At 41.1% G+C, this 135,252-nt stretch overlaps 1 protein-coding gene across 1 annotated transcript; it reads left to right on the forward strand.

Annotated features, from left to right (window-relative positions):
* Positions 1 to 17,857: 17,857 nt before the first annotated feature.
* On the forward strand, positions 17,858 to 114,601 carry tmeff2a (transmembrane protein with EGF-like and two follistatin-like domains 2a). Its single transcript, XM_010898064.5, has 10 exons — positions 17,858 to 18,748; positions 36,516 to 36,625; positions 47,246 to 47,375; positions 59,151 to 59,177; positions 91,857 to 91,953; positions 103,865 to 104,013; positions 104,862 to 104,921; positions 106,986 to 107,112; positions 111,275 to 111,433; positions 113,758 to 114,601. The coding sequence occupies exons 1-10, from the start codon at positions 18,562 to 18,564 to the stop codon at positions 113,852 to 113,854; spliced, it is 1,143 nt and encodes a 380-aa protein (XP_010896366.1). The 5' UTR covers positions 17,858 to 18,561; the 3' UTR covers positions 113,855 to 114,601.
* Positions 114,602 to 135,252: the final 20,651 nt, after the last annotated feature.

A 135,252-nucleotide genomic window follows, 5' to 3' on the forward strand; every position in this document is an offset into this window, starting at 1 on the left:
GTAGGTGTATAATGGAACAGTGAGTCTCCAACACGTCACTTAATCAAGATTAACACCACAACAGTGTCTTCCACTGTGATGGGACCATGTGACCTTTCCAGTCAACTGGCCCGTGGTACTCTGACCTGTAGTATTTGGAGTCCTTCAGGACTCAGGTGGATTCTCCTCATCTCACTGTCAACGATTCATCTATAAATGGAGTGTGAAGCCAAGTGATCTGACCCTGGCATCGTTCTGCCATGTGAGTGGTCAGGAAAATATGAAACAGATTCAACCAATGTGGTTGTAGAAGTCCTTCTTGAACATGTTGCTGGTACTCACACACTCAGTTGTCTGTGTCCAGTCAGTGACATGATGTATCATCAGAAAAGGGGTTGTGATGTCCTGATCTGTTGAAAGTATAACTGCAAAACAACGATTAGTGTGGTTCAACAGTCCATCGGACTTTCATCCACTGGGTATGGTTCCGTCAACTCCCAACAATGAAGACAATAGATCAGTCCTGGAAACTTGTGGATCTCAGAAGTTCCATCATAAGAGTGAAGTGTACACTCTATTCAGACAAGTTTCCATAAAAGTCTATGTCAAAGTTCCTTTCCCATCCAGAACTGGCTTGGTTGTTTTATGACTCCTTGTGCTATATTAATGCCCGATAGCAGCTAGCAGTGGAATCAAATTGTCAGACTTGACTTTGCTTAGCCAAATCAGAAATGGTTAGATCTATACTATTCCACCATTAAAATGTTAGACCTTACATCAAACAAAACAATTTCCAAATAAACCAATTAAAAACATCCTGTAAATGGAAAATGTAAAACATAACAGATGCCAATGCTCCGTTATAACTATGCAAACAGGAAAAACTTTTTTCACAAAACTCCTTATAACTACCAATTTGATTTGCCTTGAGCCCTAAGCTCAACTCTTTCCAATCATAATCAATTATCATATCATACATCCCCCCTGCCTTCACTTCATTAAGTCAATGGAAAATGACACCATGAGTGAATGCAAAACAATGACAAATAAGGCTACAGGAGGCGCCATCCTGAACCCACACTGGCCATCTTTTCAGGACAGACATGAAAAAATTGAGAATTGGTAGTAGGGATGGATCTATAATCCAATTGATAAGGAGTTGCATCCTGTATATTCATCAAAACAAAGTGAACAAGTTAAAAAACACGAACATTCACTAATACAAAGACATCAATGTGCAACACGGTCGCTTGTGCGAAGGAATTATAAACCATATAACCCATTAACAAATTTTAACACATAGCTAAACAGCTCTCAAATGTGTCTTTGCCACAGTACCGTCACACAGGTCTGTGAAATTGGCTATCATGCATTTATAATATCCTGTAGTTTCTTGGCACATGCTTAACTAAATTGTTTGGCCCCCAGGGGATGAACTGTGCAACTAAATTGTAGGAGTGAAAAACTCCAGCCCATGTGCAGTGGTTTACCTGTTGCAACCACCAGGGCAATTGTATTAGTATAGCGACAGCATACAACTTTAGAATTTTTACAGGCAATGGCCAAACTACCTCGTGAAAAACACAGTGTCTTGAGTAACCTCCTAAATTTTTGGGAATTCGCAAAGGTAGATTCATTTTTATTCCAAATAGTGGCGGTCAGCTAAACCTTAAATCACAACTTTATGCTTTTTCTTTGTTCTATCATCAACAATGGGGGATGACTTTTGGTCTCTACCCTCACTTCAGTTGGTTTTAAAATCATACATTTCAACATTAAAGCTAATGAGAGGAAAATATATTTAGCTTTCACTTAATGTTTGTTTATCCCTGTATATGCTTTTGTTGATAAAATTACCATAGATGACACCAGACTGAACACTCGAATTTAACCCTTAGTAATAGGCTACTCAGATGTAATGGGAAAGGTTGCCACTATGAGCTCCACCCATTTATGGTAATCCATTAAAAAGGCCAAATGTTAGTTTATGGTCCTCAGACTATCCTATCAATTTAGCCGACATCCTTGGTTAACTGGAGATTTTGATTTAGTGTCCAACCCATCTAATATTTTCGCAGTTTGTAGAAATGTGCTCATCATTATCTATACAACAACTCAACATTAGGGTGGAAATTAAGAAACTCTTAAGAATGGCAATCCAGACAGAAAACAGATGTATGACGTCACTAAAATCAAGGTACAATAAGTGATCCAAAGGAAACTCAATGTAGGCCTTAAACACGGTTACATCAATACTCTATTTGTTCATTAGTCAATTTACCATTTTAGAATATGAACTCCATTAACGAGTATCAGGTGTTGGTTTTGAAAACAAGCATTATCCCAGTTATCGTTGGTAAATACAAATAAGAGAAACTATATTATTTAACCAAACTCAATTCAGCATTTAAAATGCATCTAATTGTTATGTTGGGGAATAAACTCGCTTCAGTATTACCCTTTTTTTTAAGGCTATGACTATATTGGATTCAAATTCAGTCCTCATGGAACACAGCGTGTCTCCTTAACGTACAAGTCTATCACCATGTGGATTCTTCATCCTACCACTTATACAATATATAAGGAGAGCGAAAACACAATACGTTAACCTTTTTGTAAGACAACCTTGAGCTCACGTCAGTTCCTAGTATTGTCCATGATTCCAGGATCCCATAAGAGAGACTCCATCTTGAGACTACTGTCGGTCAGCCAGGTGGTCAAACAGAATGAATTTTCGTCCATTTCGATTGTCTCCTTTTGCGCCTTTCGACTGTTGTCCTTTCTCGGCCATCTTAACTTTCCTCTGTCTTCTCTCTTCGTCTGTACCACACTCTCCATCTGTCCATATACAACTTCCTCGGAATCCATCTTGTTTAGCCGGAAAACGTTCTTTTTCTTTCTGTCCATTTCGAGTCCAGGCATCGTTGTTAATGATCCTTTTCGTTCTTGATGGTATCCTATTCGCGCCTTGCTTTTTAAACATGAACGCATCATGCGCGTCAGAGGCTGCAGTCCTCTTGTTGTATTTGTACAACTGGACGGCATTATATTTTTACTTGTACAAGTCACTGTATAATTGCCGAAAAATACAATATCACACACTAATCCCGAAAAGGAAAATGGAGTGTCATCATACTATGGCGACATGGAATACAGTTCAGCACTGAAGCACACCGGTCAACGCCCCAACAAATTGAGACGGACTGTCCGCACCCGCAGACAGATTCCACGCAATAAAAATCACGGCCTAGTCGGGTCGTCATAGGGCTTGTTTGACAAACTAACGCTTTTTTGCAATCTTGACAGTTCGTTCTATGGCGTAGTTTTATGACTCACTGTTCAGTTGTTTTCAGCAACCAGTAACCGGGAAAAACAACTTCTTCCTCGCGATTGCAAATCGAGCCCCTAAGCTCTCCAGCTGAAGTTCAGCAGAATCGTTAAAACATATCCATCCGGGTCACGGCACCATCGTGTTAGAAATCGGCCGTTTCGTATAGTGGTTGTAATAATTAGCATACCCGTTTGTCAAGGGAGAGAGAAAGTATATTATTTATTGCAGCATTAGAAAGTCTTGTTCATGAGGTTACGGACCTGGTCTTCCTTACACAACCTCAATCTCATCTCAGTCAATCTCTTCTCACTGTAATGTTGGTTACCAGCTAGCCTATACATTAAGGGCGTTTCTAACTTTTTAGAAGTCAACCCCCATGCCATATGGCCATCGTAAACATTCCTGTCATTAGAGCGCTACCTACTGAGAGATAATCTAAACAGAGAGGTTTCTGTTGTTCTCATTATCTAGGCACATTCACTTCCAATGAAACGTACATTCATATTGTAATTGTTAATGCTCAGATTCTACACAGTGATGCACTGTGTGTTCTGACACCTTTCTATTAGTACCAGCAATAACTTTTTCAACATCGGTTGATGTCATGATATGCAAAATGTTGATAAATACAGCCACCATTGAAGGACACATTTCCAAGTTCTGACCTTCAGACAGGCAAGACTGACTTACTTAATGAGTAACATGCTGCAGGGCTCCCACTCTACACATTAGGTTTGCCAGGGCTTCCTCATATACAGTTGGGTTGCCAGGTCTTGTTCTCAATGCGCTGGGGAGTGTTCGGAGCAAGCCAGCATCATTAGCAATGAACTCAGGCAGGGAGAAGACTACAGGCACAGGGAATGCTCGCCGAGGGGTGACCTTATCATGTGCTCCCTGTGCGCAACCCATAGTACGATGTACTCTGCCCAACCTACGCACTTACACACACAATAACTTTTCAACTCTCGAAGTTGGTAATCCACACTGACGAATGAGTCCCTGGACAATACCAGCTTTGAGATTTTCAACAAAACGGATGATTTAGTAATTAATGGATGATATAGTAATTAATAGATCAAAATCAATCATCAGATATTTGATACCAGGGTGAGAGTCACTCAAGAATGCTCTCTCAGGAGGTGGTGTGTATTTCAGGATTGTAATTAGCCTTTAGCCACCTACGTTTAGGTTAACCTCCTCAATACTGCCTGCATGGGCACCACTGATACCAATCTGGTTGGCTGCCAATGATGCAGAAAGATTGGAAAAGATTAGGCTTTATGTAAAGGTAGGATTTATTCATAATGGGCTTGGATGAGGAAGAAAAAAAGAAACAGAAATTGGCTTAGAACATTTTCCTTTCACACCTCTGAAAATAAGTCCCTGATTACAGTGAATTCATTAATGGGTGACTATTGTATACCTAATATGGTTAATTGCCTACAGTTTCTATTGTAATATGAAACATTTTCATAAGTAATCCTTCAACAGGCCTTATTATGTTAAAATTATGTGGGTTAGGAGAAATAATTTGTGTGTTTATGTGTGCTTTTCCATCAACACACATTAAACACTTTCTTTACATACCAGGCCTGTTTCATGAGTATTTATTTTCTCATGTTGGAAGTGAAATGGATGTTGTGCTTTTTAGTGTGTTTGATGGTGCACAATTGTCTATGATACAGTTAAAATGAATGTGTTTTTTTAAAATGCAAAATGTATCATTCTAGTATTAGTCTAATTAAAGGAGAAAGTCAGCCAAGAGTATATTCTTTCTTTGGCATTCAAATTAGAGCAGGCACAAAGGCAGCCTTGGGTTCAATCTTCACCATTCTGCTAATTGGACTGTTTGGGGAATGGTGCTCTAAAAACCATCCTCTTCCTTCAAGCAACAATGTGCAATGTGCTCATATACAGACACTTGCATGATCTCTCATTTTCCCTCTTACATAATGGAGCACATAGGTATATAGTACACACACTCACATACATATTTATGTGATGGCTATGTGCTCACTGACCATGTACAGAACAACCTATTTACCATTAAATAAATAGGTTCTTTACATAATAATGTGATCTCACAGTCTCACTAGAGTTTTTGACATTTGTCCAGGGGTAGAGAAACATCTTTGGGTGACTTGAAATCAAATTTCTATTCATAAAGTGAATAGATTATATGTGACGTGAGAGAATGAATGATACAACATAGATAATCCTGGCCCTTGCACAAGGATGGATAGATTTAGGGGGATATAGCTACGTGTTTAGGTTTGTGTTAGCTCTGGGAATTTATTCTAAATGGTTGCTAGGAAGTCATTTTGATAAGGTTAGGTATCAATATAAAAATATTAATTAAGAGAGTTTAAGGTAAAATCTTTATGTTTTATGTGCTGTCACAGATTCAAAATCATAAATGATCCAGTTAAAATCTGTGGCTTAACCCGACAATCCACTGTTTTTGAGCTCGTCATTAGCTGTAGTGATTGGTTTGCAAGCCATATATACACTCACCTAAAGGATTAGTAGGAACACCATACTAATACTGTGTTTGACCCCCTTTCGCCTTCAGAACTGCCTTAATTCTATGTGGCATTGATTCAACAAGGTGCTGAAAGCATTCTTTAGAAATGTTGGCCCATATTGATAGGATAGCATCTTGCAGTTGATGGAGATTTGTGGGATGCACGAAGCTCCCGTTCCACCACATCCCAAAGATGCTCTATTGGGTTGAGATCTGGTGACTGTGGGGGCCATTTCAGTACAGTGAACTCATTGTCACGTTCAAGAAACCAATTTGAAATGATTTGAGCTTTGTGACATGGTGCATTATCCTGCTGGAAGTAGCCATCAGAGGATGGGTACCTGGTGGTCATAAAGGGATGGACATGGTCAGAAAACAATGCTCAGGTAGGCCGTGGCATTTAAACGATGCCCAATTGTCACTAAGGGGCCTAAAGTGTGCCAAGAAAACCTCCCCCACACCATTACACCACCACCACCAGCCTGCACAGTGGTAACAAGTCATGATGGATCCATGTTCTCATTCTGTTCACGCCAAATTCTGACTCTACCATCTGAATGTCTCAACAGAAATCGAGACTCATCAGACCAGGCAACATTCTTCCAGTCTTCAACTGTCCAATTTTGGTGAGCTCGTGCAAATTGTAACCTCTTTTTCCTATTTGTAGTGGAGATGAGTTGTACCCGGTGGGGTCTTCTGCTGTTGTAGCCCATCCGCCTCAAGGTTGTGCGTGTTATGGCTTCACAAATGCTTTGCTGCATACCTCGGTTGTAACGAGTGGTTATTTCAGTCAAAGTTGCTCTTCTATCAGCATGAATCAGTCGGCCCATTCTCCTCTGACCTCTAGCATCAACAAGGCATTTTCGCCCACAGGACTGCCGCATACTGGATGTTTTTCCCTTTTCACACCATTCTTTGTAAACCCTAGAAATGGTTGCGCATGAAAATCCCAGTAACTGAGCAGATTGTGAAATACTCAGACTGGCTCGTCTGGCACCAACAACCATGCCATGCTCAAAATTGCTTAAATCACCTTTCTTTCCCATTCTGACATTCAGTTTGGAGTTCAGGAGATTGTCTTGACCAGGACCACACCCCTAAATGCATTGAAGCAACTGCCATGTAATAGGTTGATTAGATAATTGCATGAATGAGAAATTGAACAGGTGTTCCTAATAATCCTTTAGGTGAGTGTATTTCAAGTGTTTATCTCATCTTCATCTGCTTATCCAGTATCGGGTCACGGGGGCAGCAACTCCAGCAGGGGACCCCAAACTTCCCTTTCCCGAGCCACATTTGCCAGCTCTGACTGGGGGATCCTAGGGGGCATCCTTACCAGATGTCCTGGGGGCACCCTTACCATATGCCTGAACCTCCTCAACTGGCTCCTTTCGATGCAAAGGAGCAGCGGCTCTACTCCGAGTTCCTCACGGATGGCTGAGCTTCTCACCCTTTCAAGTGTTTATTTCTTTTAATTTTGATGATTATAAAAGACAACTAATGAAAATCCAAAATTCACTATCGCCGAAAATTAGAATATTGTCCGTTGCTTACCAGGAGAACACATGGCACCAGGATGCACTATGGGAAGGAGGCAAGTTGGCGGAGGCTGTGTGATGCCTTGGGCAATGTTCTGCCTGGGAAACCTTGGGTCCTGCCATTCATGTGGATGTTACTTTGAAACGTACCACCTACTTGAGCATTGTTGCAGACCATGTGCACCCTTTCATGACAACGATATTCCCTGATGGTATTGGCCTCTTTCAGCAGGATAATGCGCACTGCCACACAGCAAAAATGGGTCAGGAATGGTTTGAGGAACACAACGATGAGTTTAAAGTGTTGACTTGGCCTCCAAGATCCAATGATCTCAATCCAATCAAGCATCTGTGGGATGTGCTGGACAAATAGGTCTGATCCATGGAGGCCCCACCTCGCAACTTACAGTACTTAAAGGATCTGCTGCTAATGTCTTGGTGCCAGATTCCACAGCACACCTTCAGAGGTCTAGTGGAGCCCATACATCAAGTCAAGGCTGTTTTGGCGGCAAAAGGGGGACCTACACAATATTAGGCAGGTGGTCATAATGTTATGGCTTATCAGTGTTTTCTTATAATATTTCCTAAATACTGGGTCATTACCAGTATTAGGATTAATACTGGACAGATCTCTATCAGAGGTTCATTGATCCAAAACAACATCAACATGCCTTTGCACATTCCAGTTGACTTTTTCAAAATACATAAATTACTGGTCTTAACACAATAAAATTTGATTAAGTAAAATAATTTGATGTATAATTATGCATGTATTTTCAAACTAAAAGTGGACTTAACCTTAACAAAATGACTTTAAAAGGTAATGTTACATTTAATACTGTTGTATTAAGACATGCAGTTTCTTGTTTTTTCAAGAAATTCAGGTCCTATGGGCAAATGGCCAAACAAAAAATAAGTAACCTTGTCACACTCAAATTGCTGGTGCATAAAATATGGTTCATAAAAGTGCTGGCCAATTAGGAACTTATGGAGGCGGGCTATAAATACAGGTGGGAGATTCCGACTCATCATTAGCTTCAATGTAGACATAACCCTACCCTAACCACACTCATAAACATATGCCTAAATCTAAGACCAAAAAACTCATTTTGGTTTTAATCCATTTTAAGTCTATATCTAATTTGGACTGGCTATGAATCAGGCTTTATGGCTTTGCAAACTAGCTGAAAATGAGATTTGACAATACAAACGAATATCCCAATTGATGTTGAGTTTGGGCATGAACCATTCATATAGGGTAACTTATTTTTATAATGAATTACTAAACGATATTCTAAAGTTCCTTTCTTCCTGCTTGCTCTTTGATGTGCATCCAATTTAGTGAGGGGGGGGTGGGGTTCGGGGGGTTGCACTATGTGGTCAGACAATTAGAAGTGAGATGAGTTGTCTGCTCTGCATCTCCAATCTAGTTCCATTTTGAGACGCTGAAATCTGACTGTTTGACTGTAGGACAGTCGGCTTGTGGACAACATTATTTATAAATTATTTGAATATTTGAGATATGGACCAATACCTATACTGGCAGGTCAATTAAACAAAATTCACAATGTCATTGCTGAAATAGACCAACAAATTAGGTGGTTATGAGAAATCTGTTACTTAATGAGCAGCCCTTACCTCAATTAGCAAATAGTAATACAAAGCCATTATGAGTAAGCTAACAATTCACCGCATTAAATGCTCTTCATGCTTCCATATTGGTAAGGTAATTGGGTTTAAAATGTTTCCCAGTTCGACCTTTTTGGCTGTTTCAGTAATAAGTTCAAGTAAGATAAATGTTTTTTTAGATTTTTTATTTACAGAAACCTTATTCTAAAGGCATATGACAAAATACATTAACTTAGTTTGTGCTCATCAAAGAACAATTTTTTAAAATTAAGCATCAAAATGTGCCTCCCACTGCCGCACATTTTGCAGACGAGTGCTTTCAGAACGTGATAAAATATCAAATGAGGTATGCAAAGTTTCTTGTGCTGAAACCCAGTGCTTGTCCAACACTTGAGTTGATATTGCTAAATCTGATTGACAGTATACAACCCAAACACCCACGGACTCCACAAACAGCCCACCCAAACGTCATTTATACTATACAACCCTTTCTGTAAATCAACCCGCCCAAGTCTTTAGAAATACCGCAGGAAACATCCCCATCTTGTAACACTGACTGACAATCCCACCAGCAAGCGAGGATCACCATTTAAGCCTAAGTAGCTAGCTAGCTATATCATGGTCGAAATATGTAGTGTTTTTACAATTTTGAAGGGAAATCATGTGTAGGTGTTGGCCTAGCTAGCTTGGTATATGTATGATTGATGTTTCATGATAACAGAACTAAGAAACATTCATATTTATGACGTTATCCACATGTCTATTCTGTTTGGTTAGTGTGTTTCAAGGAAAGACTCTGGCCCCAGCAAAAGCTGTTTTTAACATACTTGATGAGTCTTGGCGGGAGAAAACACATAACAGCTTAATTATACATCAGGCTCATTGTTTATTGCTCAAGTGAATACAAAACATCTGTGCATATGCTTTAATGCTTAGGCTCAACAGTGACCTCAGATACAACCTTCAATGTGAGGAAGTAATTTTTCAGATGCACTGTGGGCAAGATGCTTGCTGGATCCATCTTGCAGGCATTTTCAAGGGGTCTTGCTGCTCCACAACTGTACTGTCAGAGTTGCTGGAGTACAAATGATTCTGCCTCCCTCATCAGTGGCTCTATCTTCTCTCTGCTGAGAGAAGCTTCTGCCGGGCTTGTATCAAATTTAGAAACGAAACAAGGGCCGCTGCCCCAGGGACCTGAAAATCTTTGGATTCATGTAGATTAATAAATAAATAAATAATCTGTTGGATTGTCAAAAAGCAAACACCATAGAAATAAATGTTGTTAACACTATAAAACATTACTAATTTAATATAGGCCCTTGGCTCGGGTATATTTTCTGCGGTCGTGATTATGTCTATGACGATGGCCTTATGCAGTTTATCAGAAATACACAAGTATTTTCCTATTCCCTTTATTAAAGTCAGGACAATCCCAATGATATTAACAGCACACAGTGAGATGCGCAAGACTTCATTTATAAAAAACAAAAACCAGCATACATTACGTGGAATTTTTGACAACAGTGCCCTAATTGAAACATGAGGAGATTTATAAGAACATTGTTGAGACACTTGGGTACTGAAATAAATAGCTACTACTTAAGTAACTTATTTGCCGTCTACATTGTGTAAACTGCTGTATTGCTGATCTTGGTGGTTTATGTCTTTTGTTCATCCTAGTGTCCGACTATTCTAAACAACTAAGCCAAGTTATTTCTTGATGGTTCTGACGTGGCTGCTCGTCACACATTGCCCTGTACCAATCTGTTTGCTCTGGAGGGCTATGGCGTTTAATACGTCCATCCATGTTAATTAATTTCTGATGGCCAGTTTGACATTATCACTGTAAAACTTTAGATAAAGTTTGGGCCAATTCAATGTTTTTTGCTCCCAGTGTGGCAAAACCAAAGTCTGCATCTGTGCCAGGGGATTCAGTGTAAATGTGAAGTGGTTGCAATAACTTCAAATGGGCATGGCCCAAATGTTTTGCAACAGTAGGTTGCGGCAAATGTGCCTGATGACTCTTTGTTCTGGTTTGCATATAACTTGCAGCTATAATGGATGTCTCATCTTGTTTTAAGCCAAAATTGTATTATTCTTAAAGGGATAGTTGGACCAAGATTCATATTTGGCTGAAATTCTGCTTACCCTGAATTGTTCTTGAAAGCCCATGGAGTAATTTTATTATTCACCTCTGTCCAAGTCTGGAATTAGCAATATTAGCATTGTCCAAATTCATGAATCAAAACTATACATCCCGAGCAACAACAGCTGCATACTAACAGCTCAAACTGGCACTATGCAAACTATATTTTGTAGCCACCAAACATAGCCTCTGATAATCTATCTCTTTAATGTGTGCTGTTTACAGTGGATATACAAAGTCTACACACCCTTGTGAGAATGCCAGGTTTTTGTGATGTAAAAGAATGTGACAAAGATAAATCATGTCAGACTTTTTCCACTTTTAATGTGACCTATAATGTGAACAATTCAACTTAAAAACAAACTTAAATATTCGAGGGGGAAAAAGGAAAATAAAAACCTTAAAATAACCTGGTTGCATAAGTGTGCGCACACTCTAATAACTGGGTGTGATGTTCTGTTGTTTATCTGGAGAAAGGGAGACCTCTAGTGGTGACTCCTAATGTAATGTTTATGTTGTATTAGCAGTCTTGCTACAGTTCGATGATACATGGTGAAGTAAACGGTCACATATTTTCTCTCTGGACTTAAGTTGGCCAGAAAAACGTTTGCCTGTAATACGAGCTCATACAGTTATCTTGACATTGAGTACTACAAATAGTAGTAATGAAGTACTTTGTTAATGAAGTTAAGTTGTTTTAAATGCGTGGTAGCACATTTTTTTCATACGTTTTTAACAGAAAATATATCAGTATTGTTCTTGAACCACGTCTGTAACCGAATGAAATACTGAGATGTATTCTTTGTTCTTTGCAGTTTTACAGTACTTCTCGAGTAAAGTTTGGAAAGGATACATAAGCTTCATTCTTGTCTTGAGGAAACTGTTAGCTATCTGCCAAGCTAATGTAACAGGCTAGACAGTGCCACACACGTACAGAAGCGGGGGCAGAACACTGGGGATGTGGCTGTGTTCACAATTAACCAATCACATTCAAACTCATGTTAAAAAGAAGTCATTACACACCTGCCGTCATTTAAAGTGACTCTGATTAATCACAAAAACATTTTCTTAGTTGCATCTCCAAACAAAAGCCAAGGTGCGCAGAGAGCTTCCAAAGCATCAGAGGGATCTCATTGTTGAAAGATATCAGTCAGGAGAAGGGTACAAAATAATTTAAAAAGCATTAGATATACCATGGAACACAGTGAAGACAGTCATCATCAAGTGGAGAAAATATGGCACAACAGAGACATTACCATGAACTGGACGTTCCTCCAAAATGTATGAAAAGACGAGAAGAAAACTGGTCAAGGAGGCTTCCAAGAGGCCTACAGCAACATTAAAGGAACTGCAGATATTTCTGGCAAGTGCTGGCTTTGTGCTACATGTGACAACAATCTCCTGTATTCTTCATATGAATGGGCTATGGGGTAGGGTGGCAAGACGGGAGCCTTTTCTTACAAAGAAAAACATCCAAGCCCAGCTGAAGTTTGCAAAAACAAACATCAAGTGTCCTAAAAGCATGTGGGAAAATGTGTTATGATCTGATGAAACCAAGGTTGAACCTTTTTTTGAACCATAATTCCAAGAGGTATGTTTGGCGCAAAAACAACACTGCACATCACCCAAAGAACACCATACCCACAGTGAAGCATGGTGGTGGCAGAATCATGCTTTAGGGCTGTTTTTCTTCAGCTGGAACCGGGGCCTTAGTCAGGGTGGAGGGAATTATGAACAGTTCCAAAATACGTCAACCCTACTAGAGATAAAAGCATGGATGAGCTTCTCTTGGTCTTTTTGGGACACCAAGCCTTTTATTCTGGCTATATTTTTTAGATGATAGAATGCTGTTTTGGTGACCGCTTTGATATGACTGTTAAATGTGAGGTCTGAGTCTATCACCAAAAGTACGCACTTAATCCTTGGTTTTAAGGGCCCGAGAATCCAGCTCTTTACTAATACTTATTTTATTTTTGTAGCCAAAACAAAATTATCTCAGTTTTATCTTGGTTTAATTGTAGACAATTTTGGTTCGTCCAGGTATTGATGTGCTCTGTACAGTGACACAGAGAGTCTATTGAGCTGTTGTCATATGGTTTGAGAGCCATATACACTCACCTAAAGGATTATTAGGAACACCATATTAATACTGTGTTTGACCCCCTTTCGCCTTCATAACTGCCTTAATTCTACATGGCATTGATTCAACAAGGTGCTGAAAGCATTCTTTAGAAATGTTGGCCCGTATTGATAGGATAGCATCTTGCATTTGATGGAGATTTGTGGGATGCACATCCAGTGCATGAAGCTCCCGTTCCAACACATCCCAAATATGCTCTATTGGGTTGAGATCTGGTGACTGTGGGGGCCATTTCAGTACAGTGAACTCATTGTCATGTTCAAGAAACCAATTTGAAATGATTCGAGCTTTGTGACATGGTGCATTATCTTGCTGGAAGTAGCCATCAGAGGATGGGTACATGGTGGTCATAAAGGGATGGACATGGTCAGAAACAATGCTCAGGTAGGCAGTGGCATTTAAACGATGCCCAATTGGCACTAAGGGGCCTAAAGTGTGCCAAGAAAACATCTCCCACACCATTACACCACCACCACCAGCCTGCACAGTGGTAACAAGGCATGATGGATCCATGTTCTCATTCTGTTCACGCCAAATTCTGACTCTACCATCTGAATGTCTCAGAAATCGAGACTCATCAGACCAGGCAACATTCTTCCAGTCTTCAACTGTCCAATTTTGGTGAGCTCGTGCAAATTGTAACCTCTTTTTCCTATTTGTAGTGGAGATGAGTTGTATCCGGTGGGGTCTTCTGCTGTAGTAGCCCATCCGCCTCAAGGTTGTGCGTGTTGTGGCTTCACAAATGCTTTGCTGCATACCTCGGTTGTAACGAGTGGTTATTGCAGTCAAAGTTGCTCTTCTATCAGCTTGAATCAGTCTGCCCATTCTCCTCTGACCTCTAGCATCAACAAGGCATTTTCGCCCACAGGACTGCCGCATACTGGATGTTTTTCCATTTTCACACCATTTTTTGTAAACCCTAGAAATGGTTGTGCGTGAAAATCCCAGTAACTGAGCAGATTGTGAAATACTCAGACTGGCCCGTCTGGCACCAACAACCATGCCACGCTCAAAATTGCTTAAATCACCTTTCTTTCCCATTCTGACATTCAGTTTGGAGTTCAGGAGATTGTCTTGACCAGGACCACACCCCTAAATGCATTGAAGCAACTGCCATGTGATTGGTTGATTAGATAATTGCATTAATGAGAAATTGAACAGGTGTTCCTAATAATCCTTTAGGTGAGTGTATATTTGAGTATCATCGGCATAGCTGTGGTAGTTAATGTTGTTGTTCTGTAGAATTTGGCCCAGAGGTAGCATATAGAGATTGAATAAAAGCGGTCTGAGATCTGATCCATGTGGAACTCAGCATGTCATAGCCACCCTATCAGATTCATGATTACCAATCTTGACAAAGTAACTCCAGCCATCTAGAGAAGATATGAACCAATCAAGGACTGTCTCGGAGAGTCCTAACCAATTTTCCAACCTATCTATACATGTTCTATGATCTACATTGTCAAATGCTGCACTGAGATCTAATAGAACCAGAACTGTTATTTTATCTGAATCAGTATTCAGCCGTATCATTTAAAACTTTAACCAGGGCCGTTTCAGTACTGTGGTGAGGTCGGAAACCTGACTGAAATTTGTCTAAGAGACCGCTTGAGGTCACAAAATTGCTTGACTTGATTGAAGACAACCTTCTCAATGATCTTGGCTATAAAAGGGAGATTTGATACAGGTCTATAGTTGTTCATTATAGATGCATCCAGTGTTCTCTTTTTAATAGGGGCTTAATGGAAGCTGATTTTAGAGACGTTGGGAAAATGCCTGATTACAGAGAGCTATTAACTATTTGCTTTAGGTCCATTGTTATAGAGTTTCAAAAAATGTTTTAAGTCTGATGGCAGTGTGGCGAGATAGCAAGTGGAAACTTTAAGATGTCAAACTGTTTCTTCTAGGGATTTTTTATCAATTGTATTAAAAAGCAACATAATAACCAAGTTATGTCTTGGTGGTTGTGGTGACGGTACAGAGTCCTTGTTAGACTGTGTAGTTCAGATGTTCTGTCTAATACTTACGCAAATTCATTACATTTCACAGTGGACATGAGTTCTGATGCTATTTGCTTAATTGGGTTTGTAAGCTTGTCGACCATGGCAAATAGAGTGTGGGTATTGTTGATATTTTTGTTGTTCATTCTCGATAAATGTTGCTGTCTGGCCCTGCGTAACTCATTGTTGAAGCTACCAAGGCTTTGTTTATAGATGTCAAAATGAATCTGAAGTTTAGTTTTCCTCCACTTACGTTCCACTTTCCTACATTCTCTTTTCAGGGTGCTTACCATCATGATGGTTCTATATGGTGTTTTCTGTTTGCTCATAGTTTTTACACGATCCATGACATTTAATATTTTGGCATTAAAATTATCCAGGAGTACATCAACTGACTCAGCAATTATTGTTGGAGAGATAGCTATGGCTTCAATAAATTGAGCGTTGGTACTCTCATAAATGCACCTTTTTTTTTAACAGAAACAGAGTTTACTGGAACATTTGGGGTGATAAGTGAATAAAAAAAAGACACAGAAATGTCATTAACCATGACAGGAAATATCAAGACCTTTTGAAATAACCAGATCTAGAATGTGGCCTTGAGTGTGTGTATGCTCTTTCACATGTTGAGTGAGATCAAAAGTGTCAAGTAGTGCAAAAAGTTATTTGGCATTATTGTCCATACTACTATCTATGTGGATGTTAAAATCCCCTGTAATAATAAACAAGTTATAATCAACTGATATAATGGATAGTAGTTCAGCAAAATCATCAATAAAATGTGCAGAATATCGTGGAGGTTTGTAAATAGTTAAAAACAAAATTTTGGGGGTACCCTTCAATGTAAAACAGAGGTGTTGAAAAGAAATAAAATGACCTAGTGTATTTTCTTTGCACTGGAATGTATCTTTGAATAGGGCAGCCACTCCTCCTCCTTTACTACCATTTCGACCCATATTCATATTATCCAAATTATTCAGGTGCTGTCTCATTAAGAATTGCTGCATTATAATCTTCTGTTAGCCACGTTTCAGTCAGAAACATAACATATAGGTTGTAGGATATTGTAATGTCATTTACCAAGATTGATTTGTTGATGAGAGATCTGATATTAAGTAAAGCCAGCTTAATAGATATAATAGGGGTTCCTGGACTAGTAGGTTGACGTGTTAGTTAACAGATTAGACAAGTTTACTTTATGGGTTCCATGCTCACAATTCCTACTATTTCTAATCAACACAAGAATAGTGTTGTGTTCCTAGCTTGTACTCAAAACAGTCGGCATTGGTATTTTCACAATAGCAAGGGTTGGGCTGTGCACAGGAGATCAGGAGATCTGACAGATTTGGAGCGCTTTTGCAAAGAAGAGTGGGCAAATATTGCCGCGTCAAGATGTGCCATGCTAATAGACTCCTACCCAAAACGAGTTGCTGTAATAAAATCAAAAGGTGCTTCAACAAAGTATTAGTTTAAAGGTGTGCACACTTGTGCAACCAGGTTATTGTGAGTTTAAAATATTTCCCCCTCAAAGATTTCAGTTTGTTTTTCAATTGAATTGTTCATGTTATAGGTCACATTAAAGGTGGAAAAAGTTCGGACATGATTTATCGTTGTCTCTCTTTTACATCACAAGAACCTGGCATTTTAACAAGGGTGTGCAGAATTTTTATATCCTCTGTATATGTGAATATGAGGTCTTATTTTCTTAGCATTTTATTTCTTCTATTCCACACAAGCTGCCATCTTCTGACCTCCAATAAACTGGACATCTGTAGTTCATCATGCCATTAATTTATAAAGGGCATATTGCTAGTTTTTAATCATTTAATTGTACTAAAAATAAATTATATTTAAATGTTTTATTCTGCTTCGGTTTTCATTTACCAAAATAATCTCTGAATACTCATAGAGGAATTGCAAATCTGTATTAATAATGTCTGTGCATTATGGTCAAAGGACTATGGATTATCTAGATAAATATCCGTTGTCAACACACATGCAATAAATAATTGGCCTATAATACAGAAGACAATAAAGTTGTCTGTTTAGTGAGAAATGGAGTGTCAACAAAATGCACAAGGTCAGATATATTTGTCAGAATTCTTACACCACATCTGGCCGAGAAAACTGGCCCGTTTGTGCTTTTAGGCTGGGCCTAAAAGCTGGGGTTTCCAAGTTCCCAATATAAGGGCTTCAATTTCCGTTCGAAAAAGAAGAGTAGAAAACAGCTGGAATTCATGTCTTTCTATTCCTAAAGGGTAAATCATTGCTTGGCTTTGTGTTCGACAGCGCATCATGCTGGGTATAGCGCTCTTGCAACCATTATAGGCTATATGAGATAGCCTACAATATTTAGGTGTTTTGGCATTCTGTGCGGCAGGCAACTCAGTGTCGGAGTCGGCATTATTTCAAAGCAGAGCAATTATCCAAGCCCCAGCTGGACGAATCGATTTCTACAGGCTTTTAAAAATGCTAGTGGCCAATTACATTGCGAGTGCATCTCTTCCCACCCTTCCTGCACGGTTCAGCTGTGACTAGAGCTGAGTCCCGATCGTTCCAAGCCCAAGCAGTGAGCAGACACTGACCGTTGCATGGGTCGGAAGCCACAAAGCCGGTCTCTCTCTCCCTCTCCACAGCAGATAATTCCTTCTTCCTCCAATCAGCGTCCTATAATTACCGAGACCCCCCTGCCTCCCTCTCCTTCTCATCCGACGTCACGTGATCACCACCAGACTAAACTGCCGTTGGTGCGCGGAACACGGATTCCAGAGAGAAGAGGACAGCTCAACTGACCGGCTTATTGCGCGTCTAAACACAACTACGAGGGGATAGGCTGTCAAGAAATTTCTGGATATTACTAGGTCGTCGCCGTCTCTAAACAGTGGGATATAAACAATATTTCAGTTTTATTCCTTTCTTTCTTTTCTATCTTTCTTTTCTCTCCTCATCGTTGAGCATCCTTCCTCTACCTGCCTGCCAGTCCTCTGGTTTACCTGGCTAACTTTCCCTCCGACACCATCCCACACCCTTCATCGCCCCCAACCTTAGCACCCGAACCCCCATCATATTTTGCTGCACCACCTCGGATCGCACGGAACCTGCGTTGGTTAACCTACAGCACTTCATGGGGCACGCTTTATTGCACGGAAAATGTCCCTTTATTGGTCACTGAGCGCCCCGGAGAAACAGCCAACGTCTGGACCGGAGTTGTGGGTGCTTGTCTGCCTCTTCTGCCCAGCTCATTTGTGTTGTAGAGGGACGCCGCTGAACTGAGATGGGTCTGTCTGTAAGGGCCACCGCACTACAGGAGCCCCGACGCCCGCACCAGTGGAGTCTGACAGTGGGAGATCGGGTCTGGATCACCGTCGTTTCGTTTCTTGCCACTTTACCTGTAGAGCAACTTTGCGCTTTCCCGTCTTCACTGAGCGACTGTCAGACGCCTACCGGCTGGAACTGCTCGGGTAAGAAAGCAGAGGCAGAGTCATTTATTTCGTCTACTTAGTTATCTCTTGTCTGTATGTCTGACCGTAACGGTATGGTAACCTTGTCTAGTCCTATAGACATATAGACATTTCGGGTGGATGGGCTGAGGATGTATCCTGGATACTGTGTGCAAATACATAAAAAAAAAATAATAATCCTTAAGGGTTCTTCGACTGTATAGGTGTTTAAGTTAGCCTATACCTTTATGGTACCAAAGAGAATTAATTTAGTTAATTTTTTTTACACTCCGTGGAAAGGGTTCTGAATGGAACTAAAGTGCTTCTACCTGGAATCAAAGGGTCCTACCTGAAACGAAATGGACTTCTTGGAACCTACAGTTCTTGAAAAGGGTTCCCCACTGGGACAACCGAAAGAAAGATGGAAACGTTTATTTCTGAGTGTAGAGCACTGTTTGCACGTTGGTTGTGTTTTAGAGAAATCCAAAGAGTGAGGATATTCATCAGTGCTCGAGATACTTATCTGGTATTTCAGGGTTGCCATTAGGTGCTCTTAAGTACTAAGTCATAGGAAATGGCTTCTTTAAAAAAAAAAGCACATTTTATTAAGTCTTATATACATTTGTGCTTAATTAACGGACCATTATTTGACATCGCCACTATTTTTACCCTTTATATTATTATTGATGTGTTATTATTATTACTATTATTACTACTACTAGTAGTAGTAGTAATCGCTATCAGAGTTTTTTTTCTCATAAATTGTTGAAAATGCATTATCATTGTTTGGTAATTTGAGGAATTCAAATTCTAATCTAGACTACCTCATATTTTCGAGTCGACGGCGGTCTGAAATCCTCCTACACTTTTCTATCTATTTTACATATGTTACAATTTTTTTTTTTTATGAATGTTAGGCTAGTTGCTCTGTCGTGTTGTAAGTGATTAGAAATTTGACTCCAAATAGCACGCATTGCAATAGATTAAAAAATATAATAATATAAAATAGCCCTATGGCTGTTACCGCCCATTTCTGTTGCGTAATCTATTTTACTTGATTATAGATAGCATGTGTCTTCTGTTTAGGCTACTGTTTGGGTTAATCTGATCTTTTTATCTCTCTGGAGCTGTTCCGTTACCTACTGGAGTTTCATTAAGTGCTACCCAGAATATGAAGTTTACCGCTTTATATACTGCCATGTGTACTGTAAAGTTGTTTTCCCTTGTCGGTGCCAAATCGTCAAAACATATGCGCTTGAGGCTGTAGAGTACGACAGCGTACCAACATGCCTTTGTTTAGCATCTGACTGTACGGTCGATTTCTTGCTATAGTATTTTCAATGTTGAAACTTAAAATAGCCTGAGACGCTTTCCCACATTAGAGAACAATACATGCTAGTGCATTAGCCTCTGCCCGACAGGCCTACCCTCTGATCATCGTTCAGTTGAGCATTATTTAGCCAGTAGCCTATTTTGAAATGCAACATGATTTGATGACAATTACATGCGATAAACCATACACTTGGACCTGTATAGCCATCAAATAGTCCCTTCATAAGATATCAATAAATGTACTTGGGATAAAGCAGAGTAGTATGTTTAGCAATACGTTTTTCACAAACTCCTGTTTAAGTAGATTACAAGCCGAACTTCTGGAAATTGTACGTTCAAGATATGAATGCTTTAAGCCAGCGTTCAATATGTGGCCACATTGTCAGAGTAACAGGTTGTGATTGTAATCTTGGGACTAAAGATGCAATCCTGTGCCAGTGAGAAATTACTTGGGCTGCGTTCCAAAAATGGCACACAATTCCCTCAATGCGCTATATATCTGGTTAAAAGTAGTGCGTGAGGGGAAAGAGTGCCATTTGGGTATATCCTTCGTTGCTATACTATTACTGGGCCGCCATATAATTAGGTCAAAGCTCTGTCGTTTATCAACCCCCATTTGACACCCCTCATTTCTCTCTAATAGACTTGAGTTAAGAGACTTATTTTAGGCTTTGGATAGGATTGCCTTTTAACATCCGGGATGTCTATCTCATTAATGCTTTAATAAAAAACATTTCACTAATATTCAGTGGTTTTGTTAAGTTTGCTGTATTCTTTGTTACCATGACGTGGTCTATTACTGGTGTGAGTGTGTTGATGTTTTCTTTCTCTTTTGGGTAATGAAAATCCCCTCTAGAAGAGGTAAACACAGATCATTTAATCTAGGAAGGTTACTTTTCCAGGCCCGGCAAAGAAAAAAACAATTTCTTAATGTTACATTATCTTCTTAAGGGGCTGTCTAAGCTTTCATCTCTTCCAAAATATCCATCCCCTGATCCTTCCCAACCCCATACAATCACTAAAGGACAATGTAACAAGTACAACTTTGTACTTAATGAACATGAATGGTGTTCCTCTATGACGCAAAACTCTGAAACTCTAAATAGCAGCCGGACTGAATGGCAGTTATCTTCCTCGTCATGGTCTATATAAACTGATGATATAATGAATGGATGTTTTCAACACCAAGTCTGTGCCTGCCTTGGCATGACAGTGAGGACTTTGATTGCAAAGCAAGACATGCATTGTATTTTGTCATCATAACCCTCCTGACAATGAACAAAGGCTTGAGTGTTCGCAGTGTCAATAATTCATTTGACTGTGCTTCCGATATAAGAGAGAGAGAGAGAGAGAGAGAGAGCAGAGAAGGATAGACAGAGAGAGTCATTTGGCAATGATGTCATTGTATTACTGGTGCTGGTATGTAATGACCAGGTGGTATCTGGAAATAAACATTGTTAGCTGGAAGGCTACTTGGTGCTGGGTAAGGAAGAAGGGAAATATTGATGGAATGGGAAACAAATGGAAAGTCATGCATGAGGCAAGTGTTGTTTATGATCTCCTTTGGACAGACATAAGGATGAATACACATTTCTGTCCCACAGGAGTCTCTTTATCTCTTTTTTCAGGTACTTGGGTTCTTAACTAGAAACAAAAAATAGTGTTATCACAATTGTATCTTATTAATTCAGACCTGAAATACATTTATATACAGTGGGGAGAACAAGTATTTGATACACTGCCAATTTTGCAGGTTTTCCTACTTACAAAGCATGTAGAGGTCTGCAATATTTATCATATGTACTCTTCAACTGTGAGAGACGGAATCTAAAACAGAAATCCAGAAAATCACATTGTATGATATTTAAGTAATTCATTTGTATTTTATTGCATGACATAAGTATTTGATACATTAGAAAAGCAGAACTTCATATTTGGTACAGAATCCTTTTTTTGCAATTACAGAGATTATACATTTCCTGTAGTTCTTGACCAGGTTTGCACACACTACAGCAGGGATTTTGGCCCACACCTCCATACAGACCTTCTCCAGATCCTTCAGGTTTCGGGGCTGTCACTGGGCAATACGGACTTTCAGCTCCGTATAAAAGAAAGATTTTCTTTTGGGTTCAGGTCTGGAGACTGACCAGAGAACTGTGTAAGGACATCAGGGATAACATTGTAGACCTGCACAAGGCTGGGATGGGCTGCAGGACAATAGGCAAGCAGCTTGGTGAGAAGGCAACAACTGTTGTCGCAATTATTAGAAAATGGATGAAGTTCAAGATGACGGTTAATCTCCCTCAGTCTGGAGCTCCATGCAAGATTTCACCTCGTGGGGCATCAATGATCATGAGGAAGGTGAGGGATCTGCCCAGAACTACACGGCAGGACCTGGTCAATGACCTGAAGAGAGCTGGGACCACAGTCTCAAAGAAAACCATTAGTAACACACTACGCCGTCATGGATTAAAATCCTGCAGCGCACGCAAGGTCCCCCTGCTCAAGCCAGCGCATGTCCAGGCCCATCTGAAGTTTGTCAATGACCATCTGGATGATCCAGAGGAGGAATGGGAGATGGTCATGTGGTCTGATGAGACAAAAATAGAGCTTTTTGGTCTAAACTCCACTCGCCGTGTTTATAGGAAGAAGAAGGATGAGTACAACCCCAAGAACACCATCCCAACCGTGAAGCATGGAGGTGGAAACATCCTTCTTTGGGGATGCTTTTCTGTGAAGGGGACAGGACGACTTCACCGTATTGAGGGGTGGATGGATGGGGCCATGTATCGCCGGATCTTGGCCAACAACCTCCTTTCTTCAGTAAGAGCATTGAAGATGGGTCATGGCTGGGTCTTCCAGCATGACAACGACCTGAAACACACAGCCAGGGCAACTAAGCAGTGGAAGCATCTCAAGGTCCTGGAGTGGCCTAGCCAGTCTCCAGACCTGAACCCAATAGAAAATCTTTGGAGGGAGCTGAAAGTCTGTATTGCCCAGCAACAGCCCCGAAACCTGAATGATCTGGAGAAGGTATGTATGGAGGAGTGTGCAAATCTGGTCAAGAACTACAGGAAACCTTTGATTTTTCTGTAATTGCAAACAAAGGTTTCTGTACCAAATATTAAGTTCTGCTTTTCTGATGTATCAAATACTTACGTCATGCAATAAAATAGAAAAAAGTACTTAAATATCATACAATGTGATTTTCTGGATTCTGTCACTCACAGTTGAAGAGTACCTATGATAAATATTACAGACTTCTACATGCTTTGTAAGTGGGAAAACCTGCAAAATCGGCAGTGTATCAAATGCTTGTTCTTCCCACTGTATATGTACACTCACCTAAAGGATTATTAGGAACACCATACTAATACAGTGTTTGACCCCCTTTCGCCTTCAGAACTGCCTTAATTCTACGTGGCATTGATTCAACAAGGTGCTGAAAGCATTCTTTAGAAATGTTGGCCCATATTGATAGGATAGCATCTTGCAGTTGATGGAGATTTGTGGGATGCACATCCAGGGCACGAAGCTCCCGTTCCACCACATCCCAAAGATGCTCTATTGGGTTGAGATCTGGTGACTGTGGGGGCCATTTCAGTACAGTGAACTCATTGTCATGTTCAAGAAACCAATTTGAAATGATTCGAGCTTTGTGACATGGTGCATTATCCTGCTGGAAGTAGCCATCAGAGAATGGGTACATGGTGGTCATAAAGAGATGGACATGGTCAGAAACAATGCTCAGGTAGGCCGTGGCATTTAAACGATGCCCAATTGGCACTAAGGGGCCTAAAGTGTGCCAAGAAAACATCCCCCAAACCATTACAACACCACCACCAGCCTGCACAGTGGTAACAAGGCATGATGGATCCATGTTCTCATTCTGTTTACGCCAAATTCTGACTCTACCATCTGAATGTCTCAACAGAAATCGAGACTCATCAGACCAGGCAACATTCTTCCAGTCTTCAACTGTCCAATTTTGGTGAGCTCGTGCAAATTGTAGCCTCTTTTTCCTATTTGTAGTGGAGATGAGTGGTACCCGGTGGGGTCTTCTGCTGTTGTAGCCCATCTGCCTCAAGGTTGTGCGTGTTGTGGCTTCACAAATGCTTTGCTGCATACCTCGGTTGTAACGAGTGGTTATTTCAGTCAAAGTTGCTCTTCTATCAGCTTGAATCAGTTGGCCCATTCTCCTCTGACCTCTAGCATCAACAAGGCATTTTCGCCCACAGGACTGCCGCATACTGGATGTTTTTCCCTTTTCACACCATTCTTTGTAAACCCTAGAAATGGTTGTGCATGAAAATCCCAGTAACTGAGCAGATTGTGAAATACTCAGATTGGCCCGTCTGGCACCAACAACCATGCCATGCTCAAAATTGCTTAAATCACCTTTCTTTCCCATTCTGACATTCAGTTTGGAGTTCAGGAGATTGTCTTGACCAGGACCACACCCCTAAATGCATTGAAGCAACTGCCATGTGATTGGTTGATTGGATAATTGCATGAATGAGAAATTGAACAGGTGTTCCTAATAATCCTTTAGGTGAGTGTATATCTTAACAATTGGGCATGTTGTTGTTATGGTATTTGCCCAATATACCACCGCTACAACATGTCCTTAGACACTATGCATCATGGTGTGGTTGAACACAGCGTTCAATATTGGTATATTAACTATATACCACCAGCCCCTGATCTGCCATATTGCCATTATACACAGATTACGAAAGCAGTTAGACCAGTAACAATTGATGTAATTTCCATCCATATACCACGATTTTAACCACCGTTATATACATATAAATACACACACACTTTGCACAGAAAAATGCATATATATCATTAGAAGCATTAGTACAAAAAAAAAAAAAATAATCTTGTGTGTTGTCTAATCTTTTGAGGTAGTTGAAATGTTATAAAGATTGTTGAAGAAAGAAAATGCAGTGGAAGACCCAAAATACTGTCTACTAATGAATACTTTAAGATCACTTCTATGAGGAACTTAAGGATATAAAGTGAAGTGCTTGGTTTGCATCTGGCAAATTCATCTGACACCAACATGTTTTCTTAGATGCCACATGCCATACAAGGCCAATTATTTTTCTTACTGCTGAAGGTTTTACTTTGGTGCCAGGTGACATTGACACTTATACTTTTTTGATAGGACAGACACTGGGCAAGAGCGTAGAGAATGTGCACAAATAGCAGTGGTTCAGATTTGAATCCATGATACAATCTTATATGTGCAGAGGAGCCATGTACACAGGAAGCAAGCGGCCTTGACCCACGAGACTAACCTAGCCCACGTTGTTTGCTATGCTCACAATTATATCCAATAATTTGCATCTTTAGCAACTGCAAAATCTTTCTAAAGACAAATTCTTTATTTTACTATAACTAACGTGACACCATAACAGTCTTTCTTTAAATGTGGGTTCAAGTTTACAGATTAGATCAGAAATATTTTTTATTAGGAAGGTCAATGTGATCTGTATCTCTGCCTCTGTGGATCGAGCTGGAATATCCTTGGATTATATGAAAAGACGATTTTCTTAAAGATTTTTGGCCCTGGCATAGTTGAATAGTTTGATGTAAGCATGCTTAGTGGCTAGTGGCTAAAGGCTAACATTACTGGAATATTTACAGTACAATAAAGTTGCAGTGTAAGAATGCACTTTGCCAAACCTGTGAAATGTTTCTTGGCACTATAATGTACCTACGTACAGTGTTATAATCCTATACTTTGGTGTATTGTTACAACAATAATTCAGCACAATTCCAGAGCTTGATGTTTTCCAGACGTTTGTCTTTGAACATGTTGACGTTGATGGGGCCTGCTGCAATAGTTATTACAGGAATTGGATGGCAGAATGTTTTCTATTTTTACCCAACCCTTACCATAACTCTCCACTAGCATGCCTTAACCTACACGTGCAAAACAAATGACATATTACTACATTAAACAAATGATTGACCAGAGCATCTCCAGTAGCAGCTGCACAAGTGCATCACCATAGCAAATATCAAACCCTGTGTCAGTAGTTTGGGGCCACTTCATCCTATTCTAGGCTACAATGCTTCAGTTCTAATATGCTGCAAAGTATGCAATGTCAGAGGCCTGAATTATTAGTACTTCCCATGCCCCTACCAGTGCTTTGGGGATAGATTACGGTGAACTAAATAATTAACCAAAACAAACAGACAACAAATCTAATACACAAACGGTGATGTTTATATGCCAACAATCAAAATGTCAAGTGGATCACTTACGCAACCCAAAGTAATGTTTGACCTAAAACTGAATATTATACAGCCAGATAGCTATATAGGATATTTCCTGTGTTCAAGTCTTATTTTGATTTTAAGGTAAAATGAATACAAAACAATTTTAGAATGGAAGACTTGTAAGGAAGGTTCTTCTTTCATCTCATTCAAATGTCAGATATTTCACTGTTCCCGGCAGCAGATTTCCATTGTTCTTCTGTTAGAGAACCATTGCTTGTTAGTGGTTAAATAAATTGCAAAGAGCATAGGAGAATTTTGCATCTGACAGCATTCTTTCTAAACTCTTATGTGTAAATTTAAGGGGGACCCTTTGGTTAGAGTTTAAATGACTGGTGCCTAAAACACCAAATAGAGTCTATTTGAAATGTAGTAACAGGCAGCTGACAATTAGGCCCAGCAAAAACGGATCCTGTTTAGATTACACCGGCATTCCTTAAACCCGGGTCACAACCCCCAGGTGAGGTTCACTTGATGTAAAAAGGGTGAAATGGGAATATATGTGAGCTGGTTACATAGGACTGTGGTTGTGCAAGTAACCCCTGGTAGTTGCAAAATGTGGTTTCATTAATCAAAGCGGTTTCTATTTTCTTCCAGCAAATGAAGCTACTTCAAAACTACTTAGAACTGAGTGGAGAAGACCAGAGAGTAAATAAAAACGTATTTTTACTTGGTAGGATCGTAAAAAGATTTTGCAAGCAAAATGTGTATTAATTTTAGTCTCTCCACGTTCTTGCATAACCATAATTTCACAAGCATGTGAAGACTATTTAATGGAAAGTTTTGGTTATTACGTCCTTTATATACTTCCCTGAAGTCTGATACCATTTTTATGTATCTGTGTTCAGCTTGATGGAAGTCACTACTTGCATTTATGCAGTTGATAACTAATGTTATTGCAATGGCTAGAGGTCTTTTGAAAAAGGTGGCAGTTAGCTTAAAAAAAAGCAAACCAAACGCACGTTAGTATTAACTTGTGAAAGTACCTCTAACTTTTTTTCAATACTGATTCATTGAACTGTTATCCCCAAATTTACAGTGCTTTTGAAAAGTATTAAAATCCCTTCACTTTCTGCATATGTTGATGTGGCACAGACCTTTTTGCCATCAGTCTACACACAATAACCCATAATACGTTTTTTATTTTACATTTTTAGAAATATGTGCCCATTTCTTTAATTGTCCAAAAGCCACTCCAGTGTTGTATTGGCTGTGTGTTTTGGGGCATTGTCATGCAGAAACATTCCTCTTTGCCCCATTTAAGATCTTTTTCAAAGACCTCTCAGAATTTTGCTTTGTTCATACTACCCTTAATCCTGACCAATCGCCAAGTCCCTGCTGCTGAGAAGCATCCCTATAACATGATGCTCCGACCACCATGTTTTACCATAAGGATAGTATTAGCAAGGGTCAAAGGGTACCTTGTTTTCATGAGTCGTAGTGCTTGGCATTTAGGCATATTTAATGGGCATTCTTTGAGTATCAAGTGTAAATAGTTATTTACAATAGCTTTTGACATTTTTCAGTTAATAATTTATGTTCCTTTCCCCACAGTTTTTAGAATTCATTGGAGATATTTCAGTTTTTGTTTTCTTAAGTGAATTTGTATTGTGTGTAGTTTAATTTTGAAATAAAGGTCTGTAACACAGCAAAAGGAAGAATAAGTGAAGAGGTCTGAATACTTTCCAAAGGCAATGTAAATGAAATGTAAATTAAAAAGGATGCCTGCTGTGTGTAACAGTGTCAAAAAACACTGAACAATGTGAACTCTTATTGCCACTTGAGTTTCTAGGCTGGCCAAACCATCAGTGTTTGCTTGGGAGAAATGTCTCATTGTACTGTATGTATATTAACTTTAGTTTTACAGAAATCGGCCTTTGTCTTTGTTAAGATGTTTTCAGCTTTGCAACCATTGCATGCCAAGAAACTCAAATGCACAAAGTTATGCCTCTGCTCATTAAGCACACAGTGAGTGGTGGTTGCATACTATGTGACTTCTCAAAAATGGTTAGCAATTATTTTAGCCTACAACCAAGAATCAAGCATGCTTTTATCCTTCACTACTAAACACAGATTTTGGCAGCCTTAAGCTTTGACCGTGTCTTTGAATTTGGTTGTAGCTGTGTCGTTCTTGGACTTTCTCTGATTTTGTAACCACTATGACTGTGACCATTCCTTTGGGTGTCAGCCTTTGTGTCTGACAGTCCGGAAAGCACAGCTCTTTAGTCTGTTTTTGTATGTATTTGACTCTTTGGCTCCAATTCATTCAGAGATAAATGCAGACTGCATTGCAGGTGTGCTCACCACCAATAAATTCACTACGCCCCTCAAGTTGTAGGACATAGTTATAAGTCCTTACGCACATGACTTCTCATTACAAATTCACAGATAAACACACCTATCTTGAAAATACAACAAAGCATTCAGAGAATTTAACTTATTCTCACATTCATTATTTACAAATTACACATATTTCCATCTTTCAAAATGGTATGCTGTTTTCAAGTCAATCGCTGATCTTGTTAAACTGTCTACAAACTGAAAAAACATTTCTGCAGTTCACTTGTGTATTTTTTCAAACATTTTATATGTATTTTACTTAACTGGCTGCACTGGTTAGTAGCAAATACACTAATATATCGGTAGACCTGATAACATCTATAAATCTATAAATATTTGACCAAATGAATATTGTACTTCATGCAATGTTCCTGTGTGCAGTTTGAAAGAAACTCCTAACTTAGCTATGCTGGAAAGTTCAAAATATAAAATCAATATTTTTTGGTGATTGTGCTTATGTTATTTTGCATACACTAGTTAGCATACCTTTAATTTTATTGATATTGAACATGAAACATCCAAATGGTTTCCACAATTTGTATTTGACATGGGGAAGTTGATAAAGCACCTTATTACCAAAAACCTTAAGTATCCCTTAAATACGCCTAGAGTGTGTATCAGCCATAGGCTATAAGGAAGAATTAGGTATGATATGGATTGTGATATGGATTGCAATGTGAAGCCAATCTGTCGAAGCTGATCCAGAACTTTGCCACCTCTGGACCTATTAAAGTATTAGTTGTACCCATTTACATTTAATTCATCTTCCATACCCCTGATTTATATAACCATGTAGACTGAATTACACAGTTATATAATATTTGCTTTTGGGGCGTATTGTGGTGCACCACAATGGAGGATTCCGGAAGCTACCAGCTAGACCCGCACTGCTCCTACACACCTGCCTTCCCTCGGGACCTCGTCAGAGGAGGCATTAAAGGCCTCCCAGGGAGCAGCTCAGGGCGTAGACCAGGAGCATAACAGAAGATGATGCAGGCAAGGCTTCAAGACAGAGGAGGATGACCAGGAAATGCTGATGGAGCAGATGCCAAAATTACAACCTCCAGCACCCATTCCTCCCAAACCACCAACAGGAGACTGCCCCAGAGACAAAGCCACCTCCCAATAAAAGGGGTTTGTCTTTGGAGTTGAATATCTTCCTCCCTCATTCCTCATTCTTCTAGTTTAGTTCATATAATGCCCAGAACACATCCTCGGTGTCCATTTCCTGTCTCTCTCCCCACTGAAATATGGAACATTTATGGAATATTGTTATTTCAGCTCATGAAACATGGGACCAACAGTTAAAATGTTGCATTTATATTATTGTTCAGTATCCTTTTAGTTTAACTCTATATTATTTAATATGTTTATGGTTAAACAGAATTTAAAAAATAAATAAAATAAACTTTTTTTTTAACTAGTTTAGCCTCATTCAGATGACAAATCAATTTTCCTTGTGGGACTTAAATTACAGACCACATTACATCAAATTACAACATAAAACATAGATTACCACAGTTCCTTGTTATACTGTACAATCCATCCAGTCCCTAGATCATTTATTTTTTAAATATTTTGTTGCTCATTCCAGGATGCACAGTATTGGAACATTAAAATATTCTGTGGCTCGTTCCAGGATTCACAGTACTGGAACATTTAAATATTTTGTTGCTCATTCCTGGATGCACAGTACTGGAACATTTAAATATTTTGTTACACTCATTCCTGGATGCACAGTACTGGAACATTTAAATATTTTGTTACACTCATTCCTGGATGCACAGTACTGGAACATTTCAGTATTTTGTTGTTCGTTCCAGGATTCACAGTACTGGAACATTTAAATCTTTTGTTGCTCATGCCAGGATGCACAGTACTGGAACATTTAAATATTTTGTTGTTCATTCCAGGATTCACAGTACTAGAAGATTTAAAGATTTTTTTGCTCGTTCCTGGACACACAGTATTGAAATATTTTTTCACCACCTTAGTATGGGTCTTAGGAACCATCAACAAAATATAGTTTTGGGAGTGCAAGAAATATCTATCGTTAGTCTGCTGCAGTGTAAGAACAGATAAACTGGGAGCATCCAAAAATGGCCTTTGCGTAGAGCTAGTGATGAGCTTCTCTCATTTAAAGGGTACAGTGATGGGTTAGACATATAAAGTTCATAACAAACCTCAAAGCCCCATGGTATACAGTGTCAAGCCCACGTAATGAGGCCATTAAGGCATGCATGTACAAGACATCATCATAATCTATTACAGGCAGAAAGGTAGCATACAAAAGGCATTTTTTTTTTTGCTTCAAAAGACAAACAGGACATATAGTAGGCAGAATTTGATACACTCCCAATTTTGCTGGTTTTCCCACTTACAAAGCATGTGGAAGTCTGTAATATTTATCATAGGTACTCTTCAACTGTGATTGACGGAAACTAAAACAAACATCCAGAAAATCACATTGTATGATTTTTAAGTAATTAATTTGTATTTTGTTGCATGACATAAGTATTTGATACATTAGAAAAGCAGAACTTAATATTTGGTACAAAATCCTTTGTTTGCAATTACAGAGATTATACATTTCCTGTTAGTTCTTGAACAGGTTTGCACACACTGCAGCAGGGATTTTGGCCCACTCCTCCATACAGACCTTCTCCAGATCCTTCAGGTTTCGGGGTTGTCGCTGGGCAATACGGACTTTCAGCTCCCTCCAAAGATTTCTATTGGGTTCAGGTCTGGAGACTGGCTAGGCAACTCCAGGACCTTGAGATGCTTCTTATGGAGCCACTCCTTAGTTGCCCTGGCTCTGTGTTTCGGGTCATTGTCATGCTGGAAGACCCAGCCACGGCCCATCTTCAATGCTCTTACTGAGGGAAGGAGGTTGTTGGCCAAGATCTCGCGAAATACATGGCCCCATCCATCCTCCCCTCAATATGGTGCAATCGTCTTGTCCCCTTCACAGAAAAACATCCACAAAGAATGATCTTTCCACCTCCATGCTTCACGGTTGGGATGGTGTTCTTGGGGTTGTACTCATCCTTCTTCTTCTTCCAAACACGGCGAGTGGAGTTTAGACCAAAAAGCTTTATTTTTGTCTCATCAGACCACATAACCTTCTCCCATTCCTCCTCTGGATTATCCAGATGGTCATTGACAAACTTAAGACAGGCCTGGACATGCGCTGGCTTGAGCAGGGGGACCTTGCATGCGCTGCACGATTTTAATCCATGACGGCGTAGTGTGTTACTAATGGTTTTCTTTGAGACTGTGGTCCCAGCTCTCTTCAGGTCATTGACCAGGTCCTGCCGTGTAGTTCTGGGCTGATCCCTCACGTTCCTCATGATCATTGATGCCCCACGAGGTGAGATCTTGCATGGAGCCCCAGACAGAAGGAGATTGACCGTCATCTTGAACTTCTTCCATCTTCTAATAATTGCGCCAGCAGTTGTTGCCTTCTCACCAAGCTGCTTGCCTATTTTCCTGTAGCCCATCCCAGCCTTGTGCAGGTCTACAATTTTATCTCTGATAAAAGCTCTCTGGTCTTGGCCATTGTGGAGAGGTTGGAGTCTGTTTGATTGAGTGTGTGGACATGTGTCTTTTATACAGGTAACAAGTTCAAATAGGTGCATTTAATACAGGTAATTAGAGGCGAACAGGAGCGCTTCTTAAAGAAAAACTAACAGGTCTGTGAGAGGCGGAATTCTTACTGGTTTGTAGGTGATCAAATACTTATGTTATTCAATAAAATGCAAATTCATTATTTAAAAATCATACAATGTGATTTTCTGACCTCTACATGCTTTGTTAATAGGAAAACTTGCTAAATCGGCCATGTATCATATACTTGTTCTCCCCACTCTATTTTTGAAACAAAAACCCAACTTGAGCTTGTGAGGCTTAAATGTTAGATACTGATCTGTCAAAATATCCAAGTGTTTGTAATGGGTTGCCCTCTTTATGTTCTTCTCGTGCATAGTGACTATAATTGGGACATTCAGCAGCTCTGTCTTGGCCTTTGTGAAAACCCAATAGCTTTGTCTTGCCAGCATTTAAAAGTAGCTTCAATTGAAAGAGCTGATTCTGACCAATAGTTAAAGCAGACTGCAAATCTTGTAAAACCTCCATGAGTGTTACTGCACAACAATAAACATAGATGATTGTATAATCAGCATATAAATGTAAACTAGCGTTTGGCACATGCTTACCAACATTATTTTTATAGATAGTGAACAACAAAGATCCTAGGACAGACCCTTGTGGCACCCCCTCCTGGACAAGTTACATATTAGATTTCTTGCCATCAAACAGGACATATTGTGTTCTGTTTGTCAGGTTGCAATTGTATCATGAAACAGTCTGTACAGATTTTTCTAATATTCTTATGTCTCTGCAACAAGATCTTGTGGTCAGCACTATCAAAAGCCTTTGACAGGTTAATGAAGAGAGAGACAGTGCAGTTTTCTGTCCATGACACCTGTTTGGTCATTGACAACATCAAATTGATTGTAGATTATTCATCACCTTGAAAGTAGTGTGCCAAGACTAACTTTAAGAAAGTGTAGCTACCACTAGCTAAAAATCGATGGAAGTAATATGGGCGTGTGACCATGTTAATTTTTGAAGGCCGAATCACCTTCAGGAAAAATCTAAAGAAATATGCAGATGATGTTCTTTTCAACATGCCTCATTACTTCTAGAATTGGCAAAAGTTAGTTGAAGTTTGAAATGGGTGATTTTAAATAACTTAATAATGAGAATTACAATGTATCTTGCCCCAAAGGTTTCTTTCAGGATAAGGAACCATGTAATATCAAATTGAAAAAAGTGAATTTCTCCTTTAATGTTATGTTATTCCTAAAGGATGTTAATTGCATTCGCAGAGCTTTTTTTTTGACAAGCAGGAGTAATTACCTCTTTATCCTCTTGGGGCACTGCTCATGTGTTGCATTTGACACCTGCTTTATAAATCCTTATGCAATTTGCATGCCATGTATTCTAGCATATTACCCATGAAAACATGAAGTGATTAGAGTAATTAGTTTCTGCCAATGGTTGAGGAGAAATATAGCTCCATCATTGAGTGAGTCAAGGTTATTTTGCAAAGGCTTGGTTTTGTGGTGATTGTGGATAACTTACCCAATTTCAATGTCTGCTATTTTGCTACAATTAGTTTCTGCTATTTCCTTCTGGAAATGAAGACTGCTAAGGTTCATCTGGATAGTTCTATAGAAATACAGTGTGAAGTAAAAAATTTCTGACTTTAGGGCAATCCAAAGTTGTCAACCAGATGCATTTGCTTTAAATGCCTGCTTAATGGGATACAATGCAGCAAAAATGCAACTTGTGACTGAGCAGGCAATTGTTAGCATGCTGAGAACATGTGAACACCTTATTAACCTCTAATTCTCTCCTAGAAGTCAATTTGCCAGCAGCATGACTGCTGATTTTATTCTCTGCCGTGAGTGTCACCATTGTGTCAGCTCCTAGCCACTTTCCCGTGGCACCCTGTAGGGCCCTCTTCTCATAAGTCCTTCAGTCCACCAACCGTATAATCCAAGTGTGGCTCAGACGTCCCTTACAACAGCTTCTGGCTGTATGATTATGCCGCGCTGAAAAGAGCTAACACTTGCGTCCAATTAAGAACCCCTGCAAATAGCGGGTCGGTATTGTGTCACGCCGTACTCCTTTCCTCTGAGCAGTGAGCGCCATTCAGAAAAGAGTGCTTTAAGGCTGACAGCAGCATAGTTGAGCAGCCCCCGGGATGGAAACAATGTCATAACATTCAATGCATCGACTTACTAAGCATCACATTGTGACAGTAACATAACATTTAATATGAATTTAATAAAGCCAAGTGCCTGCCTCAGGTGGTTGTGGTTATTGTCTTAGTTGATAATTTTCCTCTTTCTCTTTGGAAGAGCCTCCTCTACACTACCTATCTTTGTTTTTCATCTCAAATTACGCCATATTCCCCATAGTAATATTCTACTTTCGAACCAGACCCAGCTAATAGTGCTCTGTTCAAAAGTAGTGCATTATATATGGACAACTTGTACTTTTTACCACTCGTAAACATCCTTGGAACATGTTAAGCCTCAAACCCACTCACTAAGGCAGGCATTAGACTTGTTTTTCAGTCCCAAATGTATTCCCAAGATGCACTACTTTGGAGTAGGGCATAAATTGTTCTAGTCAGAAGTCTAGTCAGTACTAGTCAGTACTCCTAAGGGGCGAGGGTGTCAATTGTCACGCACATTCTTTGGGAATTCCCTCGGCTTCTTTGCAGGCAAAATACTATTTGTTGTGTAAGAGTTAGAGCTGTTTCCGGGCATTTTGCTAGGGTAGTGGGGCTATCTGGAATGACGTCCTCAACTACTGCGCATCAAGCTTTGTTTGGTTCAAAACACAGGCAGCCAAAACCTTATTGGTTTTCCAGTAATTGGTCTTTGGACCAATCAAATCAGATCTTATTCAATGTTGATCTGCCACTGTATTGTTTCAATCTCACACCGTATCTAATGAAAAGGGGATCTAAATACCTTATATTCTATTCTTTAGCCTATTTTATAGGCCAAATAGGATGGATTATGAAGCTTAATGATATCCTGCTGTCTGCATTTACATCCAGGTTTGGACTTGGATTTGCAGAATGAATTGTAGAAAACCATGACATTTTTCCTTTAATGAGTATATCTGAAATAGCTGATTTAATAGAAATTTAATAATATTTTTTTTCTTTTGGTTTTGTATAAAAAGCTTAGGCTTCTCTGTTTCAAATGGATGCTTTAAGACCATTTTGATATTTGGCTTCTATCTGTGAGCAATGCTCGCAGGTAGAACAATAGCCTCTAGCTTTCTGTCCTTCTTCATGCCCATGTGACTCCCTGATTCAATTTGGATTTCTCCATCTGAGTCGATTGAGGAACCTAACTCAGACTGAATTGGAGTAGATCCCATGTTCACTGTCCAGTGCGCTACAATTAGAATGGAGTGCCGTTTCAGATGGAGTCAGTTTCCTTCCTAAGATGGTTTTTGCCTCTTCACGACAACGCATGTAAAGGCCAACCTGGCTTGGAATAGAAATGACTTAATTCTCCCTTTAGTAAAGACATAGACCGACTCGGTTTTAATTAACTAATGGAAGACAGAAAAAACCTAGGTCTGTTCAGCAGTTTTTTCACTTTGTTTTGCTATGGTATGTTACAAAACATTGTTACACTCTTTAAAATGTAGACTTTAGAAATCTGTTGTTTTGCTATTTGCTATTTGGTAGGGGTTCATTCCTGTCCGCTCTCTTTTTAAATAGCTCCTATAATTAACTTTAATCTCAATGGGACTTTACTTCCACTTTTGGGAAGAGTAAAAAACATTTCCTGTTTAGACAATATGTTTCAGACAGTGGTTTGGTGGTGACCCTATTCATAAATGTTATTGGGTTGAATTAGCTAGCGGTGTAGTAGAACACCTGAAGATTGCAAGTTTGGTTTCCTAGCACACCAGACATCAGACACAAGCATCACACTTTTCTGTCAGATTACCTCTATTTATTACTGCAACCACAAAAAAGATCTGACCAAATTCAATATAAGAAATGTGCAGTAATGCAAAATATCTGACAGCGGTCAAATACTTTTTCCCTGCTCTGCATATATTGAACTAGTTTAGATCAGTGTAAAAAGAAGTGCACTGTATGCAATAGGGTTCCATTAGGAACAAGGCCTTTGATGTATTCCAATTTTTCCAAAGTCTGCCATCTGCTTTTGCTTAGTTATGTCTTTGGCTTTCAGCTAATGTCGAATGTTTTGTGTTTTGACAGGTTTTGATGACCGGGACACAGACCTCTTCATGTGCGACATTAATACTTGCAAGTTTGACGGGGAGTGCCTGAGAATTGGAGAGACGGTAACGTGCATCTGTGACTTCAAGGTATGTTATTGTTCAATGTCCTATTCTTGCCCCAACCCCAATATCCTCCACAAAAGTGGTGATCTTCATTTATCAAGAGGGTGGGTGTTATGATGTATAATAAAACACAGTTTACCACTTCTCATAAAACCGAATGTCAGTCTCAATCAAGGTGTCTATTATATGCATTCTGCTTACATGATGTATTGCCGTTGGCAAAACACAGATTTAAATACCCTCATTAGCAACATAAATCCAGGGAAATGATGCTGCACTACAGCTTATGCTTGAGTTTATTATACCTATCACATAAAAGGCAGCAAACCAGCAATGCATTGATGGATGTTTGTATTGCTTTTACCCCCACATTCAAAAGAATACCCCTTAAATCAGCAGTTCCCAACTGGTCTTGATTCAGGACATGAAACAGTGTCTCAGTAGCGACCCAAGGTTTTTTGGTTGCTGTTATAGAAATTATATCTGGGAAATAATAATAATAATGCTTTATTGACTGTAAATGTAAATGAAAACATTATTCCCACCTGTTTCCATGTCAATAGATCCATACTTGATGAATAATAATTCCATTGTTGATTAATCTGCTTATACTTGTAGTTCTAAATTAAAAATACTTTGATCGAAGATTTTTTTGCAGAGATTTCATTTAGGTTCATATGTTCATTATCAAATCTACACATTCGACAGTCTCCGTCCAATCTGGTGATCTTATCAGTGTGCCCAGTGCCAAAGCTCTAGGCAGACCGACACTCAATCGGACGCTTGCTTTAATCTCAAGTTTGTACCTCCGTGGGAGTGAACATTAGTAGGAGAGTGCAGATAAATGACATTACCTCTCTATTTCTCATCTCAAAGATCTCACAGTGATCGTGGCTGTCATTTGGGTGAAAGAGAGCTCTGTGAAACTTAGGAGCGGGGTCACACCGCTTTTATTTCATACAAACTTAATTCTGGTGTAGCCTAGGGTCATGGCCCGCAACGACATCCTGTTTCTCTGAATGTATGGATGGGACAGGACCTGACGTCAATGCGCTTAAACCTAATAGCTGCCATGTCTTTATTCCATTAAGCGCTGTAATTCAGTAAACATGATTCTCTCATAAGGAGAGGCTGTGTCTGAGGGGCATGTGTCCTCCTTCATCCTTGATATTCTAGCACACACACACACATACACACACACACACACACACACAAACAAACAAACAAACAAACAAACAAACACACTTTCAGTCTCTGAGGGTTAGTGTTCAGAATAGCTGTGAGGAGGAAGTGGTTTTGATCTGGCAGAATCAATGAAGGCTATTCAACAGTCGTATGTCCATTCAGCAGCCGTTCACCTCACGGGGGCCTCCATGAAGGAGCTGAGGTTGGCCTTGTTTGCCGGACTCGCTATCGCTAGCACACAGCAAGCTGAGTCAGGGCTATGTGTACTTTAATGTGCCACATGATACATTGATGTGCTACGAAATATCCTATTGTTTCATGATATCAGAAAGGGACTGGTTTATCATTTTACATTTGGGAATGTTTTGATATTAACCAGAGAGGCTAGCTACAGAGACAGCCACTCATCAACTTCTTGTTCCCAATATAGTAGCTAATGACAAGGGCTAATAAGTGCAAGTGTAAAGAAGCCAAGGGCATTATTAGAATGTCATACTTTTTCTGTTTATAGGTGGGTCGTTATATTGTGGGGTGCTAACTGACAGGTCTTAGTAAATTAACATTATTTTGAATAAGTGATGCTTTAAATTTTTGTTGAAAAGTCGGTTGATAAGTTGGTTGAAAATTGTGTCTCTGTAACTTCAGGTGTACTATCATGAAAAGGTATGGTTTTCACCCAGGCTGTACTGTTCTGTAACTAGGTACATTTTTGCATTCTGACATTTCCTCTGATATTTACAAACAACTGTTTTCACCATTTCAATGTCATTCAATGTGCTATAGGTCAACGGCGTTGTTGTTTTGTCACCTCATCCTAGTTGTTACTTGCTGTTCTGCATGTCAACATCATTTCTTTCTACTGTTTGTCAGTGACAGACTTCTAGTACTTCAAAGAGGGTGAGAGCTAATGCAAGTCCTGTTATGTGGATGTGAGAGTGGAAAAGGACGGCGTGTCCTTCCGAGCTCTCTCAGAGCAAACCCTTTCACCAGAAAGCACTCTGGTACACATGCCCACACACGCTGAAATACACACAGTCAAATACACACATCCATCCATCATCAGAGTGCTCTTGATGGAGACCTCATTCCATATATTTGCATTTATATATGGTCCTTTATTCAGGGGCCATGTGAACTGTCGGGGCTAGAGCCATATAATCCACAGAGGGGTGATTCTCAGCCTTGGATGTAGGGCATTTAAGAAGCCTGGACCTGGCTTACGATGATGATGATGATGTCTGCTCTTATTCATTCAGGGTTTGAGGTGAAATTTAAGTTTGTCTATCAGGAATTGGCAGTGTATAGCTGAGTATAATCTTTCCCAAGACAACTTTTGTTAGGAGTTGTTACACCAACACGGCCCATTGGCTGAGGTAGTTGTTTTCACTAAGAGAGCAATTGGCCTGACACAAAGAAAATAAAAAACATGCTCCCCAATAAAAAAAGACTAATATTTCCCCTCTCTTCCATATCCCTCCCACTTTTCTGTCTGGAAATATATCATTTGGTTTTGTATTTTATTTCACTTGTATCCTAAATTGCTTTTAGTGTATTAACTGTTTATCTTTTACTAAAATATGTAATAGATATTAATAGAAGGATGTATAAAGAGAGGTGGACAGGGTAGAGGCAGAGCTGGAGAGATAGGTTGCAGCCTCTAATCCCCTTCAACTCTCTCACAATGTGGTCTTACGAATATCAGTATTACATTTGTAGTGGGTAGGGTTGCATCCCAACACTGTCCTCAAGACACTTGTTGTATTAACCATGGAATTTAGGAGGGAACAAACAGAAAATCCAGAATACACCATCCAGGATTCCTGGTAAACTGAAGAACATATTGAAAGTTACCGGAATTTGGAAATCATAGTTGGGAGATCTCTGGACCTGAAAGCCCTCTGAGAGTTCCCTTAGGCTCTGCTGTCATGGTGTGCTGCAAAGCTGACTTCTACCTCTGCATGACAAATGTGCCAATTAAAAACAGCATGAAGAAGAGTCCTTCACTGGAGGCACCTCCTGGAGCAGAGTCTTTGTCTTTGTGAGAAGACTGTCTGTGTGAGCTGCTGTAGATTGGACACTCATGTAGTTAAACCAGCAAATGGGGTCTAAAAAGGCCAGTAGGGCAACTGGTTTTTACATGATGTGATGTAATTGGTGGACCACAGATTGAACAATATGTAGCAATAATCAGAAAATGTTTTGTATGAAAATCTCTGGTGACTGTGGGGTGTTGAACCAGACGGACCAGCTCCAGTGACCATGTTGGAAGTTAAGATGTGATCTGAAGGGATTATCCTGCATTTTGCACTCAGGGCAGAAATCCCCAGCCAGCACACCATCAGAATGTATGAAACCTTATGGCATTTAAGTTGCACTTTACACAATTATTTACTCAACGCAGTGGGCGTGATGTTGGGGGGGTTGGGGGACATGGGCAGTGTTTTCTCCCCGGGAAGGTAGCATCTGTGTCAGCTACTCGGCGGCTCTAGCTGGCCTGTCAGACACCATTACAGCAGAGCCAGTCTCTAGCGACTGAACTGTGGAGACTCCTCAGGGACCGGCAGGCAGGGCTCTAATCAAGATGAGACTGCCAACCGGTTAAAGAGCAGAAGCACACAAGCCATGCAGCCCCTAGTCTATCTCTCTCCCCCTCGTCAGTGCAGACTGGCGTCTGCAACTATGGCAAGGCATCATGGGAGTTTGTCAATCACTCAGACAATTGTCAACAAATTTCTGTCTGTGGGGATTTGGGGAATACATCATTGGATTAGACACGGAACAAGTTTTATTCTGGCGTGTTTTTCCTCAGGAATTAGCTGTTGTCCATAGCACGGAACTGCATTCAAGGACAGTTTTCCTTAGGAATTTGCTGTCGGTCCATTGCCTTTTGTCATTGACCCCGGCTGACATGAGTTTGTTCGGATATGTCGTGGGTAATTTGAAGTGTTGCAGAGGCACAGGCTGAGCCAAAACAAACCAGCCGAAACTGGGAGTTGTTGTCTCTGCTTTTGGTTTCAGGTTACACTATAGTGGAACCCTATCTGATCTGGCACTAACTTTGGACTAGCAGCAACAAAGTGCTTTAACGCTCACTGTTGTATTGAAGGCTGTACAAAGGGAGCCTTTAAAAGATAAGAGAAGAAAACAGAATTTTAAAATGAATTATTTGAAGTCAATGGAAGCTTGACATCTCTAGTCAGCTCAAGAAACAAATTCAAATTAAATTCAAGCTGAAAGGAAATTGACCGCAACTCTGACAGGCCTTTATGGTTGAGTTACCAGTGCCTCCTTACATTTCGTGGCTCATCTTTACGAAAGCCCTCCTTGGTTGTCTTCTTTTCCCTGGTGGAAGGTCAGAGCTTCACCCCAGTGTGGAGCTAATGATCTGACAAAAAAGCCAGATTTTCTGCTCTCTGTCCCCCCCCGAGCCCTGTGCCATGTCAGAAACACTGTACCAGACATCCATCACGCTCCGAGGTCGACTGACAGTCGAGAGGCCTGCATCAGAGACTGAGATGTGATTTAGGATGAAAACATCTGTCTCTTGTCGCAAGCCACAGATACCCCTACTGCTGGAGCCAGTGGGTCATTAGAGACATAGTCGCAGAGTGAAAAGCGTCAATACTGTGGCGCGCTGTATTCAGAGACGGGAAGTCTATGAAATATGTACTTAAACAACTTTGGAGTGTTTTGTCAATGTTATTTAACTGGTGTGAACTACGGTGTGTTTTGTAAAATGTTATTAAGGAGGGCTGCTTTTCTTGTATTTTCCACATTATCTTACACCAGTCCTGGTTGACATGCAGTCTGGTTATCTACTCAAGAACATAGACAACCTCATATCATGGTAGTATTATTGTTTTACTAAGTGACTTTTTTACTAACGTTACCAAGAATGTTATCATGGTTGTTTTGCAAATGTATTTCGATGTTACAAATACAAAATACACAACTTTTTATTTGCATACTTTTGTTTGTAGCGTATTTGCTAAGTGTATTTTTGATTGTGTAAATCTAATGGTGAAGTAAATAACCTGAGAGAACGCAGGGTGCATGCAAGGTGCATGCAGGGTGCAGTAGTGTTGCCGTCCTCCGTGGTGAGCGTCATGTTTTGTAGAGATGTTTATTATTGATGGGGTGGATGATAGCCTTGGGTTGTATTGCATAATCGAAAGCTGGCAATAATGGATAGTGGAAATGCAAGAGGAGGTACACTAAGCCTGAAGACGCCTCACAGTGAACAGAGAGTGACGATGGCCACAGAGAAAAAAATAAAAAATATTACAAAAGGAAATAAAAACATTGAGAGGAGCCTGATGGATTCTGTACAGGGCCAGCGTCAACTCTTGGCAACACTGTCCCGGACTTGAAAGTGCTTGCATGACTGTCCGGGTTTGCTGGTGCTGGGTAATTGGTCATTGATGTAGCTATAATGGTTTAGACTGCAGCTGATTAGAATATCAATGTTAATCGCCAATGTTGCGGCTTGTGCTGTTTGACACGCTGCTCCGCAGGGTCAAGTTGAGGAGATCTTCAAGTAGATGTAGCCTGGCATGAAATAAAAGGAATTCTGCAAGGTTCATTGGAAAAACAGGTGTCAATTTGGAAGGCTATTGATTTAGAATGCAGAGGCAATGTTACGGGTTTAGATTTCAGATCCTCCCCCATGATAATGAAAATCTAATAATACTGTATGTAAATTCACATTGACAAAAGTGACTTACAATTTTGTTATTCAGTAAACACTCCACTGGCTCTATACACAATCATGGCTAGGCAGTTTTCATTGTCTGTTATTGCTGTTTGGATGAGATTACCGGAGGTTTATGCAAATGTTCTATTGCTCAAACTTCTCATTATGTTGGTTTTGTTTGATTTGTTTATATACATATATTTATATATATATATATATATATATATATATATATATATATATATATATATAGAGAGAGAGAGAGAGAGAGAGAGAGAGAGAGAGAGAGATATGTGTGTGTGTGTGTGTGTGTGTGTATATATATATATATATATATATATATGTGTGTGTGTGTGTGTGTGTGTGTGTGTGTGTGTATATATATATTCTAAGCTCTATTGGACAGGAATTTTTTTTCCTGAAAGAGCAGTTTGTCAGATTCTAACCCATGCAACTGGCAGCCGCTTGGGCTCCTGGGTCAAATAAGGGCACTGTTGTTTGTTTAATTAAAAGACAAATATATAATGAACATCATAAAGCACTCACAGCCCCTCTAATCTAGTCCAAACAATCTACTGTATTTGGCTCATTCCTATTCAACACATTTCTGCACCAGTTTCTGTTATCTCTCTTATTAATGTCTCCACTGTCGGGCAAAGACATTTTCAGCTAAGCTTGTTCAGTCTCTATGTACAGTATGCTGGTGGAAAAATAATTTTTTTTGGTCTCTTTCAAACCTTTTTCATTTTAGAGATTGTGATGTGGCAGTATCGCTCCCGGCTTAGTCACTCGCATTGCTATTAACTATTTCAGGCCCCTTCACTTTCTCCACATTATGTTGTGTTATAAGTGAAGGGGTCTGATTATTTTCCCCAGAGGCCCTGTACCCTATAAACCACCTTCCCAACAGAGACTCAACTTTCTGCTCCGCCCCTTCAATCTGTGTCTCCCACCCATCTTTATCGCTTTATAGGGTCAAAAGACAATCCCCCAAAAAAATCACACCTTATGAATCATTTGACTTGTGTGGAGCACCTGCTGGGTGGGTTTTGCACCTTGGGGACTATTCCATGCATTCCAAAGTGCTGAGGTGCGAATGTCTTGAGTCATTTCACAATCGACTTTTACTAATTTAATTTAGATTTTATTTAAAACATGTAAAAATGCAAATAAAGCAGTAACTCATTAAATATATGCATGTTTGCATATCTTGCACATTTTTATGGAAGATAGGTACAGCAAACCCTGAATATTTAGATTTTGAACAGCAACGTTTAACAGGTCTTGTTTGGAAATGTGTGATAACTTTGTTATTATTATGCAAATCAGTCAAAGCAAATGCAATAGTATGAGTTCATGATTCAGAAAGCTGTCTATTAAATGCAAAGTCACCTTTTAAGATCCAAATACAAATTTTGGTGGCAGTTCTAATGCTTCCATAATATTATGGTAATTTCTTTCTCTTATCTTTCAGAATAAAGTGTATCCAGGGCTCATACAGGCTTTTATAGTACAAAGTCAGCATCTGCGTAACAAATGGTTCCCTATTCACTATGTAGTGCACACTAATGTAGCCTGAAAAAATGCATGGAGACAAATTATGCCTTTTAGGACACGGAAAACCTGTTACCTCCTCGTCATGTTTATATCTTTCTGCATTGGGTTTTTCTGTCCAGCATCCTACCAGCTACTTCACTACAAAAAAATCATATTGACTGACTTTATGGATAAATGGCTAAGTAGATGGACACTAATTTCAGTGGATGTTGTATATATGGATGGGTAGATTATGTATTTACTTGTTTGTACATTTCGAATGGGAGGTCATGTTTGTTTTATTCGCAAATTTACACTTTGAAATGTTGTATACATAAACAGATAGCACTTGAAAATATTGGCAAAAAAAAGAAATTGCCATTGTTTGACTGTCTATTATGGTTGCAATTGTTTGTGTAATATAGAACAGGTCAATTATATGAACATTTGAAATCGTAAAAAATATATTGGCTTATACTGAGGAACAATCGGTTGACTGCATTTGCCCTAACAGAACGGCATGCAAACTTATAAATCAAACAGAAGGGAGGAAGAACTTCTCTGCTTGAGTGATAGGAGACAGGGCTGCATGTGTGCAGAAAGCAGCCATGAGAGGAATAAAAAAAACTCACTAAACAAAACCAAAAAAGGAAGTTACGTGCATCTGAGATGAGTTTCAAAATATTGAATAGCAATTTGGAGTCCCAACTTCTTGATATCTTTCTACTTTTCAGCCCATTTTCCTCACTCCATGTTTTGCTTGCTCTCTTCCTTTTTTGTCCAGCTGTGTCAGACCAACTCTATGCCCAATGTTATTTGAATGCGCTCGGGCACGTGTTTCTAGGAAGTGAAGATGTTTTCAGGATTCTCCTACCCATTGTTCCGAAGTTGCTTGCAGTGGCATAGACACCTGGTCTACATGGCATACAGTATGCCCTAGTCCCAGTGTTTTTTGTCAGACCAGTATCACAGGAAGGTAGACAATGGGTCTACATGACCATGCCTTATTCTTCTGCGGACAAAGTGATAGGAGCCTAGCGAGCCAGGGTGAGACAGAGCCACAGCAGCCCCTACAGGTGGATTAGAAAACTACAGCTCAGCAATGAGCCCAGACTATACAGTTGGATGAGATGAATGTTTACAGAAACAGATGGACACATAAAGACGCTCAGATACACCCGAACACACACCTACACTTAATTACCATGTAGATATTTGAGATGTTGCCCTGTGCTCTAGGTTTGGTCCAAACCGAGAGATGAAGCGCCATTCACAGGTGTGGTCCGTTTTGTAATGGTGCAGAAGGCAGTGTCATCTGGCCTTAGCCACATAGCTGCAGAGAGCGACGGGGGATCCAATTCTCTCTACTTCTGTCTTTCCCCTCGACTTCCTTTCCATCTCATTCAGCCCCATTTTGCACTCACTCACCTCGTTCTTGCTCTTTTGTATTCGATCTCCGCTTCTCCATATCCCCCTGTGCCTCTTTCTTCCCCTTACTCCCTTGCGTGATTTCCCTCTCCATCTTACAGCTTCAGTCAGTCTCCGATTTCTCCTGCCTGTTTATCTCCTAGCATGCATTCCTTCTCTCTCCTTTCTTCCCTTCCTCCTCCTCCCCTTATCAAAAAAGGATGAGAGCCAAACTCGGAAGTCGAGGAGCGTGGGACATCGGCGCCTTTTGCGCCTGCTTAGTGGCGCTCCAAGACGGGGGAAGAATTCGCATGGTTTCTCCCCTGCCCGTCTGCCTCCCTAAAACATGGATGTTTAAATCCCCCTCAGTTCCCTCAGGGGAAAGAGAGATGGGGAGAGTTTCAGACTAGAGGAAGCTTTACAGAAAAACAGACCGACTCCAAGACACCCGCGGGGTCCTGCCAGGCATCTTTCCCTCAGTTGCATCACGTCTGGCAAAATACCTTCCTGGCGTTCGAAAAACACGCAGCCAGTTGGAGAGAGGAGAAGAGTAGGATGAAGGAGTAAAGTACAAGCCACCCAGGGCCTCTGTAGAATTAGCAATCCTTTCTTTCTCGTAAAAAGAAGGGAGAGTTCTTCCCTCAATATTTGAACATTTGAGTTCTTTCTCCTCATGTTCATTCTCCTCATTCCGTGTTGCCCTGCACATTTTCAACCAGGTCTCCCCCTTCCTTTCTAGTTCCTGTATGTTGTTTCCTCCATGTCTCTCTCTCTTTCTCCAACCCTTGTGTTTCTTTCGTTTCTCCTTCGCTTCTCCTCTCCCGCCACCCTCTCCATCTTCATTTTTAACTTGTTTTCTATCTCCAACTTTTCTTTCCTCTACTCCCCCTCACTCGCTCTTTCTCCTTCCCCATCTCTGTGTCTTTGATCTGGTGCCAACCCTCTGTCGCTTCCTCCCCACTTTGCTTCATGCCCCCCTACCTGCTCTCTCAGCCAGTCAGAAATGGTTGCAGCTCTGCACTGCTTCCAGGCTCTGGAATCGATGGCATGGTTATTTTTGTGCCGCTCATGGCAGTCGACAGAGAGTGCGTGTCTGCGTGCGTGCGTGTGTGTTTGCGTGCGTGCGTGTGTGTGGGCGAATGTAATGAATAATAATGAATTGGATTTCTATACCCCCCTGTTTACCAATGGAGGTACTCAAAGGGTTTTGCATAGCAAGGGCGAAATTCAACTCCCATCGTTAATCTGTGTGTGTGTGTGTGTGTGTGTGTGTATGCTTGTGTGTGTCAATGTGTGAACAGATGAAACGACAGCCTACTGTGTAGTCTGCCCCTGTGTAGACCTTCGCAAATTATAATTTGGATAGAGGCCACCAGGGGCCTGTAGGAACCAGTATAGCTCCAACGGGATCTAAACTGTGGACACAACGTGTCCTTGTGTTCTCACGTGTGGCTTTGACATTGTTTTATGGTTTGTTTTTAGGGCTACAAGGCTGGTCGGTTTGTTCATTGGACAGATAGCAAGGACATGCATACTGTGTCACGCAGCCATCATGGGAGTCCAGGCTCTAGGCCTGAAATATAGAGATGGCTGAACAGTAGGGTGCACTGCAAGAGTATGAAATACATATAGACACATAAAGAGATACATTATGGGGGTGCATAGACATATACAGAGATACATTATGGATGCGTACGCTTGTCTGTAAGAATTCAGGCTGTTATGTGGAGAGAGGAGATGGATGTGTCCGACACCAACATGCATAATGTAGAGATCTGACTGTGACCTTTACCACTGCTCTCTCTCTCCCTCTCCCTTTCCAGTGCAACAATGAATATGTCCCTGTGTGCGGCTCCAACAATGAGAACTACCAGAATGAGTGTTACCTACGCAGGGATGCCTGCAAGCAGCAGTCCGAAGTTCTGGTGGTGTCAGAAGGCTCGTGTCCAGTTGGTACGCAGCATACATTAAAAATTGATGCACAGTACATCAGTGAATGCATACATTCTGTACATCCATACATGCATGTCAATTGTAAATATGCATGCACGCATGCACAACACCCGGGTGTTTTTTTTTTTGATTCTTTACCCTTATTTTACCAAGCAGGCCTACTGTATGTTGACCGGGGACACATTCTCATTTTCTCAATGAGTGTATACTGTACTTACACTGATCAGCCATAACATTATGACCACTGACAGGTGAAGTGAATAACACTGATAATCTCATTATCATGGCGTCTGTCCGTGGGTAGGATATATTAGGCAGCCAGTGAACATTCTGTCCTCAATGTTGATGTGTTAGAAGCAGGAAAAATGTAAGGATCTGAGTGAATTTGACAAGGGCCAGATTGTGATGGCTAGACGACTGGGTCAGAGCATCTCCAAAACTGCAGCCCTTGTGGGGTGTTCCCGGTCTGCAGTGATCAGTACCTATCAAAAGTGGTCCAAGGAAGGAAAAGCAATGAACCGGCGACAGGGTCACTGATGCACGTGGGGAGTGAAGGCTGGCCCGTGTGATCTGATCTAACAGACAAGCTACTGTAGCTCAAATTCCTGAAAAAGTTAATGCTGGTACTGTTTTGTGAGGACACAGTGCATCACAGTTTGTTGCTTATGAATCTGCATGCTGACCCCTGTACCACTGCCGAAAGCACCTACATTGGGCACATGAGCATCAGAACTGGACCATGGAGCAATGGAAGAAGGTGGCCTGGTCTGATTAATCCTGTTTTCTTTTACATCACGTGGATGGCCGGGTGCATGTGCGTCACTTACCTGAAGAACACATGGCACCAGGATGCACTATGGGAAGAAGTCAAGCTGGCAGAGGCAGGCTGTGTTGCTTTGGGCAATGTTCTGCTGGGAAACCTTGGGTCCTGCCATTCATGTGGTTGTTACTTTGACATGTACCACCTAACTAAGCATTGTTGCAGATCATGTGCATCCTTTCATGGCAAAGGTATTCCCTGATGGCACTGGACTCTTTCAGCAGGATAATACGACCTGCCACAAAGCAAAAAAAGTTCAGGAATTGTTTTAGGAACACAACACGTTCAAGGTGTTGACTTGGCCTCCAAATTTCCCAGATCTCAATTTAATCAAGCATCTGTGGGATGTGCTGGACAAACAAGTCTGATCCATGGAGGCCCCACCTCACAACTTACAGGACTTAAAGGATCTGCTGCTAACATCTTGGTGCCTGATACCACAGTACACCTTCAGAGGTCTAGAGGAGTCCATGCCTTGACGGTTCAGGGCTGTTTTAGCCGCAAAAGGGAGACCTACACAATTTTAGGTAGGTGGTCATAATGTTATGGCTGATCGATGTACATAACTATTAAATATAGGAATAGAAACACATTTGGAAGTATTAAATAAAAATTATTAGCATAATTGCTAATCCCATTTTATATTCAAACCCTGCTACCAGTATATTATTATGTTTATTTATTTAAAATGTATTCACGCTTCTCCATCCCACACATCCATACTTATAAGGGCTACCTAAGTGCCCCAATCAAAGGTGTTAGTGTACTTTGTAAAGGTATTTAAAGGAAGTGCCTATAGAATGTCAGAATATTGTTTGAAGCTTCTATACTTTGCTTCAGTCCATTGTGAAGCTATGAAGCAAAACTGCTTTCATACATAATACTTTAGTCCATCTATTGTGTTATGAAACTTCAATGTCAAGATATGTTAGAGAAGGAAAATTATACCTTATTCTCACTTCTGAGCCAAGCTCAGTCAAGCCGTGCCATAGTTAGTGAAAGAACACCTTGCTTTAAAGACACATTACTTTACTTTCGCCAATTCCAGATTCCAAGGGTACATCATGAGTTTGGAAAAATACATTTTAGATACAGTACAAAGGCTCAACTGACTGGAGTATTTTACCTTTTGAGTTGAAGTAATTCATCAGAGATTGAAGTTAGGATAGTCCCTTTTAATTTGTTTAGGACAAAGAGAAACATCATACTGTAGATAATGGGTTAACAATGTATATTATGCACATACATTTGCAAATATTTAATAAATGTATTAATATGATATGTACAGTGAGGGAAAAAATATTTGATCCCCTGTTGATTTTGTATGTTTGCCCACTGACAAAGAAATTATCAGTCTATAATTTTAATGGTAGGTTTATTTGAACAGTGAGAGACACAATAACAAAAAAATATCCAGAAAAACACGTCAAAAATGTTATTAATTGTTTTGCATTTCAATGAGTGAAATAAGTTTTTGATCCCCCCTCAATCAGAAAGATTCCTGGCTCCCAGGTGTCTTTTATACAGGTAACGCGAGGATATTATGAGCACACTCTTTAAGGGAGTGCTCCTAATCTCAGTTTGTTGCCTGTATAAAAGACACCTGTCCACAGAAGTAATTAATCAATCATATTCCAAACTCTCCACCATGGCCAAGACCAAAGAGCTGTCCATGGATATCAGGGACAAGATTGTAGACGTACACAAGCCTGGAATGGGCTACAAAACCATCGCCAAGCAGCTTGGTGAGAAAGTGACAACAGTTGGTGCGATTATTCGCAAATGGAACAAACACAAAATAACTGTCAATCTCTCTCGGTCTGGGGCTCCATGCAAGATCTTACCTTCATGGAGTTGCAATGATCATGAGAACGGTGAGGAATCAGCCCAGAACTAGACAGGTGGATCTTGTCAATGATCTCAAGGCAGCTGGGACCACAGTCACCAAGAAAACAATTGGTAACACACTACGCCATGAAGGACTGAAATCCTGCAGTGCCGCAAGATCCCCCTGCTCAAAAAAGTACAGTGCAGGTCCTGGAGTGGCCTAGCCAGTCTCCAGACTTTAATCCCATAGAAAATCTGTGGAGGGAGCTGAAGGTTCGAGTTGCTGAATGTCAGCCTCAAAACCTTAATGACTTGGGGAAGATCTGCAAAGAGGAGTGGGACAAAATCCCTCCTGAGATGTTTGCAAACCTGGTGGCCAACTACAAGAAACATCTGACCTCTGTGATTGCCAACAAGTGTTTTGCCACCAAGTACTAAATCATGTTTTGCAGAGTGGTCAAATATTTATTTCCTTCATTAAAATGCAAATCAACATTTTCAACATGCGTTTTTCAGGATTTTGTTGTTGTTATTCTGTCTCTCACTGTTCAAATGAACCTACCGTTAAAATTATAGACTGATTCTTTGTCAGTGGGCAAACGTACAAAATCAGCAGGGGATCAAAAAAAAAATTCCCTCTCTGTATGTTAAGTATGAAAATGCATTTTCAAAATGCATACTAAATGAAAGATTGACAATTTCTTTTTTACTTCCAAAAATGAAACCAATATATACAGCTCCAGAACAAATAAAGAGACCAGTGCACCTTTTATTTCCTTTCCAAAAAAGTAAGGTTTTGAGCGAGGAACAGAAGGGTTAAAATTAAAAGACCACTGCAAATTGAACGCTTCTGTTCCTCATTCAAACCTTCCTTTTCATCTTTTTTGGAAAGGAAAGAAAAAGGTGCAGTGGTCTCTTCATTTAAAAAAATGCATTTTCATGTATGGAGTGCATACAGTTTTAAAATGAGTTAGTTTTTTCTTTGACATGTCAAGGTTGTCTCTCCCTGTTTTGGACAGTTTACTTTAGTTTTGTACTTAATGAACATGACAAACATTTATCTGAGGGCAGTTGGGGGAACATATTGACTCCGCTCAAAGCTCCACTGGGGGTCTGGACGAGAACACTGGCAGTGTCGCTGACTCAGTTAACCTCCCTGGCTGCCCGGTCAGCTCCACTTAAGGGACCTGAAATGCATAGCTCAGCAGTTCACACTCAGCAACTGGAGTTGGACTGTATGTGTGTTTGTGTATGGGTGGAATGGTGGATGGGTGAGTGGGTGGGGGAGCGCTGGGTGGTGTACGCGCATTTGTGATTTGTTTCGCAAGACAAAACCTTCATCTTCTCGCCTCACCCGCACGGAAGCTTGTAACTCTGAAATTGCTTGAGATTTCCTTTGTGTGTTTGTGTGTGTATGTGCGTGCGTGCGTGTGTGTGTGTGCGTGCATGTATGCGTGCATGCGCATCTCCCTGTGTGTCTTTTTGTACGATAGTGAGAGTGAAATAATGGCTTTTTCCACAAGGTAAAAGCTAATTTCAAGAAACAAGCTCGGGAAAACAAAAGGAATGTGGTCGCGCCTCAGCCGAAATGGTGTGACAGTGACGAGAACAGGCTGACAGCTCGCACTTTCATGCCCATCCCCGTTTCTCAATATGTATTTTCCTTTATTTCACATCATTCTTCACTGTCACATCAAGTGTGTTTATGCTCAAATCAAATTAGTTCTTAAGTGGTGTCCGGTTTTTTAGCTAATGCTTCTTTCAAACTAAAGTCAGGAACCAAGAAGGTTATGAACATTTCTGTTCCAACACCACTGAGTTGTTACCCTTTATTTTGCCTAATCTGTCACCTTTACTTTGCCACTTTGTATTTTCTGGGAGAGTGAATGTGTCCGCACTGAATTATGTTCCCCTCCAATATACTTCTGAATTGGTGAAACCCCTAAAGCTCAGAAAGATTGATAGGCATATCATCGGTTGATGTCTTGCATTCAACACTTTGCCTGTTACGTATTTCTCACCATTCAAAATGAATCAAGGTTCCTTGAAAGTTAAACTACAAAATGCTTTCATAACCATGTCCTAGAATAAAATATGCTGATTGTGTACAATATGCATGCAAACAAATGCGCAAATGGGGTTCTAGAGCTTAACAAAAATATAGGCTATGCCAAAATAAATTGAATGCATCAATCCATTAGGACCATGGACCTTGGTCATTCTCCCCAGTTATTTTCCAATGCTCCAACATATACGAGAAGTGCATGTTGGTATAAATTCAGATTGAAGTGGCCTAGTTTGGTCCTGTGGTCTGCACTAATGCCTTCAGTGCATAAGTACTGCTACATTGTGCGTTCCAATCCAATCTACTGCGCTTTTAGCAAAGAACTCTTTCTATCTCATATTGTCTTATACAATAAAGCATGAAATGCCCCCTCCAAAAAACTAAAATACAGGTTTAATAAATAGTTGGTCTCAAAGATTCTTTAACAATAGTCATGATAATTATTACAAACTGCCCCATCCGAACATTGACACGTACACATGTCATTTTTTACCTGGTAACTTAACTAAGAATTATAAATAACTGTCTTACTCAAGGATATACAGCTCTGGAAAAAATTAAGAGACCACTACTCTTTCAGTAAAGAAACACACACACACATTATCTTTAAAACACTGTTGTTGGAAACCAAGCAGAATGTAGATGGACTAGACTGTAAATCTCTCTCTTTGTATTAGTTCCTTTAAAGGTGGGTGCACCCTGCTGAAATAGTAAGCCTTGCGATCACTTGGCTTTCTTCTTATCTCCAATAGCTAACTCATGCAGTGTTTTGTTGACCACCCACAGCTAACTCTTAGACTTGCTCCGTCGCTAGATTCTATTTGTGTCCTCGCTAAGTGGCGTGGGCTGACCTCATTACATACACTCAGAAAACATGAAAGAAATCGCTAGTAAAAGTCAACGAGAGAGGGGGACTTTGTATTTCAATCGCCTGCGTAAAACCTAACTTCTTCTGTACATAGCTTTCAGTGCTGTGAATGCGATGATTGCTAATCGGTACTTGTCTGAGAGAGGAGCTTATTTCTGTAGCGTCTGAATGCAAACAAAGCTTAATATCTTCTACATAGTGTTTGCTGCCTAGAATGGCTAGCGTAAATGCAATGATCGCTAATTGGGACACTTCTGAAATAATTGCTAATTGATCTAACATCTGACCACAAACTGAGCACCTATATATGCAGGTCCCTTAACCCAGAACCGCCAAATACCAATGCCAATCAGCGTTTAAGGTTGTAATTAAATACAATTAAATAAAATTGAAAGCTACACAATCCTCCTTCCATGACATTTTCCTAAATAGGCGTCGGCATTACATTTTTCCATTATTACTTTGTTCCGTTGTCAGAATTTGAAACTGACAAACGGAAAATTATTTAGAGACAATTTACCTGTTTTTTTACCCTGTTTTACGACTTCTTCCGCCAACAGCCCATGCCACTTAGCGTTGGTACCCCAATGGTACCCAGGCGCTAGTCAAACCTAACTGAATTCATGACGTCAGTGGATGAATGCGCAAAACTAAATCGCACACACATGCTAACATCTCTCTTTGACTTTTCTTTGCTTATTTTACTGTAGACTAATATTCTACAAATGTATTAGGCTGAATAATTATTCACAAAATGAAATACCAGTGATATTCCTACAGTCACTATCATTGATAGCCGCACTACAACCCCTGGGTGAGACCTGCAAAGACACCCTGTTCACAGAGCCTATTCATATTGGATCTCTCGTCTCGATACCTTACTCATGTCACCTATAGACAAAACTTATTTGTCAGTAATTTAGAATAATTAAGGATCTATCACACATACCACAGTGTGATACTGTGGATGTAAATGGAGGAAATACTTTTGTTTCCTCACGCTTTCGGTTGTGCTTGAATTGCTCCCGATGAAGCAGAGCTCATATTTAACACTGGAACAGAATTTTTGTGAATGTGATATGATTACATTGTAGAGAGAGAAAGGGAACGGGTGGGGGGCTTATTTTGTGTATTCTATCCCTATATGTTGCCCACTAGTAGCAGGATCATTACAAGAAAACTTCTGGGTATGTGCAAAAGTACTTAGCAAACAAAGGCAATTCTGATTAGACCCCATGACCTCATTACATACAACCCTGCATACTTTTAAAATATTGCACGTTTATTACACTTTTAGAATGTCCACTGAATTAAAAGTAAACGTTCCATATGATTTCTTTATTTACTTTTATGGTATAGTAATAGTACCTCTTTTTTTTTAACCATTTAAGCTACTGAGACAAAATTAAAACTTGGTTTCAGATAGTTCCCAACTTAAAATGCTTCAGTGTGTTTTGACTATGACAATAACATTTCCATACATAAAATAATATGTATTGTACTGTTGAAGCTAGGGAAGGCGAATCAACTATTCCACATGTTCAGGTTATCACAACTTAAAATGCTCTAACGTGTATTGACTATGACCATAGTGGTGAAGAAAGAGCTGAGCCGCAAGGCGAAGCTCTCGATTTACCAGTCAATCTACGTTCCTACTCTCACCTATGGTGAAAGGACAAGATCCCGGATACAGGCGGCCGAAATGAGCTTTCTCCGCAGGGTGGCTGGGCGATCCCTTAGAGATAGGGTGAGAAGCTCGGTCACCCGGGAGGAGCTCAGAGTAGAGCCGCTGCTCCTCCACATCGAGAGGGGTCAGCTGAGGTGGCTTGGGCATCTGTTTCGAATGCCTCTGGAACGCCTTCCTGGGAAGGTGTTACGGTCCCGTCCCACCGGGAGGAGACCCCGGGGAAGACCTAGGACACGCTGGAGGGACTATGTCTCCCGGCTGGCCTGGGAACGCCTCTGTGTCCCCCCGGAAGAGCTGGAGGAAGTGTCTGGGGAGAGGGAAGTCTGGGCATCCCTGCTTAGACTGCTGCCCCCGCGACCCGGCCCCGGATAAGCGGAAGAAAATTATGATGATGGTGATCAGTTTACTAAAACAACCCGGATGTAGTTTTTGATTCTGCACATGATGCAGGAGTTAAGAGGTAGTTTATATCTGCATTAAATCATAGAAAATGTTAAGCAAGCAAGTTTATTTATATACAGTGAGGGAAAAATGTATTTGATCCGCTGCGGATTTTGTACGTTTGCCAACTGACAAAGAAATGATCAGACTATCATTTTAATGGTAGGTTTATGTGGACAGCAAGAGACAGAATAACATCAAAAAAATCCAGAAAAATGTAAATTGCTTAGCATTTTAATGAGTGAAAAACATATTTGACCCATCTGCAAAACATGACTTATTACTTGGTAGCATATAGAGATTATGTTCAATGTCTATATGCTACCTCTGGGCCAAATTCTACAAAAAAACAACATTAACTACCATAGCAACAAAATTAACTAACATTAACTACCGAGAACTGATCCCTGGGGAACACCGCATTTCATAGCCACGCTTTCAGATTCATGATTGCCAAATGACTAAAATGTGACTAAAAGTCTGTCAACTAAAATAACAAAACCAAAAATTACCACAAGTTGCCACATTAACACTGGCTGTTTGAAGGAATAATAAGAATGTATTTTGTACATGTGGACCCAGTGACTCAAACTTGATGTTGACCCAGTACCAAGACTTTGACCATAGAGAATATGGTGGCCGGAACTTAGACTCGACTCGGATTTAACCACTGGGACTCAACTTGGATTTAACCATATGGACTCTCCATGGATTTAACCATAGGGAATCAATTCGTACTCAACCACAGGGGACTTGGGACTTGAGATGGACTCAAGGTTTTGTGACACAGACTACATATCTGGTTGGCACCCTTCTATTCAAAGCAACATTATCATGGGTTGTCCAACATCTAGACCTTACTGTATGTTCTATGATTGGCTAACCTGTCTCCACAAACACCTGGTGTGTATACTGTATATTCCACCAACAAAACATTTTAGTTGTAAAACATTTAGTCAAACATAGTTTATATTGGACTTTTTATTTGCTGGTTTATTAAAAAGAACAAAACTGGAACTGGGCTTAATTGAATTTATCCACAGAAAACTCTGATTGACATAATGTTTTCCTTATGAAACGTTTTGTAAAAAGAAATTAATACACACCTGTGGTTACATGTAAACAGGTCTGGTCTCCATTTGTACATTGGCTCATCCATACTGTGGCCTTCATGTTGATAACACAGCCAGACTCCTTGTTTTTGTTTACTTCAGTTTAAGTGTCTGACAGCCGTGTGACAGCAGGGCTATGTCTTTCCAGAAGCTCCCGTGGGACTAGAGCCAAGGCCGAAAGGCCAGACTTCGAGGTCTGCTGTTTGTGCTGATCGGTGAACAGATTGACACGGATCAGAGGTGCCAAGTCATGCTACTGTGTAATTGAGGCATGCACTCAGATGCATTTCTTTCAGGCACTGTCTACATCTGAAATCATTTTCACCAAGAGAGTAACATTTCAGTGACCCTGCCTAGATAGTTTTATGTAAAGAAAAAAACATGTTAAAAGGTTGCTTAAATGTACCGTCCCTGGTTTTGCAGTATTTATCATTCAGAATACTTGAAGTTTAATGTTGATTGAAAGGATTTATGTTTCTTTACCTCCGGGCTAGTGATAACCAAGCATTTACCATGGTATTACTAGGCTAAAAGTGTGCTGCAGTAATGGAGAGTGAATAATAGCTGATTAGCACAGGATGCTACAGTTCCATTGAATTGACTGGTGGTGATTTACTGTGGAGGGGGATTAGACATTAGTCTCGCAACAGAGGACACTGGCAACCAAAAGTCAATTTCCAACATGAACCATAAGGCATCGACGGGAATGTTAAAAAAGTGTTTAGTGAAAACATTGTTGACTGCATGTTTAATCACAATGTGTCAGCTCTCAGGGCCCCTAAGGTAGTCACTGCTGACATAAGACGTGTTTGGTTGACTGGGGCGATTCACAGTCACGGCCATCAATGCAGTTGAAGGCATGTGTGTTGAGTCAATGTCTGTGAACTCTTCCCTGGACTCTCATTCGTCCATTGAAAAGAACGAGGTTCAATCTGTGATTGTATTGTGGCTCTGTATGAATTTTGAAGTAGATGTATTTTGAATCAATCAATGTTTTGGGCTGCACAATGTAGTGGTGGCATCGCTAATAATTTTTGGATGTTGTTTATTGACGGAAAATTGTTGATCTATAGAAATGGATAGGAATGTGGAAAACATGCTTTTTTTAATGTAAGAAACCTGTGTTTGTGTATGAATGTATGTTCGGGCTTGTATGTGTGGGTTTGCATGTATCTGTATATTCCTGTGTGGCCAAGTGTCCCCATACATTTCTATGAAGATGTCATTCAAACATATGATGCATATGGATGAGGATGATTGGATTTGTTTGTGCATGCATGTCGGTGTGCGTGTGATAGAAGCCATTGTAACTTGTGGTTTATGTCAAAGGCTATAAATCTGGTATCATGCAGAAATAATCATGAGAGATGTAGGCCACAGAAATAACCCTAAAACACATAGAGTACATGGCTTTCACATTGGATGAAAAGCAGTTGGATCCACTTGGCTGCCTGCAGGGTTGCTAATCTCCATCCTTGAAGCCCTGTTGCACATCCATCTATCTTCTCTTTTTCTCTTTTGCTCTGTCTCTTCTCTCTGTTCTTTCCCTCCTTCGGTTTTTTCTCTCTCTTTTTTCTCTCTTTCAATCTTTGCCCTTTCTCCCTCCTACACTTTCTCCTTCTTTTTAATGTTCTTTCAAATGTGTATGTGTGTGTGTGTGTGGGTGCGCAGCATAGCCACAGGTGTCTGCGACACTTTGAAGGTTAATAACTCTTCTCTGGTGTTCCTGGTGTTCCTCCTAATATAGTTGACTTTATCTCAATTGGATTGACTTGTTAAAATACAGGGAAAAAATGTATTATCTCAATGACAAACCGAACCCCATATATTGGAATGTTAATGCCTAAAGCAGGGATATTCAACTCTAGACCTTTTTTCATTGCAACACTTTATTTAGACCTTGTTTAGACCTGGGACACCAGGTGGTTGCAGTTACTGATGTGGTAGAACAGAAAACCGACAGGCTCCAAACCTTGTAGGGTAAAAGTTGAATGCCATTTGTCCAACTAATTAGGATATTTGACGGGTCCTGGTTTGCTGGTTTCAGGTTTGCCTGTCATTTTACAAAATAAACCTGTTCGGTTGTGTTCACACTGTAACAAACCAGTTTTAAACCAATTGCAATTTTGGATGAAAATAAATGTTGCTTGGACTAACATTTAAGTGCTGGTAGTGCCCTGAGGTTTCAGCCTATTTACCTCTGCTTGGTGAATAATAAACATGACCCTGGTGAATGTCTGATATCTGCCTTCCCCTCTAGGCATTTCAGCAGAATGGTCTCCTGCATCTCATGTTACCATTGCAGCATCACCAATAAGTAACCATCAGTAAAGCTTTCAAGGGCGTATCGCCAAACAGCAGTGGAAGCTTAGATAAGTTACAGGTAGATTTGCATGAAGTCAGCAGGATTCAAATGGGCTTTAATATGGAAAGATGTACCACAGAAATGTTCAGCAATGAGAAATGGAAACAAAATTACGAATATGGGGATGGATTCAATTTTTGTGATTGTGTGGTTGTGATTGTGCAGATATTGATATGACACATGCATATATTCACATTCATACAAACACACGCAGTCACGTTAGACCAGACAAACACGCTTGTACAAATACAGTATCCTAATTTGATAGTCCTGTTGTTGCTGGAATTTTTATGTAATCAAAGTTAATTTTCACATTTCACCTTCCAGATGTAATTTGCCTGAATGAAAAATTTCCATAATTGATAATACACAGAATAGTTTCCTGTTGCTGCTGGTTTTGTCAAACTGGCTCAAATTATGATCTTAATACATTTGTACCCACTCTGCTCCATATCATCAAAAAGCCCTTTCAGAAGTTATCTTTAACAATTGTGTTTCTTCTCTCTCCCTCTCGTCTTTTGTTCCACCCACTTTCTCTCTCCCTCTTCTCACCCTCTCTTTTCCCGTCTCTCTCACTCACTCTCCTGCAGATGCCGGCTCAGGCTCGGGAGATGATGGTAAGATCAGTCTACTCTTTTCATTTCAATTTAGTTAGTTTTCCAGGGCTGTATTCTCTTTGCTTAGAACCAGGTGTGGCCAGGAAACACTGCATAACTAAACATTAATGAATGTATACAGTGAACAGAGTCATACAGACTGCCAGAATTCAGAGAGACACACTCACACATTGACACACACAGTTGCACACAAGCCGAGCAAGGTGATTTTGGCAGCTTTTCCCCTCAATGTTACAGGAAATTGACAGTGGAGCATGGCATCCCAACTGGCGCCCTATTCCCTACAGTAGTGCACTACTTTTAACCAGGGTCTAAGGGGAGCCCCGGTAAGGAGCTGAATGCTATTTGGAAAGACGCTATGTTCAAAGATTGCAGATTTTCCTTCACTGTTTCACATTCTTGAAACATCCAGCTACACCTGTGTGGAACACAGAGCCAATCTCCAATTGATGATCCAATGCAAAGCTTCACGGACACATGGATTCTCTTTATTTCCTTGTGCATTGCTTTGTTTCATAATTTGTCTGTGAATATAGTAATACCTCAACAATATCTAATGAAAATGTTGCTTCATAATTAGAAGTTTATCCACAGGGTAATACATTATACAGGATTTTTTGATAGTGGGAACATTGATTTTGGAATGATAGGTTAGGCATTAAGTGGTTTAATGTTTGGAACCATAACCTGAAAATTATAAATTGTATGAAGTCCATAACACATCCAAATAAGTGAAGGAGATTGAATACTTTCCGAAGGCCCTGCATATGTATGTATATTCATATAATTATTAGGTGCTTTTTCCAGGCTAAAAAGTGACATGATCGCAGTTCCAATAGAAAATAGTTGGCAAGCTTCATTCTATATCAGTTACACGACACAGCAAAATCCTTAAGTGAAAAGTCAGAATTTGGTCAGTACGTTTGTGTGTAATTATCTCTAGAACTTTTAACATGTGTTTCCAAGTTATCAAGATGAAGAAGGAATGCAGTAGTAATCTATATAAGTATTCCATTGAACTAATAATATCACAAAACATCACATAGTTAAATATCAGCAATTATCACTGTCTTTAATCCTCAAAAACTTTGTGAAGTGTACCAAACACACAATAGCATTTATGTGTGCCAGGAGTATCAGCTAATGATAAAACCAAAAGGTGGACAGATGTACACCTCGCAGCTATAGAGGTCTAAAGACAAAGTCTCACTCAGTTTGTACTGAAGTGGAATGAGCAGTGATGAATGACGTCTGATCCTGCTCAATGTATAAACAGAATCTGATAGATAAATTAAAATTGTCATTGGTTTGCAACAAAAAAAAACATGTCACATTAGCACAAATGTGTACACTTTTATTATCGCCAGCAATAGTAGAATGACATATTAGTTACCAGGTAATCAACATAGTCAGTGAGTTTATATGTCTTCTAGGCCTGTGGTCTGGACAAAGCAATGCACAAGCTTGTGTCCTGCCTTACAGCCCAACAAGATTTACTTGTTATTAGTGTGAATAGTAAATTCTATTTACATTCTATGTTGATGTTATTTAAATGAAAATGTGTTAAAGAAAATCCTCTACAGGTCACATCCAAACTCCCCATTGCATCAACAATGGAAGAATAAACAACAGTGTAACTAAAACAGACTGTCATTTTTGTATGCTGTTAGTTCATCTTTCTTCGCACCCAGTTCCTACCTTGCCAGCTGAGTTGGTGGGGTCACTGTGAACTCCAACCCGATTACTGAGGAACCAATTTGATTAATTGGTAATACAAGAATGTTCCACTGAGTTGAGATGCCAGAAAACATGTCACCTTTTCAAAACGCATCTCTTTAATATATAAGTATAGTAAAAACAAATTGCTAGCTGTGTTACCAACACCTGTTGCAAAAAAAAACTGCTTAATGTGCAAATGTATTTATCAATAATAGACTAATCCAAGCCAAACCTATCTGTCTTGCCCCACAATTACACAGCACATTTACTATTGGATTTATTGCTAGGACAGAATGACCGGAGATACGTGCAACAAAGATAAAGAAATGCAGGAAAGAGACCGATAATGAAGGCAGAGTGATAGGGAGACCAATAATGAAGGCAGAGTGATAGGGGGAGATGGAGGGATGGTTGACAGCGATAAGGAGAAGGTAGAGAGAGATTTAAAAGGGGGGGTGGCAGGAGGAAGAGATGGATGTGAAAAGATGGTTGTTTAAGGGCGAAGAGAAGGTTAGACAGTTATAAAAAGGGGGTTAGGAAAGTACAGAGGCACTAGCACAATTACAACCTTCAATAAAAATTAAATGTCTTTTAATGGCTGACGATAAATTTCTGAGTTGAGCTGTTTATGGTGGACTGCTACATCTAGACTCAGATAGGAGATTTGGACATGCAAAAAAGACAAATTATATTTTCAACTCAAGGTTCAAATGTAAATGAAATTTACTCTCAGACAATATCAAAACTACAATGTGAAAAATTAAATTGAAAAACAAACTAAAATCTCAGAGGGGGAAAAATGAATAATAAAAACCACACTCTCTAATAACTGGGGGTGTGGCTGTGTTCAGAATTAACCAATCACATTCAAACTCATGTTAAATAGAATGCATTACACACCTGCCATAATTTAAAGTGACTCTGATTAATCATAAATAAAGTTCAGCTGACATTTTATTAGTTGCATGTGAGAGCAAAAGCCATGGTCCACAGAGAGCTTCCAAAGCATCAGAGGGATCTCTTTGTTGAAACATTTCAGTCAGGAGAAGGGTACAAAATAATTTCCAAAGCATTGGATATACCATGGAACACAGTGAAGACAGTCATCTTCAAGTGGAGAAAATATGCCACAATAGAGACATTACCAAGAACTGGACATCCCTCCAAATTTGATCAAAAACAACAAGAAAACTGGTCAAGGAGGCTTCCAAGAGGCCTACAGCAACATTAAAGCAACTGCAGGAATTTCTGGCAAGTACTGGCTGTGTGCTACATGTGACAACAATCTCCCATATTTTTCATATGAATGGGCTATGGGGTAGGGTGGCAAGACGGAAGCCTTTTCTTACAAAGAAAAACATCCAAGCCTGTCTGAAGTTTGCAGAAACAAACATCAAGTCCCCCAAAAGCACTTGGGAAAATGTGTTTTTGTCTGATGAAACCTAGGTTGGACATTTTGGCCATAATTCCAAAAACAACACTGCACATCACCCAAAGAACACCATGCCCACAGTGAAGCATGGTGGTGGCAGCATCATGCTTTGGGGCTGTTTTTCTTCAGCTGGAACCGGGGCCTTAGTCAAGGGTGGAGGGGATTATGAACAGTTTCAAATACCAGGCAACTTTGGCACAAAACCTTCAAGTGTCCGTTAGAAAGCTGAAGATGAAGTTCACCTTTCAGCACGACAACGACCCAAAGCACACATCCAAATCCACAAAAGCATGGATTCACCAGAAGAAGATTCATCTTTTGGAATGGCCTAGCCAGAGCCCTGACCTGAATCCAATTGAACATCTGAAGAGGGCTGTGCACAGGCAATGTCGTTGCAATCTGACAGATTTGGTGCACTTTTGCAAAGAAGAGTGGTCAAATATTGCTACGTCAAGATGTGCCATGCCTAACGCCTAACCAAAAAGACTGAGTGCTGTAATTAAATCAAAAGGTGCTTCAAAAATAAATTGGTTTGTGGACACTTATGCAACCAGGTTATTCATAGTTTTTTTGTTGTTATTTTTCCACCTCAATGATTTCAGTTTGTTTTTCAATTGAATTGTTCACATTATAGGTCACATTAAAGGTGAAAAATTATTTATCTTTGTCTCATTCTTTTACATAACAAGAACCTTATTATTATTATTTTTTGTTGTTTGCGGAAGTTGGAAATGCTTTCCTTGTCTAATATAATTGCTACATTTACAATCATTATAGCCTAACCAATTTATTTTCATATAGCATTTAGACCAAAAACACTTGCAGTTCAAAGTTTTGGTCATTATGGAGACTACTCATTTCAATTTAGATCCCGAGAAAAACAAACATTTTAGAGTTGACACTGTTTGATCTTTGCAGCCATTGAAACACTTAAAAAACACATCTGAGAAAATAAATGACCTGGTTGTTCCCTTGGCGACAATATTCAACCATTCCTGCTCCTTTGGCTCTGTTGGCAGTGTCCTGCAGTCTCACTCGCAGACCCATCGCCATGGTAACGAGGTTAGAGGTTTAGGAAAGCGAATAATCTCATCTTCCCACTTTTGCAGCAGCGATAAAGACTGCTGTGTGTATGAGTGTGTGTGGACCCAAAATGACCAAATACAGACACCTCCTTCCCAATGAAATGCATTCTGCTCCAAGATATCCAGAGAAAAAGAACTCCACCCACTACTACTAGACTGGTTTAGGAAAGAAAGATTTGCTCCATGAATTTATATGATATGGTGGAAACAATGTGACAACCATAGAAGCATTGCAGTGTGTTAAAAATGTGTCCGGCGGGCCCAATCCGGGGCATGTGTGGAGTAAAAAGCAATCGTTTTTTATAGAAATGTTATTGTTTGGGAGTTGAGGAAGGTTTTAGGTGGTATTGAAAAGTTGTAAAAATGGTAATAGTACGCATTCATATAGTTTGACACCCCTGCTATACATTTCACAGTTCACTACCCCTATTGGATACCAGCTTATAGCACCCACATTCACTGGAAGTCCCTCTGCAGGCTTGCCTTAATAAGCTAAGCAAAATACTATGTATTGATAGTAGGCTACGCTTCTGGAAGTGTTTTTGAAGGTCCACTAGAAGGCAATGTTCTCTGGGAAATAAAGATCATAACCCATTGCCCCAGACCAGTGATAGGGACATGACCCTGCGTAGGACAATTTCTTCATATTGGATGTTAAAATGATGTGCTGACTCTCCAAAGTAACAAAAAATGTCAGGGTCATTTCTAACTTCCAAACCTAGCTGCATTTGCATTATGGCTACCAAATAATCTAAATGGTTACTTTGCATATACATTGGTAGACATTGAAAGATTAAGTGAGCTTTCTTCTTCCTTTCTACTACTCGCTTACCAAATGGGGGAAAATCACCACTATGCTCATATCATCTCTCGCTTTCTGTTTCTTTCTGCCAGAAACAAAGCCAATATATGTAAATCTTACCTTATTCCACAAAGAAATTCTAAATATTATTGGTACTTTATTGGCACCTTCTACAAGTAGTTTGTAATAATTTGATTTCTAGCAAGTGATTCTACATCACTTTGGAATAAACTCACCTGTTTCTACCAATTTGAATATATTAAAGGAGTTATTCTCTTGTTTTGTGACACTGTGTATCACAAAGAGCTTAGAGAAAAGACAGATGCAGCAAATATTGTTTAAATGGTGGAGAAAGAACCTCGATCATTGACCACACTGATTAAAGCTGACCATTAGTCACAAGGTATGAGCTTTTTACGAGGGTAAAGCAACCATTGCTGTGTTTACAGAAAATAAGATGTTACTTTCAAAGAAATGAACATCTACTCCACAGTCAAACACGGAGGAGATTCAGTGATGTTCTTGAGTTGCTTGGCTACCCTTGGCACTGGGTGCTTTGAACATTTTCATAAAATCATAAGATTACCAATGTCATTTTGGAGTACCATGTTGAACTCTGTGTCGGAAAGCAGAGTGTCTGTTGAAGGTCATGGGTCTTCCAACAGGACTATGACCCCCACACCCAGGAATAGGCCAGCACAAAACATTGAACTGTTCCTAAGTTCTAGAGGTACAGATAGCTCATCCATGTCTAAAGGAAGTACTAAATTTAAGTTATTTTGGTCAGGATGTGCTACCAAATATTAAGTCTGGAATGCCAGTTGTTTCAATGCCAGTGGTTCATAGGTTCTGCAATATAACATTAAAATAAAGAATTGTGGAAACCGTCAACATTGGTAAATTCCAACATATTGCTAAGTTACCAGTATTTTCTACCAAGACTGTAGCAGATTACAAGTATTGAATTTCAAATTTCTCAACAAATTTTACTCAAAAGTTGAACAAAATAGATGGCCAAATTAAAACAGTTAAAAATATTAAATAAAATAGCAATGATCCTAAGACACCAAAGTCAAATAAATGAAACAGAAAAATAAATGCAAGAGTATATTACAAAAAATCACCCACAATAAAATGATCCTTCTTAGTAATGTATGCAGTCTTGCCAAAAGTCTTGGTTCTGACAATTGGGACAACTAAATCACCAGTGAGAGATGACCTCTTTCTGTTTCTGTCTGTATTTCTTTTTTCTCTTTTTCTCTCCCCAACAGAGATTCTATAACACGTGAGTTAAGTTGTGTGTGGGTGTGGGTGTGTGGGATGTGTGCGTTCGTCTGAACAGTCAACTGTATTATAAGGGGGTCATTACAGGCTTTTATTATCATAATTAATTAAATATGTCTGATGTGAACCTAAAACCGCCTGGGAATTGAAATATATGAAAAGATGGAAGGATTGGAAATACAGATTTATTCAACCCACCTCTATAATGGCTGAATTAGTTGGGAATAGGGAGTGTCAAGTGTGCTAACTTACTGGTTGGGAATCATTTTCATAAACAAGGTTCAACAATGTGGCAGTTTCTTTTGGTTAAGAAGACATATATCCATATGAAACGTTAGTCAAACATTTTATAATTATATTTTGTTCATGTAGCTTGTTAAGCTATATCTTTAGCTTTATCTTTTGTTAAACAAAAGTTAGGGTTAAATCCAACCCTTTCATCACCTTGTGGATTACTGTAGCAATATGGCTAAATAGTCTAGCTGACAGTAATAGCTAGGCAAGAAAGTATGCACTTTTATATTTTCGAACCTGGGACATCTCTGCTAAATATTAAAGTAAAAATAAACAATATATAAAATCAACTCCAGAAGTATTGGCACTCTTCTTGAAATTGAGGAAAAGTAAATGAAAAAAAAAACAATGAGTCATATGCTGGGTTCAAACATAAGGGGGAGACGAATATTTTCATCATAATTTTTTATTAACTTTTGCTCAATTTGTATAATAATTTCATGAAGGGTGCACATTGTACTTCTTGAGTTGTGTGTGTGTGTGTGTGTGTGTGTGTGTGCAACACATACAACACCACCATGTTGACCATGTTCCACCGCCCAGACAATTTTGCTTGCAAAATATAAAAAATAAAGTGGCAGTGAATCATTGGACACAGTAGGTGTCAGCCTTTTCCCTTTTGATTGTTTGTGGGAATGCCATAAAACAATGGAAGAAGAAATAGCTGAGCACTAACATTGGCTGAGGCCCATGTAGTATAAGTTGACCCTGCCTACCAAGTGCTGTTTTCCCACAGTTTAGTTAGCATTACTGTAATGGAAGTAGCTCACCAACGCTTCCCTCACGTGGCTGTTGTCAGAGCCAAGGGAGGTACTGGTTTCTCTATACTGGATGGAATTATGGTAATCTTGCCTACTAGTTATAAAAGCATGGATTCATCTGTAAATTTCAGCCCAAAATTGCTGTACCTTGGCAATATTCCTTAGTTGGTAAAAAGCTGTTTTGGTGGCTTTCCTAATCTGTGATTGTAAATCTTGCCAAATTGTCTCCCTTGGCTTTGGCTCAACTTTGTCCATATTTATTTGAAGGACGTTTCAAGCCACCCAAGTAGTTAGATCTATAATGCAGTTGAATACTGTATTAGTTGAGCTAAAATCTTCTGGTGACACAGGAATATAATGTTGTATGTTGCAGTAAAAATCAATGCAGTGCTTTTTGCTGACACTATATACAAACTGAATGGCACCAGATACAAAATTGAACCTTGTGGAATGCCACATAATAAAGATTTTTGGCATGTGTATTGACACTATGATCTTTTGCCACTGATTAATGTTGATCTGTGCTGTGGTGCGTTCAAAAAATAATTTTTCAAATTACAGTTTGCACTTAGTCATTTGTTTGAAAACCAATTTAATCAGGATTTTGCTTAAAATGGAAAGTTGAAATTTGAAAATAAGTGACTGAGATAGGAAGAATCTAAATTACATGGGTTTTGTCTTTTCTTTAGTGCCTTTGGTAAAATACTATCTAACATGAGCTAGCAGAGATTTTAAATAGAACTTAAGCTAGCTTTAGCTAAGCTATTGAGCTAGCAATGTTGCTAACAATTTAGCCCTTGCTGTAGTGCTCTCAGACCTGCAGGGGTCAAGTTCCCGACATGCAAGGCCAAGGGCTGTGTACTGTTGGTGGCTTGTGTGAACAGGAACACACATCTCAGGTTAGGATATATAGGAAATGTAAATGTCACCCTGTGAGCTAGCAATAAATCGTTTGAGGGGTGGTTTGAAATATAAAATATACGGCAGAAAATAAACATACTTGAGCTAAATGGACATTTTCTGAATTGGATTATTCAATTACACCATCTGCATCCTCAGAATGTCTCGATTGATGTTGTTAAAAGTACCCCCCTCCTAAGTCAGCGTTTGGTCACATAATATAAAAGAACCACATCTCTCTGATTCCCAATGCTGTCACTTCCTTCAACTACCATCACCATGTAGCAGGGTCAGCTCATTAAGAGACACATATTGTGTTTATAATTGTACCCTATTCGCTATATGGAGCTCTGGTGGAATGTTGTGCACTGTACAAGGAATAGGGTTTCATTTGGGACTTAATCTGTTTCTCAGTTAATCTAGAGCTATTTAAGCAGCAAAGCTTGCAGGAGCAAGCTTTAAAGGACCTATGACCGCCGTAGTGGATGTCAGGAAGTAGGGAAATAAATTATATACATCACAGGTGAATGTAAGAAAGAAACAAACAAACTCAGGAGTGTGTTGTTATAAATTGTGGCCAATAACAAACAGCCATCAGATGACATAATCGCTTTGCAGTCACTTTGTGGGCAAAACTACAGATGACAGACTATCTTTTTAGGCTCACACAGGTTTACTCATCTTTCTCTACACCAACTCCCACTAACAACTTTGTCTTATCAATAGTAGGGAGTGTAAATTACCTCCAGCACCCACCCACTCCCTGGAGATGGCACATTCTGCTGTGTTCCATATGCAGACATCTGAAGGCTGTTTATTTACCGGTTTAGCCACTATCTCTGGAGAAGCTGTTGCATCCCTGGAGGTACGAAGGGGCAGACTCCACTGCGATGTGTTGAGGGCTGGTTGTTATTTGCAAGCATAGGATGTAGGAAGAGTGGGAGTTGATGCTTAGGGAATCGCCATGTTGCTAGTTGTTTGTTTATATCTTAAAATGGGAGTGGGATGGAACTGGGGGAAGGGTGTACGTCGACAATGTTGTCTGGTGATTTGGAGAGATGTTTGTTTTTCTGGGAAATTGAGTTCTTGCAGAAACTAAGGATGTTCCTTATGATGAAAGATGTATTTGCATTGCAAATTAGTGAAAGAAGATCTACTCTGGTGGAGGAGTTCAAGCAGAGGGGTCTCTAGGATAAAGTCAATTGGCAGTGTCATAGTTGCTGGTACAGTTAAAGTGTTTTAAATGTATTGGTGTACTTTAGTTTTGCAAATATGGCACTTAGAATTGAAATGGACTCCACAACAAAAACGACTGCAGAGTTTAACATAACTTTTAGTTGAGATTATGCTTTGTCCCTCAATAGGTCATTTAGACCCTCCAAATGGCTAAGAGAGTGTGTTGATGTCATCTTATTTCCATGTGTTATGGAAACATGCTATCTTTAGGGAGTTTAGAAGTTGTTTGCATTTAAATTTGCCTTGATGAAGACTCGAGGGGATCGATGACATGTTTGGTTTTGGAGCAAAGGCAACTCTCAATGGGTCAAACTGTACAATTTTAGCATCAGCTTTATTTGGGGCCAGGCTTTGTGGACTTATCTGTCTGTTTGGTGATTATATTTCTGTTGATGAAAGGATAACAGGAGTCCGGCATTATACATATATATCATAATGTTATGGCTGATCGGTGTATATACAGCTTCGGAAAAATTGAAGAGACCACTGCATCAAGTTGAAAAGGAAGGTTTTGAGTGAGGAACAGAAGGGTTAAAATTAAGAGATCACTGTAAACTGAACGCTTCTGTTCCTGACACAAAACTTTACTTTTCAAATTTTTTGGAGTTTTGTATACCGATCAGCCATAACATTATGACCACCTGCCTAATATTGTTTAGGTCCCCCTTTTGCTGCCAAATCAGTTCTATCTGTGGTATCTGGCACCAACAAACATGTTTGTCCAGCACATCCCACAGATGCTCGATTGGATTGAGATCTGGGGAATTTGGAGACCAGGTCAACACCTTGAACCTGTTCCTCAATCCATTCCTGAACCATTTTTGCTTTGTGGTAGGGCACATGTTCTATATGCAGCCCCATACGCAACAAACTGTGATGCACTGTGTATTCTGACACCTTTCTATAAGTACCAGCATTAACCTTTTCAGCAATTTGAGCTACTGTAGCTCATCTGTTGGATCAGACCACACGGGCCAGCCTTCGCTCCCCACGTGCATCAGTGAGCCTTGGCTGCCCATGACCCTGTAGCCGGTTCACCGCTTTTCCTTCCTTGGTCCTTTTGATAGTTACTGACCACTGCAGACCGGGAACACCCCACAAGGGCTGCAGTTTTGGGGATGATCTGACCCAGTCGTCTAGACATCACAATATGGCCATTAATAAGGATCGCTCAGATCCTTACGCTTCCCCATTTATCCCGCTTTTAACAAATCAACTTTGAAGACATATTGTTCACTTGCTACCTAATATATCCCACCCACTGACAGGTGCCATGATAACAAGATTATCAGTGTCATTCACTTCACCTGTCAGTGATCGTAATGTTATGGCTAATTGGTGTATTTAGGTGATAAGAAACAAAATAAAGTAGAAGACTGCTATATATAGATACATAGATATAGATATATCAGTCTGTCTTCCCTTTGTTTTTAGTCTGTCTGTGCTTCCCTTTCAATCTGCATTTCCCACCTCCTTTGTCTTTTCCTTGCCCTAGCTCTATGTTTGGCCCTTGGCAGTGCCACCTTACCTCTCTCCTCTGCATAGCGGATTAGCGATTAGCCGTTAGCACGAGCAGCTACCTCTGAGCCCCATTCGCTGAGTGGCAGTGCTGACCAAGACCGTGTGGGGAGACTGAGATTGGACCATTGGGCGAGCAGGCAAATGGAAGGATTAGACAGGGACTCAGTGGGGTGCTGGTTGGCTGGCATGGGGGGTGGATGCAGGCTGGAAGATAGCATTTCCTGCCATGTTGGCACAAACATGGAGGGGCAAGATGAGGACAGAAGGGGTACTGCTGCGCCAAGTATCACATGAGCCCATTAGGGAGACGAGCAGTGCTGGAGAGGAGTCACAAAGTTTGACTTAATGGGAGTTCTGTTATGAGTGAGTGTATATATAGCATTTTTACAGAATATACTACCACCCCTCCCTCAATCTACAGCTGGTATCTGTTGAGAAATGATGACTCAGGATGAGAATTTCTGTTTATTAGGATGCCCATTAGGTGTAGTAAAATACAGCAGGCGCTCCTGGGATCTACATAGAATGTCAAACACATGAGAAACTACAGAAGATTTAAAGGCAACCCAAAGTCAAGAAGACCGTGGAACAGGTTCCTTTACTTTATATTGACGTGAGTGGCATGCTTACTCATTGAGCAGTATAATTTCAGTACACTTATTCAGTTAGCATTACCTTTGCCTCTTGAAGAACTGTAAAGGTGCCTGTCCAAAACAGCTAGTGATCTTCCTGCTCTGCATCAGTGAGCATATGGACCGATGGGAAACTAAAACACTGCTGTTTCACACTCTGTAGCAGACGGCACAGTCAACAGGAAAACAGAGCCAATAATCTATTCCCATGCCACAGTAGGTTGGAGTAATGCTGGGTGCTGGCATCACCAGACTTCTGGGTATGATTGCTCTACATATTGTATATATAGGTGTAATACAACACTGTATGTCATACAGAACAGTGTAATTTGTATCACCTCATATGGGTGCCTAGGAGGAGGGAGGTTGAGTATTGGCAGAGCCTTTAAATCTGTCTTATCTGACTCTGTATATTAAAAATGTTAACCTCACACGCATATTTCATACTACTTTCAGCCTCCTCCCCTTTTTCCGTAGACAGAAATAAGTGTCCCCGTAGTCCCTCCGGTCCCTGCGGCACTTTCCCCTGGCGTGGACCTATTTCAGAGCTTCTCCATGGGCGAGACTGGGAGGTGATTCTCCACAGAGAGTGCATTTGACGAGTGCTGCCCTGAGTGCTCGGGGAATGGATGTTTGTTGGATGGAGAGAAACAGAAAAAGGGAGAAAGAAAGCGAGAGATATGGAAATGAATGGAAAGGGATACCGTGTGTGTGGGTGTCTAAGAGGGAGAGAGAGGCTGTTTGTTCTATCCTGGCTTAATGCTGAGGCTCAGGCACAACGTAGGGCATAGAAAGCAAGTATGCTGCAGGTTGAAGAGGGGTATTAACTGAATTTACAATGAATATGCTGATGCAATATGGGATGGGAATTGTTTAGATCACACATGCATGGGTGGGTGTTTTTGCAGATGTACAGTGTTGCCTAAGAAATTGTGTGCGGTCCGTGTGTGTGCGTGTGTGATCAGACATGCATTTTGTTATAACCAAATATGTCTCCACAGTGAATGTGGACAGTCATGGTTGTACATAGATGTGACAGAGTTTCACATTGTAGTGCATGTACAGGACAATATGTTTTCTTATTTTGTTCTCAATCCATCTGCCATTATACAGATTGGAGAGCCGAATGCTGTTCTGCAGTTGACCCTGTGCCCAATGGGTAAGATAGTGTAGTCCTAATACAAAGATTAGCATGCTTCTTAGTCCTTGATAGCATCCTCAGTGTTTTTTTATGTAGTACACTACTTTTGAAGTGAGCCTTGGTCAAAAGGAATGCAGTTAAGAAGTAAAAGGATGCAGATTTTGGCATAGCCCTTAGTAGAAGCACCCAAAAGCAGTGGCAGCCAACATGCGGGGCAGAAAAGGAGCAAAGAGCATGGTGTAATCCTCTCAGAGCTGAAAAAATGAAGTCTTAATCTTTAATTCCTTTACAAATTCTTACCTCAGTTAATCCTTTCAAAATGGATGACCCAGTTTGAGACCTGGTTCATCAAACCTGTGCTCTCTGTACTGGTACTAGCTAACTGTCTAAGATTCATGGCCATTTTTGCCGGACTGCGTAAGTGGAGCCAGCCTAGTAGAGTGAATGTCTCTTACTGACTGACAGACTACCCCTTATTAAATAGCATAATGGTTAGAGACGCGGACTACAGATTAACAGGTCCCTTGTTCATTTCCCGTCACTGATCAACATTATGCCTCAGGATGTGTTCAGGACAGACTAAAACTTTGCTAGCTACAACCTTCTGTAGCTACGTAATTGGAAGCCTAAAATAAAACAGTTCTGGTGGATATTAGGATTTGTTCAGGATAGACAAACACTTCGTTGGCTACACTATTCTCTCATCTTTTCCCCTGATGAAAAACTCAGTTATCGTCACCTAGCAGCGGGATATTATACTGGCAGCATAATAAAGCATGGAAATTTACAAGGCAATATAGTTAACAATCTAGTCTTTGAAAAAAGAACAGACAAGAATAACATTGGAATGGACAATAAACATCAAATGTACAGACGATTGATGGCTTTTATTTAAAAAAGAAAATCTAAGTTATCGCTGCTAGCATAATATCCTGCTGCTAGAAGAACGGTAATGAAGCCTCGAATGCCCATTGCTATCATCACACCTGGTTGTGTGGTGGTTAAAGTCACAGCCTTTCATATGGATGACCCGGGTTAGAATCTCAGGAGGGCAACAATGATCAACACTGTTTATTGTGAGCCGGTTGAACTAAGCTTGCTGGGTTTCTAGTTTTTTAGAGGGGAAAAGAAGGGCACAGAGTTGAGAGAATGCATTTTAGGGAAGTTTGACAGGACACAGTTACCTTACATGTGCAGTCAACTTTTCTGGATTAAAAAAACACTGTCGAAAGATCATTGGTCAGTCTCTGTAAAGATAATACAAATGCATTCTTTAGAAGAAAGGTGTTTCAGTATCCTAGTTAGCACAGTTAGATGACTAGTCAAGAAGTGGAATCTGCATCACACCACACAGGCACTGCTAAGAAAAGGTTGCCCCTCATAACCTACTGCTAAAACAGTATGCCAAGAAATCATTGAGAGGCCAACAATCACTTTGTTGGAGCTGTTGAGTTCAGTGGCTGGTAGTAGAGTAATGGTGCCACAGGTAACCATATCAATATCTCTGCATAACTCTGTGGAAGGATATCAAGAAAGAACCCATTACTAAACCCATTACACTCTGAAAGCATCTCTAGAGTTTGCCAGAAAGCATGACATTATGGGCAAAACTCAATGTTTCATGCAAATGTAATTTTGGGCATAATGCAAAACACACCCTTCCTACATTGAAGTATTTTGGTGGCAACTTCATGTTGTTGCGATGTTTCTCATCTGTAGGGACTTTCTCATCTTTTTAAAATGTAAGAAAGAATATATGGAAATGTTGCAAAAGAACAAGCTTCAGCCTGCTAAAAATTATAGCTGGGGAGGGAATTCACTTTTCAGCAGGACAACTATTTCAAGCATATGACAATGATCCAAAGTGTACCACAAAAACAATGGTTTGACTTATGAAAAAAATTATCCTGCAAGTGTCCCAGTCCATTTCTTAATTTAAATTGAGAATATGTGGCTCTATTTTTAAATTGTGTCTAGAGAACAAGCTTTCAGATAACAAGCTTCAGGTAAATAGCTAGGAATAAAGTTTACCTTTCTGCAGAAAACAATCCCAAGTATAGGGCCAAACCAACTTTGGAGTGGCTGAACAGTTCAGAGACATCTTTCAACCTACCTGAACAGCATAGAGCAGATCTGCCCTGAAGAATGGGCTGAAACCCCCCTAGCGGCCACAAGGCGCTATATATAGCACATAGTAGCATGTAGGAAGAGGCAGCTCTGGCTGTTCTAACAATGTTTAATAATCCTATCAGTATTCCAGAGCAATGCGTAATTGTGGAGTGATGGGTGTCAGCTCATGATTGGGTTGTGCTAAAGCATGAGAATAACCAATTAAATTATCAAGCACTGTCAACGTTAGGCTCCTGGGGTCCTTCAGTGGATATCTTTGTCATTTTATGGGTTAGGATAGGGTCAGACTGACACATTGAATATTCAGTCATATCCAATCTGTTGTGCCGTAGCGTTTAAGCAGGCCTTTAGTTCGTGCTACATTTCAACACCACTCACTAAATATTGAATCCTTATCTCTCCAAGGGACACAGCTGTGACATTTTGTCACTAAGCTAAGCTTAAACATCTCACAAAAAATGACATTTGTGCTAGCCCATAAGCATTTATTTCTATAAACCAAGATTTTCAGTTTTTCCCACTAGAACTTTGCTGAGGAGACTGGTAGGGATCAGTGTAGGAGAATATACACTTTGTGATAATGTACTATAGATGTTTGTACATGTACATGTTGTTGTAAGGAACCATAACATAATTCAATGTTTGAGTAGCAAGGATGTCATGTCCAGTTGTTTTGACAAATGTGTGTGTAATTATCTGTAGATCTAAGAACAAAAGGATATCAAAATTGACGAGGAATCCTGTTGTAGCTATTTTAAGTAATGCAATTTATTCCAATCAAGCAATAATGTCACAATTCATCACATAGTGTGGAGCCAAAGTACTCTCTCCTGTACCAGCGTCGGGCTAAACCCCAGGGAGAACCCTCTGGCCCTGGGCTGCGTTCAAGGATCACATTTTGCAGCACTTGACCTGGTGGTTTTCACTGGGGTGTTGGCCTGGCATTGATACGGGGGAGGACTCAGTTTTGCAGCCCCCCAAGTGTTAGTCTATGCCCCACTGGCTCTTCGGGAGGCTCTGGATTGCCCTTCGGAAGGCTCTGGATTGCCCTTCGGAAGGCTCTGGATTGCCCTTCGGAAGACTCTGGACGGCTCCTTGGGAGGCTCTGGGCGGCTCCTTGGGAGGCTCTGGACGGCTCCTTGGGAGGCTCTGGACGGCTCTTCGGGAGGCTCTGGACGGCTCTTCGGGAGACTCTGGACGGCTCTTCGGGAGACTATGGACGGCTACGAGACTCTGTGCCACAGTCTGGTAGGGAAGCTGGCGCTAGGCCCCAGGTTTTCCTACCTCCCCACCGCTCCATCCCAGCCAAGCGTAGGCCTCTCTATGCCAGCAGCATTCACCAGGAGGAGCTGGATGGAGCCCTCCAAATAGTGGTCTCCGAAGCACTGAGAAAAAAAGGAAAACCCCATAAAACACAGCTTTACCAGGCACACCTGCCCCCAATCAGGCCTTGTCAGGGAGAGTCTGAAGCCCCCATGAAAGCAACTCCAGGCTGCAGGGTGTGGAAGACCAAAGAAAGTGGGAGGTTGTACCCCATTCTCAGGGTTTTTGTTGTTTTTCAGGTTTGGGGTAATGTCTTCTACTTTTTCTTAATAAATACCTCTCCAGGGCCCAGAACACTGACAATGTGTACATTCCCTGTGTCTCTCCCATTACAATAGTTACATACTAGCAATATTCAATGTATCTTCAGTTGCCTAAAACTTGTGAGAGATTTTTCTGTAAGTTGCTTATAGTCACACGTGTTACGAATATATCAATATGCATGTTTAATTAATCACTTTATGAAATATTATTAATATGAAATCCAGAGACACTGACAGCGACTTCCCAAATGATATACTCCACCCACACACACACCTGGACAGTGAGCTCTCATCATGATATGTACATCTTGACCCGGGGGTCATCATGAGTGGCCTCCTCAATATAGTATCATCCTGTACCTAGACAGTTATGACCCTAACATGTATGACCCCCATCTCAGGGGAGTCTCAAAAGGATGGTCAGATGGCGTTATGGGTAAAAGTTTTTGTATAAAAGCCATTGTCCCGGACTTAGAATTGGGGTGTATCTGCAGAAGGGCTTTGATATCTGTCATTCTTGTATGATTTTCATTAAAGTCTATTGAATTCACAAGTTCCTGAGTTGAAGGGCTTTTTGTTTTAGTCATTGTGGACTTGGTTTGCCATGACAAACTCTATTTAGAATACCATAAATATATGAACATTATTGCACAAACATGTTCGAAGAGAATCTATCAATGATTTTAACTTTACTTACTTCACTATTTATCCTAGACCGACAGATTGTTCCCAAACTCCATTATCAACAATAGGATTATTTTCCCTCAGCATAACCAAAAAAAAAAAACACATTTACCCATTTATGTGAATACAATTGTCACCCATCCAATGCTCGACAGTTGCTCTCATTCTACTTACCATCTGTCTGACCGTCATGTAGAAAACAATATATGGCATCTTCAATATAATGAAACATACTGGAGTCATCTCTTTATGTAACACACGTAAAATGACCAGACAGTGTATTCAAACCAATGGCTGTCATTTTACTGCGTTGTTTGTTTATCCGTCTTTATGTCCATTCTTGCCCTTGAGTGTCTGGGGCTACTTTGACACCTCGTATGTCCTCTCTACTGAGAAAGGGGCAAATGGTCTGATTGCGTTGGTGAACGTTATACACATTACAGAACCCGTTTGAGACACCAGACACCTCTTCACAGTCAAAGACTTCCTCCCAAAGCAATTTTTTCATTCCACTACACTTTTGGAATTATATGCAATAATTTTAGAGACTCTCAATCTTTGAAATTACCTTTTAGATACTTTCCCAAAAGCATATGACTGAATGGCACACTATATATAAAGTGTATGTTATAGGTAGCTTGCCTCCTTAAATTAAATAAATGCTAGAAATTGTTGACAGTTCTGATCTGTAGAATTTTTTTTCTTTCCTCACCCTTTCCTGTGGGTGTTGGCACGTTTTGTGTTTCCCCCTTCGCTTCTCATCAAACCCTTTAATAGTGTCATTATTTACATTTCAGTCATTACCGCCGCGTCTCATATTCTTTGTCATTTTGTCATCCCTGTCATTGCTTCTGTAGCCCTTAGCTTGCTTTTGGGAGTTCAGGCAAGGCCATTGTGTTATACTGCCGGTGACAAATTACTTTGTAAAAAGCGCTATAGACAAAAAAGGGTGAGGAAAAAAGGAATATAAATGGAAAAATTGAATCTGGGCTTCGGTAGTATCATCTTTCATCTCTTTCAATATCAATGTCCATTATGTATATGGATTGTTTAGGTCCTGCCTCTACTCCTATGTACGTGGGCCCCATGTTTCAGCTTCAGAATGCTTAAGGGCACTCGGCCGTTAATAATGTCATTTTGATTGATCATTTTAATTGTTACATTTTCAAAGCAAGGCTTAATAATGGATCATCTTTCAGTACAGACAGATTACGGTTGGCTTTACTCTTTGTAGTTCATGACGACATAGTCCCTAGACACTGTCAAGGATCTTGACCACCACTATATCATTTCCTGTATCGTATATCCTCCGTGTCCTGTATCATCTCTCTTGTATGTTTACAGAGAGTAGCAAACTCTGTTTTAGCGGTTGACTGTGTTAGCGGTTTAACTTTTTTATAAGTTATACATTTATAAGTTGAATCCTTTTAACTGATTGAGTGCATCAGTGGGCACTAATGTTGATTTGCAGGACTGTTGTTAGGCATAGCCACGGAAAATAAGAGTTTCCACTACAGCACACTGTTATTTCTAGTTTAAAACTCTCAAAGGATTTTGCTAATCAAAAATCTAAAATCTGATTTGTTTTATGATGGTCATACAATGCCTTGTGAAAGTATTCAACCCCCTTGGCATTTTTCTTATTTTGTTGCATTACAACCTGGAATTAAAATAGGTTTGTATTATTTGTTTTACACAACATTACACAACACTTTGAAGATGCAAATTATTGTTTATTGTGAAACAAACAAGAAATAAGACGACAAAACTGAAGAACATCCCTACAGCATGATGCTGCCACCTCCATGCTTCACTGTGGGGATCGTGTTCTTGGGATGATGTGAAGGTGTTGGGTTTACGCCAGACATAGCATTTTCCTTGATGGCCAAAAAGCTCAATTTTAGTCACATCTGACCAGAGTACCTTTTTCCATATGCTTTTGGAGAGTCTCCCACATGCCTTTTGGCCTAAACCATATGTACAGTGGGTATAGAAAAGAATCACCCCCCTTTAAATAATCACATTTTGTTGCTTTGCAGCCTGAAATGAAGACAGACACAGTTTTTGTTTCATTCAGCTGTATTTACTCAGTGAAACTTATAACATCCAAGTGAAAGATATAACATCCACATGTCAGAAATAAAAAATTAAAATAAATAAAACAATCACTGAGTTGGAAAAAGGATCACCCCCTTGTGTCAGTATTTTGTTGAACCACATTTGCTTTAATTACAGCCTGTAGTCTGTTGGGATATGTCTCTACTAACTTTGCACATCTAGATGTTGCAATATTTGACTACTCTTAAATTTGATGGTGACCGTTTGTGGACTGCTGTCTTCAAGTCATTCCACAGATTTTCAATGGGGTTTAAGTCCGGGCTCTGACTAGGCCAACAAGGACATTCACCTTTTTCTCTTTCAACCACTGTGTGGTCAGTTTTGCTGTGTGCTTTGGGTCATTGTCATGTTGGAAGATAAATCTTCTTCCCATTGACAACTTTCTGGCAGAGAACAGCAGATTTTCATCAAGAATTTGACCGTATTTTGTCCCATCCATTTTTCCTTCTATCCTGACAAGTGCTCCAGTCCCTGCTGCAGAGAAACAACCCCATAACGTGATATTACCACCTCCATGCTTTACTGTAGGAATGGTGTTATTTGGATGGTGAGCTGTATTGGATTTTCGCCAGACATCATTTGGCGTTGAGGCCAAATAATTCAATTTTAGTCTCATCTAGCCATAACACCTTTTTGCAAGTGGCCTTTGAATTTTCAAGGTGAGTTTTGGCAAAGCTCAGTGGTGACTGCATGTGGCCTTTCTTGAGGAGTGGCTTTTTTCTTGCAACCCTCCCATACAAGCCACATTTTTGGAGAATTTGTGATATTGTTGTCACATGCGCACAATGACCTCTCTTTGTCATGAATTCCTGCAACTGCTTCAGAGTTGCTGTAGGCCTCTTGGTAGCCTCTCTGACCAGTTTCCTCCTGGCTCTTTCATCCAGTTTGGAGCAACGTCCTGACCCAGGGAGGGTCTGTGTTGTACCAAATACCTTCCACTTCTTAATAATAGACTTCACTGTGCTTCTAGGCACTGATAAAGCCTTTGCATTTTTTTGTATCCATCTCCTGACAGGAAAAGCTTGTTTCATGCTGAGCTAATCAAAATGACCACAGCTGATTACAGTTGAAAGTCAACTGGCTTTGTGTGTTATTGAGAAGGTAATTAACTACACCTGGTTGGGTTTACAAGTCATTTTTAGGAGGGGGGTGATTCTTTTTCTAACTCAGTGATTCTGTTTATTAATTATTAAAAAAAAAATCTGACAAGTTGGTATTATATCTTTCACTTGGATGTTATAAGTTGTAGATACAGCTGAATAAAACATTTTTGTTTGTTTTAATTTCAGGCTGCAAAGCAACAAAATTAGATTATTTTAAAGGGGGGGGGGGGTCTTGTAAAATACCCACTGTATTTGCTTATTTTTTCCTTAATTGGAACTTTTCAGGGGTTATCTTTGGTCTCTTTGTTTTCTTTCTGATTAATGCCCACTTGCCTGGGCAGGTTTGTTATGGTGTCATATTCTTTCAGTTTTTTAATAATGGTTTTAATAGTGCTCCATGGGATGTTCAATGTTTCTGAAATTTTTTGTGGCATTTTTTGTGGCATTGGTGGAGTAAAGTCTTCTTTCTGGCAACTCGACCATGCAGCTAATTGTTGTTCAAGTATCGTCGTATTGTGCTCCTTGAAACAACCACACCATCTTTTTTCTAGAGCAGCCTGTATTTCTCCTGAAGTTACCTGTGTGTTTTTTTTGTATGCCAAACAATTCTTGGCTGAAATCTTTCTTGGTCTACCTGACCTTGGCTTGGTATCAAGAGATCCCGAAATGAACAGTACTGACTGGCATTTGCATGGCTTTGGATATCTTTTTATATCCTTTGCCATCTTTATAAAGTTCCATTACCTTGTTAGGCAGGTCTTTTGACAATTATTTTCTGATTCACATGGCTCAGTATCTAGCCTGCTCAGTGCATCCATTTGAGAGCTAACAAACTCATTGATTATTTATACACAGACACTAATTGCAATTTAAAACACAACAGGTGTGGGAAATTCACCTTTAATTGCCATTTTCCATGATCCGTCATATTTGTATTTCAGATGTTGTGTACTGTGCTTTTTTTAGCTTAAACAGGGTGAAACAATATATCCAATTCAATTGAAGAATGTCATTTTATGCAGTAATGCCATTATATTTACATTATGTTCATATATTAGGTATTTTTTTAGTTTGTCGCTTCTGCCACACCTCCCCTCCTCCACCAGTACTCGTGTTGCCGGTCTCCTAGCTGCCATTGACCCAATGCCCCTTTTCTGCGCTCACCCGGTCTTTGACCAAATGCCCCTTTTCTGCTCTCACCCGGTCTTTGACCAAATGCCCCTATTCTGCTCTCACCCGGTCTTTGACCAAATGTTCCTTTTCTGCGCTCACCCGGTCTTTGACCAAATGCCCCTATTCTGCTCTCACCCGGTCTTTGACCAAATGTTCCTTTTCTGCGCTCACCCGGTCTTTGACCAAATGCCCCTATTCTGCTCTCACCCGGTCTTTGACCAAATGTTCCTTTTCTGCTCTCACCCGGTCTTTGACCAAATGTTCCTTTTCTGCTCTCACCCGGTCTTTGACTAAATTCCCCTTTTCTGCTCTCACCTGGTCTTTGACCAAATGCCCCTTTTCTGCTCTTCCCCGGTCATCGCCCAAATGCCTCATTGTCATCAAACTCCAGGACATATCCAGGATTCCTCGTTTCCATTAAACACACTTGGTTCCCATTCCCCCAAGCTCCTACCTGATACGTAGCCCCATCTCATTGTTGAGCAGCACATTATTTTTGTAGCCTAGTAACTTATCCAGAATGTTTGTTAATGCCTTGTCATTTTAACGTTTTTAGTTTTGTGAAGTTACTGCGGTGTTATGGATTGTATGCATCTAGTCCTTCAGTAAACCCTTTTGCCTGCATATTGTATCTGTCTACAAAGATGTGCCTTTTTTTGTCTACTGTATATACACTGAGTCTATTTGCATACATGAATAAAGAAACAATAATATAAACTGAATCTGCTTACCAACAATCACCTGCCTGTTTACACTTCCTCATTACTATCTGTGGTTGTCATGTTCTCCTGCATAATGCAAGTGTATCAAGAGAATGACTACCTTCCAGTTGAAACTGCTGGCCTGTAGATTGCACCAGTTATACGTATAAAACATAGGACATAGTGTCACTGTCAAGTTAGTGTTGACTCTTGAAGTTTGCTTTTTATTATCTAACTTGTAAAAATGTTCAAAAATGCAGTGATTTAGGGTTGCTTTTTTAATTGCAGAATTTGCCATTGAAAAACTGTAGTTTCAGCTGTTTCTTGTATTGTTTGTGTGGACTGTTAAGTGCTCAAACCAAGCAGTCTCGTGTGTTGGTAGTCCACATCAGCAATTTTCGGGGCAATTTCTGACTGGTCCGTACAGACTTTTTCACATTCGTTCCATTAACGGGTAAACTTTCAAACGCTACTGGTAGTGTGGGAAAGAGTAAAATGAAAGCAATCAATCCAGCCAGTGGATTTTTAAATGCCTTAACCACACAAAAAATATTTGGCTGAAAGGAATCCTCAGGTGGTGAGGGCTTGCCTGTTGATAATTGAAGGAGTCTACTTGCTATCTTGCAATACTCATTGAGTCGGAAATAGACCTTTGTGTATGTACTGGAAGGAAGATCTACTGAATTGAGGTCTTGCTCTCCAGTTGTCACCACAAGTACTAATAGGTTTCCAGGTCCTGTCGGTAAGTCTAGCTTGCCTGCCATCAAAAATGGGATACTTAGTACTAATCCCACTACATGCAATCAATAATGTATTGCTTATTAAGCACAAAAGCACTAAGCAACAAATATTACAATATGTAATATGATCATCATACTGAGAATGTGTCATGTAATGTCTTTTGATATTACAGCCATCAAGCTCCACTGAGTCTAAATAAAACTGGGGATCAACCAGTAAAAACTGTGGCATAAAGTTTACTCCATTCTAGAGCTGCATTGTTCCAGTGACCATATATATGACAGGAACAATCTGTGGATCTGTTTGTGTGTGTGTCTGTGTGCACAGGCTCATGCTCTTTTGTAGCCAAGGTTGCTCTTGAACCGCTGTGTTTTTCAGAGGTGTGCAGAATTCATTCATCATCTCCAGGATAGGTGCTGCTTGAGTGCCCTAAATCTCCCTCTCTCCACTCTCTTGCTTTCTTTCTCCCTCTCATTTTCTTCCTTTCCTCTGTTAACTTTTTTTTTTTGGTTCAGAGAGGGGTGTTGGTTAGTGTAGGAAGCTCTATCACTGCAAACAAAATCAAACTGTGCCTCACACAGTCTGTTGTGTATCATTTTCTCTCTCTCTCGCTCTCACTTCCTTGTTGTCCTCCCCTTTGGCCCTTAATGTATAAATGTATTCTGTGTTGTTGTGTAGGTGTTAGTGTGTGACAGGAGGTGTAGACCATACCACTGTAGACCATAACCCAGCACTGAGAAGAGTCCATTCTACGCCCTGCTACTACCACACAGGGAATGGAGAATCCTTGTAGGAAGGAGGGCACAAGCTCACAGGGAGGAAGTAATAGCTCACAGAGACTCTCGTCTGCCTCTGATTTCCGATCAATACAGGGTGAGGGGAAGAGCGCGAACAGGACTAATCTTTCCAGTTGTTACCTTCCGGTGTCAGCTGATTCGTGGGATTAGTAGACAGGACCAGGGGAGAAGTTGTGTGGTGTTGCCACCGAACAAGCTGTAGTCAGGGACGTGGGGACCTGGAAGGACAGGGTAAGAGAGGGTGAAGCACTGCTTGTTGTCCTCATGTCACAGATAAATTGTTGGGAGTGGTGTGTGTGTGTGTGTGTGTGTGTGTGTGTTTGTGGCCGTGTGAAGTGAAGCGATTAACACAGCACAAAAAAACAATGGATACAGTTTCAGTATAAAACGAACCCTGAGATATAGAACAGTGAAAGTTGAAGACAAGCGGAAATGAGAACATTTGTGTCTGTGTCAGCCGTCTATGAGGTGCATTTGCTAATCCAATCAGTAGCTGTCAGTCATAAGAATTCAACCTGTATGGGAAACAAACAATGTAATTGAACTGTCAAGTCCTTTGAACCCTCATTTTAATGCTTGAATGTGACAAAAAATATATATCATTTGATGATATCATTTAAAACTAATTAAATTTCTAATTTGCTTTCAAAGGATGGAACATGTATTGGTACAGTATAAATTATACATAAATGCTAGTTTGAGCTTGTGGTTTCTATCGTTGTGTTGTTAAGTTATGTGAGGTCTGTTCAACTAGCAACCATTTACAAATTTAGAATGGCCGTTTGATCTATTCAGAAATGGAAATAATAATCTTTAACACATTTGTAACGCTTCATGGAAAAATCTATCCATTTTATCTCTTATCTTTCCTTTGTTCATTAAATGCTGCGAATCAATATCTCCCAACTTACCAGTTCCATCCAAGCAAAGCTGCTAAAAAGGACAGGATCTATCTGCTCCCCTAATTCAATTTTTTGTAGTTCTATGTATAGATTTTTTTGTCTGTGCTTGGTTCTTTTGTTTAGCCATGCTTTGTTTAGCCATGCCATGCTTATCACCTTTATTCAGTCTACCTGTTTTCTTCGCCACCTGTTCCCATCATCTTTTGCCTATTTAGTTATGTTCTTGTTCTTATTGTCTTTATGAGGTATTGTTTGTTCGGACATGACTATACTAAGCCTTTTTGAAGTACTTTATATATTCGAACCGTAGTGTACCAATCTGTTCCTGCCTATTTATCTTACGCTATGATTCCTAGCTTGATTCCGTACCTGCACTGTAGCTTTTGACTCTAGTTTTGATATTCAGCCTGTTTTCTGACAACGCCTCTAGCCTGACCCTCCTGTACTTTTTCTTGACCTTTGTTTATTCCCTGTATATGGCATTTTGCCTTTTCCTTGACCAAGTTAACAGCCTCTTTCTGTGTTAGAAGCATTCCATCTCCCATTGTATTCATTACAGATAACAGGTCATGGCTGGAGGAATTGCAGCTAATAAGTGACATCACACTCACTCTCAACCTCCCAGCTCATAGCTGGCTAGTTATGCAGTTTATCTGGCAACACCAGCGATGTACTAATTGTTATTATTTTAAATCAATTTAATATCACTGAGTGTGGGATAAATAACTTGGAATATCATCTGGCTGTCATGGAGACATGCCAAGCTGCCAAAGCTGATTGTCTTGGGAGACACACTGATGTACTGTTTGTGTATGACCTGTGCGTTAGTCTTATATTCAGGCGCCTGCCAACAGTGTTTTCTTTCCATTGTAAGCGATGTTTGTGTGGCTGGCGGCTGTATCGCTATGATTTTGGTTTTATCTAATGTGGCCAATATATTTCTCCTTTCAACTCGCACACGCACACAAACATATATATTTATGTACATACACTCTGTGCATATATTCAAATCCCTGACCAATTATTTTATTTTAATTGAATTACAAATTAATTACAAATTACCAGGCAAAAATGATTGGTCAATTTGGTTAACTAGCTAACTTGTATAAAGAGGCAAGCTGCCGTCTGTATATGCTGTTTGCTTACTTTACTAGCCCCGCTAGAAGTACTGTAATCGGAAAACATTACCAGGGTGAGTTGAGTAGCTGGCTATTCTCATGTTTCCGTATGTATGCTAAATCAGATACATTGCGACAGCTCGCCACCTGTAGCCATATGTTTATGCTGTTTACTTTGTTTACATTTCGTTTAATTAATTTTAGATGAGCTGAATAAAGTGCACAGATAACTGATGTCAAACCAGCAACAGCCACGATTTCTGGGAAAATGAGGCGGAAATACTTCCTGTTTTGAAAGTTACGTCCTTCAGCTTTAACCTAATATCGTTAGAGTAGTCCAGCTTTTAATGTGGGAAAAAGGTTTCTGCTCAGATGAGACCAATATGAAGCTTTTTGGTAAATACTGAAAACGCTATGTATGCCTACCTCTGCCATACCTTATCTCACACCATCCGTAGAGTAAACTATGGTGTTGGAAGCATCATGCAGTTGGGGAACTTCTCATCTGCAGAGACTGTACATCTAAAAATGTATAGAAGAATGGATGGAGCAAATGAGAGGGAGATACTGCATGATAACCTGCTTCAGTGCATTACAAAACTGAAGCTTGGGTTGAAATACAGCTGTAAGCAAGACAATGACCACAAGCATGATGCCAAAGAAACACTGAAGTGCATCAAGAAAGAAAAGGTGACCCAGTCAAAGTTCTGAATCCCTTTTAGAATCTGTGGCATTATCTGAGAATTGTGATGCACAAGCGTTGCCCAAGCAACCTAAACAAATCTGGCATAAAGAATGAGCCAAAATCACACTGACACGGTGTGCAAATCTAATGCATATTTACGAAAGATTTAATGCTGTAACTGCAGTGAAAAGTGGTTCTACTGTACCAAATATAAAAGTTTCCCAACATAAAGTCAATGTTACCATACAATCATTGATTTTGTGTGTTTGTGTTTTAAAATATAATATCAAACAGAATGACACGTCAAAGTACCCTTTGCAGTTCAGAAAAATCTGAGACAGTTTTTTTAAGATCGAATCCTAAACAACAAATGACTGGTAAGAATATGTATGGACAATCTAATTGTAATTTGATGAGGGGAGCATGGCTCTATGTGGACACAGGGTCCTGCAGTATCCCATTTTCCGATCACTGCTGTTCATGTAAGTAACAAGAAGTAATAATTATAGTTAAAATCAGGGTGAAAGCAAAAGTAATGTATGGCGCTTGTCTGGTCTTGTAGGGATTCTGACTGGAAATATGCAATGTTAACATCTCTGACATTCATAAAAATATATATACGGGGTATAAAAGCAATATACTCAAAAAATATATATTTTTACAAACACTTTTCTCATGAACATCATTTTAAAGGAAAGTATCTTAGACCCTTCTTATATACAGAATCTAAGGAATGCTGTAAATAAAATCAAACACATTTCATGTGCATTGACATATGAATTTTTTGAGGATCTCTCAGTGGTAAGTTTAACAAATCTCCATAATACATTGTCTGTATTCTTCTCTGATGATTACAATTGTGTTAATGAATATCAGTAACACTATACATAAAATACCTTTCCTCCCTATAAACAGCTTTTTTTCAAATATGTCCCTCTAAGAATATAGTTGAATAGGCATGCTGTGTGGAGAACTACTTTGGGATTCCAGCTGCTTTCTGCAGACTAAGAGAATGGAGGCTCACCGTCCTTTCTGTAGAGAACTAAGGTATAGAGCAGTCCCATGAATACAGAATGTACATCTTTCTCGCCTCACTGGGTCTATCTTCACAAAGACAGGAAGAGAGTCTTCAGCACTGAGTGTGTGTGTGTGTGTGTGTGTGTGTGTGTGTGTGTGTGTGTGTGTGTGTGTGTGTGTATGTATGTGTTCGCTCTGCCAAATCCTGAGGGCACAGACACAGGTTCAAACAAAACTGGAAGACTTTCCACTATTTTTTTTCTCCAACCGTTCTCTCCCCTTTCCTGGTGTTAGGACTCCAGGCTCATGCCTGTGCTGGGTCAGAGCACATGCTGGGACAAACAAAACACGGTGAGAACGATAACTTAAACAAGACTTGTCTTAACATCAAGAATATGCTGTAGTGTGATGAGAAATGACTTAGGAGGCAGACGTTGGGGTGAAGATTACATCTTGCGACAGCCAGTCTCCAATATGCCCTGTGTGATGTTAATCATGATTCAGACACGCTATCAGTGCATTTGACTCTCAATGTGCAGGACAACAACTGGTGGAGGCTATCTCCAGATAAGAATCTCCCACCATGAGCATCCCATGCCATTTGAATCCTCCACACGCTTGGGCCGTGATAAGCCTCCTCAGAGGTGTGAAATCTCAGTTGAACTGTGGTGTGAGAAAAAACCCTGTCGATCTTTGCCTTAGCAACACAGTTAACACTGATTGCTCCCAAGTAAATAAGGATTTGTTCTTTGCATACTTACCTGGTAACTTAACTGCAAAATATAATAATAGATATATATTTGTATTCTTTATTGTGTGTCCTAGTACCTCGAGCCTTAGCTAAGGTTTTTGCTTAACTGGAATAAATGGAATTGCTTTGAATTCTAGAGGCAATGCAATCCACTATGGTTATCTCCTTGATTTAATCTAAAATGAATGTATCCTATCTATTGTATATGTACTCACACAAACATAATTCCGGTATTCAGGTTGTACATCCCTGAGCTTAGGATTTGGCTCAGTATATTGAAAATCAAATGTATTGCAAGGATTAGCTGCATGCATAGTCTATCATAATTGCATAACGGATTGGAGATGCATGTTCTTACAATGTAAAGACCTGTGATGTTAGATTTGCGATCTCACTAGACTTTCCTGACATTTTATTGTGCCTACAACATAATATTATTACCCACCATGGAGTTTTTTTTTTTTATCTCAGGTGGATAACAGAAATATCTTTTTATATCCAATTAGTTTGTATGCAGAACTTTTTCAACGCTTTGAAAATGCCAAATCAAATAGTCACTGAAACATCCCCAACAACTAATTAGATCAAATTTAATTAAATAAGAAAAAAAAACTAATACCGAGCAGACCAAAAGTGGGACAAAGCTTAATCAAAAGGAACACTCAAACAGACTAACCTGGTCAACACAGGTCAAAACATGTCAAACAGGCACAAAGCCAGGCAAAAACTAGACTAAAATAACAAGTTGATCCAATTCTAAATGTATTTCCAAATGTAGCATGGGAAGACACTAACATACCAAGATGGATGGAAAATGAAGGATGTGATACAAGGGAACAGCAGGAGGGGGTGGGGATTAAGTATAATACATGTCCCTATGGTTCTTCTTCCTGTTGCTCACGTGCCCTAACTTTTTAAAAATAGCACCCAGTAATAAAGGCTCTGGATGGAGAAATGGGGGACCAGGGAGCCTCTGAGGAGGGATTCGCAATTTGAGTTTGGGCAGATTGCTTTTCTTCCTCCAACCCGGCTACTGATGAGTTGCGGCTACATGCGCCGGTGGGGGCCTAAGCCCTCTGTAAGCTCGCAAGACAGCCAGCCGGTTCCCTGGTGCGCCGCAAAAAAAGAAATTATCATGATGAAATAAAGGAGGGACTTGGGAGAGATCAGCAGGGATTTCAGGCTGCGGTGAGAGAGAGTGACAGGGAGAGATGGAGGAAAAAGGGAGGCTGTGAAAGTAGGAATCAGAAAGAAAGTACGGGCTGATTGTTGGATCCGCTGAATGGAGAGCCACTTGAGATGGCTAGCTACAGTTGCTAAGGGTCACCATGACATTATGGGATTGAGGAACGAGATGTACGCCTTATGGGTTTAAAAGTGCTCGTGGGAGAATAGTGTGGATTCTATTGCACCTCCAGGTATATGGGAATCTATAGAGGCTGTACAGTGGTCTTACGCGTGGGTTTTGATAATGAGACACGTTAATATGCTGTTTTTTTCATATGCATGGCATAAACACATTATTTACCATGCTGTAACAGAGAAAGCCACAGAGTCTTTGGAATCAAAGTTGGCATAAGTTATTCCTTTAATGAGGCATGTCTTTGCTCTGAACTAAGAGGAACCTTTAGCTGCATGATTGGTTATTTTAGCATTGTTCAAAACATTCATCAAATGATGACATTAGTAGTGTAGATGTTAGTTCGATTAGTGGGCAGTTTTATTTCTCTTTAGAATTCCTTTGTAAAACAAGCAATTGATTGTGAATATGTTCAAATGCTACTGTCCTTTAATTCATTTGAACTGGCAAACCGCTCAGAAAACATTTTGGTTACTAATTATTTTTCCTTGACATTTCCTGAGACTGTTTAATACATATGCAGTGTCTGGATATTGTAGTAGTGCAATTGTGTGAGAGCCTGGCCTTGAAATTCAGCCTAAATTACAGCCATCCATCAACCGTTAATCAATCAATTACCTAATTTGATAAAAGCCTGTTTCATGTCCTCAGTTGTCATCAAGTGCTTACACAGACACCCAACCTAAAACCCGAAGAATAAGCAATATGACGTTGGTGCACAGTGGCTAGGAAAAATGTCCAATAAAAATTGGTAAAAAACCTAGAGAGGAGTTTTTTTATGACACCCATGAAAATCAACAATTCAGTGTCTCCTCCACTGACTTGACAACACAGGTTTTCACAATTGCCGTCTACAGCCGTTCTGCCATGTATGTGCCTGTGTATCGCACATGCCAAGTGGTGGTTGTGATCTCACATGCACGCTTCCTTAACCTGGAGGCATTCACGTCCTGGTGACAGCCAATGACCTTTACAGACCAGACATTGTGCTTCCGTTTGCTCTCAGAGTGGGGAATGGTTGACCCAAACCAGACAGTGACTAAGGAGGTGAGGATAGACTCTATGCTCGACGAACCAAACTGGTATTGTCCGTGAGAGTTTTAGTTTGTTCAGTTGGCACAGCTAGCAGGGCTGTAACCTCTTAGTCACCGCTCTGTAGGCGGTCAATACCGTCCATCATGACTGAAATATCCCGCCAGCTGAACAGTTGTTTACCACTACTGTGACCCTTCAGCAACTAGCCATCGGTCCTGAAGAGACCAATAACTTTATGGTCATCACATAAATCCACCTTTCCAACCTGTAAACTAAATAAGTTGCACCTACCATACAGAAAACTCAGCTGATCTCCAAGCATCTAGATAGTGATAATGTGATAAAATTAGCTGCAAATCTATAAATAATATTTACTAACTACCCATCCAATTATCCTATATGCTAACTACTCAATGTTGGTAATAGTATGTCAAGTTTTTTATGTTTTCTACTAGCAATAACTACACTAACAATTGCGCCCAAGATTATTCTGACTATGTGTAAATGCGCTTTTAAAGTTAATTGTAATCCTGATTTGGATGTTCTATTTTGAGGTGAGTTTATGGGAGATTATGGTGCCCAGGAATTTGAAAGCATCAGCCATTCTGACGGCTGTGCCATCAATCTCAAGTAATGGCGAGTGTCTTTGATTACCATGCCCACAGATTCACCTGTGTTGAGATTGTTGACAATGATCCTGGCCACCAGCTGGTTGACCTCTACTGGGTACATGGCCTTGACCAGTGTGGGTCATCGGCAAGCTTGCAACTCCCCAGTGTTCAGGGACAGGGAGTCTGATTGGTAAACCTTTGCAGTTTCACCAGCTGTCTTGTACAGTATGTAGTCAGATACTGATACTAACCAATGTACAACCCTGTTTCCAAAATAGTTGGGACGCATGGTAAAATGCTAATAAAAACAGAATGCAATGATTTGCACATCATTTATCCATATATTTAATTGAAAATAGTATAAAGACAACATATGAAATGTTATATTGTTTTGGGAAAAACACATGCCCATTTTGAACTTGATGTCAGCAACATGTTTAAAAGAAAGTTGGAACAGGGGGATGTTTTCAACTGTGTTGCATTACTACTTCTAAGAATACTCTGTAAGCGTTTAGGAACTGAGGAGACCAATTGCTGTATTTTTGAAAGTGAAATGTATTTCCATTCTTGCTTGATATAGAATGTCAGCTGCTCAACAGTTTGGGGTCTCCTTTGTCATATTTTTCGTTTCATAATGCACCAAATGTTTTCAGTGGGTGACAGGTCTGCACTGCAGGCAGGCCAGTTTAGCATCTGGAGATAGTGGTGAGATTTTCCAACAGTTTTTTTTTGGGCCATACACAACTTTTCCAGTCTTTTGTTGCCCCAATCCCAGCTTTTTTTAAACGTGTTGCTGGCATCAAATTCAAAGTGGGCATATATTTGTCAAGAAACAATACAATTTCTCAGTTTCAACATTTGATATGTTGTATTTGTATTATTTTCTTTTAAATACTGTGTTTAAATGATTTGCATGTCATTGCATTCTGTTTTTTTTTCTCCACATTTTACACAGCATTTTTCAGAAACAGGGTTGTAGTCGTTTGCCTAACTGAGCATACCCCTTTTACATTTTTTGAATTAATTTTATAATGTTAGTACGTCTGTCTTGATCACAGATTAAATGTGGACATATATTCAATTTCTTATGCGACATAGGTTATTTGGAACAGGGAAACTGTTGGGACAGCTTTGAGAAGATCCCTGAAGTTGATTGGCAGGTGGAATAATGTCCAAGTCCTACCCAGGTCAGCCCACTGTTGTCCACGGGGGTTGTATTCTCATTGACTGCAAACTACTGCTGGAAATTCTGTTAAACCTCGGGAACACCAGGAAGTCGATTGTCTGACATGACACAATCATGCCTTTTTATGGAAGGGTAACTTGCGTGTCTCTTGCTTTCTCTCCCTCTCTTTGGCAGGTGGTGAGGGATCGGCAGAGACTGGGCAGAAGGAGACGTCTACCTGTGACATCTGCCAGTTTGGGGCGGAGTGCGACGTGGACGCGGAGGACGTATGGTGAGTAAACAGTTTTAGTGCACGGCCAGCCAACTCTTATGACTCATCACAGTCTAAGCAATACCGAGATAGTAGCTTTGTGGTTAGGGAGCCCACTGTGACTAATGACAGTTTGGGGTTCCGTCCCCCAGTCGACTTGTACCAAAGACTCTTAAGTGCTTGGCACTCAGCATTAAAGGGACAGTTTGGAACTTTTCCAACAAGACCCTTTTTCTTTTTTCCCAGAGTGAGTGGAAAAGGTGGATGCCCTTTTTTGTCAGGAACACACATTATGTGCATTTAGATCACATGCTACATAACATTTGCGCAATCTCTATGCAGCATTAACTGACTCAAAGTCTTTGGGAGCAGATAGCATGCTGATTGTTTCTGGGTGGATGTTGGTTAGACACTACCTCTAAAAATGCTTCCAGTTCTCTTTATGCTGAAGGCAGACATAAAAATAGTATCCACATATTTGTTTAACTTATTATTTATTTATCTCTTCAGTGAAATGATTTAGAGGTGAGGCCCTGTGACAGACTTGTTCAGGGAGTGTAGTTTTACACCAAGATGTCTCATAAACAGGAGATGGATAGGTGTATTTAGACAAACCTGACATGTGATACGAACCTTAACCCTAATGCCAACTGAAACCTGACCCTAACCTTAACAAATTTTCAATGAGAAAAACTGTGGTCCAGCTGTAACACTCCCAGCTCCTTGTGCATATTCAGCACCCTGCTGAAACCCTGGGCCAATATAATTAGTAAGGAGATTGTCGGCTCTGGATAAAATAAATGTTTTCAACTAATTCTAGTTTTCAGTCAGGCTACTTAGTACAACTTACATCAACAAGAGTGAGTGGTCCATCAAGGGTATGTTGTAGGTACAAAATGATTTATATTAAACCAGAAGAGTATGTAGCCAATGAGGAGCAGAATTTAAGACATATCTCTCCAACACCGGTTCCAGAGAGCAGAAGCCTTTCAGTTTTTTGGTTTTTACCTGGTTGTTTATTGGACTCAACCACTTGTACCATTTCTGTTTTAGGGCTTCTTTACATTACTTGAGAGAGAAAAATCCAGCAAGAATCACTGATATTAGTTTGCATAATCATATCCATAGCCTTGGAATTCACACCGGCCTGTGCAAAGTGATATCTGTCCTCACTGCACAGACATTTTATACAGTTTAAACACTCAGTTCTTCACATTTCAAAACTCTGGAGGGTTGATCGAAGGTTTTGGCGCACGCTACCTTGGAAGGTGTTGTCTCAAAGTATCAATATCTGTTTACACAACAAAATAATGTAACATTTCGAGTCTCCTTTGATATGTCTCGAAAAATGCTTTGTAATACACACTGATCAGCCATAACATTATGATCGCTGACAGGTAAAGTGAATAACGCAGATAATCTCGTTATCATGAAACCTGTCAGTGGGTGGGGTATATTAGGGCAGCAAGTGAACATTCTGTCCTCAAAGTTGATGTGTTAGAAGAAATGGGCAAACCTAAGGATCTGAGCGTCTTTGACAAGGGCCAAATTGGGGTGGCTAGACGACTGGGTCAGAGCATCTCCAAAACTGCAGCCCCCTTGTGGGGTGTTCCTGGTCTGCAGTGGTCAGTTCCTATCAAAAGTGGTCCATGGAAGGAAAAGCAATGAACCGGCGACAGGGTCATTGGTGGCCAACGCTCTCTGATGCACGTGGGGAGAGAAGGCTGGCCCGTGTGGTCTGATCCAACAGACAAGCTACTGTAGCTCAAATTGCTGAAAAAGATAATGCTGGTACTGATAGAAAGGTGTCAGAACACACAGTGCATCACAGTTTGTTGTGTATGGGGCTGCATAGCCACAGACCAGTCAGGGTGCCCATGCTGACCCCTGTCCACTGCAGAAGCACCTACAATGGCCATGTGAGCATCAAAACTGGACCATGGAGCCTGGTTTCCTTTTACATCACGTGGATGGCCGGGTGCGTGTGCATTGCTTATCTGGAGAACACATGGCCCCAGGATGTACTATGGGATGGAGGCAAGCCGGCGGAGGCAGTTTGATGCTTTGGGCAATGTTCTGCTGGGAAACCTTGGGTCCTGCCATTCATGTGGTTGTTACTTTGACACGTACCACCTACATAAGCATTGTTGCAGACCATGTGCACCCTTTCATGGCAATGGTATTCACTGATGACATTGGCCTCTTTCAGCAGGATAATGCGCTCTGTCACAAAGCAAGAAAAGGTTCAGGAATGGTTTTAGGAACACAACAATGAGTTCAAGGTGTTGACTTGGCCTCCAAATTCCCCAGATCTCAATCCAATCGAGCATCTGTTGGATGTGCTGGACAAACAGGTCCAATCCATGGAGGCCCCACCTCACAACTTACAGGACTTAAAGGATCTGCTGCTAACGTCTTGGTGCCAGATACCACAGCATACCTTCAGAGGTCCAGTGGAGTCCATGCCTTGACGGGTCAGGGCTGTTTTGGTGGCAAAAGGGGGACCTACACAGTTTTAGGCAGGTGGTCATAATGTTATGGCTGATCAGTGTATGTATGACTTAGTCCCTTATTAGAAAGAAAAGATGAGAATCAGAAGTATTGTGGCCCTGATGTTGAATTTCATAACAGTAAATAGTAAAATAGACCAAACAACCCATCTGAATGGACACCGTTTTGATTGGCAACACTTTTAACTGCCACCTCAGTGCACCTCTTTCCAGCCTAATTCAACCCCATTGATTCTCTTAGCCCCAAGGGAGGATAAGCTTTAAAGGGTGAATGGTCGAAAGGTAGAAAAGGTCTTTATCTGGCTTAATGGTCCACACCCAAAATCACACTCACACACACTGAGTGGATTGGGAAGGGTTTGGTGTGTGTGTGTGTGTGTGTGTGTGTGTACCTGTAAGAGGCGATTCCCAAATGCAGTCAGGCTTCAGTGCCCCAGACATGCTTCACTGCCTCCGTTTTCACTCCCTCTCTAACTTTATCATTCTCTTACACTCTCTTTATTTCCTTCTCTTTCATTCTTTTTCTCTACAGTATATATGTCTCCTTTCACCCTCTCTCTCCCTCCCTCCCTACAAAGCTCTTTTTAGACCGTTTCTACAAGGATAGTAGTCTATTTCCAGCTCATGTGTTGGGTAAAATTGTGTTAAGTATTAGAATTTAGGTTGGTTTTAGGTTTAGGCTTTAGGAGTTATATTTGGGTTAGGGGAAAACAGAGAAAACATTTTCTGGTCCCCACAAGGACAGAAAAATGAATGAGATACAGTGGGGAGAACAAGTATTTGATACACTGCCGATATAGCAGGTTTTCCCACTTACAAAGCATGTAGAAGTCTGTAATTTTTATCCTAGGTTCTCTTCAACTGTGAGTGACGGAATATAACACAAAAATCCAGAAAATCACATTGTATGATTTTTAAGTAATTAATTTGCATTTTTTTTTTTCCCCTCCAAGATCTGCCACCTTAACGTGGTGGAGGGGTTTGAGTACCCGAGTGACCCTAGGAGCTATGTTGTCTGGGGCTATATGCCCCTGGTAGGGTCTCCCAAGGCAAACAGGTCTTAGGCGACGGGTCAGACTAAGAGCGGTTCAAAACCCCTTAATGAAGAATTCAATTTTGAGTACCGTGACGTCGCCCGGTATGGCGCAGCCGGGGCCCCACCCCGGAGCCAGGCCCGGGGTTGGGGCTCGAATGCGAGCGCCTGGTGGCCGGGCCTTCCCCCATGGGGCCCGGCCGGGCCTTCCCCCATGGGGCCCGGCCGGGCTCAGCCCGAACGGGTGACGTGGGGTCGCCCTCCCGTGGGCTCACCACCCACAGGAGGGACCATAAGGGGCCGGTGCAAAGAGGATCGGGCGGCAGTCGAAGGCAGGGGCCTAGACAACCCGATCTCTGGACACGGAAACTGGCTCTAGGGACGTGGAATGTCACCTCGCTGGCGGGGAAGGAGCCTGAGTTAGTGCGTGAGGTTGAGAGGTTCCGATTAGAGGTAGTCGGGATCACCTCTACGCACGGCTTGGGCTCTGGAACCACACTCCTTGAGAGAGGATGGACTCTTCACCACTCTGGAGTTGCCCATGGTGAGAGGCGGCGGGCTGGTGTGGGTTTGCTCATAGCTCCCCAGCTCTGCCGCCATGTGTTGGAGTTTACCCCGGTGAACGAGAGGGTCGTTTCCCTGCGCCTACGGGTCGGGGATAGGTCTCTCACTGTTGTTTGTGCCTACGGGCCTAACGGCAGTGCAGAGTACCCGACCTTCTTGGAGTCTCTGGGAGGGGTGCTGGAAAGTGCTCCGACTGGGGACTCTATTGTTCTACTGGGGGACTTCAACGCCCACGTGGGCAACGACAGTGACACCTGGAGGGGCGTGATTGGGAGGAACGGCCCCCCTGATCTGAACCCGAGTGGTGTTCAGTTATTGGACTTCTGTGCTAGTCACAGTTTGTCCATAACGAACACCATGTTCAAACATAAGGGTGTCCATCAGTGCACGTGGCACCAGGACACCCTAGGCCGCAGGTCGATGATCGACTTCGTTGTCGTCTCATCTGACCTGCGGCCGTATGTCTTGGACACTCGGGTGAAGAGAGGGGCGGAGCTGTCAACTGATCACCACCTGGTGGTGAGTTGGATCCGATGGCGGGGGAGGAAGCTGGACAGACTCGGCAGGCCCAAGCGTACTGTAAGGGTCTGCTGGGAACGTCTGGCCGAGTCTCCTGTCAGAGAGATCTTTAACTCCCACCTCCGGCAGAGCTTCGACTGGATCCCGAGGGAGGTTGGAGATATTGAGTCCGAGTGGACCATGTTCTCCACCGCCATTGTCGAAGCGGCCGCTCGGAGCTGTGGCCGTAAGGTCTCCGGTGCCTGTCGAGGCGGCAATCCCCGAACCCGGTGGTGGACACCGGTAGTAAGGGATGCCGTCAAGCTGAAGAAGGAGTCCTATCAGGCCTGGTTGGCTTGTGGGACTCCTGAGGCAGCTGACGGGTACCGACAGGCCAAGCGGGCTGCAGCCCGGGTGGTTGTGGAGGCAAAAACTCGGGCCTGGGAGGAGTTCGGTGAGGCCATGGAGAAGGACTTTCGGCTGGCCTCGAAGAGATTCTGGCAAACCATCCGGCGCCTCAGGAGAGGGAAACAGTGCCCTACCAACGCTGTTTACAGTAGAGGTGGGCAGCTGTTGACCTCAACTGAGGATGTCGTCGGGCGGTGGAAGGAGTACTTCGAGGATCTCCTCAATCCCGCTGACATGTCTTCCATTGAGGAAGCAGAGGATGAGGGCTCAGAGGTGAACTCGTCCATCACCCGGGCTGAAGTCACAGAGGTGGTCAAGAAACTCCTCGGTGGCAAGGCACCGGGGGTGGATGAGATCCGCCCTGAGTACCTCAAGTCTCTGGATGTTGTGGGGCTGTCTTGGTTGACACGCCTGTGCAGCATCGCGTGGCGGTCGGGGACAGTGCCTCTGGGATGGCAGACCGGGGTGGTGGTCCCTCTTTTTAAGAAGGGGGACCGGAGGGTGTGTTCCAACTACAGGGGGATCACACTTCTCAGCCTGCCCGAGAAAGTCTATGCCAGGGTTCTGGAGAGGAGAATACGGCCGATAGTAGAACCTCGGATTCAGGAGGAACAGTGTGGTTTTCGTCCGGGCCGTGGAACACTGGACCAGCTCTATACCCTCTACGGGGTGTTGGAGGGTTCATGGGAGTTTGCCCAACCAATCCACATGTGTTTTGTGGATTTGGAGAAGGCATTCGACTGTGTCCCTCGCGGCATCTTGTGGAGGGTGCTTGGGGAATATGGGGTCCTGGGTCCTTTGCTAAAGGCTGTCAGGTCCCTATACAACCGAAGCAGGAGCTTGGTCCGCATTGCCGGCAGTAAGTCAGACTTGTTCCCAGTGCATGTTGGACTCCGGCAGGGCTGCCCTTTGTCACCGGTTCTGTTTGTAATTTTTATGGACAGAATTTCTAGGCGCAGCCAGGGGCCGGAGGGTGTCAGGTTTGGGGACCACACGATTTCGTCTCTGCTCTTTGCAGATGGTGTTGTCGTGTTGGCCCCTTCTAACCAGGACCTTCAGCATGCACTGGGACGGTTTGCAGCCGAGTGTGAAGCGGTGGGGATGAAAATCAGTACCTCCAAATCCGAGGCCATGGTCCTCAGTCGGAAAAGGGTGGCTTGCCCACTTCAGGTTGGTGGAGAGTGCCTGCCTCAAGTGGAGGAGTTTAAGTATCTAGGGGTCTTGTTCACGAGTGAGGGAAGGATGGAACGGGAGATTGACAGACGGATCGGTGCAGCTTCTGCAGTAATGCAGTCGATGTATCGGTCTGTCGTGGTGAAGAAAGAGCTGAGCCGCAAGGCGAAGCTCTCGATTTACCAGTCAATCTACGTTCCTACTCTCACCTATGGTCATGAGCTTTGGGTCATGACCGAAAGGACAAGATCCCGGATACAGGCGGCCGAAATGAGTTTTCTCCGCAGGGTGGCTGGGCGATCCCTTAGAGATAGGGTGAGAAGCTCGGTCACCCGGGAGGAGCTCAGAGTAGAGCCACTGCTCCTCCACATCGAGAGGGGTCAGCTGAGGTGGCTTGGGCATCTTTTTCGGATGCCTCCGGAACGCCTTCCTGGGAAGGTGTTCCGGTCCCGTCCCACCGGGAGGAGACCCCGGGGAAGACCTAGGACACGCTGGAGGGACTATGTCTCCCGGCTGGCCTGGGAACGCCTCGGTGTCCCCCCGGAAGAGCTAGAGGAAGTGTCTGGGGAGAGGGAAGTCTGGGCATCCCTGCTTAGACTGCTGCCCCCGCGACCCGGCCCCGGATAAGCGGGAGAAGATGGATGGATGGATAATTTGCATTTTATTGCATGACATAAGTAATTGATACATCAGAAAAGCAGAACTTAATATTTGGTACAGAAACCTTTGTTTGCAATTACAGAGATCATACGTTTCCTGTATTTCTTGACCAGGTTTGCACACACTGCAGCAGGGATTTTGGCCCACCCCTCCATACAGACCTTCTCCAGATCCTTCAGGTTTCAGGGCTGTTGCTGGGCAATACGGACTTTCAGCTCCTTCCAAAGATTTTCTATTGGGTTCAGGTCTGGGGACTGGCTAGGCCACTCCAGGACCTTGAGTTGCTTCTTACGGAGCCACTCCTTAGTTGCCCTGGCTGTGTGTTTCGGGTTGTTGTCATGCTGGAAGACCCAGTCACGACCCATCTTCAATGCTCTTACTGAGGGAAGGTCCCCTCAATACGGTGCAGTCGTCCTGTCCCCATTGCAGAAAAGCATCCCCAAAGAATGATCTTTCCACCTCCATGCTTCACGGTTGGGATGGTGTTCTTGGTGTTGTACTCATCCTTCTTCTTCCTCCAAACATGGCGAGTGGAGTTTAGACCAAAAAGCTCTATTTTTGTCTCATCAGACCACATTACCTTCTTCCATTCCTCCTCTGAATCATCCAGATGGTCATTGGCAAACTTCAGACGGGCCTGGACATGCGTTTGCTTGAGCAGGGGGACCTTGTGTGCGCTGTAGGATTTTAATCCATGACGGTGTATGGTGTTACTAATGGTTTTATTTGAGACTGTGGTCCCAGCTCTCTTCAGGTTATTGACCAGGTCCTGCCGTGTAGTTCTGGGCTGATCCCTCACCTTTCTCATTATCAATGATGCCCCACGAGGTGAGATCTTGCATGGAGCCCCAGACTGAGGGAGATTGATCGTCATCTTGAACTTCTTCCATTTTCTAATAATGCGCAGTTGTTGCCTTCTCACCAAGCTGCTTGCCTCTTGTCCTGTAGCCCATCCCAGCCTTGTGCAGGTCTACAATTTTATCCCTCATGTCCTTACACAGCTATCTGGTCTTTGTCATTCTGGAGAGGTTGGAGTCTGTTTGATTGAGGGTGTAGACAAGTGTCTTTTATACAGGTAACAAGTTCAAACAGGTGCAATTAATACAGGAAATTAGTGGAGAACAGAAGGGCTTCTTAAAGAAAAACTAACAGGTCTGTGAGAGCCAGAATTCTTACTGGTTGGTAAGTGATCAAATGCTTATGTCATGCAATAAAATGCAAATTAATTATTTAAAAATCATACAATGTGATTTTCTGGATTTTTGTTTTAGATTCCGTCTCTCACAGTTGAAGTGTACCTATGATAAAAATGACAGACTTCTACATGGTTTGTATGTAGGAAAACCTGCAAAATCGACAGTGTATCAAATACTTGTTCTCCCCACTGTATGTATATGGGTGATCTGCAGCTATGTGTACATATGGGGAGGTGAATGCTCCACAAAGACTGTAAAACCTGAAAACCAGGGGTGTGCCGAGTTTTCGGATAACACAAGTATTGTTATGAATATGTGGAATTTTCCTGATACAAATTTCATACAGTTTAATGTCATTATTCACTCACACAGTGCAGAATGCTGAGTGCTCAGCTGGCTGTCAGTCATCGGCTGGGTTGATCCCGCTGCTACTTTTGAATTCTAATAGGTGGAGCTTTCGCTTCTCTCGTTGTTCCAGAGAAGTAGTCACACAAGGTCATGGCTTCTCCATTTGTTGTTACTCACCTCTATGCTGAACTCTCCCCATTTTGTTCTCCGAACTCATGGTGTGTGTCAGTCTGTCATTATTTGATAGCCGGCTTTTGAGATTATTATTTTATTAATAAAAAACACATTTGTGATCTGCAAAGAATATACTTTTTTTCCTCACCTCCAAACAGGGGGTTGAAACTGCTCCCTGCCGACTCCCCAGACAAGCACATACGGCAGGTCCCTGTTCTCCTTTTTTGACACGGTTCATATTTCTCTCCAGTCTAAAAGTAACATCATAAAATAATTTGGAGATCTTCCTTTGTCGTAATATATTTTCTTCATTCAGTTGATGTTATTTAAATGGGCTTGAAGAAGCGTTTTATTTCTAATTCCAGACGTTTTCCAAACAACATATTATTAGATGATAAAATGACAAATATGAACGGTGAATGTTTCTGGTGTGCAAATATTTTTGCATATTCTAGGTGTTAGAAGAGCAAGGTTTTCACCAGTCTAAAGGGAAACAGCTGGAAGTGAGATGAGCAAACTAAAAGTAGCAGGCAGCCATGCATTATTTATTTATTTGCATCCCACTAATAAACACTCTGAATAATGGTGCCATAATGCACATGATCTAGGATATAGGCTTTACTGGCCTTCAAAACGTACTACTACAGTTCAAACGTTTGGGGTCAATTAGAAATGTTCTTGTTACGCCTATGTAGATATTCCATTAAGAATCTGCCATTTTCAGATTCAAAAGTCATTTACAAAATGACATTGTACTTCTAACCAATTCAATGTTATTTTAATGGACAAAACATATGCTTATCTTTTGAAAACAAGGACATTTCAAAGTGACCCCAATCCTTTGAATGGTAATGTATTTAAAACAAACTTGCAGGTTTTTTCGATCATGAGTGAATCCAATTACGAGGACCAGCTACAGAAACAGATACGAGGATGACAACATTGGCACACTTTCTGAAAACAACCAGCACCACAAGGTTTTTTGGCATGTCCACACTAAGGAAAATACAGTGGGTGTATGTTTAGGGGGAAAAAGTAAGTGTAGGCATGGTGTTAGAAGTGGAGTTACTTTTTGGATTAGGTAATACTGGTTAAGTTTAGGTTTAATGGTTAGGTGATGCAGCAATTGTTAAGTTTAGATTTATAGCTTATTGAGGTTACGTTTAGGAATATGGAACATGGACTGTTGGGTCAGGGTGAAGTCCCATGTTCCCACGGGGCTAGAAAGTTAAACGTGTCTGTGTGTGTGACTGGAAGTTGGCCGTGGTCGACAGTTACACAAGAAGCCTGCAGGTAATCATTTAGTTTAGAAGGGAAACCACATAGCACTGTAAAAATCAATATGACACATCCCAGTAAGAAGTGTTTGTCACACACAGACAGGCCAAGGTATACATAGAGACTTTGGTAGACACTCTCCCCAACGCTCTTTCTCTCTCCCTCTTTCCAACCCTTTGTCTCTCTTGCTAGATTACATTTGGATCACGTTTAGCTCCCCACTGGATAGTCTTGCCAGAGTCCCTAAGAATGTAAAAAAGAAAAGATGTCAAAACAAGTTCCCTGTCCATATCGAATTGTGATTTTTCTCCAAAATATCGTGATTGCCATTCTTGGCATAGATCAAAACACTTGGGGAGCAATTGAAATCATGGAAATAGAAAGATTTGTTTGAGAAGCAAACTAGCGAGCTGCGTCCTTCTTGTTTGGAAACATCGGATGAGTGCGTGCAAACTCAGTGGCATGGTGTGTGTGGGGAGGCTGTCTAACAACCAGGAAAGGGAAGACCTGTAGGAAAATATCCAGCTTACATTGCACAGAGCTGAGATGTTTGATAAACATTGCATGGTCTTGCGATATGAGTAGGGCATTTGTCAATACCGCAATTTCATTGTACATTTGATTAATAACGCAGCTTTCGTTTGCACATGCTCATGCTCGACCGTGCATACGTGTGTTTTGGTGGGGGGTGAGAGAGGGGATGTGTTGACGCAGTGCAGTATTGCAGTAGTAGTGCCTATTGTGGAGAAAGTGAGAGGCTCCATTAAAAATGCATGGCCTACAGACATTATCCTTGATGACCACCACAGACTGCCACTTGGGATGGCGAGACTGAAAGCATCGCCACTTCTGAGTCTACCCATGTGGGTTTGCATGTTCGTGTGCGTTTGTCTTTTCATCTGTCTTTTCATCTAATATGTTAGTGTGTGCATGCATGCGTGTGTGTGTGTGTATGTGTATAGGCCACTGGGTGGGCCAGATCTTGATTTAGCCGCCCTTGAAGACCAGGTGTTTTAAATTTGTTCAATCGCTGTCCTGGATGAGTAAATTGATGAGTGAATTGACTCGCCACTCAGCACACCTGGTCTTCCGGCTTGGTTGCCCACTTCTAGCACACGTTATTCAGGACAAGACACAGTGTGGGTTTTTCTGCATCTGTGCATCTGAGTGTTTAAGTAGAGTATGTTTTTGTGTATGTTTGCAGTATGCAAATCAAGTGGAAAACAGGGCCAGTGCTTTGCTCATAGATGGAAGCTGGGAATAATGACAGGTTTATAATTACAGTGTCTAGCATTCAGAGCTACTCAGCAAGAACTGTCTGGGGACTGCAATTGTGCTGTAATTTCTGATGAACATGCTCAATGAGCACTTTGGGGTTACGCGGGTGCGCTCACACACACGCGCTGACTCACACACACATTGTCAAACACTCACTGTCATTCAAACGGAGACGGAACACACACCGTCACGCAGTCACTGAGTCAGTCAGTCATGCGCGTGCCCACACACACACACCGCATGCTCAAATGCACCCAGACACTTTCCGGCTGAGATATAAAGTCATGGGAAAAAAACGACTAAACTGAACAGGCAGTATCTACCATAAACAAGCTGAACCATGCATATAAAGCAAGCACACCCACACACCTCCACGCACACAAACACACCACCTCTTACGCACATGGGGACAAACCACCATTGAATACACACTAACAGCAACACAGTGAATGTAAAACCCCACTGTGGTTTTCAACTCCAACTCCATTAGTCTTTTTTCTTCAATTCTCCATCAGTGTTCAGTCTATTGTTTATTGCTCCATCAGTATAATCTGTAATTTCTCCATCAGTATATTTCATTCTCCATCAGGGTTCAGTCTATTGTTTATTGCTCCATCAATATAATCTGTAATTTCTCCATCAGTATATTGAATTCTCCATCAGGGTTCAGTCTATTGTTTATTGCTCCATCAGTATAATCAAATTTCTCCATCAGTATATTTCATTCTCCAGTGTTCAGGCTATTCTTTAATTCTGCAACAGTTTATTGTATAATACTCCTTTACCTGACTTATCCCACCCTCCTCTGGCAGGTGCGTGTGTAACATCGACTGCTCCCACATTAGCTTCAACCCGGTTTGCGCCTCGGACGGGCGTTCCTATGACAACCCCTGCCAGGTTAAGGAGGCGTCCTGTCAAAAGCAGGAAAGGATTGAAGTGAAATACCTGGGCCACTGCCAAGGTAAGATACTGGGACTAGAAAACAGCAACCAGCCAGGTGGAGATCACTCAAGTGCTTGTCAATGACTTCCTCTCCAAAGGTTGTGAAGTGCAGCGTTTTGTTTCATTGTTTGTTGGTACCACCCAGGAACAGTTGTTTCAACTGTATCCAACGTGTCAAAAGAGTCATTGAAATGTCATTGAAACTAGGCCATTCCCACCATTGCATAGTGTTTTCTTTCCAGACTACAAGTTATCCACAACAAAACACCATCGTTATAAACCCGAAAACAGCAACCTATTCACCAAGCATCAATAGTGTTCCTCTAGTTTAAACGGAACACAGTAATTCCTACATGGAACCGTTTTTGGGTACTGAGGCTGTAAGAAAAATACAGCATTTCAGTGTGAATACGTCAATAAAGATTTCATTGTATTCTGTTAACGGTTTGATTACAGCAATCCAACTTGGAATCAGTTCAATGAGATAAATGAGGATCCTTACAACACTAAATTAATGATTGATATATTTCACCATCTTATTCTGTTATAATTTGTTTATGTGAGTCCTTTTCAGTGCTTAGAGGATGGTTATTAACTATCCATTTTTGTTTTAATCAATAAATGTTATATCACACACCAGGCAGTGAGAAAGGGTTTTATTACCAAGCAAAGTACTTTACTTAACTACATAGCTGTTGGTTCAGGTCATTTTTATGGTTTGACGGCCATTTTGCTGCACGATAGAATTCTGATCTGTGATCGGTTTTTCCTGTTCACTCAAAATGAATAACATTATACAGGGGTGGGGGTGACCTGATCCTACATCTGTTCTGAGGCGTTAATGTAACTTTGGCTGTGACTTCTCAGGTGACATTGTTACCGGGACCAAAGCCGGGGACGGACACTATGCCAGGAAAGACTATTCAGGTAGGGTTTGAAATGTGTGTGTGTCTGCTGGTGTCTGTGGGAGTGTGTTATGTGGTGAAACTAATGTTGTTAAAGGTCCAATGCTTTTTTGGAAGCTTTTTGTGCACAAGCTCTTCAAAGCTTAAAATCAGCTTTCAAACAAGCTTTTCTAAGTGGCCGAGTCTAAGAACAACATCGGGGTATCTGAGCCAGCCACAATTTACTTGGCAGGTGGAAATACTTGGGCCAGATTTCACAGAGTATGGACAATATGTGCCACAACATGAATGGAAACCATTTCAGACTCACGACAGAGCCTTGAGAAAAGCCTAGATACTAAACTGCTCCAGGAGAAAAGACTATGCACAAAACCTGCTGTTATTTCTTAATGCTTCATCCAATGTGTATGAAAGTACCTTAAAATGAAAGCTGACAGTCCAAACTTACCCTCTAGTCATTGTACCATTTCAAATCCAATGTGATGGAATACAAAAACAGTTAAATAAAATTCAGGAAAGCATTTCAATCTGAAGTTGTATAATGTTGCCTTTAGTACTTTATCACCTAGTGTAATGATCAGTGTACAATACATATACCACAGCCCTATATGGAGTTTATATTGGATGTATACAAAGGCTCCTTTCTGCAGGTTATCTGTGGGAAGCAGCTGAATAAACCAATCCCACTCAGGCCCATGAAATGCTGTTAACTTCATCCTAGCCATCTTTGCCAGCGGGCCCCGACTCACATACGGTCAAGAAACTCAGTAGAGGGGGTATTCTGACTACATCCAGATTTCCCCTGGAGAGTAGCTTGTTATTAAAGACGTGCTCTCTCGCACAGGCGACTTTTTAAAATGTTCTGGGCTGGAGATGAAAGACACACAACGTCTCTAAGGAAGGCAGAGCGGTGGCAACCTCTGGTACGAGTTTTAAACATTCAACATTTATGACTAAACCAATCAGTGTACTCTCATCACAAAACACACAGCTATATCGTATGCTAGCTTAATGTCGCTGGCGAGTGGACGGAACAAGTTGAGGAGGTTTCCATGAGTATTCAACCAATTTTCAACCATTCAACATGAAATATTCAACATCTGTTTACCAGTGTGCATATCCCGCAAAAGGTCATGAGAACAATGAATAACAAACCTGTTCCAGTAGCGAGAAAGTGGGTGCGCCTAAACACACTACACCACACGCGACCTCATCTACCTGAGATGAAAAAGATGGTGTTTGGGTTTCCCCGAATGTCAAGGGCACTGTACGTACACATTAACCAGACCAACCTTGCTCCTGAACATGCTACTCGGTGACAATGCTACTGCCAGTTGGCCCGTGCCTCTCTCCTATTCAATTTACAAAGAAGGAGGAAAGTCCCACTAGTCTGACACACAAGAACAACTTCCTGGGCTTCAGAAGGAAGACCAATGGAAAGCTGGGTGAGCAAGACAACGGTTCTGGTCGGACTGATCAGCCCTCAATGACCCGTGCAACCGGACTTAATTGGAGCTCAGATGGACACCCTGTGTGGAGCCAGGGACTGCCCGTGATGCAATTGTGGCAGTCAATCATGTGGCCTTAGAGGCTTCTGTCAGCCATGACGGAACATCTTGTTCGACATCAGACAGGCAGAGGCAGCTAGGGCAGCACTGATGTTGGCCTCTGGCTGAAGGGGGAACTCACTGCTCCGGGTCACGCTGACCAATCTGCATCCCATTACGTGTCTAAGAAATTGGCTATTCGCTTTACTGGCCATGGGACAGGTTCTACTAACCAAATACATGCTAGCAATCTGGCACCTTGCGAACCATGACTGGTTCAAATATAACGTAATAGAAAATGTGTTGCAAATTAAGTGCACGTCTTGTTAATGGTTGTCATTCATACAAGGACTTGTAATTGACTAGATATGCCTTTTGGTAGACTTGATAGCTGCTGAGGTAAGACAGGTGGTCTAAACGACAACACAACACACGAGAGTTATGCTGTCAAAGGGGCCTGGTTAAATGACAACGACAATGTGTTTTCTGTGTTTGCTCTGCTATAATGTTTTTTTTTTGTTTGTCGTTTGTGTGTGTAGAAGAGAAGCCAGACCTGAGAGGAGAAGTGGCCATAGGCTTGTACATCCCTTGTCCCGAGCACTACAAAAACTATTGTGTTCACGGAGAGTGTGAATACCCCAGCATACTGTCCGTACCATCCTGCAGGTAAAAACACACACACACGCCATACTGACACACGCGCAAGACACTCACTATATGCTGGCACACATACCACGTTCGTCGTGACACACATTAGCAATACAGAAACACAGAATATTCTTAGTATAATGGACACACATACAACCTCAAATCTCCCACACACGCACCCACACACGAGGACACACACATCCCTGATTACCTGTGCCCCATCCTGCTCGCCGGGTCAGCAATAAGCCAGCGGCCAGACCAAGCCCATTAACCCAAGGGGTCATTGGGATTGTGCTGTGGTTCAGTCGCGAGGCTTTCGACTCGTCTCATCTCTCCCCTCACTGCAACACGGCTCTGCCCCACAGCTCTTCAAACCTACAGGCTCTGCATGCTAAATAGTGGCGATGGTGAACTTGTATCAAGGGGGCTGACGGGGAAAGGCCTCTGGCGCCACCTGCTGTACAACGGAAGTAGCAGAGCTGGGAAGAGTGTTCGTGTGTTTATGAATGTTTTTAATTCATTATTTCAATGAATGTTTATTGTACAGCTACCCTGCCCCAGAGTCTAGGCATTTTTGTTGATTTAGGATCCTTTTTTTGACTTTAGGATTGAAATTAATATGATTACAGACACAGACGATTGGCTGATACTAGACCAGCATTCTTAATCTGAGAGACCTAAACTATGTGAGGCTTGAGTTAGAAGCGGATCTTGATTAGCAGATCTTGATCATGATTAGGTCATCAGAACATCAGTTGCAAATTGTAAACGTTATGGAGACTATTGTCAGGCTGATCTCCAGTCAGTGTCTAGGGGCTACTCCGTCCTTGTCCACTGATGGTACGTTGAGAGGACTCTTGGCTCCTGCCGCACCACCCTTGCATCATGGTGAAAGATGTGTGAGGAGAGGGAATGGAGAGAGACATAGGGACAGATTCGGCAAAGGAGAGAGGAAAGCATTAAGAAAGAAAGCGGGGTTGTGAGAGAGTGAGAGGATCTAATATCCAATAGATAGATGAATTCAGGCACACACAAAGCAAGGGAACAAGAAACAGATGGTATTCTATAGATAAATGTGTATATAAATACATTTCACCATTGAGAAAGATTAATAAAGAATAGTCATAAAAGACAAAAGGTAATGAGTTAAATTGTCGATGTTCATGTGGAATGTACAGTCATTCAAGGGAATGAATCAACATTAAAACAATGCATGAGCTGAAAATATCCCCATACCTACTGGGAATGTACTGTTGATTTCACTAGTCCTGGGGTCATTAAGGTCAACCAAATTATGAACATTACCCAGTTCCAGGATATTTTGCCCAACACGGGTTTGTCTCTGTCAATAGTATGAAACTTGGCCACAGGTGGCTCCTGCTGCAAATCAATGACCCCAATGAAAACCACAAAGAAATGGTTAATTGGCCACGAAATTATCATTTTGGAATGGTCATCCCAGCCTTCGGGCTAGAATCTTATTGAACACCTGCGGTTTAAATTAAGCTTGAAGAGGGTAGTCCATTAACGCAGATCAAAGGATCTCAAGGATCTGGAAAGATTCTGCATGAAGGAATTGTTTAGGATCTCTTTGAATGTGTTCTCCGATCTCATAGTATAATCAAAGGCTCAGCGTCATAACACTTGTAAAGAAATACTGCAAAGTACTGAACAAAAGGACTAAATAATTGTGACCAACGTTTTTGGGGGGATATACATTTATAAATTGAAAAATGTGGAATCTATAGTAAAGGTGGAAATCATTACAAACAGTACACATAGTATCCTAATAACAAAGCAAAACCATTTTTATGTTTTAGATTGGTGCCAATTCATTGAAAATTAGAAACTGAAAATTATTCGATAAATATTTATTCAGAACCTTTGCCATTACCCTCCGAATTGAGATCAGGTGCATCCTGCATCCTTTCATCATCAAATGTCTGTGGGACTTGATTGGAGCGGACCTGTGGCAAGTTCAATTGATTGGAAAGGATTTATGCACATACCTGTTTATATTAGGTCACAGACTTACAGTGACTGTCAGAGCAACAACCCAGCCCAAAGAACTCTCCATAGACCTCTGAGAGAACTGTGTCAAGGCATAGATCTGGGGCAAGTTATAAAAGTCATTGAACGTTCCCAGGAGCACAGTCTTTCAGCAAGACAACGACCCAAAGCACACAACCAGGGGCTTTGGGACATGTCTGTAAATGTCCTTCCTTGTCTCTGCCAAAGCCTGAACTTGAACCCCATTGAACATCTTTGGGAATAATGAAGACCGCAGCTCACCAAAGATCCCTATCCAATCTGAGAGAGTATGTGTGGATATGCGAGGAAGAATGGGAGAAACTGTCCAAATCAAGGTGTTCAAATCTGTTAGAGGCATTCCAAAGAAGACTCAAAGCTGTGATCGATGCCCAAAGTTCTTCTACAAAGTACTGAATAAAGGATTCAAATAACTATATACATGGGATGTTTCATCTTCAGATTTTCAATGAACTGTCACAATTTTCTAAAAATGTATGTTTTTGCTTTGTTGTTATGGGGAGAGAGTGGTAAAATAGGTATGAAAAAAAAAAGAGAAATGAAATTGTGAGAAATGAAAGAAAAGAGAGAGTGATAAAATAGGAATGGAAAGAAAAAGAGAAATGGAAGTGCGAGAAATGAAAGAAAAGAGTGAGTGGTAATAAAGAGAAATATTGAAGGTGGAGGGGATACAAGAGTAGACTGACTGTCCCCTAATGTGTACCACTGAGAAATAACTCATTTGATCGGTCCCTGGCATTGTGTCAAACATATATTGCTTTGTCTTTGTGTGCGTGCGTGTGTGTGTGTATGTGTGTGTGTGTGTGTGTAGAGAGATGCAGGTGTTGGTAGGTAACAACCTCCCGAGAGAAAGAGAGAGTGGGAGAGGACTCGCTGATTAAAATGGACCACTTTTAGCCTAGGTCTACTGAGACAGAGAGCCTTTAGATCACTCCTACACACACACACCAAACACAGCTGCACAGACTACACGCAGGCAACAACATGACCATACACACACATACAGTATACGTTTCCATTTCACCATTTGAGTCATTTAGCAGACACTCTATCCAGAGAGGGGTTCAACAGCCACACAGCTTAGTAGAAAGTGAATTAGATATTGGCAAAAGTTTACAAAAAGAGTTGATGCCAGTGGAACTATTTTAGGTACACACACATACACACATTTACTTAACAATAAAAACCGGGACACAAAAATGTATTGCCATCATTAGATTTTACTAATTCTAATCGTATTTGAGGGAAACTATTTAAATTGTTACTAGTAAGTAATGAAGAAATACTAGTATCTAATGTAACTGAAAGTAATTAAACTTTAAAATAGTGACTAGTACGTTTTTAGGAATAAATCCTAAAACAGCTTGCCATTTACGCATACATTTACATACACACACAAACAGACAAAAAGGTCAAACTCCACAGAAGCGGGCAGGACAGCACTGACTTCACACTAGCAAGATCTCTCATCATCTTTGCTGATAACTGTGCTAATGCATCAACCTTTAGCTGTCTCTTCCAATTCAAATGTGCTGGAGGAAAAATAAATGACAATGAGAAACATTTTATTGTTTTGTGTAAATACAGTGCCAGTGGGAAAACCACTGCCTCGATTGCATTATTATAATTCAAAGAGATGCGTTCTAAAATAAATTGCATGCACGCCTTTGAGTCAGAGTCTTCGGTCTGCTAACAATGGTGAATTCAAATGAGCACGACATGACACAGACAAACGTCAACGTGTGTGCGTCTGTGTGTGTGTGTGTGCTTGTTTTTCTCTACTTGTGGTGACAAAATGTCCGCATAAGTATAGTAAAACCTGAAAGACATGCCTCATGGGGACATTTGTTAGGGCCCCATGATGCAAAAATCTATTTCCAGCTCAGGGTTTAGGTTTAGGGTCAAACTTACAATACATTTTAGAGTTAGAATTGGGCGTTCTTTAAGGTCCAGGTGTTGTTGGTTAAGTTTAGGGTTAAGATTAGGCATTACATCTAGGTACATTTTAGGCATACATGTTACTTTATTGAGGTTATGGTTAGGTTTAGGATTAGGGCAAGGGAGCAGGCAATTCTGTTTTTCAGGTCCCCATGAGGATATAAAAACAAACGTGTGTGTGTATGTGTGTCAGCTGTCACTCAGGCTTCAGCGGACCCCAGTGCGAGACCAAGGAGTACAATGTTCTCTACGTCGTCCCCGGCTCAGGCAAGCTGCGATACGTCCTTATCGCCTCCATCATCGGAGCTCTGCAGGTGGCCATCATCTGTGTTGTAGTACTCTGTATTACCAGGTAGGGGACTTGTTGTAGTACTCTGTAATACCAGGTAGGGGACTTGTTGGAGTACTCTGTATTACCAGGTAGGCGACTTGTTGTAGTACTCTGTATTACCATGCGGAAATTCAATCCTAATGTTCATGCTAGTATCCCTGTACAGTAAGCAGATTACATTATCGTAATTGCATTGTATCTGTAAGTGTGCACACCGTCTCCCCTAAAGGACTACATACGTATGTGCACACACACACACACCCAAGATACCCAACACACACGCACAAACCTATTCTGCAGTTTCCAGCCCCAGTGATCTATGCAAAACGTGACATTTAATGACATTTTTAAGAACCTATCAGAACCTCTTCTGAAAAAAGAGGAGCAATTAGAGAGCTAGATGCCGCGAGAGAGATCAATGATCAAGAGATTAAAAACAGAACATTTATGCAATAGAAAGAAGAAAACAGGGAGCAAGGAGGAAGAGCAGTGAACAGCCAATCATTTCAATAAGCTGAGGATGAGGAGCAACAGCATATTATGAATCAAAACTATTCCTAACTGCAGAGAGGGATTCTGGGTAACATGCAGTTTGGTTTCAAGTACACATAGTATGTGCTATGCGCTCATTTAAGTTAAACATAAACAAACGTAAACAACTGCGATATGGAACATGTGCATTTTCATCACTCTTGCTCTGCACCCTTTTGTGAAAACCAACTCATAAAAAGTATATTTTAAATAAATAATGAAAACACAGGGAGGGTGGACAACTCTGCTCCCACTACGCTGCACAATCTTTCACTCCCTCGCATTTTCATACACACACATATGCATGCAGTGCACACACCCACGCACACATAAATGCATGCACGCACAATTGTGCACATGGACCCAATGCAGGCACACACACACAAACGTGCCCCCTGTCGTTGTGCCCCCTGGCACGATGACCTATGCAAAGTATGACATTAAATGTTTAAAAAAAAAAAAAAGCCATTACCAAGATAAAATTTGTTCTGACAGTAAGAGAGCAATTAGAGATACGGCCATAGAGAGAGTAATTGTAGATAAAAAAAAGTGTTTGAGAGACCAAGGAGGTAGACAGATGAGATAAATTAGAGAGAATAAGTGTAGATAGAGTAAAAGAGGTTGAGAGACCAAGGAGGTAGACAGATGAGACGGAGATAAAAGAATTACACAGAGATTGCAAGAGGGAGGAAGTAGACAGATGAGATAAATCAGAGAGAGTAAGAGAGGAAGTAGACAGATGAGACAGAGATAAATAAGAGAATGGGAGAGGAAGTAGATGGATGAGATATGGGGAGATAAATAAGGGATAGTGGGCAGAAGTAGACAGATGAGAAATAAATGAATTAGAGTGTGAAAGAGCGAGACAAAGTAAACAGGTAAATAAGACAGCCAGGAAGATGGTGAACTGGAAAATGAATTGGAGAGAAAAAAAAATGACAATGAATGAATGAGAAGAGATGAGAAACTGAAAATAAATGTATGACAATGAAAGATGGAGACCGAACAGGAGAAAGAGATCCATTGGGATGTGGGGAGGAAGGGGGGGACTGGAAGAAAGAGAGAAAGATTTGATTAACCTAATTATGGTACGCAGGGATATGAGGTTGTGTCCAGGTGGCGAGGTCAACATACATTTATCTTCTCTTAATTCTCTTAATACAATGCAGTTATACTGAAATCACAATAGCTCTTCAGTGTTTCTATTTTACACATTTTACAATTCACTTGCTTTAATACTAAAGGTTTCATTTTGAACTTTCACCCTAATAATTCCCTGAATTCCAATAGCTCTTTAGTTAAGATAGAGGTATTTCATACACATTATCAAAAGCATAGTCCATCTGGGAAGATTGCCATTAAGGAATTACTCAACGTTACATTAACATAAATAATTTTTAAACATTATCGCTAACTGATTTCTAGCCTGTGAATCTATTTATTGGATAAAACCACTACCCTTTGGCAATGTGCTACTAGTAGCCAATTATTTACTGCCGTCACTTCCCTGAACATACAGTACTTGCATGTCATTGACCGCTCCACTAGGTGGCAATGATGGCCATCTTATTTTGTTCGATAATCACTTCCAAGAGAAATAAAAGTTTGCTTCCTTAGTTCACTTCTTGGCTTATTGACTTCTCTCGAAGCTTACCAGAAACACAGAGATAAAAAAAAAAAATCGGGGTTTAATAAATAATCGAAACAATTAATCCAAAGAAGATTTGGCATTTTGCATGGACTTGACTTAAAACATTTTCTCAGTGTCTTCCTATCTACCTCCCTCTCCTCTACTCTACATCCTGTCTAAACAGGAAGTGCCCGCGGAGCAATAGGGTCAACCGGCAGAAGCAAAACACCACCCACTACAGCTCGGAGAACACCATGCGCGCCTCCACCCGTCTCATCTGACTGGGCCGCCCCACGACACAGGAAAACCTATGGTCAACTCCGCTCCAGATTCAAGTTGCCACACAGACACAGATCTAGGATCAGCTTTGCCCTTTCCTCCCATTCCAAGCCGAATAAACTATAAAGGATGGTGGGAGAGGAACAAAACACCCAACTGACCTTAGATCAGCATCTGGGAGCAACTTCATCCTGGTCCACTGGAAAGCAGTGGAGAAGGCCGCACAATTACATCATTATCATAATCGCCTCCCCCAACCCTTTCCCCCACCTTTCCACTCCTCAAGCCAGATGATGACTAATTGAACATTGAGGTTTGGGAGTGAGGAAACAGTGGCGGCAGGTAGGGGATGTATTGGGGGAGGCCTATAGAAGGTGGTTAGCTGATGTTCGTGGGGCATGTTGGTTGTTTTTAGGGGGAGAACCAATGGGAGCGGGAGGGGGGCTACACGTGATGCCTTGCACCTGTGGTATAGGTCACCGAAGAGAACACTAGGTTCTCAAGTACAGCTCTATTTGATTATGTATTACTTGGTCTATTTCCAATAGTTATTACATTGTCTTGGTGGGGTCGTTTTTTCTGTAATGTAAATAAATAATTTATATCACAAAAAGGAAAAGTTGGATCATCTTTAAAATATTGCTGTCGGGTGTCACTTCTCTCATTTGCGAGTTAGATAATGTCACTCACCAGCGGAAACATAAACAGCAACAGGAAAAGAGGAAAATGGCAGAGTGAGTTTGGCTGAGATGAAAGGTGTGTTTTCAGATCTTCTCATCGGAAAGCATCTTCAAGGCCTAGGGGGCCACTGGTGGGTTTTTTGCCAGTCAGTGACATAAACTCATCAAATCACTGTCAGATAAATAAGAAATCCAGTTTTTTAATGTTGTGGAATATTATATATAATATTATTATAGATATATTTAAATTTGGATTTTCCATGTTTGTTTTACAGGAACGTTTATTAGAGTATATTATAACTGAACACTCCACACAAGGTTGAGCTCTGCTGAAAATGCCAGAGTCAGATTTCCCCTTAGGACCATAGTTGATTGTGATGAGCTGTCTTTCCACCAGAAGGTGCTATTACACTGTTATCCTTCCATTGTACAAGACTGTAAAGTCTCAACAGCTTGTCACTGATGTGCTATGGCGTTTTCTATGCATCACACCCTGGTGCACCAGTAAACACACACAAACGTGTTATAAACCAGCAGATTCATTTTAAACATCTTACTGGTAAGTCTGATTTGAAAATGTTCCTGTACACACCACCGTGGAGAAATATTGAAAGTGGCTTGACCGGTCTGGTTCTGTGGCGCTTATCAACGCTGAGCCGACCTGACAGGGATGAGCGTGGTCAGTCGTAACCAGCGGGATTTCAACCTAAATTCCACAAGGGCAGGCCCTTACCACTTAACCCCACAGACGAGCCTGTGGAATCCTGTGCCTTCCTGTTCTCTCCAATGATATTTCCAGCTTGGGGGGTAAGGGAGGAGCAGGAAACGTGGAATGTCTACATGTCTTCCCACATGCACACCATGAGAATGTTAATTCTGGGACAAATGTTCCGCCAACAGATTGATGATGTTAGCTTTCACATCAGGAAGATGAACAGTGTTTAAATGAATGTATTCATTCTCTTCACAGGTTTAATAAACTATGGATTTTATAGATTATTCTGCAATGTATAGTGGATTACCTCTTTAATTTGTGATTGTACTTTGTTAACATGGATTTGTTTCAAGGTGATACCATGGAGCATTTGGGCCATTATGCATTGAACACAATGTAAACCCCATACGTAACATAGCTGAATAGAATGTTTTGAGGTTATTGTTATGTAATTACCCATATTTTAAGTGTATTAGCATCCTGAGAATCTATGTTTATTTTTCTACTAATGACACTCGCACCAACACACTTTAAGTGTAGACAAATCTGTTCACTAAAAAATGTAAAGCATCATTATCCATTATCCAGCCATGTGCAAACACATTTCTGAAATTGAAGTCATAATTAGAAGGATGAATTAAAAAAATCAACATGTTACCACTATATAAATCAGCAGTGTATCAAATACTTGTTCTCCCCTGGGAGAACAAGTATTTAATACACTGCCGATTTTGCATGTTTTCCTACTTACAAAGCATGTAGAGGTCAGTCATTTTTATCATAGGTACACTTCAACTGAAAGAGACGGAATATAAAACAAAAATCCAGAAAATCACATTGTATGATTTTAAAATAAGTAATTTGCATTTTATTGCATGACATAAGTATTTGATCACCTACCAACCAGTAAGAATTCCGGCCCTCACAGACCTGTTAGTTTTTCTTTAAGAAGCCCTCCTGTTTTCCACACATTACCTGTATTATCTGCACCTGTTTGAACTTGTTACCTGTGTGTCCACACACTCAATCAAACAGACTCCAACCTCTCCACAATGACCAAGACCAGAGAACTGTGTAAGGACATCAGGGATCAAATTGTAGACCTGCACAAGGCTGGAATGGGCTACAGGACAATAGGCAAGCAGCTTGGTGAGAAGGCAACAACTGTTGCGGCAATTATTTGAAAATGGAAGAAGTTCAAGATGATGGTCAGTCTCCCTCGGTCTGGGGCTCCATGAAAGAACTCACCTCGTGGGGCATCAATGATCATGAGGAAGGTGAGTGATCAGCCCACAACTACACAGCAGGATCTTGTCAATGACCTGAAGAGAGACCACAGTCTCAAAGAAAACCATTAGTAACACACTACGCCATCATGGATTAAAATCCTGCAGCTCACGCAAGGTCCCCTTGCTCAAGCCAGCGCATGTCCAGGCCTGTCTAAAGTTTGCCAATGACCATCTGGATGATCCAGAGGAGGAATGGGAGAAGGTCATGTGGTCTGATGAGACAGAAATTTAGCTTTTTGGTCTGAACTCCACTCGCAGTGTTTGGAGGAAGAAGAAGGATGAGTACAACCCCAAGAACAACCGTGAAGCATGGTGGTGGAAACATCATTCTTTGTGGATGCTTTTCTGCAAAGGGGACATGACGACTGCACCGTATTGAGGGGAGGATGGATGGGGCCATGTATCGGGAGATCTTGAGATTGTGAGATTGTGGCTGGGTCTTCCAGCATGACAACGACCCAAAACACACAGCCAGGGCAACTAAGGAGTGGCTCCGTAAGAAACATCTCAAGGTCCTGGAGTGGCCTAGCCAGTCTCCAGACCTGAATCAAATAGATAATCTTTGGAGGGAGATGAAAGTCCGTATTGCCCAGCGACAGCCCCGAAACCTGAAGGATCTGGAGAAGGTCTGTATGGAGGAGTGGGCCAAAAAGTTAGGCTTTTCTGATGTATCAAATACTTGTCATGCAATAAAATGCAAATTAATTACTTAAAAATCATACAATGTGATATTCTGGATTTTTGTTTAAGATTCCAGTCACTCACAGTTGAAGAGTACCTATGATACAGACTTCTACATGCTTTGTAAGTGGGAAAACCTGTAAAATCGGCAGTGTATCAAATACTTCTCCCCACTATATATATATATAAAACATGAAATGTATTACCCATTCAAAGTGATGACCACAATGACTAATGTGATATATATACAAACCTGTTCCCGAAACGTTGTGACCCTGCGCAAAATATAAATAAAAACAGAATGCAGAATGTGCCAAACATTTATTCCTATATTTAATTGAAAATCATAGACAACCAAATGTTGAAACCTAGAAAGTGGCCTGTTTACCAGTGTTGGATCACCTCATCTTTTAACAAAACTCTGTAAGCATCTGGGAACTGAGGAGACCAATTGCTGTAGTTTGGAAAGTGAAATGTATTTCCATTCTTGCTTGATATAGGATTTCAAATGCTCAACATTTGTATTTTTCGTTTCATAATGCTCCAAATGTTTTCTATGGGTTACAGGTCTGGACTGCAGGCAGGCCAGTTTACCAGTTTTTCTTTTACTATGGAGCCATACAGAATCTGGTTTGGCATTGGCTTGCTTAAATAAACAAGGCCTTCCCTAAAAAAGACAGTGTCTGGATGGCAGCACATGTTGCTCCAAAACCTGTATAGTTCAGCATTAATGGTGCCTTCACACATGCCATGTGCACTAATGCACCCCCATACCATCACAGATGCTGGCTTTTGAACTGTGTGCTGATAAGAAGCTGGATGGTCCCTTTCCTCTTTAGTCGGCAGGACATGGTTCCCAAAAATAACTTCAGATTTTGATTCATCAGACCAGAGGACAGTTTTCCACTTAACCCTAACCTCAGTTCATCTTGAATGAGCTCGGACCCAAAAAAGGCGGCAGCGGTTCTGGATATTTAGATATGCTTTCTGCTTTGCATGGTAGAGTTTTAACTTGCATTTGTGGATGCAACAACGTACTTTGTTGACACTGGTACAGACAATGGTTTTAAGGAAGTGTTCCTGATCCCATGCAGTGATTTCCACTACAGAATTGTGTCTGTTTTTTTATGCAGTGCAGGCCCAACTGAGGGCCCAAAGATCACAGACATACTATACTGGTTTTCGGCCTTGTCCCTAGAATCCAGAGATTTCTCTGGATTCTCTGAATATTTTAATGACACTATGTACTGTAAATGATGAGATCCCCAATCTATTTGCATTTTTTGTTGATAAACGTTATTCTTAGATTGTTGGACATTTGCCCACACAGCTTTTCACATAGCGGTGAACCCCTCCCCATCATTTTGACAGACCCATCCTCTCTGGAATTATCTTTTAATACCCAATCATGTTACTGACCTGGTGCCAAATGACATAATTAGTTGTGTGATATTCCACCAGGATTAGTTTTTTAGCATTACACAACTTATCCAGTCTTTTGTTGCCTCTGTCCGAACATTTCTGAAACATGTTGCTGGCATCAAATTCAAAGTGGGCATATATTTTTCAAGAAACAATAAAATGTCTCTGTTACAACATTTGAAACAGTATGTTGTCTTTGTACTATTTTCTAATGAATATAGGGTTTGAATTATATGCACATCATTGCATTCTCTTTTTATTTACATTTTACACAATGTCCCAACATTTTATTCAATGTGGTCATCACTTTGAATGTGAAATAATTTCCATGTATAAATCAGTAGTGGATTTTCTTCACATATCACAAGTCTGATATCTCATTTCCATAACACATGCTCTAATTTTCGACCGTAGACAGTGACATCCGAAAGGTCACATTACTTTAAAAGTTTGCATTCATTTGCATGACCCTAGTTTACATTTTATTAATATGAGGAGGGAGTCTGTGTGTGTGTGTGTGTGTCTGTGCGTTCATGTGTGTGTGTGAGTGTGTGTATTTCCCCAAACCCAGGCAGGAAAAAGACAGACAGTTGCGTCCTCTATAAAGGGAGTTACGGTGTATTGAAACAATAGGGAAACAAAACACAAGGACAAGCCTGGGCACAAACTAGCAATATGTGCCTGTCCGAGTTCGTCTTGGATCAGATGCCAGCCTTGGGCTGAAAACAGTCACTTCCTGTTGGTGGCCCGCTGGCTAAATGCCAATGGAGAAAGAGGAGGAGCTGGAAGAATAGTCGTGCAAAAATGATGAAACCGGCATTGCAATAAAGGTATATATTGTTTAGTCATGTCTATTTTTGCTGTCTCTTCTCACCACTAGAGAAGTGTATAATCAATCGCAGTCTGGGGGTCAGGAAGCTGGGAGCCCTGGGGATGGACCCAGCTCTGTGCACCTGGATCCCTACCTTTCTGACAGGGATCCAGGTGCTGACTTTCCAGCCTCACATACCCATTATGTGCACTATTGTCACCTGACACAGGACTTACTGTACCTAGAATTTCAAAACAGCTGGAGGCAGGGCTTTTTCCAATTTGAGCTCTATTATGTTGAAATGATATACTGATTAATGTGAGAGACCCAGACTCAGTGTCAACATTTAAGTGTTTATTAAAGACTCCTCTCTTTAGTAATGTCTATGATTAAGTTGAGTCTGGCCCAGGGTCTGAAGGTGAATGGAAAGGCACTAGATGTACAAACAATCCTTGGAGTTTTTATCTGGCACGCTCCCCTCTCCACTGGGATGTCATCTCTCTAATGCCATTTGGAGGCAGAGTCACTAGTGGAGTAACGCTTACCCATGTCCCCTCACGCCGCACATAATGCTCATGTGATGGAAATAGACTCTGTGAACTGTGCTTGGCCTGCTCTCAGGGTGTTTGCAGTTGCTTGGTGTACTTTTGGTCTGATGCTTGGTAAAGATGGTGGAGTTATTTCCTGCCCAGTTGGCTTTGTCCGTGGCATCTTTGGAAGGGCCACAGTGTCTTAAGATCCTCCATTACAGTCCCTTGTTTTACGCTGCTAAGGTATTGTGCAGGGGGACAAGGGTCAGTCTGTCCTGTCTCAGACCCAATTGTTCACGTTAGATACGTTTACACCGATCAGCCATAACATTATGACCCCCTGCCTAATATTGTGTAGGTCCCCTTTTTGCCACCAAAACAGCCCTGAATCATTGAGGCATGGACTCCACTAGACCTCTGAAGGTGTGCTGTGGTACCCGGCACAAAGATATTAGAAACAGATCCTTTTATGTCCTGTAAGTTGCAAGGTGGGGCCTCCATTGATTGGACCAGTTTGTCCAGCACATCCAACAGATGCTAGATTAAATTGAGATCTGGGGAATCTGGAGGACAAGTCAACACCTTCAAATTGTTGTTGTGTTCCTCAAATCATTCCTGAACCATTTATGCTTTGTGGCAGGGCTCTTTATCCTGCTGAAAGAGGCCAATGCCATTAGGGAACACCGTTGCCATGAATCGGTGCACAACAATGCTTAGGTAGGTGGTACCCAAGGTTCTGCCATTACCCAAAGCAGAACATTGCCTCTGCCGGCTTGTCTTCTTCCCATAGTGCATCCTGGTGTTATTAAAACATTGTGCTTTGTAAAGTAGTCAGACCCCTTCACTTTCTCCAGATGATGTTGTGTTATATATTTTATTTGTAATTAACTAAATGTACAGTATTTGGCCATCAATTTATGCACATTACCCCATAATGACAAAACAATTCAAGTTTTTAGAAATGTGAACCGATTCATTTAAATGAATTGTAACAGGAAATATTCTAGAATTTTAATGCTTCGTATAAGTACTTTTTTTGCAGTCATGACAACTTTGAATTTTGTTGGGTATGGCTCAACCAGTTTTACACTACTGGATTTGGGTAGATTATTCAATTTCTCTTGCAGATCCTCTCAAGCTCTGATTATTATTCCTTTCCCTTTTCCATATTTTTTGGGGGGTTCTTCTTTCTTTTAATATCTGTCTTCAAATGTACATCACAACAATGCAATCATAAATCACATTGTCAAACCACACAACCCTTGGCCATATTTCACGCCCAGATATGCATACATCATACAGGAAGATCCGCCCTAACACACGTCCTACAGGAACTTCAACCCCTAGCATGTTACACCCACCAAATGGGTAGTCCCGCCTACCAAACCAGAAGTCCCGTACACCTGTCAAATTACTTGATGAGAATGCCCAGGGCATAAATCACAAAGGTGACAGAAGCCATCCTATATAAACTACTAGTGTCTGTGTTTTTGTCCATCTTATTGTTTTCTTTGTATTGGCCATTTCAAGATCCATCCATCCATCATCTTCCGCTTATCCAGGGCCAGGTCACGGGGGCAGCAGTCTAAGCAGGGCCGATAGTAGAACCTCGGATTCAGGAGGAACAGTGTGGTTTTCGTCCAGCTCTATACCCTCTACAGGGCGATGGAGGGTTCATGGGAGTTTGCCCAACCAATCCACATTTGTTTTGTGGATTTGGAGAAGGCATTCGACTGTGTCCCTCGCGGCATCCTGTGGAGGGTGCTTCGGGAATATGGGGTCCTGGGTCCTTTGCTAAGGGCTGTCAGGTCCCTGTACGACCGAAGCAGGAGCTTGGTCCGCATTGCCGGCAGTAAGTCAGACTTGTTCCCTGTGCATGTTGGACTCCGGCAGGGCTGCCCTTTGTCACCGGTTCTGTTCGTAATTTTTATGGACAGAATTTCTAGGCGCAGCCAGGGGCCGGAGGGTGTCAGGTTTGGGGACAACGTCTCTGCTCTTTGCGGATGATGTTGTCGTGTTGGCCCCTTCAAGCCAGGACCTACAGCATGCACTTGGACGGTTTGCAGCCGAGTGTGAAGCGGTGGGGATGAAAATCAGTACCTCCAAATCCGAGGCCATGGTCCTCAGTCGGAAAAGGGTGGCTTGCCCACTTCAGGTTAGTGGAGAGTGCCTGCCTCAAGTGGAGGAGTTTAAGTATCTAGGGGTCCTGTTCACGAGTGAGGGAAGGATGGAACGGGAGATTGACAGTTTTTTTTATTTTCAACTCTGCCGAGAAGGCCAGCATCTTGGCCACTTCACAGTTGATGTTGAGACTGCTGTTTTGCGGATACTTTTTAATGAAGCTGCCAGTTGAGGACTGAAGTAACTTTTTCAAACTAGACACTCTATTTCTCAGGACATGAATAGAATGATGAGCTTCAGATGAAAGTTCTTTGTTTCTGGCCGTTCTGAGCCTGTAATCGATCCCACAATTGCTGATGCTCCAGATACAGTCTAAAAAAGGCCAGTTGTATTGCTTTTTTATCAGCAAAACAGTTTTCAGTTATGCTAACATCATTGCAAAATAGTTTTCTAATGATCACATAGCCTTTTAAAATGATAAACTTGGATTAGCAAACATAATCTGCCACTGGAACATAGGACTGATGGTTGCTTATGATGAGCCTCTGTACGTCTATGTAGACATTCCATAAAAAATCAATCGTTTCCTGTTACAATAGTAACATTAACAATAACAACTGTCATTTACAACATTTACATTTACATTTACATTTCTGATCAATTTCATGTTAGTTTTGTGGGGAAAAAAATCACATTTCTTTCAAAAGCAAGGACATTTTTAAGTGACCCCAGATTTTGGAATGGTGGTGTAGATCTGCATAGATGGTTGTCCTACTAACAGGTTCTCACATCTCATGCAGAGACACATTAAAACTCTATTTCAGTGACCATTGGGTTATTGATTACCTCCCTGATAAAGGCCCTTCTTACCGGTTTTGGCCAAAGGGCCAGGGCCCACTTCCAATGCTTTAACAATTTATAAAATTTTAAGGTTCTTTGATGTGTATCCCAGGGATACATTGACAATTGCCGGGGTACATTGACAGGGTGGCTCCTTGTTTAAGCATTGCCTTAACCAAAAATCTGATACATCAAGGAAAATAACTGAACTTATTGTGCCTCCAAGCTTACTACCGACAGATTATTCCATTAACAAGCAGCATCAGCCCATGGGAGATTAGTCATAATGTTATTGTATGTAGGGATGAATCCCAGGTGCCTAGAGTGTGTAATGGCCCTTTCACCCAGGCTACCGAAGGGATATGTACCAGTCTGTCCTGTCACCAAGATGGTCCCATGTGTTTACTTAGTTGTAAACAGAGACAAGCTGCACATATGTATGTACACACATACACATTAACCCGCCCCCCCACCTGCACATTCTGTTGATGTAAACCATAAACCAAAAAAGAAAATTTACGCCTAAAATTATGTATCCAAATCTAAATGCTTGTAGCTCATGAATATAGTAGAAAGGTATTTTTGGTTCCATTTGAATGTCATGTATGCGGTTGTGGTAGGACAGAGGTTGTGGTAGGCGCAGAGTCGATGTTGTTCCAATAATCCATGTTTTAATAAAAGAAAGTCTCAAACAAACAAAAAGCAGCAACCAGTGACGTGGGTCTTACTGAAACTCAGGCAAAACCAAAATGAACCACATCAGCATGACCAAAAAGGATTAGAGGTGGCTAGATGCCACCTCCTGTCCTGTCCTGGCTATGCCCCGAGCCCTGCGCAGAGATGGCTAGGGGCACAGCCAGGACGTGACATTGAAAGGAGACACTGTAGTTTGTAGGAATTATAAATTAATGCAGGAAAGTATAACATAATAGATTTGGCAAAAGATGAAACAAACCAAAAACATGTGTTTTTTGTTAAAAAAAAAGAATTCCTCATCATGTTTGAATTGAAGTGGGGATGGCCAAACATGGATTAGGAATCTGGAGGAACATTCCACTTGATTCACTAGATTTCAGCAGGATCTGGGTAAAGTCTCAGGCCATTTGATATACAATACAGTGGTCTACTTACTCATTTGTAAAGCAAGGCTAAAGTGTCCTTTACAGATTGGCCACTTTGTGCCAAATTGGACACTTTGGACACATTATGAATTTTCATACTTACACAGAACATACAACAGTGCAAAGGTTATTAAATATAAGGGTTACACACTCTCAGGAATGTTATACATGATGAGAAATCAGCTTCCCTTCATAAAGGTACTAACAGGAGGCGCGACAAGGAGGTGGATCCAATGATCTAACATCATACGTGGTGATCAAACATCATAAGTTGTGATCTCACATCATATGTGGTGATCTAACATCATATGTGGTGTTTGCGGCATATGTGGTGATCTAACATCATATGTGGTGATCTAACATCATATGCGGTGATCTAACATCATATGTGGTGATCTAACATCATATGTGGTGATCTAACATCATATGTGGTGTTTGCATCATATGGGGTGATCTAACATCATATGTGGTGTTTGCATCACATGTGGTGATCTAACATCATATGTGGTGTTTGCATCATATGTGGTGATCTAACTTCATAAGTGGTGTTTGCATCATATGTGGTGATCTAACATCATATGTGGTGTTTGCATCATATGTGGTGATCTAACATCATATGTGGTGTTTACATCATATGCGGTGATCTAACATCTATCCAAACATTTTCTTCCGCTTATCCGGGGCTGGGTCGGGTCCGGAGATGCCCAGACTTCCCTCTCCCTAGACACTTCCTCTAGCTCTTCTGGGGGGATACCGAGGCGTTCCCAGGCCAGCCGGGAGACATAGTCCCTCCAGCGTGTCCTAGGTCTTCCCCGGGGTCACCTCCCGGTGGGACGGGCCCGGAACACCTTCCCGGGAAGGCGTCCAGGAGGCATCCGGAACAGATGCCCAAGCCACCTCAGCTGACCCCTCTCGATGTGGAGGAGCAGCGGCTCTACTCTGAGCTTCTCACCCTATCTCTAAGGGATCGCCCAGCCGTCCCAGTGCATGCTGAAGGTCCTGGTTTGAAGGGGCCAACACGACAACATCATCCGCAAAGAGCAGAGACGAAATCGTGTGGTCCCCAAACCTGATACCCTCCGGCCCCTGGCTGCGCCTAGAAGTTTTTGCCTCCACAACCACCCGGGCTACAGTCCGCTTGGCCTGCTGGTACCCGTCAGCTGCCTCAGGAGTCCCACAAGCCAACAGATGAAACGACAACAAAGTCAATAATCGACCTAAGGCCTAGGGTGTCCTGGTGCCACGTGCACTGATGGACACCCTTATGCTTGAACATGGTGTTCATTATGGACAAACTGTGACTAGCACAGAAGTCCAATAACTGAACACCGCTCAGGTTCAGATCAGGGGGGCCATTCCTCCCAATCACGGCCCTCCAGGTGTCACTGTCGTTGCCCACGTGGGCGTTGAAGTCCCCCGGTAGAACGATGGAGTCCCCAGTCGGAGCACTTTCCAGCACCCCTCCCAGAGACTCCAAGAAGGTCGGGTACTCTGCACTGCCGTTCGGCCCGTAGGCACAAACCTAACCCCAACCCGTAGGCGCAGGGAAACAACCCTCTCGTTCACCGGGGGAAACTCCAACACATGGCGGCAGAGCTGGGGGGCTATAAGCAAACCCAAACCAGCCCGCCGCCTCTCACCATGTGCAACTCCAGAGTGGTGAAGAGTCCATCCTCTCTCAAGGAGTGTGGTTCCAGAGCCCAAGCCGTGCGTAGAGGTGATCCCGACTATCTCTAGTCGTATACTCTCAACCTCACGCACAATCTCAGGCTCCTTCTCCGCCTGCGAGGTGACGTTCCATGTCCCTAGAACTAGTTTCAATGTCCAGGGATCGGGTTGTCGAGGCCCCCTCCTTCGAGTGCCGCCCGATCCTCTACGCACCGACCCCTTATTGGCCTTATTCACCGCGCCTCCATCTTGAAATCCAAAACGAGGCTGGGGGTACATTCTAAACCAGAAGTTCATTGACATTGACAGAGCAGCGGGCGTCTGTCATCGTGACAATACCTGTGTGGACATCAAATCTTTCATGTCTTCCCGAAATAACAATGGACTATGTCGAAAAAATGGGCCAATAAGGACTGCATGATTCCCCGGGCTGTTTTTCTGAAAGGATACAGCAACTGGATCGAGGGATATGTGCACGACGTGGAAGGTAATGCACAGACGATCACTGCTTTTTTTCTGAAATCAACATTAGTTAACGTTACTTTTAAAGTTAGCTTGTTAGCTAGATAAAACAACAAGACGTGACAACATTACAAGCTGATGCTAAGCATTGTTAAGATATATTAACCACACCAGAATGACTGTTATTTTGAGTGTTAACAATAAATTATTTTACAGACAGTCAAGAGGAGCGAGACAGTCAGTGTGAGAGCTAAGTCTTTTCGCTCAATATGAAAAAACGAGGCACCTTACAACATTCAGGTATCATGACTGTTGATAAACTGCTCAGTTTGAGGAGTGGTGCCACTGCTAGAAAAAATACGCTTGCTAAACGTTCAAATGTTCATCTTGATCGTTCATATCAACAGTTCATCTTTCCCTGCTAGACTAAAAATAACATATGTGCAGTTGATGTGATCTTTAGCTAAAAGTGTATTGGAACCATCAGTCAAAATAGCTTGTTTCCAATGTATTACTACAAAGCAAGGCAGGGTGCTACTGTTGGTTATTAAAATGATTAAATATTAAGTAAAAGTTAATTTGTTTACAGGCATGGGTTGCTCAGGTCACATAGGGATGTTACGTAGGGTTGATGTTACTATTCAGGTCTCACAGGTAACACAGATGCTAAAAACGAATCAGTAATGTGGTCTACTGGGATGCACAAACCCAGTAAAATGGATGTTACTGTTTAGTTGTGTGCTTAACATGGTCTATATTAGCAATGGTCATCATCATAAACAGGCACAGATCACGTCTTGTTTATATTTTGCTGTAAGACACGGCTACCCACGGCAGGACGTTAGCTGACCAGGCTAGTAAAAAGAGCAACAACTTGCTTAACGTTACCCCCGAATCAGCCCTTCGCATGTTATAACTTAAAAAGGACCGGTGCGTGGCTAATCAAGTCATGTCTATTTAGCCGGAAGGTTTAGCTAGCTATCTCTATGACAGTTAATGTAAATATGGCTAACGTTAGCATCGTAAACTAATGTTAATATCTTACCTTGAAATGGCGACCAGGATCTCTTCTTATTTTATGAATCCATTCACGGCAAAATACAGGATCTTTGGGGAAACGATGGAAGGTTTGATCTGTATAGGATTTCTTTCTCTTTGAAGACGTACATTTGGGAACACAGCAATGCGGCGTCATTGTAGGTAACGTTATGACAGAAGTCTACAGATGGGCAGGCCAACGTTACTTCCTTACCCCACAGCCTTATTTTGGTTTAAAGGAAGTGCCGTAGGTGAATAAGGGCGAATAGTCCCTCCTGTAGGTGGTGAGCCCACGGGAAGGCTGAGCATTGTTAGGTTAGTTCCGGATGTACCGCCGCCGGGCTGAGCTCCTTCTGGCTCCTTCGGGCTGAGCCCGGCCGGACCCCGTGGGGAAAGGCCCGACCACCAGGCACTCGCATACGAGCCCCAACCCCGGGCCTGGCTCCAGGGTGGGGCCCCGGCTGCGCTATACCGGGCGACGTCACGGTCCTCAAAATGTTTTCCATCATTAAAGGGTTTTTGAACCACTCTTAGTCTGACCCGTCGCCCAGGACCTGTTTGCCTTGGGAGACCCTACCAGGGGCATATAGCCCCAGACAACATAGCTCCTAGGGTCACTCGGGTGCTCAAACCCCTCCACCACATTAAGGTGGCAGTTCATGGAGAGTGATCTAACATCATATGACATAGTTATACATATAGCCTAACATAGCCTAATATGCTAATGCTAATATATTCTATGTCTTTGGTTATCTATCTTATTGTACTCATCAAGTTGCTTGTCTCACAGTTCATAATTTATTCCAAAAATGTATTCCAAATTGATCTCCTATGTTGCTTTTCCACTTAGGAGTAGCCATTTAAACCTGAAATGCCGAGTATGGTTTTGTGAGCAGCGACAGCTATGCGTCTTGCGCAGTAATCATGTTTGGTTGAAGATTTGGTTGGGGTGGTGTGCACTGTTGGTGTGTCCTGTGTGTGCGTCTAACGGTGATCGTTCAACAATTGCCGTAATGTGCATTCAACCTAGCTTGTTTCAAATCCATTGGTTGTCATTTGAGGAAGACAATGGCTATTGAAGACATGAGGTTGTGTGTAATCGGTGCCAGAATCCATGTCTTCGCTGATGTGGTGTGAAGCATATAGGCAACGTAGAAGGATAAACTATGTCTGGTTATATGCTAGAGACTCTTTTCTTTTCAGAAATACCAATTATGCTTGTGTTAAAACCTAGTAAGAGTTTTGAATATCGTGAATAGTTTTGCCCCGAGTTGGATTTCATTCTACACATTTCTGAAGAACATGAACCGTTTTCGATTAAAAAACTGATTTTGTCAAACATAACGATGCTTTCCTATATCTCTGGGACCAAAATAAAGAAATCAGAAGAAGACGGTTCATTGTAAGTACAAAATGTACCATCAGACCCGAAACTAGCAGACTTAGAAAAAGTGTTGTGTGGATGTTGACTACTCAAACACTTGCATAGGGGTTAGTCACCGTAATAGCTACTTAAAACTGTATACTGCTTTTAGATTAACGGGATTCTAAGCTTTCTGCTCATACATAATATGTCTATAAAAATTATATTTCCTACACTTCGCACCCTTTGTCGAAAAAAAGCATAGGTGTCCCGGCGGCGGTACATCCGGAACTAACCTAACAATGCTAAGCTTGAAATGATGCAGCACTTCAGCATCGTACATGAATCACAGCTGATTTCTGTTACACTCTTCCTCATAATGTGGACAACTGTTCAAAATCAGTGCACTATGTACGGAATAGCGTACCATTTCGAATGGAGAACGAAATGGATTAACTTTCTCGCCAGCCTCCATCCCGTGGTGTCCTCAAACTGCGCCAGTCCACTTTAAGAAACACAAAAAAACACCATGATCACTAATACTTCAGTCAAATGACCAATTAGCTTCAAAATCAATAATGCATGGCGAATACAACGAACCCACTACCGCTGTGTGCACTACCACACATCCACCGAGCACACCAGCCGTGCGCACACAGACATGCACGCCCACAGTTATCCTTCGCCTTTCTTCAATAACGGAGGCCCCCGTGGAGAGAGTGCATGTACAACCCCGTTTCCCAAAAAGCTTGAGCCCAGGGAAGGCAGCAGAGGTTCTGGATTTTGTTCATATGTGGTTTCTTCTTTGCATGGTAGAGTTTGAACTTGCACTTGTGGTTGCAGCGATCTACTGTGTTCACAGACAGTGGTTTTCAGAAGTGCTTCTGAGCTCATGCAGTGATGTACACTACAGAATTGTGTCTGTTTTTAATGCACGACCATCCATCCATTTTTGGCCTTGTCCCTTGCATACAGCGATCTCTTCGGATCCTCTGAATCTTTTATTGATATTATGTACCGTAGATGATGAGATCCCCCAAACTGTTTGCAATTTTACATTGAAATTAAATTGTTGCACTATATGCCTGTGCAGTCTTTCACAGAGTGGTGAACCCCTCCCCAACCTTAGTTCTGACAAACCCAACCTTTTTGGAATGATCTTTTAATACCCAGTCTTGTTATTTACCTGTTGCCAACTGACCTAATAAGTTGTGTGATATACAACCAGGTTTAGTTTTTTAGCATTACACAAATTTTTCAGTCTGTTGTTGTTTGCTTCTGTCATAACTTTTCTGTGGGCATATATTTTTCAAGAAACAATAAAATGTCTCAGTTTCAACATTTGATATGATGTCTTTCTAGTATTTTCTATTGAATATAGGGTTTAAATTATTTGCGTATCATTGCATTCTGTTTATAAAGAGCTGTAATGTCTGCTCCGCGTGGCATGGCAGCTCTCCCTCCTCTCCAGCATTCCACCTCACCAGTGTTCTAACCATCGGCTGAAAACTGATGGCAGCAATGTTCCCAGAGGATGCACCTGTTCCCCATCACTATTTAGTTGTGTATATATGTGTTTGTTTCCCCACTGCACCCACAGACTATTGTTTGTATGTTCGCTACAGTGAGGTGCTGTTTTGCCTGAGAAATAAGCTAAGTAAAAAGACATTCAATCATTATTCCTCGTTTTAGTTTTTCTTCCTTGTTTGCCTCACCTTTACGCACTCGTTCCACTCGCAACGTCACAGTGGCATCCCACATTTTTGGGGAAAGTGGGTTTTAGGAGCGATCGACATCTGTTCTGGTTCTAAAGGGCCATTTCCCCCAAAGAAGGACCTTTGAATCAGCAACAAGGTGGTGTCTCAGTTTAGAAATTCAACATGCACAAACCTATTTTCTGAAGCTGGTCAAGTATCCTGTTTTTGCACCTGTTATTGGATAGGCTACATTTTGTGCAGGCAACAGGCATGACTTCCTTGGGGGTTATATGATTTAAAGAGGACTATATTTTCAAATGTCCAAACAATGCAGCCCCTATTACTGTGTAACTACACACCAATAACTGCTGTAAACATATTAGATGGACAGGCTGGGTAACGCAACCATCTTTGTAAGTAATGGGTTAACTAGGTGAAATTTAGACAACATTTGGAGCACATGCAGTATGATATGCAGCTTATAATTGCAAAGGATTGTATCAGGCACTCTGCATAACATGCTTAAGAATACCCTCTAGCCCAACAGCATATTCCATTTATTTTTTAAATCTAACAGCAAAACTTTATTGAGTCAAATGTACTATTTGCACATGCTGGCAAGAATGTTCCTACTGTTCAATAATGTAAGTGACTAGATTTTTCAAGAAAACATTTTCCACCGGTTACGGTTGAAGCATGCTGTTGTAATATATGCAGAATGTAGTTTTTTGTAATACGTTCACAAAGTTTCTAAATGGGCAAAGCCATACTGTAGAGCACATGACACCATGAATTCCAACATGACTCCACAATGCTTTTGAAGCAGGAAGTTGGTTAAGATGGCATCTCACTGAAGCATGGAGGCGACGTCAATGGCATACCCTTGGTGCGTGTGTTTTGACCTAACTATATTCAAGAAGCAGGGACAACAATCAAACATATTTTATGACCCCATTTTGAAAAAGGCAGTTTTTATGACATAATTGTTAAGTTTGAGAAAAAGTTATAATTTGGGTTAGGATTAGGAAAATTACTTTTTTGGCTGGTTTAAAACCTTATATTGCACAGGCCTACTGTACTAACACAAATCCTTATTCCTTTTTAATGTATTCCCGAAAATGTGTATGTGTCTGTGAGTTTATGTATCTTTGTATGTACATATCTATGTACACTATAGAGCCAAGAGTTCAGGTTTTTCAGAACATCAGTTGCAAGCCAGTGCTTCTCGTCCAGTTCTCATCAGTCCCTGACCACACAAACGCTCTTTTGGGTTGAATGGGCACAAATTCCCACAGAGACACTCCAAAATCTTGTGGAAATCCTTCCCAGAGGAGTGTCGGCTGTTGTCCACATTCTATTGGCCACGTAGTTTATGGATATATGAATGAATGTGTTGATGATATTGGTGGTCAGCATTAGCTTCAAGGTTAATGTTATGCATATGGACTAGGTTAAATGTAGGCAAAAATGTTGTGTTAAATGTTATTAAATTAAAGGAAGGTTAGGATTAGGGTACATTTTAAAGATAGGATCAGGATTAGTAAAATTAGGATTTTTAAGGGTTATTAAATTTGGTGTGCCGATTTAGATTCCTAGTGTATGTAAACATATGTGTGTGATAACTTATACTGTCAAACACGAAGCAGGATCAAGAGGAGGGGAATGATGATGTGGAAGGGTGCAAGTCAACAAACAGGAACATAAATGAGATTGTTTGATTTATGTAGTACTATTATTATATCCTGTTGGGGAGTCTCATGCAGTGAAAACAAGACCATACACTTAAATGTTAAGATTTTAACAATTCATAGAGAATCTTTAAGAAAGTTGAATAAAATAATATAATACAGTGTAATATTTGAGGGTGGCAGAAAGCCTAACATAATCCAACCAGTGATTGAGGTCCTGAGCCAGAAAAATGTCATTTTAGCCCTGAGGAAGTCAGTTAAGCCAGATGTTCTACAACATGTTAGTCATTTACTACTAAATGTCTACTAAATCACTTTCCATTAAATATTTTAATGTAATGACTGAACCGTTAAAGACACTTTCCAATTTAGACAGTAGAAGACTGTCGTGATAGTAAATGGTTAACCAATACCGTACACTTTAGATATTTATTTTATTTTATTATTCACACTGATATTTGACTGCTGGGAGTAAACTTGCAGGCACCACTTACAACACAGAGGTGCCATTGTGCTTTCCATTGCAATTTCTTAGCATCCCTGACTCCGGTGGTTGTGGCTTCAAACCATAAGCTACAAAGTTTCAATCCCATGCTAGGCCCTCATTTCTTTAATATATTTAGATTTTTTTTTATATGTTTACTCCATCCCAACCTTAAAACATAATTTATCCCCTCAGAATGAATGCCTATTCACTGTCAAGTTCTATGCTTAAACCCTGCGTTTAACTTCAACTCAGCCCCTCTAAATGGTACTTAATGGTGCCTTAACCATTGAGTTCAGTTTTAGTTTGTTAATTAACACAGTTCATATTTGAACTGTTGCTTAAGTTATGCACGCACTGAATTTGCCTTGGTGATTGAGATTTGTATGCTATTTGCATTCCGTCTTAGGAACTCCGTCCTGATCCACTGTCAAAACTTTTCCAATTGTAAACAGTTAAGGAACACAATTGTGCATTCTCAGCAACTCCACTTTCAACACGGATTCCTTCAATATAATTTTTTTTTTTATTAGAAGTACTTTTTAATTTGCTTTAGGTGATTTGCTCAGGTCTAGTTTCAACAGACAGGGAAACAAACAGGTGTGCCTACAGTTTCCTTGATATTCAAAAGGAAAACCTGCTGATCAACCCCAAACTTGCCAAGTAGCCCATGAGTGATGGCAGCTGGCCAGTAGCAAGCCGTTACAGGGAAGAAGACCCCACCCTCCCATTAAAGTTCCCAGGAAGACTTATGACAAAACCTGTTTGCCTGTTCCATCCAACCTGTTGTTACATGTTTGTTTTTAACCTAGAGGTTTTAGGACTCTGTTGTTGAATGTGTTCCTTGGCTCCTTGTGCAGGGGTTATTCTATTACAAATATTATTAACAGGACTTGCGAAGAGACTTATATCAATATATTAACTAACCTTTCAGAAAAAAATTAAATGCAATGTAAACAATGGCATAAACTTGTCATTCAGATTAAAATCGATCTCCATAAATCATGACTTGCCCTGGCTTTTGCACCATATTACTAATTATTGTAGTTTTACACAGTTTAGCCAGCAGAGGGCAAATGTGCTCATTATGTGTTGTCAGGCTAATAGCATAGAACTGAAGGTGTAATATGTGCAAAGCAGAAGTACTTCCCCTGTGTTCAGCAGGTAAGGGGTGTTCCTAAAAAAGACTGAAATGAACTCTCTTTACCAGGTCATTTAGGTATTCATTAACAACGTTCCTCACCTGGTGAACACAGCCAAGTACTTTGGCCGTATCTCTACATAGAAGCACTGGCCTTTAGATCAAGTTAATAAACCCTGTACAATTTGAGATGGGAATTGTGTGTGGCTGTGTGCGACAAGATATCCACCCATGTTCAAGCGACCGATAATCAACACAGGAAATCCTTAACATTAAGAACATTGACCGGACAGTTGTTAACACAACCTAGGAAATCAGTAGTAAATCTGTTGCCAAGCACAATGACATGGTAGACCAGGTCAAAGTGACAATGAACGGATTGGTGGAAAAAGAGTTACGGAGGGGGGAGGTATAGAATGGGAGAGGGCTACATCTGAAAGAGGATAGGAGTGTACACGCATGGGATGAGTGACAGGATAGGACTTACATTTCTCTAGTGAGGAAGATCACAGATGGATGGTCAAAGACAGGGAATTCCAGCTTATAGGTTAAGAAGGACCACACATACTGTACCCAGATAAAAGAGTACATTTTACCAAGAGACGTTTTGCCAATCATGACAAAGAAAGCTATTTTTGTTTTAGGATTTGGGGTTTGAGTTATAATTAGGTATTAGGGATTAAGTGTATTCAGGCGTATGCTACAGTGGTACGTGGAACACACCAAATGCAACAGCTTTGATGGCTGAGCAAACCTATGCCAGGACTTTGAATTGTTATAAATGTTTGTCCTCACAAGTGCCGCCAAGTGTGTGTGTCTATCTGGGCCTTTGTGTGTGTTAGGTAAATGTGTGTGTGTGGTATATGGATCCTGGCTTGTGGCAGGGGCGCAGGTGAGCTCATTGTTCAAACACAGATTTCGACATTTCCATGTGTCACAGAGCACAGATGCTAATGTAATGCTGGAGGTACGTTTGTGGAAAAGCCACTTATCGGCAAATTTAAAGGGTTTGAATTTATCGTACTTGATTTAAATTTGATTTGAACCTGTTCAGGTTTTGCAAGTAGCACGCAATAGCCACACCACAGACTATCTAAGGTCTAACCATTTTATTTCTTATCAACCTGTATGTTTTTCCTCAGAATTGCATTCCTATTGGATATAAAAGACTAAACACTGCCAGCCGACGGTTCACAAACTATTTATACTTTTAAATAGTTTGTGGAGTGACACATTGGTGTCGGCATAAAACACACTGTCACAAATAAGGGAATCAAATTGGCACTCAGGATTGCCGGATTCATGGATGCAAATGAGCAGACAGACACGCAGACAGACACACAGTCACATAATCACTCACAGTGCCAATCGCTCACTACTTTGCTCTAGCAATTTCGAGCCCAACCAGTTACCAAGACAACCACACCCCTCCCATTTAGATTTGGGGGAGGTTCTTGAAAACAGGATGTCAGCCTATCACTCAGAGAGGGAGGGTAGGTTAAAACAGTGCTGATACATAGAGTAAATGAAAGGCCTCTAGTGGCTAAAAGGACACGGACATCGTCATCCTCCATATTAATGTAGACAAGTGGGTGGGACATTTAACTTCATGCTTCCTAATGACCTGGATGACCTGAGTTTGATGTCTC

This window comes from Esox lucius, chromosome 16 (genome assembly GCF_011004845.1).
Source record: "Esox lucius isolate fEsoLuc1 chromosome 16, fEsoLuc1.pri, whole genome shotgun sequence".
Classification (NCBI taxonomy): domain Eukaryota; kingdom Metazoa; phylum Chordata; class Actinopteri; order Esociformes; family Esocidae; genus Esox; species Esox lucius.

What these genes read in the sequence shown, in the direction of transcription:
- tmeff2a (XM_010898064.5), top strand. Translation starts at nt 18,562, where the DNA reads ATGGGTCTGTCTGTAAGGGCCACCGCACTACAGGAGCCCCGACGCCCG. An exon ending in CTCAGGCTCGGGAGATGATG is followed by an intron (nt 59,178 to 91,856) that starts GTAAGATCAGTC and finishes TCTCTTTGGCAG; the next exon opens with GTGGTGAGGGATCGGCAGAG. An exon ending in ATACCTGGGCCACTGCCAAG is followed by an intron (nt 104,014 to 104,861) that starts GTAAGATACTGG and finishes GTGACTTCTCAG; the next exon opens with GTGACATTGTTACCGGGACC.